General features: G+C 40.6%; 13 protein-coding genes across 24 annotated transcripts in view; 6 read left to right on the top strand and 7 right to left on the bottom strand.

Moving 5' to 3' along the window:
• srpk1b (SRSF protein kinase 1b) overlaps positions 1-10833 on the bottom strand; it is a 19924-nt gene extending 9091 nt beyond the window's left edge. Inside the window, exons 1-2 of one of the 4 annotated variants that reach the window (XM_019269204.2) lie at positions 10727-10833; positions 9998-10052 (exon numbers count right to left, since the gene is read on the bottom strand). In XM_019269204.2, coding sequence (XP_019124749.1) covers positions 9998-10052; positions 10727-10739 — 68 coding nt within the window. In that variant the 5' untranslated portion in view covers positions 10740-10833. Of the gene's footprint in view, positions 1-2229; positions 2268-5849; positions 5988-9997; positions 10053-10478; positions 10669-10726 lie in introns of those variants that run through there. The other 3 variants (XM_027279513.1, XM_019269203.2, XM_019269205.2) reach the window with 3 other exon arrangements.
• Positions 10834-12045: 1212 nt separating this feature from the next.
• mapk14b (mitogen-activated protein kinase 14b) lies at positions 12046-31861 on the bottom strand. Of its 2 annotated transcripts, none has more exons than XM_010756101.3 (12): positions 31353-31861; positions 23594-23723; positions 20228-20286; positions 19168-19279; positions 18680-18709; positions 18463-18510; positions 17859-17973; positions 17148-17219; positions 15671-15750; positions 14639-14717; positions 14271-14444; positions 12046-14154 (listed from the first exon to the last, which is right to left on the bottom strand). In XM_010756101.3, the coding sequence occupies exons 1-12, from the start codon at positions 31469-31471 to the stop codon at positions 14087-14089; spliced, it is 1086 nt and encodes a 361-aa protein (XP_010754403.1). In that variant the 5' UTR covers positions 31472-31861; the 3' UTR covers positions 12046-14086. The 2 variants fall into 2 exon arrangements, with proteins under 2 accessions (XP_010754403.1, XP_010754336.1); XM_010756034.3 differs by lacking the exon at positions 15671-15750 and adding an exon at positions 15098-15177 and having other exon boundaries at positions 31353-31859.
• A 1463-nt stretch (positions 31862-33324) lies between these two features.
• On the bottom strand, positions 33325-36470 carry tmem167b (transmembrane protein 167B). The gene is made up of 3 exons (XM_010755931.3): positions 36281-36470; positions 35240-35371; positions 33325-34659 (listed from the first exon to the last, which is right to left on the bottom strand). The coding sequence occupies exons 1-3, from the start codon at positions 36288-36290 to the stop codon at positions 34577-34579; spliced, it is 225 nt and encodes a 74-aa protein (XP_010754233.1). The 5' UTR covers positions 36291-36470; the 3' UTR covers positions 33325-34576.
• Positions 36471-38547: 2077 nt separating this feature from the next.
• LOC109140887 (protein FAM107B) lies at positions 38548-39743 on the top strand. The gene is made up of 3 exons (XM_019269209.2): positions 38548-38713; positions 39306-39450; positions 39604-39743. Exons 1-3 carry the CDS (start codon positions 38574-38576, stop codon positions 39703-39705), a joined length of 387 nt encoding a protein of 128 aa, XP_019124754.1. The 5' UTR covers positions 38548-38573; the 3' UTR covers positions 39706-39743.
• A 314-nt stretch (positions 39744-40057) lies between these two features.
• On the bottom strand, positions 40058-43247 carry b3galt6 (UDP-Gal:betaGal beta 1,3-galactosyltransferase polypeptide 6). Its single transcript, XM_010755821.3, has 2 exons — positions 43115-43247; positions 40058-42724 (listed from the first exon to the last, which is right to left on the bottom strand). The coding sequence occupies exon 2, from the start codon at positions 42712-42714 to the stop codon at positions 41695-41697; it is 1020 nt and encodes a 339-aa protein (XP_010754123.1). The 5' UTR covers positions 42715-42724; positions 43115-43247; the 3' UTR covers positions 40058-41694.
• dnajc16l (DnaJ (Hsp40) homolog, subfamily C, member 16 like) lies at positions 43174-52919 on the top strand. 2 transcript variants are annotated; one of them, XM_027279032.1, is made up of 16 exons: positions 43174-43305; positions 44289-44523; positions 44691-44757; positions 44892-45037; positions 45631-45806; positions 46809-46993; positions 47186-47290; positions 47690-47848; positions 47970-48100; positions 48263-48440; positions 48626-48808; positions 48937-49013; positions 49284-49364; positions 49584-49673; positions 50558-50728; positions 50900-52919. In XM_027279032.1, the coding sequence occupies exons 2-16, from the start codon at positions 44336-44338 to the stop codon at positions 51375-51377; spliced, it is 2415 nt and encodes an 804-aa protein (XP_027134833.1). In that variant the 5' UTR covers positions 43174-43305; positions 44289-44335; the 3' UTR covers positions 51378-52919. The 2 variants fall into 2 exon arrangements, with proteins under 2 accessions (XP_027134833.1, XP_010753904.1); XM_010755602.3 differs by lacking the exon at positions 43174-43305 and having other exon boundaries at positions 44101-44523.
• On the bottom strand, positions 52913-55458 carry cdab (cytidine deaminase b). Its single transcript, XM_010755712.3, has 4 exons — positions 55190-55458; positions 54290-54401; positions 53764-53821; positions 52913-53453 (listed from the first exon to the last, which is right to left on the bottom strand). Exons 1-4 carry the CDS (start codon positions 55374-55376, stop codon positions 53313-53315), a joined length of 498 nt encoding a protein of 165 aa, XP_010754014.3. The 5' UTR covers positions 55377-55458; the 3' UTR covers positions 52913-53312.
• A 615-nt stretch (positions 55459-56073) lies between these two features.
• LOC104938995 (trypsin-3) lies at positions 56074-60797 on the bottom strand. The gene is made up of 6 exons (XM_010755498.3): positions 60053-60797; positions 59457-59516; positions 59206-59356; positions 58902-59043; positions 57850-58107; positions 56074-56301 (listed from the first exon to the last, which is right to left on the bottom strand). Exons 2-6 carry the CDS (start codon positions 59506-59508, stop codon positions 56152-56154), a joined length of 753 nt encoding a protein of 250 aa, XP_010753800.2. The 5' UTR covers positions 59509-59516; positions 60053-60797; the 3' UTR covers positions 56074-56151.
• Positions 60798-62124: 1327 nt separating this feature from the next.
• LOC104938900 (trypsin) lies at positions 62125-70190 on the top strand. Its single transcript, XM_027279033.1, has 6 exons — positions 62125-62807; positions 62912-63127; positions 64458-64617; positions 66722-66863; positions 68346-68612; positions 69799-70190. The coding sequence occupies exons 2-6, from the start codon at positions 63070-63072 to the stop codon at positions 69967-69969; spliced, it is 798 nt and encodes a 265-aa protein (XP_027134834.1). The 5' UTR covers positions 62125-62807; positions 62912-63069; the 3' UTR covers positions 69970-70190.
• Positions 70191-72826: 2636 nt separating this feature from the next.
• camk2n1a (calcium/calmodulin dependent protein kinase II inhibitor 1a) lies at positions 72827-75506 on the top strand. The gene is made up of 2 exons (XM_010755288.3): positions 72827-73532; positions 74324-75506. The coding sequence occupies exons 1-2, from the start codon at positions 73364-73366 to the stop codon at positions 74395-74397; spliced, it is 243 nt and encodes an 80-aa protein (XP_010753590.1). The 5' UTR covers positions 72827-73363; the 3' UTR covers positions 74398-75506.
• A 12694-nt stretch (positions 75507-88200) lies between these two features.
• On the top strand, positions 88201-94132 carry LOC104938712 (ATP-dependent RNA helicase DDX19B). The gene is made up of 12 exons (XM_027279377.1): positions 88201-88428; positions 88795-88834; positions 88916-89005; positions 89134-89269; positions 89452-89544; positions 89773-89875; positions 90061-90175; positions 90351-90528; positions 91168-91405; positions 91682-91844; positions 92039-92230; positions 92368-94132. Exons 1-12 carry the CDS (start codon positions 88372-88374, stop codon positions 92427-92429), a joined length of 1467 nt encoding a protein of 488 aa, XP_027135178.1. The 5' UTR covers positions 88201-88371; the 3' UTR covers positions 92430-94132.
• On the bottom strand, positions 93796-107130 carry pusl1 (pseudouridine synthase like 1). Of its 2 annotated transcripts, none has more exons than XM_019269212.2 (8): positions 106724-107130; positions 106521-106581; positions 105365-105552; positions 101845-101994; positions 99971-100141; positions 95899-95953; positions 95551-95713; positions 93796-94851 (listed from the first exon to the last, which is right to left on the bottom strand). In XM_019269212.2, the coding sequence occupies exons 1-8, from the start codon at positions 106726-106728 to the stop codon at positions 94787-94789; spliced, it is 858 nt and encodes a 285-aa protein (XP_019124757.2). In that variant the 5' UTR covers positions 106729-107130; the 3' UTR covers positions 93796-94786. The 2 variants fall into 2 exon arrangements, with proteins under 2 accessions (XP_019124757.2, XP_010755334.3); XM_010757032.3 differs by having other exon boundaries at positions 106660-107129.
• A 714-nt stretch (positions 107131-107844) lies between these two features.
• Positions 107845-141037, top strand: part of acap3b (ArfGAP with coiled-coil, ankyrin repeat and PH domains 3b) — a 50546-nt gene continuing 17353 nt past the window's right edge. For 4 of the 6 annotated variants that reach the window (XM_027278978.1, XM_027278981.1, XM_027278983.1 and 1 more), the window contains exons 1-5: positions 107846-108187; positions 132766-132823; positions 136432-136551; positions 137130-137183; positions 140887-140945. In XM_027278978.1, the coding sequence (XP_027134779.1) occupies positions 108141-108187; positions 132766-132823; positions 136432-136551; positions 137130-137183; positions 140887-140945 (338 nt within the window). In that variant the 5' untranslated portion in view covers positions 107846-108140. Of the gene's footprint in view, positions 108188-132765; positions 132824-136431; positions 136552-137129; positions 137184-140886; positions 140946-141037 lie in introns of all 6 variants that reach the window. The other 2 variants (XM_027278979.1, XM_027278982.1) reach the window with 1 other exon arrangement.

Here is a 141037-nt window from a genome sequence, read left to right on the forward strand (position 1 = left end):
TTGTTCTATAACTTTGTCTGAAAAAACTAAAGAAAACCTACATAAAATCAGGAAAGATCAAGGAATAAGCAGTCAAGACCTCCGAGCAAACATCCCTGAGTAGACACAGAGCATTATCCCACTATCTTAGATCACAAGTCCTTATAATCCTTCACTGTGTTGCTGCAATGAGATGATCGAACGGCAAAGGGCAAGAAATCCTGTTCTCAGATGGATGTTTGCCTCACAAAAAGCATTATTTTTCTTCACGCTACTTTAAACCACAAACAGACACATGGCAGTCCTGCATACTAAATCTTCGGAGTCGTTTACAAAGCACATCGGTCCTGCGTGCTACACATTTAGACCTAGTGTTAGAGTCAAACAGTAAACACTGGATGGTGCCGAGGAGGATTTGGAGCTAATTAAAGAAAGTCACATATTATGTACTAATCTGTAAGAGGCTCCGAGCAGCTGACTTTGCCACATGTACCCTCTGATGAAAACTGTTTACTGCGTTTACTGTCACTGCTTCTAACTTCTTTTATTTGATCTTAGAGGCATAAAAAAATCATTTTGATTGCTTTGGTTGAGGATACTGTGTTGTGGTCTGCTCATTAGGATTAAGATGCATAGCTAATCAGTTCATTGGCTTAAGCCTGAAGCAGAGGGGGCTGCATCTCAGCAAAAACATGCTTACAAAGCTGTGTCATGCTCGGCTGCCCGCAGAACTCAACTGTTTGTTATCGCTCCCGAGGGAGGGGAAGAAGCAATTAATGATGTTGAACTGAAGTCAGAGGTGGACATTAATTAATAAATTAGAAATGTTGCATTTTGATGCCCATTTTAACATCACATGATAAAAATCTATAAAAATGCAGCCAATGAAACTTAAACTGCAACTTTTGTTGTTGTTTGTATATGTGCCACCTCATAAAGCTGCATCAGATATATATCTATGATAGTCCAAATAACAGCCAATAATATCGACTTGCTGATGTATCTGTCTGGGAAGCATCCTCCTAGGAGAACAGGTTGAGACAGAATAATTATTATTATTCATTCTGTGATTGTGCTTTTCATATTCATCCATCTGCTGAGAGATATTTCAAGAGAAAAGGTGTGCCACATTTTTCATTCTCTCAAAATGTTTCCAACCAAAACAACAAGGCTCAGTTATGTGGAGCAGTATTTAAAGAAGAACGTGACAAAACCGCTTCAGTGTTTTTCGATTTGAGAAATATATTTTATGTTCTCGTTAACTATACCATTACAAACTGCCTTCAGTCTTCATCTTCAGTTAATTCAACACTTGCAACATCATTGTGAGCACACTGTGGCAAAGAAGAAACTACACTAAATTTCTTCATTCATACAGCACACAAAATTTTGTGAAACACGTCCAAGGTCAATCTCCTCTCATTGCTCATCCCTTTGATTCAAAAGTGAAAGACAGTTTGTCATTCACTTTCCTGCTTCCCATGTCTCCAATACTCAAACACAAGCACAACAACACACACGAGCTTTAAGGTCATGGTAAATGTAATAATAGGTAATTTTGTTTATTTAAAAAAAGGTTGTGAAAACGTCATCTTTCCAAATATGAAATTAATATTAAACAAACACTTACTGTATCTTTTCATGTTGTTGGAAACTCTAGAGACAAAGTTTAAGGCTACATTAAGGCTAAAATCTTCACATCACCGAAGAACAAGGTGAGACCACTGATATGTATTACACTGCACATTCTGGTGGCCTGGCTAATGTGAGAGGACGGTGGATATGAAGAGGTTAAATACTTTGTATTGAATAAAACAAAACGTTTAGTTTTTATTTGACTATTATATTGATGAAGAGAAAAACATTATTGGACAGAATTCATTACAAATATTAGGGATTAAGTTACCGACACATGGACCTTCAATCCCAGGGCAAGGACTGGATCTAAATATAGCTGCCAAAATTAACACTAACTGTTCAAACCGTAGAAAGCAGAAAAAGAGATGGAGGGACACATTTAATGCCAAAACACCACAGACCATCGTGACCACCAAGTTTTTTTTTTCACTGCGGTACACGGACAGTTCAATGCCCTCTGATCGGAAGACAAGATGAACAGAAAGCAGGATACTTCAAGGACTTCTGCAACGCTCCAAAACACTTAGAGGTTTCTCAAGGCAACCTCTAACTGTCTAAGACTGTCACGCCTGCCCACACACACACAAACACAAACACACACACAACTCTTACCTGCTAGATGCACGGATGCCCATGGGACGTGACGGAGGTAAGAAGACCGTAGAGAGTGCAGGTGTTAAAAAAAACTAACTCTCACTCCATCCGCCAGGACAAAAAAAAGTGATTAGAAGACCAAAAGAGTGAAAGCGTGAGGGGTGGAGAGTGAAAAGTAGCGTGGAGGAGTAAGAGAGAGTGCTGATAACTGAAAAGCAGAGATTATAGAGGGTGCGGGTGGCAAACAGAAGAAGGGAAAAGATGATGACAAGGAGCAGAGTGCAGGGAAGGAAGCTGAGAACTGTAGAGGCTCTGCTGGAGGCTGAGTCCTGGAGCACACGCTGCACACTCGCTGACTCTCTCTCGCCCACTTTTTCTATCACACACACGCTCTCTCACTCTGTCTGACCGAGAACTCTCCTTGGCTGTCGTCAGCCTCTGGCCCAGCCCCCTTCACTGACAGCTGGGAGATGATTGGGTGATGCAGCCCAGCACTGCATTGCAGGTGAGGGACGACATCAGTATCCCCCCTTCCTCCTCCTCATCTGACCAAAACAACAACTACTGCTCTCCCCCCACCTCTGTCTCTCCATCATCATCACCTCCATCTCATACACCAGCAATGTTTCATTTTTTTTTCTCCTTTCTTTGCACTGAAACAGCAAAGCTGCTCAGACTGTTTGTTGTATACCCATTTTGGCCCAGCCTCTGCAGGGTTTGCTCTGCTAGGTGGCCCATGGGATGTTTCTGCATCACAATCTTTGGTGAATGGGAAGAATAAAAAATCTGACGAGAAAAACAAGGCTACAGTTGTTGTTTTTATTTTTCAGTGTACATCTCTGCCTGCACACTGGAGAAGCTTCAGAGGACAACCTCCCACCACCGGAGGCATGCAGCCAAAATGTTTGACCGCCCTCTCAACTGAATCACTGTCATGGCTTCATTTATTTACAGATATATTTTTAAAAAATGAATTGGTGAGCATTGCATGTGATCTCCTGTCTTGCTTCAGTCATGTAACATTCACTGATTACTTTCCGTTTTTGGTTTGATAAATGATGAGCCGTGCTCTACATGATCGTGACAAACCAAAGAGAGCAAATTTAATAGACGAATAAATTAATAAATCAACATAATACAGTTATTTATACGCAGATGTCACTTCTGGACCTTCTGCAGATAAGTAGCACCTGTGTACCAAGTGACCAGGTGCAGACATGCTCTGCTGCTCTGTAGGAATTACAGGATTTGGTCAATTCAATGCATTGTCCACATTTATGCACAAGAATAAGACAAGCAGCATTTTTTCTGCAGAATTACCCAAAACCAGCTTGTATAAACTATCTACACTCCACCCAAGAACATATGCATTTAAAGTTGTGTGTGCACACAAGAGCTGCATGCACCAATACTATGTAACAGCAACAGATGATGTCCTCCAGGACCTCCAGAGGTGAATTTTGTGGATCTTCTTCAACACATTACTTGCTTTGACACAACATGTAAAACGTGTTACCTGTTAGACTAATAAACATCAGTAACAACTGCGTTCAGTTTAGATGGGCTAGTTTCAGGGTCCTGTTATAGTGCATGCTGTCTTGCTGGAATGACTTGACACTTCTCTCTCTCTCTCTCTCTCTCTCCCTCACCCACAATTGCAAAAACAATTGTAGAATTGAACAAAGCCATTTAGTCACACATGTGATACATGTTAAGAGGAATCAAATGTTTGATGTTAAAAAAAAACTTTTGTAGGAGTTGCTAATGGATTGAAATCATTTTTTAATTATTTCCCAAATAGAAATTGTATTCTGAAAATAAAAACTGAAATTCAGTATTTGAGTTTCTTCACAGGAAGACAATCTAGAGTCTAAACACTGGAAATAAAAGAGGATCTGAATGTTCTCTTCTGATGAAGGACTGCAGAGATTTCATTGTTAATTTAGAAGAACAAGTGCACAGAGACCTTCAGTCTGTCTTTGAGAGATGAACACTGGACAAAGTAATACAATGTTCGCTGACACTGTTGAAAATAAGTTAGTGAAAGCGGTAGCTATTATATGTCCATGTCACATCTGTGCAACTGTGGCCTCACAACAGTAGTCACGCTGCCAAACTTTGAAACAGTTCCTACTTTAACAGACACGTCTGAAAACTATTTTTATAAGTTGATGCAGGAACTGTCTTGCACACAACAAGCCTAATAAATGGTGATAATAAACAGTTTAACTGCAGCCTGAGGCACATTTCCCTACAGTGTACTGCTGAAATCTAATACAGAACCACAAGCACTTGACATCTCCATCACTCCTGTCTGCACATCTGACATGACAGAGTGTGGCAGTGTCTCATGGTTTCTCCTGGCTGTATCGTTTCCACCCATCCAGCCCTATCACGTCTCTATAGCAAAATAAACAAGGGCACGGAGGAAGGAAGGAGCTCATGGGGATGGAGTGTGGCCAAAAAGTTTACATCCTCCTCCTCCTCCCTCCCTCCGGATAAAATCGATGACAAGTGCATTGGGCTGGGCAGCAGAATGAAACAGCAGCACTAGGTAGCTGTACTGAGGGTGCAATGCACACAAAGTGTATGCTGCAGCACTTTCACCCCAACACCTGCTGAATACTTTCACCTGTTATGCAAGGTGTTACTGTCACTAACATAAAAAATAAGCTGCATGTTAGTTTCCATATGCAGTGCTATGTGGGTTAATTCTGAAGAATCTAAATAGACATGTGCTTCATGTTAGGAGCACTGGTTGATATATAAACTGACATCCAAGGAGAGATTACTACTACATCTTTGTATATACACTACACCTGTTAAAAAACTGCAGGTTTTCTTTCTAATCCACCTTCATAAAAACTGTAAAACCAACAACATCATCTTCATCCCCTGAAGTGACTCCTTCACAATCAACATGCATAACAACATTTAGATATTTTTGCCATTTGTTGGGATGGGAAAGGAAGGATAGTGTTTAACCTGCGGGGTGAGGACAGACAGCAAGAGAGAGAAACAGAGGGACACAGATCTGTAGTGGGCTGCGGATGATAACAGATTTGACGGGTTATGTAATGAACTGCAGCCATGGCTGGGAGAGAGGAGAGAGAGATAAGAAAGCAAAACACAACAGAGAGCCACTGTGCTGGTAAATACTCTGCAATGCTGACTATTCCTGTTGAGTCTCCCGAGTGCACATGTAGTGCTAAAATTACATCTGAGGCATGGAAAAAGTGAGAGAAACAAGTGGCCTCATGTCTGAAGGGGTGCCAAAAACACAACAGATATTGTAATGCAGAGATACAGTGAAACAAATCGCAGAAATCCACCAGGGACATCATCACTCCTGTTCTGCTTGCTTACACACTAAACAAAACCAATGAAGCAGGTAGTCAGGTACCTCTTAGGGCATCAACAGTCAGCATCTGCTCCTTAATAAAAAATAGATCATTTCATCAATAAGTCAGCCCAACTCTGTAAATTGGCATTTGGCGCACGCACACCCCAAAACACTACTACTCTGAAAAACTCCCATAAGAGACAACAAGCAGTTCCGTCATGAGACAGGTCTGACTCCTCCTTCACCCTTTGCCTCCTATCTAACATACAAACATGAGACTTCTTGCACTACTCACTTGCATGTGAGACCGCTGGCAAGCTTCACCACAGCTGTGTTGATGGAGAAGATCCAGTCCAGGAGCCACATGACCCAAAGGAGACTTAGGCTGAGGCTGTGTCACACACCTGTCTGTACTGAACTAAATTTGGGCACTCAGACCAGGTCTGCTCTCCTCTTCCCTGGCTCTAACTGAACAGTAGCTGCTGAGTCCTCTCAGCATAGCAGCCACAACAGAGCGACTGACACGAGAGAGTGGGAGGGAAGGAGCCTGATGGGTGCAAGGGCAAGACAGGGAGGAAGGGAGAGAGGGGGGAGTTGATTTATGCTTGGATGCTCACCATTTGCTTGATGATTATGGACAGAAAATATGTATTTTCTGTCAGCAGTTTATGATGACAGGCTGTGAAAACTGCCGCTCTGCGCTGACCTCAGAATAAACTTTAAATTACTTTACCACAACAAGTAGAAGAAACTGTAGCTCTGTAACAGCTGGAGAGATTAGCTTTACAGCTGTGGGGTTTAATGCGGGCTGTGATGAGGCTGCTGTGACAAAAAAAACCAACTAGAGTAAGTCTCAAGACCATCGTACAACGTGGTAATAGTCATCACTTACTTTGAAAAATCTGGCACAGGAAATAATCACTTACATGACTCATGAACGTAAATATAACATTTTATTATTTTGCATGCTTTTCCACCACGAGTGGATGCCCTCAATGAAGTGACTAACTGCAGTGCATTCAGAAAGTATTCAGACCCCTTCACTTTTTACATTTTGTTGCCAACCATGATGGCTGGTATCGCTTTCACCTTGGGGTACTGTGTGTGAGTCATGGCAAAATGTGCTCTGGGAGACACCCACTACAGCGGGAACTACCTCCGAGGTGATTTTCCGTGCTTTGGCAGGTCTGTCTGAACAGATTCACAACTGTGTAAGATGCAGACACAAAGCTTGTAGTCCAACCCATAAGTACTGAATACTCATGTAGTAATGTAGTAATAACTACTGAGTGAGTACTCACGGGTCCAAACGTCAACATGCTGACGGGCGTTGCGGCTGGTGTGATCACATTTTAAAATGACAGGTTTCAAGTTTAAGAAGAATTCCTGGTTGTTCCAGTTCCGACGTTTCCCAGTCATAACAAAAGGTCTGAGTATATGTGTGTTCGTACAATTATCAAGACGAAGCCCGCCCCCTTCCGGTGTGTCACATGGGACCTTATTTTGGATAGAATATGCACGGTAATCAACGGTGAGAGACAAATTATTTTTTTAATCCTATTGGACATTAATTACATGTCTGATGTAAATTTTAAAGATACTTTTAAATAAAGTATGTGAAATGAAAATTAAGACAAGTACAACTAAGTAAAGCTTGGGATTGGTCTTGGGAAATATAAAGAGGAGAATGGAGGGCTGTAAATAGGTGATAGTCACGAGGGGGCATAACCAGGGCTCTAAATTAACTTAGTCAGGACAAGTTCTCTGCCGAGATTGAAGCTGAAAAGGAAAAGACCATGATTCTAGAGCAAGAACTGGACAAGATGCACGAGACTACCCAGAAGTATGAAGCCGAAGTCATCACGGCAAGACAGCAGGCCGAGACCCTGCAGTGTGAGCTTGAAACGGAAGTCTCATGCAGTCTCAGAGGGCTTCCGTATGATCCAAAACGTGAGGGCTGAGCAGGAAGCCATCAGTCAACAGATGGCAGAGGAGATCACTGTCCTGCAGCAAAATGCCCTTGAGAGCAAGAAGAGTTTTGCGAGAGAGCTGGACAACCTGAAAACTCAGCTCGGTGTTCAGATCTCACTCAACCTGAAGCTATCCACTGAGCTCATGGCTGAGAGAGGCTCTCCAAAAAAATCACAGACAGTAATGACAACCAACCACCAAAGGAGGCTGAAGCCGCTGAGGACAAGCAGTGCGAGCAGCAGGAGACCATCAGTCCTGCACTGGCCCTCGAATCCCAGAGAGGCGCTCAGGGAAATCTTCCAGACAGGACAGCAGAACGACCTTCTGTCTGGAAGAGAACCCGTCACTTTCTGGGGTTGAGGAAACCAGAGAGGTGGAAGAGGAGGAGGGAGAACTAAAGTAACATCGAGTTCTTCGGGTTTTCTCCAGGTGCTCTGGTTTCCCCTGCGTCCAAGGACGCAAAAAAAACAACAACAAACAAACAAAAAAGTTCAAAGTTCAGGTATTGTTATATTTCATAGTTTTTGTAGTTGCACAGTTCTTGGGCCTTTTTACAGAAACATCCTCTGTCTGTGTCATTCTAATTTAAGATGACATTACAGAAACATAAAATGATCTCAGTGTTTGATAATATCCTAACATAATATAAAAATATAATATTTATTCAAATATTTAATTCTTTCTGCAATTAACTGTTTACGCTAAATTAATTTTTTGTCCTTCAGTCATTGGCAACTGAGAATTCATGGATTCATGCATTTGTTCTTTGAGCTACATTACAACCAGTTCACCCATTAACAATATAAACTGGTTAAAACATGAAATGAATATGTAGAATGTCTCAGAATAGTTGTGGTGTTTTTAAAGTGAGGTTGTAGCTGTACTTATAGCTGCAGTAGAGACGTAGAGCTATGCACTGCTGTGGACAGGGTCAGCAGAAAAATATATTTTTGTCAAGAGAAATGACAATCAGAGGTTGCGTTCCAGTGTCAGCACTGCAAAAAAAACTAACAAAAAAAAAAAACAACTAAATAGAATACGTCAAATATCCCTACCGTGTGCGCCACCTGGACCACATGCAGAATAAATATATAAATAAATAAATAAAAGCTGATGCTCCTAGAAATTACGTTAACTGCTCCGTTTCAGCCGCTCCGCTTCGCTAGTTCATTTGCAACCATAGCAACCAGTGACCAGTAGGGATGTAACGATACACTCAACTCACGACTCGAGTCACGATTTTTTGTTCACGATACGATTTTTTCACGATTTTTTAAAATCAAAATGAGCTACAGACAAATTATGACCAAATAAAATTATTATATTTATTATACTTTTTATTTGTAGGAAAAAAATCTTTTACAGAAAAAAAAAAAAAAAACTTTCTTTACAGAAACTCTCAAACAGTTTGTGTTCTCTTATAAAAAGTACGTAGCATATTTGCACATGTAGAAGCATGTTTAGAAGATAAACACCGGGAAAATGTCACGTAACGCGCTGTGCGGGTTCCCATTCGCCAAGAATCGCGATTCATTTTTTCTGTCAACCGATGCGAGTCGTCACGCATTTGTACCGATTCTTAATCCTGTCATGATGCATCGTTACATCCCTAGTCGAGACGTAACAGCTTGTAACATATTTATTGATTCCATGTTATTATATACCTTAAATTTAAAATCACCCTACCTTTTTTGTTCAAAAGTATCATTTTGAACAGGTGAGAATTGTTCAGGCACCGACTGCTCCAATAATTAACTAATAGTACAGCTCTTCTGTGGCTGCTGCATCACCCTAATGAGTTACTCACTTGAGGTGAGACAATAGTCACCCTAAACAATAAATTGGGCAGATGTACAACATTTAACATCTTGCAGACATCACTAAATTAACTCTACTATGTTTCAATTATACACATTTTGGTTCCATTGACTGGGTTGTAGATTGATTTGATTCAAAATTAATATTGCCATAGCAACCTACTGTACATATTAGAGAAAGGCCACTACTAAATTAATATCTAGACTTTTGTTAAAGGTTATTAATTTAAACTAAAATACATCATGTGCCACCATATATAGATCTGGAAAAAAAATACTTTTTCTTTCATCTTATGTCATAAATGTCCAAATCCACTTTGGAGACCCACTGTGCAATTTGCAAAAACAGCTCCTCTTATGGCAAATTGAACACTCAACTACTTGGCAGCAGCAAACATGCTTTAAGTAAGATTTAACACCTTTACTGTCCATAGTAACCTACTCGAGTACTCATGTCACAGTCCTTCCTGTGCTTATGCAGTCATATAATTTCTTAAATGATAACGGAAAGGGACAGAGATGTGGATGCTGTCATCCAGCAGAATCTCCTTGTCGCATCATAAATAAAGTGGGACACCTCACACTGTGAGCAGCTTCTCATGAGTGACTCTCCTGTTGTGTGTTTACAGACCAAAACACACAACAGGACACGTACCTTTTGCCAGGTTTCCTGGGCTTTGTCCTCTTCTTCCGTGCTTGCATTGCGAGTACTAAAGAAAAAGAAAAAAAAAGTAAAGTAAAAGAGAGAAAACACTTGAATCTGACACAACAACTTACTCTGAACTGAACAGACACTGTGGTGTTGTTCAAAGCTGGTGTGGCTATTCGGTGATTTTAGAGAAAGTACACGGTGTGTCCTGAGCTGCAGGTGCATTAAATAAATAAAACAGAAAAGACTGAGGTTACATGAGCCTCTATAAGTGGCTAACAGGTCACCCAGCTGGAGTAGGAGCTCGGTAAACCGGCCTGGGCGGTGTGTTGCCCCGTAAGAGGGGCATTTTAAGTTAGCTGCTAACAGTAACGTGGTGTTTTCCCACTGCGAATAACTCAGGTTTTAACCACTATGAAGCCGAGCCCTGCTGAACTCATTAACAGCCTTAGACAGGGTGTTGTTTATTTATTTATTTTAGTCTAACCTGGTTAAAAGTTTTTTTTTGTCCACGGTCAGATGCTAGCCTGAAGGCTACAGCTAGCATGCCGTTAACACACATACACACACACAGCGAGAGCGCATGGTCTACTTTTACTTTTCATTAACTGTTCAGTGACTTGTTACAGTCGTTCAAATCACCGCGGAAATTCATTTGGCACAGAAATGTGGCGGAGAGAAAGCGTGTGTGGTTCATGCTCCGTGTGTAAAAGCAGCGTTTAGTTCAGACGTTACCTTTTCTTTCCATGCTGGTAACCAGGCAAGCTGCGTTCAGGGACGGTGGGAAATGTCGCGACTCCAAAGTGCGCGAAAATCAACGACGGAGTCGAGCTGTATGAGCTGTAGGGGGCGGAGTGTGTGAAAAGCGTCAACAACTAATGATTTTATAATGTGGATTTTTAAGATATGTTTCCTGTGTGGATTAAAAAATTTACCACATCAATGTAAACAGTTCGCATATGTGCAAAATGTTGCAAAAAATCTGACACATTTATGTCCTTAAAGGGGATCCAGAGACTGGCTTTAGGTTTACCTGTCCAGACCCTACTGAGTGACCCCCCCTTACACCACCATTAATTAAATCCAGTACAACCAGAACTCCTGTGGAAACAATGCCAATAATGCAACTCCTCTTAATTGGTTTTCATTTACAAAAACAAATTTGCAAGTAAAACACCTGCTATGCAATAAACCTGGGCTTTACCCGAGGATGAGGGGCCCCCAGAGAAGCTGCAAGTCCTGTCCTGTAATTATTAACAAGTTACTGACAGTCATAGCTGTTGCAGGAGCCATTTTTACATTATATGTGTTGCAAGCAAGTACTAGTTAAATCTTCTTGATGTTTTTTCCAGACAAGAGACAATAGGCAGGATTGGTAGATGCTCCTGGGGCCAAGACCATCAAGGCTTTTCTATAAGGAAGAAGTCTTATTTCTTCTTTCATAGATCACATAGCCTTACTTGAAGTCATCATTTCAACACATCATTTTGATTCAAACTCTAAAAGACCTTTCTTACATAACTAAGGCCCATGCCATATTAGAGGAGGGAGCAACAGAGAAGAGCATCAAAGACATCAGTCTGTGTGAAGGAGCCCCCATGAAATACCCCAGACCATGACTCAGAGATGATTCATTCTACATAAAGCTGGAGAAACATTTCAGGATACAAATAGTATTGCTGCCTTATTCATTTATCCTTTCACCGACTTGTACCTGACAACTAGTAACACTGATTTGATTTTCTTGCATTAATATATTCTTAACATTGAGGAATGGGATGCAATCTGCATGTATATGGCTGCAAGTACCTATACTTGTGTGCAGTGTTTTCATTTTCTGTAGGCAGAGACCATAAGGGTGATTTGCGCTATAAATAAACTGAAACTGAAGTTTCATTTCCATTAATAAGCTCTTTACGGCTGTTTTGCTTCATCTCCTTTATCTACAGATTGGGTTATCCAACACATTGGCAGAGGATTTGCTCTACTTGTGCTGTGATGCCACCTAGTGGTGGCATACTGACACTTAAAGTTCACTCCAACATACTGTACACTGTTACAGGTTTGAAAAATAGTAGCCTTTATTTTCTAATGGTGGTATTTACAGGTGGTGTGCTGTCTTGGTACATGTGATAAAGAACATCGTAAAAACATACAAACACATCTCAGGCAAGGAAAGCAGAACTGATAACCAAATTAACTACTGACATTGGGATATGGACAAGATAAATAATCAAATTTATGCAGTTCATTTTTTTAAAAACTATGAAGAATGAGGCTTCAGCATTGCCCTTCAGCATCCAGTGAGTAAACGTACACTCTTTCCCACAAACATGTGCCCTGCTAAATTATTCAAATCAATGACAAATATAGTTCTAGCATTACTCAAAAAATAATAATAATAATAAAAAATAAATCACAGAATAACATCAAATCTTGATTTAACACGCAAAGAATAAAATAATACATTAGAAAAAGCACTACATGAAAACAAGCTATTGCAAATGAAATTGTGAAGACACTGATATCGTTTAGGTAACATTGGCCAGGGTGACTGTGGATAAAGCTTGTATGTCACATGTAAATGTAATTAGACTCCTAAACAGTTCACATAAAGAAACATTGTCAATTAATGTTTGTAGTACACTTCAGAACTAGGAGTCTACGGTTTAGTGGTTTGTATGTCAATACAAAATGTTGACATATTGTAACGCATATTTTGCTTTGATTTCTATTAAAACAACTTGTATACTTTAGGAGGGCAGTATCTCAGGGACACAATAAGATAAATAAATATTCAAGAACTTTTTTTAAACTGGAAACTCAGAAAACTGAAAAGTTGATCAAACTGATTTAAAACTATTTAGTTTATATCGGTGGCTCTGATGCACAAGCTGTAAATGCAGTCACCACGGCTGAACTGACGTTTGAGATTATTGATGATACATTTGGTTTCTGATAACAGTAAGCACTCCATAAATAATAAAAAGAACCTTAAATTCTGACAAATAATATTCTCTTTTACATCGATATACAAACAACATAACAAAAAGATCATAAATACAGGGCAAACTGGCGCCCCCAACATTCAATAAACATTAATAGTACTGTGTTTTATAAATGCAATATGATTAATGTACATTGTCAGTTTGGTGTTGTGGTGGGAAACATCACATTTCAATAAACTAATAAGCCAAATCTGGCTTTATCATGCGTATGTGGTACTGTAGGTTGTGATAATGGTGACTTAAACATTCTTCTGAAACAATAAAGGAATATTCTGCAGACTCATTTTGACAAAAAGAAAAGAAAAAAAGGACACTGTAAGCCTTCAAATCCAACAATAACAAATGTGAATCCTTGAATTTTCCATGTAGAGGTGAATATTTTATATATATTTTAGCCTAAGCTATACATACTTGTATTAAATTACATACTGTATCTTTTTATATGCCATTAGAGGCTAAACTCTAGTAATAAAATTCAAAGGGGTTTGGCTGAGATGTGACTCAGCGATTATGACTATTACACAAACATGGTAACTGGTCTGACTGAAGTACTTATGTACAAATACTGTTTGTCATATTTACACAGATCTATGCATTGATAGAAATAACATTTAATATTTTATGTGTGGAGCAAAGATACTTTAGACACACTGCAGTTTGAAACTTTTCAACTTCTATTTACTAAGTAGTACAATTTTATAAAATACGTATTAGCAGTTCAATCTCTCAATTCAATTTGCTTTAAGATACTGACATGTAGTTTCTAGTTTTCAGAATCAAAGTGGGGATCAATATAAACAATAAATGTCTGAGGTAAAAACTCACTAAAAATATAAGAAGAATTAACGTGTGCCTCAGCATGTAAGGACGAAGAATAACAAAAACAGCAAAGTGGGGGACGGAAGGAACAGGATGTCAAGTTTTATCCCTGATATCGCGATGTTCCCCGGAGATGAATGACGGCAGGCACTTGAATGTCATGGTTGTGCGAGTGTGTGAGGAAAGTGGTAGATAGTCACATGAGACCGATAGTCCTTAAAGAGTGTTTCTTGGAAAACAAAAAGATGGAAGAAAAGGTGTCTCCTCCTCAGGATTCCATCTCGTCCCCGTCGAATGACGGTGGCTCGAAGCTGAGTACCTCCTCGTAGGTTAACCCTGAGAAATATGAATGGTATGTAAAGTTATTTCTGAATTATTTTCTGAACCATCTACCTATCATCTTTCCAGCAAGTTCAAGTTATTGCTCGAGCATCCACAATGTGCCAACTTACTCTTCCATTCTTCTATTTCCAGCTCACGGCTTTCGAAGCTCTGGTCATAAGGTTCCGCTTCAGGCTCGTCGTCCGGATCGTGGTACTGGGCGAAGTACGGGTGGGCCAGAGCCTCAGATGCCGTGATCCGCTTGTCTGTGTCCAGCACCAGCATTTTCTCCAGCAAGTCCACCGCTTGAACACAGCGAGGAGAGAACAACGGTGAGTATTCAAAATAAAACAAAGAGAGGGCAAAGCAAAAACACATTTATCTCAACCTCTAACTGTAATTGGAGATAGCCCTGACTGTGACTTCATAATACCACTAGAGGGACTCAGTGAGCCAGGAGTGGTATCAGCCATGGCGTGATGCTGAAACAGGAACTTACCAAGAGGATTGGCACCAATAAACACATCAGCAAAGTTCCTCTTAGGCATGTGGGGAAGTGAGTTTATGTAGTTCCTTGCCTGTGAGACACAATTAACAAAACAGAAAAAGCACAAAACACTTCTTGATTTACTACATTCACCTGCAAATGAGATTATGACTGTACATCCTTCCAGTAATGCATGCTTTAAGCACTTTATGATTCAAATCACAAACGTTGTGGCCTAAATTCCAGAATAAATGTGTTACCACAGATAGCTCATCAGTATACACTGGCAAAGCACCTTGGGAAGCCTTGCTGAGACAAACACAGTGAGTCAGAGAGGAAATAGGTAGTAAGTGGAGTGAGAGCAGAGGCTGTCACGTAGGAAACGCAAATGCAAAAAATCTGTAATCAGGGCAGTGACTATCGGCTGGTGCCCTGAGGTGGGTGGGATAGAATCTGGGCCACGTGTCTCACCTCATGGCTGGGCATCCTGCTTATGAGGGAAGCTGGGGGCGTCCCCGTCAGGCGCATTATCTGCTGCAGCTGGTTTATGTCTATAGTTTCTGAGTCAAGGGGCATCATAACATGGAGGTCAGCATGTCAAAGAGCATGGGGTGGTTAGGATAGCTTGTGGATGGAGGGGTGGAAACACACACACACACACACACACACATTGGGTGAGGATGAAGAGGGTGTAACACAGTGTCAGTGCCTCGATGTACACCTGACTATAACCTATACGTATCAAGGTATTTACAGAGTTTTTTAACCCAGCGCTGCACTACAAGCCTCCTGCGCTGTCATATGAAGAGATTAAAAGACTGCTGCAGTTCATAGTGCATGCTGGAAGGAAAGTCCAAGTGCAAATTTAGCCATTAAGAAAACACACAATTTCATGGCAAAACGTGTGAAGCTTAGAAGTAGTGGTAGCAATAAGTAGTGACATAGACTGTCCACTCTTGCCAGGGCAACACAGGCAGTGCAGATGCAGGCAGGAGGAGGCAGTGCAACAGAACTGTGCGGGATGGTACAGTACTTGACACTCACAGACTCTGAAGAGATTTTCATCAAGAACTCAGGCCCTGGGGTTCCGACGAGCATCATTATAAGCTTCAACTGATCAATGTCTACCACACTCACATGAAGGAAAACAGGAGGGATGGAGGGTGTTGGAGAAGAGGAGAGGGGTGAGAGGTACAACAGTCAAAGCTGTCATTTGTGTCTGAAAATATTCTTTCATTCACTCAAAAGTTGAAGGGGGAAAAAAAAAAGAAGATGTAAACACGTTTACTGTGGTGCATAATCGATAGCTTTACAGCATTTGGATGTCTTCCAAACTCCCAAATTCTTATATATCAGTTACTGTACTATATTGTTTCTGAATTGTGCTGTTAAACTAGGCAAAAACTAAGTAGAGAATTCCTCGCAGCATGCCATCACCAATCCCCAAACCCAAAAATGAAAAGCGGCAAATGGTTACATTAGAGAAGCTGGAACCAGCCAGTATTAAAGAACACCTGAAACTATTTAATACAAGTCAAAATGATTGGAAACGTACCAGAAATGTAAGCTAACAACATGCTAAAGTGCATGTTTAAAGTCACTGAACTGCTCACTGACAGTTTAAATGGTGATTTACTACACCAAACAAAACAAGATGATCTAAGATTACTGTCCTTTCAAGTTATGTGTGCACAAGCTTAGAGGATGCAAAATCTAATTTTGGACTTCTTGCTTTGTTTACCAGGAGTACCTCCCACCTGCAGCATTTATACACATGTGCACAGATCATCTTTCATTGAGATGCGAAAAAATGAGAATGACCAGAAAGACTACTGTATTCTGTGTATTCAACTGTGCTTCTTGGTAGGTGGGTAGCTCCGCCACCTCTCTAGGTGTTTCAGATTTGATTTCAGACACCATATACAGCTGCAAGCTCATGCTTTTGACCTTTAATGACACTCAGTAGTGTGTGCCACCTTCTGCATTTCAAGTTGTTTGTGCGTGTTCTATTTACACAGCAACTTCCTGTATGTTTTTGTATGAAAACATTATGTTCTGCTGCTGTTCATGGGAAGCTTTGTGAGAGGGAAACAGGAAGGTGTACTCTATCTTGGAAGAAGCAGTAGAGACAACTGTGGGCAGTGCTGAGTCATAGACCACAGGGGACTCTTAACTTCTATCACATACACACACACGCGCGCTTCCTTGAATTTTCTGGCATGCAGGCTTGTGAGCATTGTGAGTATCGACTTCAAAAGTCGATACTCAATGCTTTTGAGTCAGTTTGAAGTCAGTAAAAGTGTGTGTGTGTGTGTGTGTGTGTGTGTGTGTGTGTGTGTCAGCAGCTTATGTGAGAGCTATGAATGCAGGGAACAATAAGTCTGTAAATCTAATCAGTATGCACACAAACAGTACACATCCATCTACTACCTGTTCCAGATCTACTAAAGACCTACAGTACGTCTTCAAGTCGTCTTCAAGGAGCCATTTTATTTGTGCAATGGCAGGGGCGAAAGGATACGGTCTGTGCCAGGGAAGAGTGTCCGTCCAGTAAGTAGCTCAGCCATGATGCAGCCCACTGACCAGATATCCACTTTTACATGTATAGAAGACAAACATGCAGCATTGTGAATACTTTAGAATATGATATGTGCCTGTTTCATATTCAGTATCAGTTACATTACAGTGTCACCTTTTCCCACAAGCTCAGCCTTTAAAAAAACATAATGCAATATGATATACGGCTGCCTATCAGACTCATCAAGGGCATTTCACATTAAGTTGAATGTTTTTACAGTTTTGTAACCAAACATGCTGTTGTTGTTGAGCTGCATTTTTTGTCAACAGTGTCTAACAACTGTTGGGACACCAAAAGGCAACATACCTATTTATTGGACCATTAATACCAAAAACACAAAGCATGTAAGACAACTGTGTTGAGTGCTTTGTATAGCGTTGTACCTTGACGTCAACAGAAAATTGAAAAGCTGGCCTAGTTTCTCTATAATCGGCCTCATCATTTCTTGTGTAATAATTTCTTAACAAGTGATGCTACAGAAGAAAAGTAGCTACATCTATCTGGTGAAATAATGTTTTATTTATATGTCTATATTTTGAGAATTATAACAACTACTAGCCAGCAAGCAGCAAGCTATTTCAGTACAATTTCAACTGTGTGGAATGATGTAATGTTACTTTCAGCAAAGTGTTATTATTCAATCTCTGAATGTACCTGTCATATTGTAGTGCATCCAGTTGAGCATGATCTCTGGTGCTCGGTACCACCGGGTGGCTACATAGCCCGTCATTTCATCATCTGTGTGCCGTGCCAAACCAAAGTCCAGGATCTGAGGGAGGAAAGAGTAAGATCAGAATCAGCTTGTTTGCCAGGTGGGTTTAATCATACAGGAATTGGTCCTTTTTTGGTGTTTTTGGTGCATAACAAACAACAGTGCAAAATAAAAAATATAAGGAAGATTTTTTAAAAAAAGAATCATGTACTAAAATATTTAAATATATATATATATATATATATGTACAATATGTTTTGCACAGTTTTGTACTGGGATGTGCAAGATTTCACAGTCCGAATATTTTCAATGTGCAAGATATTTAACAAAACATAGCAGTCCAGAGGATGTTAAATGAGAGGTAAAAGGCGTGTATCAATGTAACACAGAGTCGACAGACCCTGCTTTAATTTAACGTGTAGGGTCTGGGTGGGTGGATGGTGAGAGTTAGAAACAAACAGCACGCCCTGCTAAACACCTTCCACTGCCCATGATCATCTTAATCATATACTGCATATGGTGAATTTTAAGTCAGCCATTTCTCACCTTGAGTTCACAGTCTTCATTCACAGCCAGATTACTGGGCTTCAAGTCCTGAACAGAAAAAGAGTAGGAAGGAAAATTCAAGACAGGAGAAGCAGCATTTGAGTATCCAGCTTTAGCTTTTTCCCCATTTGTGTTAACCAAACATCTCATGGGACTCATTCAGTCATACTTCAAAACTCAAGTGCAAACAAGGGCATGAAGCAGACTCATAACTTACTCTGTGGATGATGTCTGCAGAATGGATGTACTGTGAGAGAAAAGAGCAAAGCAATTAGTTTCTACTAGAATAGAGTATTTATCTTGCTAACTATTTCCCTACTACTTTCTTCTTTTGTAGTTTAACATTTGAAATGTACACTTGCGTAAGCGATGCACATATTGCAAAGTATAATAAGAAAAAAAGAGTCCATGTTATCAATAGAAATGATAAATGCCAGAGACTACAAATTGGGTTAAACACTTTGGCTATACCGTGTAACATGTCAGAACTCATTAGTCAATAGAAAGCTTATTACCAGGCACCACAATGTCAACAGATTATAGAAAAGAATGAAATTAAACAGGTTCAATTCTCATTCAGTGTTTTTGTGCTTTCAATATACTCAGTGGAGAATTTAGATGATTCAGATCAGTCTGGTAAAACAGCGTACTGACAGGACGCCAGTGTGGAGGTGAATTATTGTGTTTGCTGAGAGCTTCACTGACCTTTAAGCCTCGGAGAATCTGGTAGATGAGAAACTGGACATGGTCATCAGTAAGTTTCTGACACTTGACGATGTTGTTGAGGTCTGCACCCATTAAGTGGGTCACCAAGTACCTGCAAATCATACAGAGCGGCTAATCAGACGTGGTCTCCAAATGTTTGCATGTCTATCTTTATCTTCGGCAGGGTTTCTTACTACAGTATATGCTTGTTGTGATGTTATAGTTTATGAAGTGTCTTTGCTATTAAAATTCAATTTCATCTGCAATAAATAGTTAATTTAAAAACTGCTTGCTTTAACTTTGCCTGTATAAAAGAAACACCTTTAAGAAAGGGAGAACAGAAGTTGAAGAAACGAAGAGTGGGGAAAAGAAAATAGCAGGATTGTTTCACTTATCTTTTCTTGATAGTGGAATGTTTACACAGCCACAGATTAGCTGAAGATGGCCTTTTATAGTAGAAGTGTATATTTGATTGTCTTTATCACTGTTTGATCTGACCTCATGCCAGATCTTGTGCATGCAATCTGTTTGTCTTGCATTGTAATACAAGTCTTCATTTCACAATGTTTCTGTCTTGAGTGCTGAAAGGAGAAGTGCGACATCTTTATTGTGCAACTTCGTGTTTTTAGCTTCATCTCAGATCTCTACAAATGAACACGCTGATGACGGCACACCGTGCAGTGTATTCAAGGACGTTGATTGAGTATTCTGCACGTACACACGCGCAAGCGTACACTGTAGCCCCAGAGACTGCCAGATGACTGTTACCATGGAGACTAGCTGTGATGTGTATTGTGCATGTGTCCACTGGTAAAACCAGCCACATGTTGGCATAAAGTTACAAGATGGAGAGATGTTGTGATGTGTTGGCAACTCTAGATTCTCCATGGTGTTAAACTTGCAATCATCTGCTGAGATGAACGATTTCAGTGTGTGAGAATGAAGGAAAACAAAGCTGCAGGAGAGGTTAAGACAGAAGAGAGGCAGGAAATGACGCTGTAAAACACAAAGAAGACAGAGAGAGAGGAAAAACAAAAGGCTGAGAAAAAGTGTGACTTACACGTCATTGAACTCCTCTAAGCTTGTGCCTGGTGTGAAAACGTCTAACAGACCAATCACCTGAAAGCAAAAGGACACATTTATTATTTGTGTTTACCAAAAGACATTTTCATTCAGTGTTTGATAAACAACCACTTCCATACACTTTGAGTCATCAGCAAGCATGATTTATAAAAAAACATGTTTCCTTTTTGACTCTACAGTCACCATTGGAGTTGTTGTTCATCACTGACGACAATAAGCTGATCTACATCTGTGTGACGTTTCTACCATTTTCACCTTGATATTATCTTATTCTGCAATATCTAAAGTGTCATTTCATTTAGTCAAACAAACAGGAAAGTCTTGCCTTATTATGCTACTCCAGTGTCAAGGACTTGTGCTTGTTTTAATGTACAGTGACGTACACTATGTTATCCTTGGTTTCTGTTTCTGTTGGTTTAATCACATGAGCGGGGCAGACAGCAACCACAACAGATATGATTTCAGAGGAAGCTGCAAACACTATCTGGTGAGGTTTGTGCATCAATCTGACAGGATGGGCATAAGTTGTGCATAATGTGTGTGTCTCAGTGTGAGCAAAGGAAAATATACATTTAAACCTACTTATGACATCCATACTTGGATTTAAAAACTCCAGCTTTAAAGACACCCAAAAGCACCGTGTCATATTGGATTGAATTACACGTAACTGATCTGTCATGCTTGTTCTAAGATTCATTCATTTTCCATAACCACTTATCCTTATCAGGCTCACAGGGAGTCCATCCGGGCTGACATTAGGTGAGAAACAGAGCACAGTCTGTGGCCCTGTACACCCAAGTTGATGACACGGCTATAGAGATGTTAACATTCACACATACGGGTAATTCAAAGCCAGCAATCAACCTATAAACTTGCATGGAAGCTGAAATACCCCGAGAATCCATGCAGACATGCAGAGAGAACATCTAAACTCCACCCACTGGCGGGTACTTCTTGCAGAAAAAAGGCAGCATTGTGCCATTTATTATCATTTCTAATTGCTTCTAAATTTTCTGCATATTTTTATTCATTAACATTACAACAGCTTTGCAGATCAGATATCTAAAAGTGGCTTTCAATTGTTAAACATGCAATTTACAGGTTCCCGTTACAAGATTAATGTGAGTTTGTATCTGCATAACAGGAAAGCCAAAAATAACGTGTGTAAATAATGTGAAACTGTCAGAGTATGATAGGCTGCATGTACACAATGTATGAATATAATTTGCATTTAACTGACTTGCAACAGACTTGCATTTATGAGTATTCAGGTTTAAACAGAGAACAAAGACAGAAAATATATTACATATACATGTGTCTATTATACATCCACACACACACACACACACACACACACACACACATATATATTTATGCTAGCACACTGAGCAGCCCTGAGTGCCAACCCTGCCCCCACCCCCTGGAGAGAGACACTGAGGTGGATAGGTATTGTAAGAAACACAGGAGCAGCCCGCCTACACTGTGCACAAACCTACAGCTGATTGGTGGGCTGGAGCCACAACAAACAGCTGATTGGTCCACTCTGGCTTTCTAAAATCAAAACCCAGGGAGTCTCCTGGCAACAGTGTGAGCAAGACACAGAAGAATCCCTCTCTGTGTAAAGCATAGGTAGGTATTAAAACACTTTGATCATTTAAGAACAAAAAGCTTTATGCAATATTCCCCATTATGATGAAACATAACCTGGCAACACATGCTTTTTAATGAGCACTAAGCTGTCTGGACCACCACTGATTATATATTTTGTATGTTTGACATTTTCATACAGCACTGAATGAATAATCTTGGTTCCACATAAAAACCTCTTTTTTAAATAAATGCCCTCAGGGATTTCATCAGTAGTACCAGTGCACCATGCAACACTAATTATCTAACAGCTTAACAAGTTCAAGCTGTTCAAGTAGTGAAATACGGGCCCATATAGAAAACAGGATCTAGGAAGAGAACGTGCAACAGAAACAAAAAATAAAGTAGACATGAAATTAGACCTGCTGTACTGTTGCTCTGACTGCTGGTGGGTTTTCCCCACTGAGACTTTCCAAACATCTTCAAGATGTACTTTCTTTTTTCCTCTGTGCATGTGCATCATCTAAAACTGCTGTGCTTCACAGTGCCTGCAGGCTGATGATACTGGAGCGAGCACCAGTCCACCGAGTCACTCAGCAAGCTCTTAAAGCTTTTTCAATGGCTAGCAGCAAACTACTGAGTGAATTCTGTACAATGCAAACTTGCCCTTTTTTCCCCACAAAGAGGCCCAGATCACCAACAGAAACTTCTATTCTTACTCACACACATCCGTACGCACCATTCACAGATTGACGCGCTCCCACGCGGCACACAGATAACCCACCGCCTGCACTTCGGCTCTGAAATCATAACTGCTGCTATTGCATAACACAAGAGGATCCGCACTACTTGGTCAAAGTGTTAGCTGGATGCACCAACAGCACACAGGAACTAGGAACTGCGTTTGTGTTTTGTATGTGGGCCAGTGTGTGCATGAGCAGTGCCTACACACACAAACAAACACACACACACACACATGCACACACACCCAAAACCAAAGCATAGCTAATGACACTGCACTAATATATTCAAGTTAAATCCAATCAAAGTTGCTGCAACAACAAAATTTGATGAAAGAGAGAAAAGACACCACAGAGCCCGATGGGACTGCACTTGTAGAAATATTTGGTGACTCACTGCTCACCGAGCAATGCAGCACAACATGCTTTGATCACTCGCAGGGAAAACCTCTTCTAACAGGACATCACACCGACCACAGTCTGTTTGCTTGAGGCCAGGACGCTCATGTGTTTGTTTACACCATCACACCTGTAGCCAACACCAGAAACTGCCTTCTGCTTCTTAACATGTTGTTATTTCCTAAATCTGCCTATAGAGATCAACAGGGCTTCTGCCCTGCAGAGTGGCTGTCTGTTTATTGATGTGTGCATATGGATGATGAAATAGTAATAGTGTTGAGTAAATACCGTGAAGAAATGGAGTGCCTTAAAATGGGGTTGTCTTCACATTTTTCACAAAAGTTTCAGTTTCTAATTTTAGCTCGCTATCAACTCGTGTCACGTGGGTTTCCATACACACTGCATTCCTTAGGGCAGATCTATGTGAGTTCCACTAAGGATACAGACAGCATAACAATCCAAGCGGTGGTGAGTAGAGCCTGCTTCTGCAACTAAACACTCACTGTGCAAACATGTCCCACTTAATGTGCATATATTTGCAATCCCTGCTTAAGAGCTAATACAGGCCCTGGCCAAAGGGGGTGGAGGTGACGGTGGGCTGGCTGCAGGTGACTCACATTCTCATGCTTCATGTGCTTGAGCAGTCGCAGCTCTCTGTAGGTTCTCTTTGCGTGGATGATGGACTGGAAGGGTCTGGACAACTTCTTCACTGCTATTTTCAGGCCTGTCTTCACATCGTACGCTGAGCTGAAAGGCAGAAAGAAAAGTGTGAAACGTGTAAGACCTCAATTGTAAAAAGCAAAAAGGCATTACATCCGGCTAATAACAATTCATATAATAACAAGTCATATCAAAAGCCTAGAACATTTCCCTTGATTAAACTGAGAATGAGAGGCGTCACTAGACTGCGTAGGAGGCCTTAACCCAGTAAACAAAGAACAAAAAATTGCATAACACAGAGCTCCTGGGGTTTTGTTTCTTATTATACTCTGCAGCCTAAGGCTGTATGGAGGGACATGACTGAACGTGTCGTCATAGATCAGCTGCCTTGTGGGGAAACACAAAGTGTGAAAATCCACAAATTGTTTGAAAATTTGCAATTACGACTCCATTTTATGTATCATTCTTAACTCATTCAGGAAATGAACTGTTGACTGCAACATGTATACAAGTAACACGAAAACTCTCTGGTAATTAGTTATCGTTATTAGAACTATAGCTAATTATATTTTAAAAAATTATCTTGTAACCCAATTTGCTCCTGGTGCCATAATAAACAGTTACTGCAGATGCAACAGCTGATTTGAGAATATCTAAGTGAATTTAACCTTAGATTCTGCTGGAGCTGTCCATGTGAGTGTGTTTGCTTGAGTCATCATTCATCCTTTCATTCATTATTGTTACTGTAGAGCCAGTGCAAAAGAAGTGTTAAAAAGAAGTAGGTGTGGCAAAACAAGCAAGGCCGAGAGTGAGATGTGCTCTATTTCCTTGCTGGGAAATGAGCACCATTATTAAAAAAAGAAATGTAGGATACTTTCTAAGGATAGACAGTAGGATATAGGATTAATCTAATGTATTCACACTGTAACAATCGAGATACTTGGCCACAGAAATAGAGGCAGCCCATCTCCTTGCCTCCGCAAGCTGCATGACACTGCTGCATTTCCTGCATCTGTGAGTGAACATAACCCATTTACAATAAACACCACATTCCTTACAGGTTACAGGATTGCAAAATCAGTCTTTAAAAAAAAAAAATCTGTGCTGTTTGTGCTGACAAGTATTGTTTCCTCTCACTGTGGTCTAACCATATGGAAAAAAAATGTACAAGTGCTTTTGCAAACTACCTCACACACTCGTCATCAGGCCTATTTAACCAATTCTATAATTTTACTATGTCACAACCATTACAACTATTGAACTTTCTTCTCATTCCCCTTCCTCTGTATATATTCTGATTTACACTACTGCTTTGGTCTGTGTTTCTGTGTACGTAAACATGAGTATGGATTATGTTTTACCTTGTCTGTGTGGATGTACGTGAGTGTGTTTAGGTATTGTATATACCAGTATGTTCGGTTATTTGTTTAGGTTGTTTAGGTATGTAACTCATACACAGCTCCAGAGGACCTGTGGTGAGTGGTTAAAATTCACTCATATATTGGTGCAAGCTTCTAAAACTATCTGAACTACTGACCCAGAATCGAGCTGCAGTGTGGCTTCTCACTGAAAAGTTTAGTTCAAGGCCATGTCAACACTACTTAATACTGGAGGAGATGAGAATCATTTCCTCTGAACAAGTTTCACAAGCTGATTGAGACTTGATTACATAATTTCATCTGTCAACCTTTTAACTAGCATGATTAGGAAATCAGTTAATTTGTGTTTAAAGTATAACCCAACCAGTTGTAACATTAAACATAAATCTGTTATGGTCTTGTGCCACGTATCCATAATAATAACATTAAGATAAGCGGTGGGTTTGTTTCCAGTAAGTCAGAGATAATCTCCCACACCTAGTGTACTCTATGTTCCAGGCTTGCAGAACAACTTGTATGTGTCACTCATGAGGGAAAACCCTTACTCCGTAAACAGAGACTATACCAAAACTAAATGGCAAAACAAAGTCACATGCAAGCTGTCTATCAAACTGCTGCTAATCTGCAGCACAAACAAGACTGGTCAAAGCACACACCATCCAATTAGTCTGTAATAAATGGAAGAGCAATAACATATGGCCATAAAAATGTGGGCTGTAAAAGAGCAGCAACATTATGAGAGTGGGGACAAGTGAACGTCAGCAATACGTTCACCAGCAGACGGACAGATACAGTAAGCGTACAGGCAAATGTGTACTGTCATTTCCTTCCTCCTGCCATCAATTTACTTGACTTTAGAAATGAAGTTCACAAGAGATTTAAAAAAACAAAAAAGGATAAAAGGCTATCACACTCTCTACCTTAGCCAATCTGCTCATGTGCATGTATGCATAAGATCCACTATCAGAGTCTGACATGTGGGCGCATTTATGCTGACAAACATTACTGGCACTATAAAATCCTGGCACACATGCACTATGAGCCTCATGGCTTCACTCTGACTAATTATAAATTTACACAAGTGTTCCTGTGAGCATATCAGTTTTAACACCACAATATTCCATTTATATATATCTCTGTCATCTATGAGGTCATGTGTTTTCTGCAAAATGATGAACTCAGGATTTTTTTTTTTTAAAGCCTCTGTACATTCAATTTGATAATATTAATAAAAACACAACTCGTTTTTCAAGCATTTATCTAATTGGGTATGTCTTTCATACACATGTTAAACATAATATCTGACAATAATTTGTGCTCGCTTTTAATGTCAGCTTGATAAATAAAAATAAAAAAAAATCACAATTTCTCAATACAAATACTCATCAGTCATCTTGGAAAGGACACTGTCAGGTATATATGGGCCTGTAGTTATTCAGAGCTGTTTGTGATAGGTCAGATAAGACACTGTGGACTTCCGCTGAGATCAAGTACAAGTGTAAAGAAGCAGAAGATCTCATGAGCAGTAACCAGTTCCACATTCACTGACGTCATCCTGCTTTCATATATCGCAGATGTAAATGGGTTTTGATGATGACCTTTTTTCTATGACACATGACAAGCGTCATGATTTATTAATCCGGCTCTGTTAAAAACATCATGCTTACAGTGATTATGGCCTCAGTGACAGTAAACTAACCTGGTCGAAGATGTTTACACGGCAGCAGCAATAACCTCATCTCGTTGCCACAATCCAGCTTTAATTAAATTATCACAGGTTATATAAACACGCTGATTTTCCAGTCTGCTCTGCTAACACTGATGAAAGTGAATCACTCGCTATGCGTCCACCTGCCAGATAAACTGTATCAAGTCTATGTTTCATTTTATTGAGAAATTTATCATTCAGACAAAGTTCATTCATTTTGGTCCCCTTACAGTTGCAGCGCCCGTGATATCTGTGTGCCTAGGGCTCTAAATCCTGATCCATAACTTTAGACCAAAATGAATGTTTCTACTCTCCTGACATCAGTGAGGTACATAACTGATTGCATGTGGCGCTAAAGTCATGCAAAATTGCTGGTTTTAAACTTAAGCCTCCTGTTTGTTTGGAGAGCTGACAAGTCAGTGCACATTTCTCTGAGGTTAAAACCAAGTGCGTCAGCTAGAACTCGCCACAGTATTGCATCTGCGCCACATTAGCCTCATTATGATCCTTTCTCAACAGGCAAAATATATAATGCTGCATATTGTGTGAAAAGACAAAAAAAAGGGCTGCTGTGAGATATGGAGGCATGATGTCACGTGAAAGAGACAAACTGATGGAGCAGTGCATGTGCTGCTGTTGGATGCTGGGTAGAGTGAGAGAGACTGAGTGGTGGCCATTAACACACCTGCAAAAGCTGGCAAAATAAACACTTGGTGGACAATTAACAAAAATAGATTAGAATCACTTTTATGGTGCGTTCAAGTGTGTGAGACATTTCAGGACACAAAGACAATAAGCACTTGTTTTTAACCACGGTGTCTTAAGCTGGGGCTTTGCACAGAAAACTCAGATCTAAATATGCTGCTGAAAACTGTTGTCTAAATACATCACAATACAAACACAATAGCAGTTTTCATTATCATCAACAACAGCAACAACAACAACAACAGCAACAACATCAATGTGTTTTCAGGATGTGGGAACATTCAGAGAGCAATTATATGAATGTCTGAGAGAAAGCAGGAAAACATTTCTTCCTACGCAAGTTTCATTTGTGATTCTTATCAATAACAACCTTTTGACGATTTCTGTGTTGCTTACTAAGAAAAGTGTTGGTGTTTTTGTGCCACACACGCAGTGATTATTTGCAGTCTAACTTTGTAATTATAATTCTATCTGAAATACACATTGAAATGTTTATCGAAGTGCTTAACAGCTGTTTTTTTTTTTTGGCCTGTGCGTATCTAATTCCATTTGATAAAGGGTATTGTTGTTAGGATTTCATGACAACCTCAAATACTTGGATATTATTTTCAGCCATAATTCATTTTCCTGCACTGAGCTGAAAATGAGCCATTGATTTAATATGCATGCATGGCCTGTAGGCCTGTATGGGTTTGGTGTTTCTGCTCAGCTGAGAAACATCGACTGAATAACACGAGGCACTCAACACGCAGTCCATACTGTAATCCCAGCCAGCAGCATTCACTGTAAACACTTCTTTCCACACCAACCCTGGACCTCCTCCGAGTCTGACATTTAAAAAATAGAACAAAGGGCAGAAATAACGAGAACGTGGTAGTGGGTTTCTTTTTTTTCTTGTATCCGACTGACAGGTTGATGAGGAAAAATGTTAAAATCCCACATTGTGCATGCTTTCCATATTTAAAAGTTAGGAAGAATTCAAGCTGAGAGCCTGAGGCTCACAACAACAAAGCCTTTACCCGCTGACCGACTGAGAGCGTGATCCAGCTGACCAACAGCCATGACATGCTGGAGTAGGTGCTGTGAGGTTATTTATACTTTTCAGATACCTTCTGAAGAGTTTTAATGACACCCTGCTGTTTGGACCACTTTGCCTGCAGAATCTATTGTAAATTATAGTACTCAGAAAGGCTTTGTGGCCATATGACGTTTCCAAGCTGACAATCCCTTGCTCTGAATGGGGATATAGTCAAATAGAGAAAAAAAAAACACTCAGGAATTTCCTCAAAAGCTAAACCACAGAGCAGATTCAGGCAGCAGAAAGAATGATGCAGTTGGCCTTTTTAGTAGGGGTGGCAGTCTTGAGGGACCCTGAATAAATATATATATACACACATAAATGGTAGTTAAATCAACCGAACATAATGGTCACATTCTGACCCAACAGGAAAACACACACAAAAAAAAAGGGTAAGAAAAGGTTACCTATTGCCCTCTGTCTGTAGGACTATAATGACAAAGTGTAATTTGCTGACCAGAATCACTGGTCAAAACAGAAGTCGATGTGTGAGTGTGTCTTCTGGAGTAAGAGGGAGGGGAATGGAGGTATATCGACAACATATTCCAGACGCCCACTCAGTCTGCGAGTCAACATTTGGGAGTGTTAACACAGATTTGTAAGAGCAGAACCAGAGTGAGTGCGTTATTGTTTGGCAGCGTCGAGGCAGTTCAGATGCAAGAGGTCGCTTGCCAACCATTTTTGACTGAGCTGCAACAGGACACACCCACATCTGGGTCACGTCTTTTTTCAAAGTCTGCACAAAAAAAAAGTCAGCTTTTGAATATATTGCTCCTCTGTAAGGGACAACTGACGACCATACAAGTATATAGCAATGCAACAATTATAGATTTTGATGATACGATTATAGTCTGAGTGAGTGAAAAATCTGTTTCACAATTATAATGCATTTATTTCATGTGTAAAATCACATGAGCAATTTTAGTAAAAATGAAAGAAGGAAATTGAGAACATTTCTTATGCAGGTGCTGCCATTTTAATGAGAGCTAAATTTATAGCCTACAATTTCAAGTACCAAGGGTGTGTGGATTGATCCAACTGATCCCCATACTGTCACCTGGTTTATTCACACTGGTGCGTCAGATTTGCCAGTCATTCTAAATGTAGCCACAGCTACCATGACATATATTTAGTATTTACTCTCAAATTACTTATTATGCCATAACAACTTCAAAATTTGATCGTTATCAACATATATAATGTGACTTTAGTCATTTAGTGTCAACACATTTTGATTTTCAAGATAATACAGACAATAAATACTGTATTATCTTCGAATGGTGGTTTAAAACACCACTATTCCAGCTTTTATTTTGGAAATGGAAGGAAGAGTATGATAGAATGACCCTCTACTTGTAGGTCAAAATGAGCAAGGGGTCAGACTTTCAAAGCGTGACATGGCTCAAATGTAGGGTCACTATTCCTCGTGTGCTCAAATCATCATCATCTTCTGATCTCACTCACTCAAAAAAAAAAAAAAAAAAGAAAAAAAAAGTGTGCTGTTGCAGCTATGGTCTTCTTTTATCACAACTTTATTAATTTATACATTATTTCTGGATTTCAAAATAATAAGGTAACAGGTAGGAATCCTGATTCTTATGTAAACTGATTTTTTACCCCTACTTTTTGTGAAAGTTTTGGAGCATGGAGTCCAGACATAAAGTTATTAAGGAAAGATAACCGCATCTTTTCCATCTGAAACACTCTTTTGGGCCTAACCCTATGTGCATATTAATATTAATACACATCATCACAGTATTTAGTCTCCCATAGATTTCTATCATGATATATTCATCCCTTTCATGCGCATCAGTAGTTAACGTCCTATGATTGCCTCAAGTCCAAAATAAGGTATTGCTTTACCCTTTATCCACCACTAATAACTGCAAACACCACACACAGTCAACAGCTGAAGGTGTGGAATAAAGGTCCAAACTCACCATAAAGTTAAAATTGCAGCACGCTGCCTTCCATGACTTTGTGATGACTAAAAAGGCGTCACAGCTGAGGCCACTACCTAACCTCGGGACTGTGAGTCATGGATGTACCACAACGGGAGAAAGGGTGACATCATTCTAGAGACATCATCCTCTTCGGATGGGCTCCTATAGAAAGCTCTCACTATGCACGAGGGGGGCCTACTTTCTGAAAACCACGTGACCTTCTGGTACTCTGCAGGCTGCACCCAACTAGAAAATGGATAGTGCATGCAATGTGCGGATGTGTAAAGTGCCAGGTTGTACGTGCGGCAGGACTACAATACTATTGTAGTGGAAGGCGATTCTCTCGCTAGGTGTTGGTTAAGCCTCATTGTTTACCGAGCACAGATCAGATCTCATGAGGAGGCACAGCCACTTTAGCAGATGATGCAAGCATGGACATGTCACCGATCAGCCCTCTTCAAAAAAGAGCTGGTGACTGACGATTAAAATGCAGTTCGTCTATACATTTAACGCTGGTAATCTGATTACACTTGATCCTGGAAGGGGGGGTGGGGGGTGCTGCCTGGAAATGAGCATGTGTTTACAGGACGAGAGTAAGTTGCAAAAAAAAAAAAAAAAAAAAAAAAAATGTGCACAAAAACAGAAATAATCCCCACCCTCCGAAGAAATGCGAACATACCCGAAGCATGCACGACGTGCCATCAATTCAAAACAGCCAAAGTGTAACAATGTAAACAAAAAGAGCGCAGATAATATTTCCCCATTTCTTCCTCTGGCACCTTTTACACATCGATAAACAGCCCCGGTGGGGAGGTAACTCTGACGGGCCTCTGTGGGTGGTGGGGACCCGTTTTGGCCGTTGTGCGATGGTGCTCTCGATAGTGCTCTGCAACAACTGCTTACCATACGGATCCGTAAGCACCGGAGCCGACGGGAGATAAGTTCTGGTACCGCTCCGGGACCTCCCACACGGTTTTGTTGAGCTCCTGTCGGTAGAAAGTGGGTCTCTCCTTCTGCGACATTGCTGCGGATTTACCAGCCGCGCAGTGACAAAACAAGGCAGCGGAAACTTCTGCCCTCTTCTCTCCTCTCTCCTCCCCGTGTGGCACGACGTGGTGTGGTGCTGCTGCTGCTGCTCCCGAGTAAAACTCAAAACTGAGACGGTCCTGAATCACGCAAAACTTCCGCCGCCTTGTCGTGCAATTACGGTGCAGCTGTGCAGAAAACAAACAAACAAAAAAAAAAGATCCCCAACCTTCTCCGTGCACGTCGGGGCGCTTGGAGACAACTTCTTTTACAAAGCCCCCTCTCGGGTCAGGAAGCTCAGTCTGGACTAGCTCTCGGTGAAATTTTCGCCCTGTTCTGGTCTCGCTTTCCTGCTGGAACGCGCGGCAACGTGAACGCGTACGTCCCGTCGTCACTGCGCGCTCCTGTCAACAACTGTGTGTGTGTGTGTTTGTGTTTTCTCGCGAGAATTGTGTCGTTCCTGGGAAACTAAGGGATATCCCGTCTTTCCTGTTGACATGAGTGAGTGGGAATCTCCCTCTGTCAATCACTGAACTGTCCTGAACATTCACACCACTGTTTAACTGAGAACTATCTGGACTGGAAACCTGTCAAAGCATGAATGAACAATGCGGTATGAATATACAAAATAGTGCACGTTGCCTATTATATTATTTTAATACCAAATCACAATGATATAATTACTGTCTTACAACACAGCACCATCTTAAAATAATGGAGGTAAAAAATATGCATAAATATAAAACATAATAATGATTATCATTATTATTAGTAGTATTTTTATAGAGTATTTTCTCCTCACTCACACACCTAATTATGGTCATCATCTTAATCTCCATAATTAGCTGAATGGAAATCAAGGTGTGACAAGAAGCAAGCTTATTACTCAGTTTGAACTAAAGACAAAGGTGTTTCAAGGAAGAGTTTCTGCTGTGTCATGGCAGGAAAAGCACAGGTATAAACAAAAGAATGAATGACGATTGAATTCCATTTAGCTGCTCTGGTTTCCAGGTTCTGGTATCGTGCTTACTGCCACACATGAAAAGAACAGACAGTCATTGTTAGTATTATTAAGAAAAACTGCTTCCCTTCTGTTGTGGCTAAAGTCCAGTCAGGGATTTCTGTGAGAACATTTACAAAGCAGTCAAGTCCAAAGTACGGTTAAGGTAACTCATAAACAATGTACATGTGGCACAGTTACAAATCTAATGACAACAGGTTGGCCTCAAAAGTGTTCAAGAGTGTTTGTGATAAGTGCAGTGGTGTCAGAAGCCTGTGAAAGAGTTGCCTGGGTGCTTCTCCAGGTGCAGTTTATTGGGGAAACAACTTGAATGACAAGAAGTGGGTGTGGTGAAAAATAATCATAGAGGAAAGTTTTATGGCCTGATGAGACCATAATCTAAAATATTTTGACTATTATACTACATGCTGGTGGTGGAAGTACAGTAGCACACTGCACATCTCTGCAGCAGGCCCTGCATGGCCTGTGAGGGGAAAATACAGAGATGTCTGTGAGATGAGATTATGAAAAACATTTATTTTACAGTAAGACAACAACCCCCAAACATAAAAGGTGAATGTTGCACATACATGGCTTAAAAAATAACTATGTTAATTTCCAGGAATGGCAAAAATTATTCCAATAGCAATGTAATCCAGGATTTATGGTAGAAGTTGAAAAGTGCTGTTCACTAATGTGATTTGACAAAGTTTAAGCATTTGCACAGACAAAGTGGAGGAATTACATTACCAAAAGTGCAAATCTTATACAGATATACCCACTTACAGAGTCAAGGATGTGTCTGCTGCCAAAACTGCCTCAGATTTGTACTTTATTTGGAGGATTTCTTTTTGTTTTGTTTGTTTCGTTGGTTAGTGCCAAAGTACTTGTATGATTATGTGTGACAATTAAACTGAACTTGAAAATATAGTTACATCCACTGTTATTAATGATCGCACATAAAAAAAAAGAAAACCTTTAAAGGGGATGGGGGTGAACACATTGTGTAGGCACTGAATGTTACTTGAGACCTGACATGTTTTTTTAAAAAACAACAAACACAGAAAGCGTCTGATTTATGTTTTACTCAAAATTCCATTGCATCCCCTCCCAAAACAATTTCTTCTTTGAAAAAATAATGTCATAGAATTAAACTGAGAATAACAGCATGTAAATAAGATGGCATGAGCAGGACCATCCATATTTGGCATTGCATTTGTATCTTCAGGCAAGTCTGATATAACAATCTATTTTTGACAAAATGTTGAGTTATTTGTCTTCTCTCTGTGACACTCTACAAATGTGATAGTACTTTGACTCCTGCGTGACTTACAGTTCAATTTGTGACATTTAAAACATGTTATCTTGTATCAGATGTCAAGGGAAATACAACTAACACCTGTGCAAAAATGTGTATTTCCACCCCCAAAACATCAATAAAGAGATGAAAAACAGCACTGTTAAGAAAAGATATGCAAAAAAATGTAAAATAGAGTATACACAAGAACGTCTCCATATATTAGCTTTGTTTTATCTTCCCCTCCACCCTTGACAGAAGAAGTGATACAGGAAAAAAAAATGGCATAGTTGGGAGCAAGCAGAAATTATCATTTTTAGTTTGATCACACATAACCTTTGACAAATCTCTATTGGTCATATCTTTTTCCAAATATGTACAGCTAGGTTAATTTTAGGTTGTATACACATATAAAGGTATAATGCACACACTGCCCTTTGATCTCTGCATCCGTCAGTATAAATATTTATGGGGTGTGGATGGAGACAACCAACAGTATTTTCCTACAACAGAATGATACCATGTGACCCAACAGGCCCTCCCCTCTGTAACAACTGTGGAGACGATTCAGGATGCCCTTCATGTCTATAGTGCACGCATGTTATTAAGGGAGGAGTTATGTACCCAGTCACCAGAAGGGGGCAGCACTGGCCAGTCTTTCACACGAGTCCACAAGGCCAATGGGGTTTCATCAGTCATGTAATCCCAGAGGTGTCCCACAACAAGGATTAGCACATGACCACAGAGGTGAGTCCATCCCCAGCCTGCATCCATCGAGTCTTTTCCAGTCCAGTCTCACTCTTATCATTTCAAGAAGATAACGTAGAAAGCCATGGCCAAACAGGAAATTGCCACGGCAATGTGAAGCCGCGTCCCAATTATTGCAGCTGAAAGGAGAGATGGGATTAAGAAGATGAGAGAAGAAAATAACAGGTCAACTACAAACACAGAGAACAAGGGGGGAAATGCAAACCCTGTAAACAGATGTGGCCATCAGTGAGGTTGAGCAATGAAAACACGAGACACACCCAAAAAGACAAAAATCTAACATTACAGTTTGGTCTGAAAACATTTGGGCAGTGCCACATTTTCTGTTCTGTGAATAAGGCCTATTAATGTCAAAACATTAGCCAACCAGGACAAATGTGTTCACTGACAATCTCAGTAATCTGAGCAGGTGTTTAGTTGCTGAAGATGACAGTAAAGACAAAATGCCCTCAAAATAAATGGAGAGTAAAGACAGCTGCAGTACTGTGCAGAGCATCACAAAGGTCACAGACTTCAAACAGGCAAATGATTTGAAACTAAATTCTGATTAGACTTTATTTATATTTATTAAAAAAATCAGTTTTGGTTCCCTGAAAGTTTAGACACCGTGCTGCTTTTATTTTGATAATAAAGAATGAGTTCTCAAGTACTTAGAAACATTTTGTGCGTGTTGAATCAACATATTCGTAACATATCTACCTTTGTAGAAGACGCCCCACACTCCTTTCTTCTCTGACAGCAGCCAGCTGTTGATGCGAGGCACCTTTTTAAGGTACGCACAGGTGCAGATGAACAGCAACCCGAACACCAGGATGCCATCGAAGGAGTACACTACGGAAGAAAGGGGATATAATGTAACACAAAGTCTTGGCCTTAGCTGCCAGTTAGCTCAGTTTAATCAAAGCGTACAAAACAAATGAAGAAGTCAGAAACAAATCACAGAAACATACAGTTTACAAGCACCGGTGTTTCGGTTAAACGAGCGACCGTGTTAACTGAATGTGTATGTGGTTGTCGTAGTTACGACAGCTGTTGAAAACAGGAAGATACATAGCTGTCACAGTGAGTGTCTCTTAGTTTATCTCCCCATTCATTTCACATGGCAAAGAAAACACACCTGGTTCGTCTTTGTTGTCTTGTTTTTGACAGCCATGTATTCTCTTCCTGTTTCAACAGTTGTCAATACATCAGGCTAAAAGTCACCAGTTAACACGGTCGCTCGTTAAACCGAAACACCATTAAAAGTACACTTCTCCTCCATTATCACTAAATACAGTGACGTAGGGAGTAACAGTTTCTCTTTATCCTACATGTACAAGTTGACTTTAAGTCCAGAGTTGCTTGCAGTTGTAGAAACGTTTATAATTTAATGTCTGTGTACCAACATAATCATAAAAAGCATTAATATTTCAACATGTTTTCTTGCCTCTTTATATTTTTGTTGTGGACATTTTAGCATTAGCCACCGACACCCTGCTAGTTAGCAGGCAACCTGACAAAATTACGACGTTACTAGGATAAGAGGTTTGAGGACAAGAGCTTTTCACTGAGGGCGACACACCGTGCAGTGAAACAGCAACAACAACAGTGTTTATATGAGTAAATAATCTTTAGTTTGGATGCCAGCAGACTAGCAGGGCTGCCCCGGGCCACGTCTACAGCTAACCTAGCCTCCACGTAGGGAGCTAGCCTAACTTTACACGTCCTGTTCAGCTGCACATAAAGACGCAGCACACGTACCATTTGTCATGTTTGCAGTTTGCTCTTTGACGTTGTTACAGGACTATTTCTTCCTTCAGATCAGCAATCCATCATGTGGTACGAAGTGGAGATATAATACAGTCTACTCCGCTTCGCAGTCACTGGGTTGACATGTCCGGTTTCAGTGATCTTCTTCTCCGTTTCATGTTTGTTGTTGTCTATCTAGCATTACTGCCACCTACTGTAATTTATGATGTACAGCGCCTTACACCGGCCAGAAATGTACATTTATCCATTAAATCTGAATTAACAAATGCACATTTCAAATCTTAAGCATCATATTTTTTTTTTTTACCAAATACACTCCCATAAATTACTTTACTATCAAAACCACAACCCCAGTTTGTGCACTAAGCTTGAATGTATCTAATTTCCTTCTTCCCATAAAATAGATATCGCATGCAATTTACAATCTGTGCATGCAACGCAGCCGAGCAACTCTTACAGTAGAAGGAGGACAAGGGCAGGATTAACAAAGTGGTAAAAAAAAAAAAAATGCTGGCTTCGCTGCAGCTCTGAACCTGGACACACCTCGGGCAGCACAGAGGGGAGGATGAGGATTAAACTGAGCTTCCACCCACACCACAATGAGCTGACGCCACTATACAGCCACCTCCACATCATACCCCGAGGTCCAGCATGGAGCAATTTGTGCTGACAGGCATCATCAGCTATTTCAAAGTGCTTTCTGTCCAACTAACCTCAGACACTCAAGAGGGTACTGAATCAGGGTACCTGCACTGCATGTGAGGCCCATACAAACACACACTTTGCTCCAGACTAATTCATAAAACACTACTCTATAGTTTATACCATGTTTCACTAAAGATCTACCAGTGCATCTGTCACACTGTGCAACTAACTTAATAGATTTACACTGGCATCATAGTCAGGCTGAGTTTCTATAATTATATAATGTACAAATACAGGATATAAGACATCTGTGTCTGAGTTATGTAATGCATAATGATATGTACATGCGTGAATCTTGGCCTTTCACTTGTTCAATACTGTGCATATTTTGCATCACAGGCAACATCCACTGCTGCTGTTAGGAAAATCCTCTTACCGTCATCATTTGCACTTTGTTCATGCTTAATCCCTACATTTCTGTTTAATATGCTGTATCAGGGATGATGATTTGCTACGCTGACCTGACTTTGCCTCAGGAATCTAAAAAATATTCTAATGACTCTTGGTTGCATGTGCTATTTTTTCATCTTAAGTAAGTAGAGAAGTAGAGACACTAAAGATACATTTGTTAAGTTGATGTTGCATTATCCTAATCATTGCATTACATGATCCTAATCCTCCCCATATGTTGTTTGTGCCTTAGAGACAACAGAGGTTCATCTCCTGGAGGGAACAAGGGCAAAACAAACGCCTGCAGGACAGTTAATAAGATTTGATCACAAGACAGTGTAGCACACCTGTTCAGATCAGCCTCACTGTAGCTGCAGCTCACTGTGCACCCCGAGTCAGTTCCAACAGCCAGCTTCTGCTCCTTCTTCTGCATTTGCTTCTGCGAGAACACATCTCGCTTTTCAGCAATGCGTCTCTACCACAGCACAAAGGTAAGACTGGTTTTGTCATTACTTCTGTGGTGTGATACAGTTTTAGTAATGGTGTGGATCATAAATTGAAATAGCAATGATTAAGTAGGAAAAACATGGCATGTCTAAATAATCATGTTTGAGATGAACAATGTTTGTTCGGGACTCCTGTTCTCAAAAAATGGAAGAAGAACATTAGGACTAGAAACCATGATAAAACTGAAACAGAAATGATTAGCTACACTGGAAAATCACACTACAGGCTTTTACGCAGGGCTGAATATAGTCACAAACCATTTCAAATTTGTTGCTTGTGGTATGGATGAAGTGACTAAACTGATAAACATGGTTTGTGGCCTCATTTTAACCAATTAAACATGTCAACTACATGGTGACACTGTCTGAAAATATTTAACACCTTAATTTTGAATTTTCTAAGTGAATGTTGTAATAAGAAATTACTTACTTCATTCAGGTATCACAAAAAGGGGATCTTCAAAATAGAAGGGGTAAGATAACATCAAACAATTGTAAAAAATGTATTGTTATTATTATTTATTGAATCTTATTGTTATTATTATTTAATGAATCTAAAGAAGTTGCATCCCATCACTTTAAAAGTCACTCGTGTTTTGTTTTGTTTTTTCGTGTTTCTTTTTTTGCATGTAGCTACGAACAGAAGCTCATTCCATACGGTGTCAGAGAGACATCACTGCTGGATGATCCCACCACGACAGGTGATTGAGAATCAACAACAGGAGGGCAGTGACTTCATCAAACCGAGGAAGCTTCCAAATCCCATCCTGGCTTCTCCCCAACACAGAGACCTTCACCGGGAGCTGCTATTCTGCTACAGACGGTGAGAAAACACTGAGCTCTGTACTTGCTGTCAGTGATCAGGTCACATAAGCAGCTGGTACACTGAGATCCATATATATACAGATGAGACAGAAGGAATATCTACCAGATCAGCATTTTATTTGCTTCGAGAATCGTGGTAGGCCTCCTCTGTAAAGCTGGCCAGTGTTGTGGCCGGGGATAAGCAGTGGAGGTGGTGTTTAACACAGATCAAGTCAAAAGTACAACACCTCACCAGGGGTCAGTGCTAATCTCTCTACAGAGCCACACCCAGGCTCACGTGTCTGAAAAAAATAGAAACTAAAAATCAAAAGAAGTTAGTTTGTGGCTCTTAAAATTAAGGAACCCAACAACAATCTGTCCACATGAGGAAATGATTACATAACATAAACCTCAGGCCTCATCATTAGGCTTAATCGAGACCTGCTTTCTATTGAAATATACTCACGTACAGTGTATCCTTGTACGGATTCTCAACAAAGTCTGTTCCCTGGTTTGATAAATAAAACCAGGGAAGATGTGTTCTTTGGTTCTTATCTTCATCTAGTAATACATCTAATTATGAGTTGTTGTTGTTTTTCATGTGTGCTCAGAGGTCTACTGCCCAGAATAAAGCCAGAGCTGCAGTGTGTGCTGGAACACAAACAGAGGGAGCAGCACAAGCAAAGGGAGCTGGCCCTCTGTCCTCCCTCTGACTTGGAGGTGAAGCTACACATGAGGCAGCAGAAAATACAAGTCGTAAGTGGTTATGGGAAGTGACACAATCTGGAGATATTCAGCCTAATATAAACTATTCACTTTCCGGGCATGTGTGAGCAAGACTACAGATATGTGCAAATATGGATTCTTATTAAGGAGGATGTCCAAACACAGATGGTTCTTGTCTTGCAGTACGAGGAGGAGGAGAAGAAGAGGAGTGAGAGCCTGCAGAATATACCAGAGTTTGTTCGCGTGAGAGGATCCCTGAGACGCACTCAAACCTTTTCCTCATGACGACCAGCGCAAAAGAAACAAATTGCTAACGGAAAAGTTCCTGCTCTGTTAAATCAATCATCCTTGAGACCCTTCCCCTTTGGAATAATCAAAATTAATTTATTTTGGCATTAATATTTAAACATAATAGATCATGTGTAAAATTCTTAAAGTAATTCCTCTAAAATCTAAATATTGAAAATCTGAGTGTGTTTTGAATCATTCCTTACTATAATGTGAAAGTAGGATTATTGTGTTTTTGCAGAATTGTTTGTCCTCTTTGCTTTTTATAGAGAATTTTACAACACGTACATTTCACTAAGGCATTTTCTTTCAAACAATTCAAATGTAAAAGGAATATAAGTGACAAAAATACATTTAAAATGTTTAATAAAACATCCAGGGAGGCTGACCATGTACGTAAAAAACAAACACTGAAACTTAGGTTGAATTAAGTAGAAACTGCTAGTGACAGCAGCGAGGAAATAATCATTATTCACAAAAACGTAACAGCGATCATAAAAATTAACTCCTACTTGGCTGTTTTTTGCAGCATTCCTCAGCTGTTTGTGCTCATACCCTTTAATCAACGCTGTACACATTTCACAAGTTTTGGGACACAGTTACTGACATCACAAAGTTCAGGTTGGAGAGCTCAACATCAGGAAAAATAAAATTACTGAATAATAATTCATGGACTGTTTCTTGTTTAAAAAAAGTGACCAAGTGCCAGCTGGTAGTCTTTACCAAGTTTCTCAATCTGAATCAACTTGATGTCTCCGCACAGTAAATGTATGGATCTAAACCTTTAAGTGAGACAGGTGCAGGAATAAGAAGGCCTGCTGAATAAAACACATTCAACCATTTTCTGTCACACATTCTTTGCAACTCTTAAAAACACATGAAACCTTGAGTACCGTTGAGTGTAAACACAAGTTTTACATTTGAAATGGAACATTTCTTGACCATTAACTCTGTCAGTCACGACAGTTCAGTCATGTGATTTCCCCCAAAATCTTTATAAATACAAATTTCACTCACAAGCAGCAACCACAGTTACCGTGTTTCTGTCCCAACTTAATACCAGTGTGTTACGTTCGCTGCAGAATAAATTAACAATAAATAAAATACAAAAAATGTAGACATCATGGCAGGGTAAGAATCTCCTGTCTGTGTTTCCCTGTATTATCTACTACATTGAAATAACTTTAAAACATATCTCATAGTGTTGGAAAATATTCAGCAAGAGGTACAGCAGAGAAAGCACAGACAGAGGAGAGAAGTAGGCCACCAATGTAGTAAACTGGTGGTAAGGAAAGCACTGACATAAGCATGGGTCCAAATAACAAGGCCAAAGGAGTTTACAAGTCAAAAAAAAGACATCGGGCTGAAGTTCGCTTCCTATTCACAAATTCAAGAATACTTTTTTTTTTCTCCAACCAATTCTTCATTGTTACATCTCTTAAAGTTGTCAAACTGGTAGCAGACATCATAGTGAAAGCTTTAACGCAGTTCAAAACAACATTCTACTTGCAAAAACGTATTGTTCTCTATCCATAATGGGAAATTTGAGATGGTTGAAAACTATTTTTTTAAATTTGTGAAACCTTTATTGTTTGTGAAAACAAAACAAAAAGGTCAACATGATTATTGTTCCTGCATCTAGATCACATTAGACTGGGTCAAGCTCAAAAAACACTTGACCAACATATTCTAAATAAAACTGAAAACTCTAAAACCAAGTTTTAAATTGGTGAAAAGATAAAAGATGATCGTATATAGATTTTGTGGCCCTTTTTCCCCTTTTACCATTAGAAAAATGTTTCTCTAAATCTGAAATCTGCCTTTTAAAACAGGATTAAGGCATTTATTATGATGTAAGGGACCCATTGCACAACTTTAAATGGATGAACAATGAAGACTTGGTTGAAAAATATTACCCCTTTACCATTTCCCGGTTTGGAAGTTACGAATCAGAAGCCAACTTTAGCCTTGTAAAAAGGACAAAAATTAAGGAATGCCATCCTTTCTTTGGCAACACTGTGAGGGCGGCACACTCCAGTCATACACATAGGACAATCGCAGCTTGACTTCCTCCTTGCAGAGCTTGCCATCACGCTGTAGAGTCTGGTGTTTTTCCAACATGTCCTCCAAGCTCTGCTTATGTGTCACCAAGTATTTGTTGTTGCAACCGCGTGATTTATACTCCGTGTCAAAGCGTGGATCATGCGTCCGCCGAACATCCACTGGTGCCAGCCAGGCACCCAGTGACACGTCCTCACTCTGCCATGTCTTAAAGTAGCCCGCATTAAGATGCACATAACGTACCAGGTCAGCTGAGAGGATGTAGCCTCCACCCAGCGCGTAGGGCAGGTAGTAGTCACAAAGCTCCCAAGAGCTTTCCCTCCACTTCCCAGCTGTTTTCACTCGCCCTCTCCCGGAGAAGAAGCCCCAGTACAACCGACTGGGCTCTTTGCCCTTTAGCTCCTCCTTGAGGAGATCCAAGCGTGCAAATGTGTCGTCATCTGCTTTGAGGACAAACTTGAACTCCACCTTTTGGTCCAGCCAGGAGTACATGTGCAGCAGCTTAAGTGTTAAGTTCTCATAAGAATCTCGCAAATCAGGCAGTAAGAGCATGTCTTTGTGCCGTCCTTGCTCAGTGTTAAGGTTCTGAAGGTCCTCGTTGGACAGCCCCTGAGTTCCCACCACAAACTTGGCCAGAACATCCGAGTCCCGCTTGGCCAACCAGGTGCTGCGGATGATACTCCTCCGCTCTGTGTACTTAGGTCCGGTTGTGATGAGGACCACGATGAATGCTGACAAGTCTTTGGATGCGGCGGGGGCATTATGCTGCTCTGGACGGGATAGCAAATCATTGGCATGGGGAGCTAGGCCTGGAGGATCCTGGTGGCCCTGTTTCAGGGTTTCTGAAGTACATTTGGCCAAGAAGACCAGAACTACAGCGAAGCTGCACACAGTGCCGATGACCAGCGCTGTCTTGTGGCGGCACACAAGACGCAGCAGATTCATGGTGCAGAGTCTGGAATGAAAACACAACAGATTGTTAGTCAAACTATCAGGAGACTGAGCAAAGAGAGAGATTCATCAAATAACAAACTGTATGTATGATTGAATGAAGGGGCAGTTAGTAATTACAAAGCATCAGCTCGTAGTTCACATACATCAAACATGTACATCTTGTATCAATCTGTGCATAGCACTGGTATTAGATCGCTCGTAGCATCTTCATTTGTTTGTTTGGTTGTTTGGATCAATACATTTCGATCACACATCATTATTATCTAGAACAACAGTAGCTTTCAAACAAGTTAGCACCACCTGCTTGCTAAGCTCAGTAGTTGCCCTGCACACTGTGTACCGATAAATGTGTCACAGCAGCAATGAAGTAGCATTTGTTCGTTGACGTTACCTCGGCTTGTTGAAAAGTCTCTGTCCCGTCGGTGATAGAGCCAGAGCGGGCCACAGATTTGCAGAGCTAGCGTTAGCTACCGAGATAAGAGGCTGTGCGCACTTGGTGAGCTGCAGACAAACACACACAAGTTGCTCATATTGGTCTGAACACTGAGATGGAGACCAGCACGTCCAGCGCCGCCGTTCAAGGTAGGTTACAGTCAGCAGGTTCAATCTTTCACTGGGCGAGTTACGCCAGGTTTCATGTGTTTCATTTTTTTTTTTTTTTTTTTTTGTCTGGTGTAAACCAAAATTATGTGGCCGTGACCCGGAAGTGAATCCCCCCTCGAAACAAAATAAGACAAAATAAAAAATGAACAAATATTTAGTTTCTGTTCTATAACGTAATATGTTTTTAGAACACATTGTATATAATCTACACAAGAGAAAACGAAATAAGTCTACTTTTTTTTTTTTTTTACAAGAAGTGATACAACAGAAATAGTATATAAATAATAAAACAATGAAAACCCTCTTCGTAAAAATAATAATAATAATAAAAAAACATTTAAACTCGGAGTGAAAAGAGAATTAATCAGTTTTGAGGACAGCTGCTGACTGGCGCATGCGCGTTGTCGCGAGTATCGATGCAGAGTCAATATTCGAGAGCGGACGTTATCTATGATTGCTTCAAAATAAAAGCACAGTAGTAGACTTTTCATCTGCAGTTACAGACTCCATAAAACAGACACGTTGCACAGTAAACGTTTTGTGATCGTCAATATATTATGTCACTTTATTTTGATTCATTTCAAGTTCACTGTATGTCATTGGAAGAAGGCTGAGGAAGATTTTAATTTCTGTCTGTTTATTGTGTTGTTGTTTTTTGCCTTTTCTACTTTTTTTCTAATCCTGTAGTGTATGCTGCACTTTGCTCTGCTGCTGTAACAAGTAAATTTCCCCGTTGTGGGATGAATAAGGAATTTTATTTTGAAATATGTAATCGGAAGCCTAATCTTTCATTGCGGACATGACACTGACGATTTGCATTAGCTAGAAAAATAATGGCCTCATCTTAGTAAAGTACCGCTATGTCGTTTGTATTGAACACTGAGGAAGTCGGCTTACCTGCTCATGTAAGCTCTTAGCTTGATAAATCTGTCCGTCACTGAACACGACGCCTCTCCGGGCAGCTGGCTAGATCACTGACGTCAACGTTGGACGAGCACAGCAGCGAGCGATGACGGCCAGGAGAGCCGGCCGATACCCTCGGACATGTCCGGTTCTTGTCGCCATCTTTCTGCTGGTTTTGAGTGTGCAGCTGGTGAGAACAGCTCCTGAATATGATCCCTACAAAATCCTGGGTGTCAGCAGGAGTGCGAGTCAAACAGAAATCAAAAGGGCATACAAGAACCTGGCCAAAGAATGGTGAGTCCACCCAGCCCGTCACATCTTCACCCCCCCTGTTCAGACATCAGTGTGTATTTGACACCTGACCCCGGTGTCTGTGATCTACTGACTGAAAACCTGATCAAACCTTTAAACCTCGTATGAGCCAGCAGTGGTTTATGGTGTCCTCTGTGGGATTTTTGCAGGCATCCAGACAAGAACAAGGACCCTAAAGCTGAGGACATGTTCATCAAGGTTTCTAAGTCATATGAGGTGGGGGCGAATCACAGTATATCATATACTGTATTTCATACAAGCTCCAGCTGACACCTGTCTGTGACAGACAGTGTGTGTGTGTGTGTGTCTCACTCAGTCTGTTTCACTTTCTGTATCATGACCTCTCACAGATTCTTTCCAATGAGGAGCGGAGGTCTAACTTTGACCGCTACGGGCAGATGGATGAAAACCAGCCCTTTGGCCAGTCGCAGCATCACGGTTTCCGAGGCTTCCACAACAGCTTCTACTTTGACGAGTCTTTTTTCCACTTTCCCAGGTACTTCATGTCCACGTTTGTGCTGTGTTCTGTAGTAGGTGTGTCACTGTCAAACTCAAAGTTCCTGCATGCTATAGACCAAAATCCTATTTCATAAACAGGTCTGTTCTCCTGTCACTTCTGGGAAAACATTTATTTCTTCACGTTCCTATAAAAATATTTCTGTTCAAGCATGCTGGCTGTGCATTGTCCATACTGAGCTGAGCGGTGTGAGCTTCTTGGGTTTGATTTTGGTTATTGATTATAATATGATTTTCTTTTAGCGTTTTCTGCTCATTTGTCAATTTGTAATTTTAGTTTGATGTCAAGAGTAAATAAAAATGGAAATAATCATTAGTTGTGGACTTTGATGTGCTCAAATGTCTCTATATTTAGTTTTTTAACATCATCATTATTACAAAAAACAACAACTTGCTCCTGTGAGTTTTTATTAACAGTTTCAAAGCTCTACTGAACATGTGCACCAAGGTTTAGAATGAGTAAATGAATAAGATTGGATTTCTAAAAGGTTTTCTCTCAGGTCATGTCCTGACAGCACTCTGCAGGTTCTGTCTAAAAACAGACTCACTGACTTGCTTCTGACCCTCTTCCAGGTCCAGGGACTTTGCAGATAGCAAATACCTGCTTCACCACGCACAGTTCAACAGTGATGTCCTCCCAGACAGCCACAAGAGGCCGTATCTAATTAAAGTGACCTCTGAATGGTGCTTTGCATGCATCCATATTGAGCCTGTGTGGAAGGAGACAGTGCAGGAACTGGAGCCACTAGGTACGTGTGCGTCACCAGAATCTTATCGGTCTGCTCCCTTACACTCACGAGGGTTGGTTTTCCTAAAAGCATCATAACGTAAAGACAATGTTTGCTCAGTTCCAGGCCATTAAATTCTAAATGCTAAGATGCTTTACAGAGACCAAATCATTTCCTTAATTATTCACGAGGGCTTATTTGTTTTCTGTGGTGTCCTGGAACAGAGTATAAAGCCAAGGGAGAAATTCAACCCTATGTAACAAATGTCTGGCACTGGAGATTCATTTAAAGTTATTGAGTTAATTCTACTAATTAGAAGTACGGTTCCCAGTGCTCTATAATCACACTTACATAAAGTCATCACTGTCTTTCACTTGGTGTTGCATTAGATTGTGCAGGTGTACCTGTGTACTCTGTGGACACTGGGTTTATATTTGGGTCTTTAGTTGCTACATGCTCTATAATGGTAGCTAGTCACTAACTTTTTCTGCCATTTTCAAAACTTCAGAACTTCAATGCTTTTTTTTTCTGAAAGCGGCTGCCCTCTGCAGCTGGAAATGATGTTGGTTAGAGTGGTGAGCGTGAAACAAAACTGGAGAGTTGTGGGTTGTGAAAGCAAAACGAGAACCTGAAAAGCTTCATTAAGGGGGGACTGCAGAGTTTGATTTATTTTTATTTTATTTTTTGTCATCATGAGCAACACTTCTTGCATATTCATTTATGTTTCAAAGCTTTAATTTCTGGCCATGTCAGAATCAGCTTTGTTTTTTTTTTCCCTGCTATTTCTGGTCTACAGTGATCCTAAAAACAGATTTATGCATCATTTATGAACTCCATTAGGCAGCAGGCCATTTGGCCTCACTAATTTCAAAGACAGGAGTAAAGATCCCACAGGTTCTTCCTCAAGTGTCTCTTCGAGTGGTAAGAACAAATGCAGTGAAGCAAATGTCATTGCAAGAACGCTTGTGTTTTGCTCTACTGTTACAAGTACATCAGCAGTCTATTTTTTTACTCTTACACCAGGTGTTGGCATTGGCATTGTGGACCTGGGTATTGAGCGTCGCCTGGCCAACCAGCTGGGAGCTCACCGCGCTCCCTCTATCATCGGGCTGGTGAACGGCAGGGTGACTTTCTTCCATCAGGCTGTGGTACGGGAGCACCTGCGACAGTTTATTGAAGACCTGCTGCCCCAGAAACTGGTGGAAAAGGTAAATGCAGCAGACTCACTACTACGCACACGTACACTACTATGCCTACACGTGCGATATCGTCAGAGAATTTAAACTAAAGGAAAAGGATTCACGTACAAGTCTTAACCATTGAGTGTGTTAGAAACTAAACAGATTTTCAGTTCAGCGAGGGTAGAATACATGTATGAACTAATGCCATTGTTTCTCCAGATCACAGATGACAACTACCTGACTTTTCTGGATAGCTGGCAAGTGGAAAATAAGCCCACCGTTCTCTTGTTTGACCAAGTCCCTATTATTCCGCTACTCTACAAAGTAAGTGGTGTTTTGTTGTTTACACACACACACACACACACACACACACACACACACACACACACACACACATGCACATAATTGTTGCACTAATTAGACTAAATGTTATGCTGAAAAACGGAGAGAGCTGTTCTTGCTCTTCAAGCTGGCTAGTACTCTGGTGCGGTATTCACTCATACACCAATAGAAAGCAGATAGATCCCAAGAGCAACTGCATCTGTGTGAGCAGCTGTTTCTGCTGAATTTTTTAACTAATGAATTAATATTTCTTCCTTTGTTACATAGGATTGTGTTTGGTTTTTTTAACCGGTCACGTTCCAATGCAACATTGTTTTAACCAATGAAATTTGTCATAACTGTTTTTTTCATGCTTCTCATCTTCCTCCTCCCACTCCTCAGTTAACAGCGTTTGCCTTCAGAGACTATGTGCGCTTTGGCTACGTGGACCAGGGTGACACACACAATACTCGGCTACTGCGGCAGTTCAACATAAACACATACGCCCCCACCATGTTGCTGTTCAAGGAGGACACAGAGAAGCCTGTTGACATCATCCAGGTACATCTCTCACAGCCCACACCACAACTTCTTTGGTCATTTAGATGGCTGGCTAGTTTGAAAAGGTGAATTCTGAACCATTTGTCACATTTAACACCCTCTGTCCTTTCTCCTTTTTCAGGCCAGAGGAATGAAGCGACAGATCATGGATGAGTTTGTCTCCAACAACAAGTTCCTGAAGGTGCCACGGCTGATCAACCAGCAGCTTTTTGATGAGCTTTGTCCTGTCAAGCAGTTCCACCGACGGAGGAAGTAAGACATTTTCTGAACAGACGGTCCTGCACTTAATATCTAGCTAAAAACGACCTCTTGTGTAACAACTGTGAAGAAAATGAAGTGGTTGTTCCTCTGAGCTTGAAATGATTGTGCACTTAGGCTGCAGTAGCAGGTGAATTGACTGTAAGTTGTTTGCAGGTACTGTGTGCTGCTGATCACAGGGGACGAACAAGCCTTTATCCCAGGCAATAAGGCCTTCCTGGACTTTGCGTCAGCTAACGAAAAAGACGTGCTACGATTTGCTTATGTCTACCAGCGTCAGCAGCAGCCTCTCTGTCAGGCCCTGCTGCATAATCAAGCTGCACACTCACCACAGGTCAGTGGCAGAAACCTCCACGATCAAATGTATGATACGAATGAAGTCGTCTGAAGGGGGGAAAAAAGAAGAAGAGGATTTTCAACTAATGACAAGAACAGCGTGCACCTGCTGGAAAATCTTTTGTCCAGAAATATGCTGAATTTGATATGTGTCAGATTACCGATATGTACACCCACTTACAGGTGGTGATTCTTGAGAGGCGGAGCCAGGCTGGTAAGGTCCTGTACCGCTCTGTGAGCGGTGGCTGGAACGGCAGTGAAGAAGATAAGTACAGGCTTCACGAACAGCTGGAGCTCCTTCAGAAAGACCCCACCTACCTGACCTCAGACGCCACTCTGCCAGAACTCAACAACGAGATGGCCCCCGTAAGACACCGCAGACGCACACTCACCTTACAGAACACTGGGCCGGGGGGGCCACACTGACTAATGGGGGGGGGGGATTTTGACTGGAAATATTTTTGGATTAACTTCACTCTTTTCTGTTCTGTCAGATGTTTATTATTCAGTGGATGAATGCTGCCTATGATTACATCCTTCAAATATACGATGACCTTCTCTACTCAAACTGGTAAGACAACACTCACTCAGACTGTCTGCAGCGTTGCTGACGGATTTGAAATGTATCAGAAGCTGAATCATGCTGCTGCATCGAGTTGTTGCCAGAATGACCTGATGGGGACACTGTAGATACGCATTTAGTGCATACCCATCATAGCTGTGTTGTAGCTCCTTGTACGACAGTCTACGTAGAGACTGAAAGTATTGTTATTGTTTGGTTGTTGGGCTGCTTCAGATTTTCTCTTACACGTTTCAATAATGGCACTTTTCTCTCCTCAAGGCGAGAGATGATGCCCATCCTGTCGCTGATCTTCTCAGCTCTCTTCATTCTTTTTGGCACCGTTATCATTCAGGCCTTCAGGTGAGAGAGCCATGACCCTTTTCAGGCTGTGACATTTTAATCAAACGTGCAAACATTTGACTTGAAATGTCTTTAATTCAAATAGTTTGTTCTTGACGATATGGAACTACAGTAGAGTTTTAACAGCTGAATCAAATACAGGCTAGCTTGTATTTGGATAGCTTTCCTAGAGCAATGTGTTTCCACACTGATGATTTCCCTTCTGTCGTGTGTTTTCAGTGAGCCAGGTGAGAGCAAACCCCGGAAACCAAAGCAAAAGGAGCAACCGCAAGCTGAGGACGATGCTTCAAATAGAGCTGGTACCTCGAGGTAATGAAAGGAGGCGAACACAAGATGGATGCGGATTCCTTTGACCAAGGGTCACAGCGGATACACCGCCAAAAGCCTGTTTTACATGCGCAACACAGTTTGAGCCACAAAAGCAGAAAGCTAGAAAATAAGGACACCAAAGACAGTGTTTGTAATTCTCACACAGGCTGGCCCACTGGTGCCTTTTTAAGATGTATTTTGCAGTTAAATAGCTTTTTATGCAACTGGGGTGTTTCTCTTTAATAATTAAACATGGCTGTGTAGTATAGTGTTAATGACTTCATATTTTCACAGAGCAATACTACCCAAACTGCCCTAAGAAGGAAGATGTGTCACTGGTTTGCCATAAAAACTGTCACTGTTTGTCCACACTTGACTGATTGTGTTTTTTTACTGTGAGGATCTGGCTCAGACAGCTCTGTACAATATTTCTAACTCAATTCTGAGTCAAACAACAAATACAGTCACTGCCACCATCAGACATCACTGTTTGTGGACATGTTGCTGGGATTTTTCCACAATCAACAGAGTGATTGAACTTTAGCTGCCAAAGATAAAACCCACCGTGCCCTGTATCTGTGTTTACATTCATTTATGGGTTCATTTAATTGCCTGTTTAAGGTGAATGTTTGAGAAAATTTGCCAGCAGAGTGCAAAACCCTGGAAAGTTTTATGTGAGGTATATTAACATGCAGCGACAATTAATATGCTAAAAAAAGCGTATTTTCAAACTAATGATAAAGTATTTGAAAATCTCCTCTGCTGATCTGGTTTGTTTTCAAGTCTGTCTAAATACAATACTTCTCCTACGTTTGAGAGTTATTGGTGGCTGTAAATTCACCCTTTTCTTTCCCTCCCTCTGTCTTTTTCATTGGACCATGCAGCCGTGCTCCTAAGAAGGACTTTGTGGAAGTGACAGAGCTGACAGACGTCACATACATCAGCAACCTGGTCAAGTTGAGGCCCGGCCACATCAATGTTGTCCTTGTGCTAACCAATGCATCCAAGACTGTCTTGCTCAGGAAATATGCAAAGGAGGTTTTTTCTTTTTCTGGGTAAGTCTCAGCACTCCAGGGTCATTTTTGATTCTTTTTTAATATTGCAGTAACTTGCTTTTAAATGATGGTATTAACTGTATATCAAGGAATAAATCTATTGTACTTCAGTATCTTGTTCCTGATTTTTCATCGACCCTTTTATAATCCCAAACCTTTCTGCCATGACAGGACTCAGACCCTCCACTTTTCCTTCCTAAATGCCGATAAGCACCGCCACTGGATGCCGTCACTCCTTCGCTCCACTCCTGATGCTATGCAGGGCCACTCAGACGAGGACGAGGAGTCTTCAGACTACACCGGTCACGTCCTGGCCCTCAATGGCCACAAAAAATACTTTTGCCTCTTCAGACCCGTCTTCACAGGGGACGATCCCAATGACTCTTCATCCGAAACCTCATTCTCCTCCGACAGCAGGAGAAAGTCCAGGTCCAGATCCAGATCCAGCTCCCACTCCCGATCCAGGTCCCATTCCAGGGATGATGGGGCTGTACCCAAGAGAGGCTCCAGTAGGGCAACTACCATAGAACTCCACCACAAGCTTGACAGGCTGGGACTGTGGATGGAGAGGCTTATGGAGGGCACCCTGCCCAGATTACAGGTCCCTGCATGGCCTTCTCTTGATGAAACCACCTCCACGGAGAGCTGAGGTCAGAGTAAGAAAGGTACGAACGGTGGCAGATACACTATGTGGTCTTGCCTGCTGATTAAGTTCTCGATAAAAGAAAAACGCAGAACAATGTTGCAGTTTTCAAATTATTATTTAAGGTGTCTTTCACACAGGTGGGTTGCCGCATTGAATTGCTGCAGCCTGTTTGCAGAATGTCCTGTTTTATCTGATAGTACGGTGCAGGTGAAAATCGAAGGTTTAGAGTCGTTTGCTACCACAAACCTTTTTAATATATGCATCTTGAGGCAAAATCTGAACTGTGAGGTGTCACTTCATGTCTTCTGTACAGAGAAAAAAGGAGAGAATCTATCAGAAACCATCAAAAGCAGATGGTCTTAAAAATGCCAGAGTCTGAGCTGTAACACATACATACACAGTCAGTCAGGCTTCACACACACAGGCGGTGTGTCTGATTAGCTACATACAGCATCTTGCATGCAAAGCGAATTTTCATATCGGTTTATTTGCTCACGAGTGTTTCTGCTGTCCCTGTTTAGTACCCACATACAGCCAATAAGCATCTTGATACTGATGTGAGCTGTAGCTGTGTGTGGAGTGTGTCCATGTATGTGTGTGTACACGAACCCTTTGTGTTCTTTTCCTCTTCTTTTGTCTCTGTGCATTATGTGAATTCGGACAGCAGTTTCCTTTGCTCTACTCGCTCTGAGTCCTTTGAACCACCGAGAGCCTCTAAAATTTGCTTTGTACCTGAACACATCTTTACAATTGACAATTGTGGGAGCGGGAGAATTCTGGTGTATACGATCAGATCTCCACATCGGTTAATACCGAGAAACCAAGCCTGTTGCACTGAATATTATATATATGTTTTTTTTTTACTTTCAGGAGTCTGCAGTTGAATTTAAATATTGACCTTGGTTTGCTATGAGAGGCGACCTTAATTCACAGACATAAACACAGAGAGAATCTCAAAGCATTGTAAACAGCAATAATCACTTTAGTCACACAACACTAGCTCCATTTCAGTATGTTTTTAAAAAATGGATGCTGATTCAGAAAGATTGTTTCTGCTCAGACTGAGCTGCCATGTCTTGCTGCTGTTTAGTTGAGGGATTTTACATTGAGTACTGTACTGGCCAAGTTTAATATCATTTTGGGTAAGAGGTAACGAAAATGTTGAGATTTGCTTTTGTTTGTCTGATTTTGCTCGTGTTTTCTAAGTTCTTGTCTGAATCAGGGAGAAACAATAAATCCTACTACATATATATAGACTTTAAGCCTGTGCCCTTAAACCACTGTAAATTTGAATGCATGGAATTAAGTAGATCTAAAAACACTCAACATAATTAGTGAATTTGCACTGGCGACTAAATGTGTCACCACCTCCATCTCCTCCTTTATAATCTCTAATGGAATCTGTTGCTGCTCAACGAATAACAACTGCGGTACACTGTAACTTGTAACTCATTATTTTTCTTGTATGTCCTCTGAACTTGATTTATGTCAATATCCAGCTGTGAAAAATGAAGTGTAACTTATTAAAAAGAAAATCCTTTTAAACCAGTTTATTTATTAAAATGTGCACATAGGTCTGACCTGCTTTGATATTTATGCTGTTTTCCTTCAAGCTTCTTTAAACTAAAAAATACTTTTATCTTCAACAACACAGCATTCAGTATGTTGATGCAGTAAATTAAAGATCAATAATGAAATCTCCGGGTAACAGTCTGGCAATTAGCTTGATGTCGTCTTTTACGAAAATTACGATATATATATGTAGTAAATTTAAATATGTGACACATGTGTCTACAATCAAGATACAAGATACATGATACAAGAACAAATAGTTACCATAAATAGAATTACTGCTAAACATGAATATACATTTTCAGCAGCATTATACACAGTACATGTCATGACGGTTCAAAGAGCAAACACTCAGTACCAACTGGCTCAGTATTCATTAGGTATGTCAAACACTTTCTTCATGGCCAGGTCTTCAGGGCCAAAGGAGGTTGGCAGCAGTTCGTCCACAGTCATTTTCAGGTATGAGCCATCAGGCTTTGATAGGTACACATCCCAATTTGGCCCAAACTGAAAAAAAAAAAAGAAATAGAGGACGTAATTAAATCCTCCCCCTTCTCATTGTTTGCTCAGTGTTTTGTATGTGGCCCTGACAACAACAAAAAAGTTAATAAGAAACTAGATCTGTTTTTTATTTGTAGATCTTGGTTGATCTACAACCAAGTCCAAATGACCCAGCTTTAACCCCTATCAAAGAAAGATAACCTGGACGACTAAGAACCTTCACAGACTATCATTTGTTATGCTAGTGCAAGGTCAGTGTACATGTGGTTTACCATTAGTCTCTCAGGGATTTTAAAGAAAAAGCAAATTTTAATACCTCTCTCATGAATTGCCTGCAGCCACCACAAGGGGAGATGAACTGGTCATCCAGGTCACTGCAACAAACAGGAAAACTGTAGTTAAGGAACAAAATAAAAAGGTCTCAACTAGGTAAATGTATTTATGTTGGAAAGATTTTTTCTCTTCTTAAGAATACTACATTTGTAGGTTGCCCAATTCTTTCATTCCCCACTGCCTCCTAATGACTGTTTCTCTGCTATGAATGTTTGCATTTCTACGACCATTGCTCTGTTCTATACAGTCTTCTGACATGCCTGACATCATAATCATCACAAGCCATTAAAAAGCTCAGATGAGCATGCAGAATGAAGTAATAGGGGAATCGTGAGTTTGGTCAGGTTCGTCAAAGACGACGTGCAGAAAACACACAACTACAGTGAGTCATGGTCTTGTAATGAGGAATGATGATTTTGGGTTTGTGCAATGGCTAGATGAATGTTGTCATGTGGCAGTGCACAGGAAATACACTTCCTTTATTCAGAACTTGATGAAACAAACATTACCTGGCAATTGCAATGGCTGTGAAATTCCTGTAGCCCTCTGACACCGCCTTGGAGATAGCGTTCCTTTCCGCACACACTCCCAGATTATAACAAGCATTCTCCACGTTGCAGCCTGCCGATGACACAAGTATAATCACAAGTAATCAGCTTTTTAATGTGTTATTTGTTTCACTGAACTGAAACTAAAATCTGAAAGAAAAAAAAAAAAAAAAAAAAACATCAAAGGGGCAGTCTGTTTACTTCTCCTGACCTGTTCAACCAGCGGGTCTTTGCACTCACAGCTGTTTGCCAGCCGTTTGTCCCCCTGCTGAGGGACACGTGACTTACTAAGCTTTGTAGAGTCCAGCAACATGAACAGGACAGTTGTGTTTTTGCCTTAGTGTTGACAATGATTTGACATCCCTGTCAATGTGTACAGTGCAAGTGACGCAATGACAGAAAGTCACGTTTGCTGATGGGAAAGTTAAGATTTCTTTATCCTGTGAACCATCGTTTCATTTTTCAACCAGTAATATGTATGCTGGTGAGTATTTACTGATGAACTGCTGTAAAATGGACATGAATGAAGCTTAAACTCTGAACTTTCCTCACAAGGTTCATACGTTTCAGCTGTCTGTTGTCAGGTAATCATTAACACAGTGTAGCAAAATGAAACTCTGATCAAGGTAATGATTAATTTCCTTATACTTCCACAACAATTGCAATTAATCTTTTATAATACTTTATTTAAATGTATATGACTCTTTAAAGTCTACTTATTGATAAAGTACAGAAAAATACACCATGAAATAGTTTTTTAGGAAAGCCTAAATAATTAGAATACAGGATTGAATATTGACAGAGTAGGTGTTTAGTTAACTTTCTTTCCTGTTTTTTTTTTCCTTCCTTTTTGTACCTTACCTGTAAATACACAGTTGTCAGTGGTCAGGATAGCAGCCCCTACCCTGAATTTGCTGTAAGGACTGTAGGCTTGCTTCTTTGCCTCCTGCGACCGGTGAATGAGCTTCTTCACAGTTTCCTGGGACAAGTGTCTGGAGCCACGGTCCTTAATATGCATCACCTCCCTGCTGAATTTGACTTGGTCCATACTTGCTCCTGGTGTGTGTGAGGCTGTTTTTTGAGTCAGTGAATGCGTCTTTTGTAACACAGCTTTAAATGTGAATGGGACAGAGTGAAGGGGGAGAGGGAACAGTCACAGCCAATCACTTGCTAGGATGTCAACATACTGTCATCATGTGGCAATGGGCAGGGGGGTAATTAAGGAGAAGTTCAAACAGCTATCTGACTAGTCTGGTTTTTGGTCCGTATGTGTTGAAAATTAATTCTACGCAAACAGTTATATAATATTAGTTTTATTGCATTACTTAAACAGTATGAGTATTTTGGATGTTATAGATGACCAATGACAGAAGAGACAGTGTGAGAAAATATGTATCTTTATTGTTAAGTCCTGCTTCTCTTTGAGCTCTGAGTCAGTGGAAAAATGAGGCTTCAAAGACCTAAACGATCCCTGAAATGGGTCTAACATGGTTTTACGTCACAAAACACTAAAAACATAGTAGAATAATAATATAAAATACAAAGTGCATTTAGTTGCATATATGTGTCAGACTTGGTTTGTTTTTTTAACCTGAGTCTTCTTGCTCACATGATCACTGCGAGTCTCTTAGCAAATGTGTTCATGTTTATATTAAAAGACTGAATGAAAGATAGTTAAAAACAAAAAAATCTTTTTGGTCCAGTTGGATCCATTCAAATTGTCATCACACATAGAGTCTTCAGAATCAGAAATACCCAGAGGGAAGTTATTTCAGTACTTAAATTTTTTCTTACTTAAGTGAGTTTGTTAGTTAAGAGTCTTATTAGGTTTTGTTGATGACCCAGTCGATCCATCCGACGTAGTTTCTGACCTTGGTGTAGACACCAGGGTAGTAAGCGTAGGCGCAGCCGATGCCCCAGGATACAATGCCCTCAAATCTACCGTTACAAACAAGAGGTCCTCCTGAGTCACCCTGAAAGGAAAAAAAGAAAAAGTTTTTGTTAGGGAAGTGTGACACATTTTAACAGCTTGACAGAAATCTGAATTTTGTTTCCCAGCTGATCATAGCTGAAAATGTGTGTTTGTTTTCTTACAAAACTGTTGGAATAAAAATCTTTTCAAAGCTGCAATACCCAAATGACTATGAATAATGTGAATGGGCTTGCTTGTACTAATGAATCAAGAGAGAGTCATCACCTGAGTCTGCAGTTTCCCAAGCATTTTCTTTTTCTAGAATTTTGAATCATTTTTTTGGGGGGGGGTTCTGGACAACAACTAAACTCTTATCAACCTTGTGTCCGGCAACAGCGGGCAGCTGTTTTCACACACACAAAAAACCTCACACACTACGCGGCCCAAAGAACACACAAAACAAACAAACTTGTGAGTAGGTGGTAAAGATAGTGGAGCATTTAGCAGCCGAAGAGCCAGATTACAAGCAGAGTGAATATTGGGTTTAAAGCTACATACTGTAATTCAAGTGGTCAGAGATAAAAAAAACAACAACAAAAAACTAGACTTTCTGATTCTGTTTTCAGGCTTTAGAACATCTTGCCTGTGATGAGAGACTTTGGCCAATCACAGGTCATTTCAGTGAGAGGGCGTCCCTGATTGCCGTTCTACAAATGCAAGTGCATATCCCTTCAGATGAAAGGAAGTCTTGTATAAACCAGACCACACTATGCTTTAGTGCCAACGCCAGCGCTGGAGAAAGTGAAAGTGAAAGCCTGATTCAATGGCAGAAAATCCTCACATGTGTGAACGTGTACCAGCTCCATACAGAGCTTTGGGCTTATTATGTCTGCTCCCATGACGCTCATAACATAGAGTGGCATGATGATAAATGGTAGGGAATAACTTTTGAGCTGAGACTGTGGTCTGTGTGTGTATGCATGTGTAAGGTACTAGTCATATAAGCTGAGTATGTCAGAGCCCTCTTGGAGAAACCTCTTGGAGTGTTGCTGAGGAAGTCAAAAAGTATGGACAATCCTCTCATCTCGCTGTTAAACACCATCAAACCTGCCTTTGAGGACTGCACGAGGTACACAGAGCACTCTCTGGGTGTCTTTGAGAACACAAGAGACAGTAAGAGGGGACCGGGGTCTTGATGAAGCACACACTGTGGAAAGTAGAGCCCTACAAGGCATTGCATGGCACTGCTTCTGCTGCTCTACTTGTTCTCTGGTTGGAGGAGTTTAGTGGAGTGATTTTGCATTGCTGTCAATCTATTTCAGAATAATAAGAAGTTCCAATCCTGTGTTTTGAATTTTGGTGGTGGGGCTGGTAGGACAATAATAAAATGTTACATTAGGCTCTTAAGCTCTCATCTGTCATCACATGTTTTAAACTTTGGTTCAGTTTTCCATTACATTACCTGGAGGTATTTGATTAGTCGAAAAAAAATGTCTACCTCTTCAACACACACACACACACACACACATACACACACACACACAGACACACACACACACACACACATATATACATATAGGCACACTTACACACAATCTTTGTGCCTCACCTGACAGGAGTCTTTCCCACCGAAGAAAGAGCCTGCACAGATCATGTTTTCTGTGATCCTGAAGTAGTAGTAGTACCAGCAGTTGGGAAAGAAGTCCACATTAACAGATCTCAACACAGGTGACACACTGTAGCTGTAGAGTGAGGTCACACCCCAGCCGCTGACTGTGCACGGGGTGAGGGAGGCCAAGGGTGGTGCATCACGTTCTGGAAAAAGTGCCACCTGGACTTTGTCATTGAGGATAGCTGGACGGTCCAGCTGACCCACAGAGAAGAGAACCCTCAGTCAGTCAATATAAAAAGCTAATACTGAAGATTGTACATTTTATATTTACATTGCAAACAAATACCTCCTGGTGGTTGTGAAATGGCCTACTTTACTGTCTATGCTATTTATTAACAACTAACAAAGGCAGCATAATAACACTGTATAAAACAAAATACAATGAAAACCATGCCAACCACCACCAGCTCAGCAGTGCCTGAGCAGATCAGCTCAGCTTTCAGCTCTCCCCTTATTTAGTCTGTAGCTCAACCCCTGAATGCTGATACTCTAAATACATTTAGCTGACAAATGTTGACAATGCTGTATATTTAGGATTTTGAATCCAGGACTTTTACTTGTAACAGAGTATTTTTTTTCTACCTTGTTCTAATGGTTCTTCTACTTAAGAATCCTAAACCTGTGTGTGTATTGTGTAAAATGCAGGATTCTGATTTTTTTTTTTTTTTATTTGGCCCATGCTAACGACTAAAAATCAGAATAGGTCTGTATGTTTTAAAAAAAAAGTTCTCTTGTAAGTGCCCCAAATGTATAAAAATGCAGCGCTACCCCTTTAAGTTGAATTATTTGGTAAGCATTGGCAATAAAATGGCATAACATGACACATATGTAAGAAGGGTCCCTTGAGAAGCAGGTCATGTGTGATGACATGACAGACAAAGTATCAGTAACCTAACCTGTCTTAAAATGGTTTCCATTCACAATATTAATCACAGGATGTATATCCAATTAATATCTGTATCAAAGCACAACCCTGTATCGTCCTTTACCTTAAGCAGCATGATATCATTGTCAAACGACCAGTGTTGGTACTGGTAGTGCCTGATGACTGCGGAGACACTGAACACCTGCTCGTGGCCCTCATTCTTTTGGAGGTTGTGCTCACTCAGAACCACTTTGATCATGTGTTGCCTGAGCACAGAAAAACGCAAAGGAGAAAGGAGAGCTTATGTACTAGACATCAGACAACTTTTTTTTTTTGTCTATACAACTTTCATATTCAAATGCAAGGGGCAACTTCATGGATCTGGGCCTTGGTGTGGGTGCCAAATGCATAACACTGTAGTAACTTACGGTCTCCAGCAGTGGGCAGCACTCAACACCCACTGCGGGTGGATGAGGGTGCCTCCACAGAAGTGGTAATTCATGAATTGGAGGGAGGCTTGATACTTGATGGTGTAAGGGTTTACCTCTTCACCTCCGATGATTCTGGACCCATACACACCTTAGAGCCGAAGAGGGGATTAGACACAAAATATTGAATTCTTGAAAGAAGTTGGAGCTGGAATTACTTGATGTTTAAAAGTTAGACAGTATGTACTCACTTGTTAGGTTTACAAGCAGAAGGAGCAGTGAGAGGTGACAGGATGAAGGCATCTTAGAAACTACCAAAAGAAAAAAAGAAAAAATCTTACTTTATATTTAAAGATATTCTATATCACCAACCACGATAACCAAAAGCAGTAGATGACAAAATTCAAAAGTGACTTACATCTACAATCATTTAGTAACATAAATATATTAATAAATATATAACTTCTGCACAAATGGTGGTTTTCTTTAGTGCTGACACGCCACACCCAATGTCAAGACATTATTCTTAAATTTAGAACTTTTGGTTATAGTGGTTGGTAATACGGGGTTGAATATGTAAGAGCGGAAGATTTAGAAGTCCGTTTTCATGCAGTATTAAAGAACTTCTTTGAGTGTTTTACATTTTATAATTACAGAGCATAGTTTTCATTTAAGTATAAAGGTGAGGGACATGTCATCTGTTATTTTTAACTAGTTGCGTATTTCAATCGATTTCTTTAAATCCAAACAAATATCAAACTCTAATTCATTCTCTGCCTCAGTCCCACAGCTAACTGACAGCAATAAATAATCAAATTTAAATCCATTTGATACAAACCTGTCTCACCTTATCAAGTCAAGTAAGAAAACAGTTTAAGTCCAACATCCACACACTGGCACACACACTCTCATACTCATACCGGGATACACAATAATGCCTGAGAACTCTCAGGCCCCATTTATACTGTAACCATGCCTGTCACTCTCATTGTTCCGCCTTATTGTCCTCCATATATCTAAGTGTTACACTCTGCTTTCACACACGGAAAGCAGAATGTGACCTAGTACGACACAAAAAAAATAAACCACCCAAAAAAACAGCAGTCTTCCCTTTCATTTACGCCTCTCTTTCTAAGGGCTTTGTCCTCACCGATTCAGTCTTTTGTCCTGTAATGGAGACAAAGTGAACCTTTACGGAGATGAAACCCAACAAGCCAGAGCAATGATAGTATATACTTCTCAGACATGTTGGTGTACTTAATGATGTTACAGCTGGCAGGGGGGAAAAAAGCTCATGCGATGTCTGAGTATGATATGTTTGTCCTCTTGTGCACTATAAACCTGAGACGTAGCAGGACATAACATTTATTCCCGACTCGGACAAGGAAGTTTTTTCGTTAATCCTATTGAATTGGGAATTTGTGGCTGGATAATGTCTCCTTTTTTACTTTGGTCTTGTCTTAGGCTCAACAGAAAACAATCAAAACAAGTGTTACTAGTCCTTCCCTCTCTTCTACCAGCTTTTTCCATTTCTAGTTACTCTCTTTTAGGTTCCCAGCTGGGGTTTTTTCCTACTCTGCGTTCCCACACAAAGGGGCTTTTGGTTTGTAACTCATAGCCTCCATACAGTCTACACTCCCTGAGGTGTTATTCCAACTGTTAGGGTGAAAGGTGATAGCGTTCTCCGCTTTCCTTCAGGTAAGCAGAGAGATAACAAACAGGATGCCTTTGTGTATGTGTGTGTGTGTGTGTGTGCGTGCGTGCATGTGTTTGCATGTGAGAGAAAAATATATAGTGACGCAGATATAGACATAATAGTGGTTCGTCTGAGAGGAGCATGTGTCACTGAAATGCACACAGAGACTTTTCTGACCTACTCAGACTTTTCTGTTGATATTAAAAGCGTGAATTAAATGATCCACTTATTCAATGTTTCTATCATATACAGAGGGTGTTGAGAGTTTCTATTGACAAAGCCAACTAAGCACATAGTCAGAAAGTCTTAGTATTTTTAGTTCTTAGTATTTCTGCCTCTACTTCAAAAGAATTAAGGTGAATGGAATATAATTTATGGTGCTCAAAACAGCACTGGACAATATTTAATTTCATATGCTTTTATTGGTACACAGTATAACCGGTAAAACAAAATTATACATAATGCAAAAAACAACCAGCTAAAAACATATTAAAGTTCAGTATTTCCATAAAGCAATTTTGATTTCTCACAGTGATTGAACACATTCAGTACAATAATGTGATATTAAAGATGTAGATATCTTTTATCTCGATATTTTTTTCTCTGATGGTTGACAAATTTTAAAAATCACCACAAAATATATCATTATGTCACTGACATTTTGGAAATTAGGCTTATTTACTTTCTTGAGTGTAAGAAGAGAAGATAAAAACTAGCTTAATGAACTTAATTAACTTAATTTTAGTCCGTTAAGTAACATCAGTTTAGAAAATTATTATTTTAGCTTAACATAAAGACTGGAGGCATGGGGACACACGCCTAGTTCTGTAGGTTAATAAGAACCAACACCTTTAAAGCTAATCAACATATGATATTGATCTTATCTTATTCCTAGGTCTTGAATATCCCGATTACTCTGGATCAAAGACTTTTCTGTCAACATGTTTCATGGCATGGATAAATAACAGGCATAATATCCAGGCCACAAATTATGAATCTATCAAAATTTCATCTATCATCTGACCACTCTGTGAGAAAACATGTTGGTTGAAGAGACACTTTAAAAAGGTCTTCATGCTGTGAAGACTGACTTCAGATTAAATATATACTGTATATATATATATATATATATACTGTATATACATGTAAATTCTATAAATATCTGCATGAATCATGTTTATATTATTTAAAAAATGTTTGAAGTTGATTGTCTGTGAAGAGAGTGTTGGTCCAGGAAACACCTGACAGTGGGAGGCCGCACAAAGCTGTCTCTCCCATTCTACTGGGTGAAGCATCAATTATTCAGCTCGCTCTAAATGTGGGACAAGAGGAGGTCAGGCGAGATTCTCCTCCCATGCTGTGGATGATGCTGACTTGCCAGAAGGCTGATGATGGTAATGATGGTGATGATGATGATGATGATGATGATGATGATGATGATGATGATGATCAGGCTGATGTAATGAGTAATTGCAGACACGGATTCAATAATGACTGATGATTCATACTCATACAGAGCACAGTTGTGTGGCTCAGCTGCATAGAATCAACCTCTGTGTTGTCTTGACTCAGATGTGAATCTCCACACAGCTACAAAACAAACCCATGCGCGCGCACACACACACACACACACACACACACACACACACACACACACACACACACACACACACACACACACACACACACACACACGCACACACAGTAGGCTATTGAAACATTTCAGCACGGATAAGCCTGGATGATGACACAGACAGAGCGTGCTGATACAGTATAGATGAACCTGCTCGCACAGTACCCTGTGTTGCCATAGCAACAATGTAAGGCCTTTCGACAAGTCAGGAGGGTCAGGAGAAAGAGTTGTGATGGTGCTGGGATGGCGGGGGGTGCAGGGAAGTTTTTGAAGGTGAACTTTGTTGATCTCTTTCCTTTTCAATCAATGCTACCCTGTTGGAACCTGGTGCTGCGTGTCATGGTGAAAGATGAAATTAAAAACTTTTTTTTTCCCAGTGGAAACTCGAGGACAAAGGTTGATGTGACTGACCCTTTTCCTCGTCCAGAGAAAAGTGGATGCCGAGGCTGGGCCAACAGACAGGGACAGAGGATACTGATTGTCTGGTTGAGCTGCTGGTATGTTGTAGGATAACAGCTTGAAAACCTCCACAGCTATGATGAGCCTACCCATGTGTTTAGCTTGGATGCTACTTGACCTAATGACAGTCCACAGTGAGTATGTTTGTAGTGTTTTTCAATGTTTTGATTTTTTTTTGTTAAATGTTGGATTCTGTCTGTCTGATTTTTTTTGTTTAAAGCTTTTACCTGTTTTAAGAGATATTTTGCCATTTTGGGAAATATGCATGTGAATTTTCTTGCTGAGAGTTGGATAAGAAGATCAATATCACTCTCATGTTTGTGTGGAAAATAAGAAGCTACATCTAGCAGCTTGTTTGCTGGAAACAGCAGGTTGTGCTCAATTAAAAGGTAACAAAAATTGTCTCCATCATCACTTCTAAAGCTCACAAATTAACAAGTTATATCTTTTTTTGCTTAATTCATACAAGTAAAAAGACAATTCTTCTTCAAATTTAAAGGCTATTTCAGCTGGGAGCAATAACGTCCTGAAGTGTATGCCACTTTAACTATTGTAGCACACAACCTCCTACTGAATTGTTGTTTTGTGTTTGTACAGATTCAAACTAATGAGATTTTGGGCAAGGCAAAGAATTTTGCAAAATGTCAAACAATTCCTTTAAATGACTTTCCTCTACTTTACAGGGCCAGTAATTTAATTGTTTTACATTACATTGGGTTACTCCTCAACAGGTGTCGATCAAACACACAAAAAATTCCACCATTCAACCAACTGTAGAGACAAGTATTACCAGGAAGTAGTCTTAATAGTAGTCTAGTTTAACTGTATAGTCTACTGCTCCCATCACGTTTCCTACTGTATAATCTGAAGCCAGTGTACAGTAGATGAGCTATTGCATAAGGCAGACAGGGAGAAACCCACTCTAATGTTTCAAAGCCCAAAGTGAGTTGGTGACACTAGAAGGTCAGGTTATATTGGATTACTTTCATTATGTGGTGGCCTCCCAGGTGACAGAAAACCACTAATTGTTAGACTGGGTCAATGGGCTTGAGGGGGGGATTAAGAGGCCCTCACTCTTTATGTTTCTCTTTTGTATACTGAAGGTTCTCTATGGTTTACAAGACAGACGTTTTAAGCGTGATTGAAATCCTGCCTGGGGAGCTGTTACTATATATGCAGGATGTTTTGGCTATTAGGGGTTTCGACGAAAGCTCGAATGAAAACTGCGTCAGTTCTTGAACAGTTGTGCCATGTTTTTACATAGGTTTGATTTTGTGTCCACGAGTCAGAATTGAAGAAGCTTTTCTTCAAGGATCTTCTGTCCTTTTACCTATCTTTTCTAGATATCCTTTGACCTCACTTCATCTTCACAACAATATTAAACAACTATAAAACTTATCTAAACTAAATCTTCCACTGCTCCTTTCCACACCTTATCTTGTCTATATTTTTGTTTCCATACAGGCCATGTACACATGCAGGGCCGTATAGTAGGTGGTCATACCGCTGCACCAAACTCCATCAAATACATTGTGTCACTGCAGAGCACGAGGGGCCAACACTTCTGCGGTGGATCATTGGTTCACAGATACTGGGTGGTGACTGCAGCGCACTGTAACATTGGGTAAGAATGATCAATAGGAAAATAGATGGGGTGAAAGCTGTTCGTCACAGAGGGGATAAAGAGGCACAGCGTCTGTTTATTCACATCAAAAAATAAATATCCACAGATAATCAGAAATGTTGGTGTGCTACTCCACTTCCCATTTTGACATGGAAAAGGTGTAGGGGTTTCCTAAACTGTTCAACCACCCAACAAGCAATTCTAATGAAGCACAAGATGCATGGTAAACATGATACCTGCTAAACACACACTAGCATTCCACTGTACCTAATGACAGCCTCACAGAGCTGCTAGCAGTGCTGTCGACTCTCAGTCTAGTGCTATAACGTTTGGTTTTATTAACCTAAATCTAATTGGTAAAAAGAAGGATCGTCAAGCAAGAATTATGTTTTCATGCCTCCTGAATATGTTTCTTTTACTTTCTTCCTCATAAATCTAAAATGTAACCTGACAGTTTACATTTACATTTAGTCATTTAGCTGGCGCTTTTATCCAAAGCGACTTACAGAGAAGGGAACAATCAAGGTATAGTGCGATAAGAAAGTGTGAGTGCAGCATTAAGTGCTGTGACAATTCTTAAAGGGGTAGATTTATCATATCCAGTTGTTGGTGGTCCAGTTGTTGGAGAGGAGGTACTCTCTGAGGAGCTGGGTCTTCGGGAGGTCTTTAAAGGCAGAGTGGGACGCTCCTGTTCTGGTAGGAACTGGTAGTGCTTTTCACCAACGATGAACAACAGACAAGAAAAGTCTGGATTGCCTTGAACAAACAGGTGGCAGAGCCAGGCGGTCGTGAGGTAACATATGCCTGTATAAGGGCGTTCAAGTAGGTGGGTGCAGAACTGGAGACAACTTTATCTGCGAGCATTAGCGATTTAAATTTGAATTTAATGTGGGCTGCAACAGGTAGCCAGTGGAGTTCGATGAGCAGCGGGGTGACATGTGACCTTTTGGGTTGTGTTGGTGCGCCGCCGCGTTCTGGATCATCTGAAGAGGTTTCACTGTGCAGGCTGGGAGACCCATCAGGACCCATCAGTCATCTAGTCTTGAGATGACCACAGCTTGTGTCAGGAGTTGAATAGCATGTTGAGTTAGGTATGGCCTGATTTTTCTGATTTTGTAAAATGCAAAGCAGCATGACCGGGCAACTGAGGCAACATGATTGGAGAAGGGTAGTTGGTCATCAATCATAATCCTAATCATAATAAGTTTTTCACTACCCTGGTGGGGGCAAGACACAGGGAGTCAATTCTGATGCTGATGTCATGGTGTATTGTAGGTTTGGCTGGAAGGACCAGAAGTTTAGTTTTTGAGAGATTCAGCTGGAGGTGATGTGCCTTCATCCATGTTGAGATATCTGAGAGGAAATCAGAGCCTTGAGGTAGCGCCCTGTCGGGTAGGATTCAAACCAAGAAAGAGCTGAACCAGAGATGCCCATGCAGAAGGTAAAGATCAAACTGTTTGAAACATAATGACATTTTTCTGGCATTCTTTGAGTGAACTCTGTAGAGGTCACTGTGTAGAAGCTAACTTGGCATGATTTTATATTGTGCGCAGATGGTACCAACAGATGCCTAAAAGCAAACCCATTCCACGGGTAGGTAACGTCAAAACGATGCCACTTGATCATTATGTAAAGTAAAGCTGTATACAGGCCACACGGAAGTCAAACAGCACACAGATGCGGTTGAACTAGCTGACCTTGGAACATCATCAGAGTGTAAGTGTGTGTGTTTGAAGTGTGATCTTGTCTGGATCCAGGAAATTGGCTGTATTTCTGTTATACTGTCCCAGCCCTGCCTGCACACAGTAAGCCATTGTTCCCTGGTAAACGCTTCTGGCTTTGTGGTGACCCGAGTGCTGTGACTTTGAACCCTGGTCATGATTTGTCATGTTGTCACTCCCACCTTCCCTGCTTATTGATGAAGTGTTCAACTCAACTTGGATACTAAAATTGAATATGATCAAAATGGCTCAAATTCATAATGGTGAAAATACGTCGTGCTGATTTTGTCTCATCAGTAATGCTGAAATCTCAAGGAGGTGATTTATTTGGTGCTATTTTTGTTAATAATTGTGATGTAAAATGGAAATGTGTTGTCTTTTAGGGCAGAGCACATGATGATCGTGGCGGGCGACTATATTGTGAATACCTTTGAGGGTACTGAACAGTACGCCAAACCCCACAGGCTGGTCACCCACCCCCTCTACAACAGGAGCACAAACAATGCTGACATCATGCTCATTAAGGTACAGCAGACACAGTGCTTTGAGATTTAGCCACATAGCAATGTAGTTATTGTAACTTTCTATTTCTATTTTCTATTCTAGGTTGTTTCATAAATTTGGATATAGTCTTTCGTTGAAGGAAAAAAGCTTGCTTTATGTGCTTTGTTATATTATTTCACATACCTAAGATGCCCTGAACTTTCTCAACCCCAGACTCATTAATTCTCCTCCATCATCTCATCACTTATTGTGTAAACACACGGAAACAAGAAAGTATCACTTTCTCATTGTATGGTGCACAATGGATTTTGTCTACACTTTGATGTCATGTATGCAAGTGATAATTATACAGCTATTGTCCAGAGAATATCAAGAGGATTATCACTGTTCATATGAAGAGGTGGGACTCTAATCTGTGTAACTATATATCAGTGAAAAGAAACGTATCACATCATGTATATTATCTAAATGACTCACCTAGATAATATTAATGACAGGTGTGGCCACAAAGAAAGCAACTCAGCAAGCAAAGTATTGTATTAAAATATTTCAATATAAAAATATATTTTTGAAAAACATATATACATATATTTTATGTTCTTATGGAGTCTATTTATATATTTGGTCACTTGGGAGCAGTGGAAAAAACTATAAACACAACATTTACACATTATCAACTAAAGTTGATATTGATGTAATTATGTACATTTTACCAGGGAGTCGCCTATTTAAACACCCAGCAGACACAGAGCAACATTTTCATTCTTCCACACTTTCCACGCCAGCCATCCCTGAAACAGTTTGCTTTGAGGCACGATGCATTACCCTGCTTGAAAGAGGCCACTACCATCAGGGAATACCATTTCCATGAAACAATGAATGGTCTGCAACAATGCTTAAGTAGGTGCTACATGTCAAAGTAACATCCACATCAATGGCAGGACTCAAGGTTTTCACTGCACAAAGCATCATACTACCTCCGTTGGCTTGCCTTTTTTCCATAGTGCATCCTGGTGCCATGTACAGGTACTCGACCATCCATGTGATAGAAAGAAAACATGATTAATCAGACTAGGCCACATTCTTCCATTGCATGTTCACATGCCTTTGCTTGGCGGTTTCAGCAGTCGACAGGGGTCAGCATGAGCATCCTGACTGGTCTGCAGCTACACAGCCCCATGCACAATCAAGTGCAATGCAATTGCAATCTACAAGAACCAATAATTTGAGCTACAGTAGATCATCTGTTGCAGATCCTTCACTCCCCACATGCATCAATGAGCCTTGGTCACCCTTGCCCATTTTTCTGTTTCTAGCACATCAACACTGAAGTCAAAATATTCACTTGCTGCCTTATATATTCCACCCACTGATAGGCCCCATGATGACCGTCATCAGTGTTACTGACTTCGCCTGTCAGTGGTCATAATGTTATGGCTGACTAGTGTATGAACAATCAAGATAATATATAGTTTGATTTTTCATTCTGTTTCTTTTGTCCAGTTGCGAGCCCCCATGGTGCTGAACAAATATGTGTCACTGGCGCCTCTCCCCAGGCAGGGGACAGGAGTGGTCGAAGGCTTGGTGTGTCGGGTCTCTGGGTGGGGCTACAACAGTCTGGGTGTTGGCCAGGCCCCCTTCACCCTAAGAACAGTCACAGTGCCCATAGTTTCAACTGCAAGGTGCAACAGCAGCGAGTCCTTTAATGGAAACATCACAGCAAACATGATTTGTGCTGGCTACAGGACTGGAGGAAAAGATGCATGCAAGGTACAAGTGGACAAACACTGTTATACCTATAGCTATATTAACAGCACTAAGGTAAGTGGGTGTTGCACTTAATGGCTGTCCAATCTGCCCCCATTGTGACAAATCATTTCATCTGATCTTTGAAAAGCTAATAAATTCATTTTGAAATACAAAATTCTCCAAGGTACTGGCCTTGGTTCCCACTGTATATCAAATAGCACAGGGTCATCTTTTCATCAGCTCGCATTAAAGCAAAACAATAACACAGTTTTGAACCGCTCATCCCCCTGACAGTATGAAGATCCAGTTCATCATGTCACTGTTTTTCAAATACACGCTTTTATTAAACAGACGTGGCAGTACACCCTCAGGAATTATATTAGTTATGATAGTTACAGAAGAGATAGAAATGCAACCCTGAAATAGCATCAGGACTAAAAAACACTGCTGTCATTCTAAAGTAATTCGTAGCTACAGACAACAGCATGCACGGATTTGGTTATTTGTAACATGGTTCTGCCCCAACCTTTAGTGTGAGAGGAAAATTACATGAAATTCAATGTGTGATATACCAGTAGGCTATATTTTGCCTTAGGTAAAGAGCTGAATGACTAATTAAAATGTGCTATATTTAACCCTGCAGTAGGCAACTTTGTGTGTTGGCATTTCCAAGTAGCAGCAAGAGATTGTGGTGAATCCAACTATCCTGTGAGAGGACAGTTTTATTTCCCCCTGTGAGTCTTTTTTATGTATTTCAGATTTTTTACTGTGGCACATACAATAAGACTTTATCACATTTAAATGGACATATGGGGTATAGATATTTCGACTGCACATGTGCTTTCAGTAAGGGTAAAAATCCACATATAGGCCAATGTGGTTTATTACACATGAAACAGCATTTCACATCACATGTACAGATGCTTATGTGGTTTTTGAAACATTTGAAACATAAATTTCAGATAGGGTGTTTTTTTGTGAGGTATTGTCTGATTTCACAGCCTCTAATTTGAAAGCAAGCTCAGATTTACCATTTCACTCTTAAATGTCTTGCCTGATCTACAGTTAAGACGTGATTTAACTTTGCTGGGACATCTAAAGTGAATGCTTCTGGAAACCGTTGCCTTCAAAGGGAAAATGAGACAGAAATCATTTGTGTTTTCATTGTGACAGGACAACTAATGAAAGGAGGGGCGTGTCTTTATAGGGTGACTCTGGAGGGCCCCTGGTGTGTGGGGGCCATGTCTATGGGGTGGTCTCCTGGGGAAACGGCTGTGGTGATGCCAAGTTTCCAGGAGTCTACACGGCTGTGTCCAAATTTCGTCGATGGATAGACCAAACCATCTACCGATCATACCAGCGCTGTACCAAATACTGAAGAAGATACTGACAAAACTGAAATCACGAAAGCAACAATTTACATCTGAAAAGTGTAAAATGTTTGTGCTGGCATGAATCAAAGGTGGTTCTGTAGAAAATATGCAGAACTTCTACTGAATCACTGATAATATTTATAACACCAGTATAACAGTGATGAATCTTGTATCTGCTACATTTGATACTTTATAAGCCTGTATGTAATTCCAGAGAACTTGTATAAAAAATACCCTTTTATGGAAATAAATATTCAAATTCAGAGAGTGTGGAGCTGTTTCAGAGTTGTGAAAGTGAATGTGAATGTGAGTGAATGTCTGGAGTCAGTTTTGAATATTTGTGTTTTTAGCTGTGTAGTCATTTGTTTATTTTGTCAGAACTGAACCACAGACACGCAGGCTTGAAGTAGAAAAGTATTATATTATATAATAATAATAGGGATATTTACTTAGTCATTAATGTTACAAAGAAAACAAGTTTCAAGACTAGTTGAAATAAATACCAGCCACAGCATGACATAAGCACACCTGTGAATAATACAGTAATTTCAAGTCAAACTCTTAGAAAAAAAGACAAAAAAAAAAAAAGGTCAGGTCACTGACTGTGCTCGTGTTACTTGTCACTTGTGGCTGCTGTGCAAAAATGACATAGTCTGGCCTTAAAGGACCAGCATATATAAAATTTGGTGCCATTAGATGTGTAGTTGCGGATTGCAATCCACTCAGTTCACCCTACCCCACCCTAAGTGTGAAGGAGAAACTACGGTGCCTGCAAAATATGCCCAATCTAGAGCCAGCGTTTGGTCTGTATGTACTGAGTTGCTGTAGAAGCATGATGGTCCAAAATGGCAGACTCTGTGGAAGAGGTCTGTCTAAAATTGAAAAGAAAAAAAGGCTCATTCGAAGATAACAAAAACATAATTCTTATTTTCAGGTGATTATACACCGAAATGAAAACATAGTTATTGTTGTGGAGAAATTGCTGGAATCAATGGTCAGTGGTGAGGTCAGGTGGGAAGAAAGTGTTCAGGAGCCTCTGATGTCTTATGCTGTAGTATTTATTGGAACTTGATCAAGGAGAATTAGAGACACTCTCATAGTTTATCAGAAGTGCCTGAGTCGGTCTCACATTCTGCCGAACTCATGCTGATGGTCAGACTTTAAACCCAAGATAACACCACAGATACTACAGCAAGCTTTCTATTATGTCTAAGAAGGCAGCAATAGGTCTCTTCGACTCTGGCCACAACAGTGTTGAGATAGACTGGCACCTACTGTTCCCAGTCAAAGCCAAACAATTAATACTGCTGAGGACCTCAAGGCCCACACATGACCTCGTGGAACCTAGGGACAGAAAATTCTATAACAGTTATGAGTATTATATTCCATTTCTGTCATATTGTGTAAAAAGAGCCCCCTAAATCATACACTTTAGACCCTTAAACAAACAGGGTTGTCTTCGGTTTCTTTTTTCTTGTATTGCTTCTCGTTTTCTATCCCATAGCTATCTTATCTTTTCTTCTTTTCCTGTTAAGTGACACTACAGAGTTTCTATCTCAGAGCAAACGGTTAGTTTTTTAATATGTTAAAGTTAATATTTTCTTCTGCATGTCTGATGTCTAGTGTGGGCAGGTTCGTTACCACTTATTAATGAGTTAAAATGATCAATACAGGAGCAGATTCTGATGACATTGTTGTGAAGCTGAAAGAGCTGTTATTGAGATGTTCTAATATGAAAGGTGAGCCTCTGATAAAATCATGCCTTCTGGAAGTCCATGGGGAATAGGTGTGTCATGACTGCACCTCCTCTATGAATAGTTGACAGTATTTTAAAGTTGCTGCAGGCTCATATATCACCTTTCATCGCATTGTTTGTGTACTGATATTTAGTCAAGTTCCTCTGAGAAAGGATAGTCTATGTCTGATTTAATACCCGTCTAATAATCCATGTCCTTGACTATATCTATTTTTCAAGATCTTTTTGTGTTGGCTGATAGACAACAGTGAGCTAAGCCTAATGAAAAAAAAATTGTTTTAAACTAAAACCATTCCAGGGAGGCTTTATTTAAGCAAACCAACTTTCACCAGCCCTGATCTCGTAACTGTACACCTAGTGTGACAACAAAACACCAAATGTTCTCTAACTCCTATCATATTTGAGGGCATTATTAATGCATCTATTATGAATCAGCAGCTTATACATGGAAATGTGAGCTCATTTTAGGAATTCATGTAATCCCTTTGCATTGTGTGTGTGTGTGTGTGTGTGTGTGTGTGTGTGTGTGTGTGTGTGTGTGTGTGTGTGTGCTCTAAAGATTAAACTGTATTTAAAACAAAACCCATATCTAAGATGTTTTAAGAAGTTCTGGATACTTTACCACGTAAAACCTGGAACATCATCAAAACTGGAACATGGACTCTTTCGGGTTTTCCTCAGCAAAAAAAAAGAAAAACTGCTTTCTGGAGCAACTGCCTGATCCCCAGATGTGACATATTCAGCCTCCATCATCTACCTTAACACTGATGTTATAGGTCTCAAGAAATTGCGATGAAAACAGGCGAAAATAGCGCAGGCCCTTAGTATTGAACTGGAATTGCGCCATGGGGGCCAAAAGTCATATTTCAGCCTATGAAAACACTGCCATCCTCTGGCGAGGTCTGACTCCGTGGACACAATACTCAAAGGAACAACAACCCAAGAACAAATAAAACGCAAATTTTGCAAAATACTGTAAAACAGTTTGTAAGAATTGACATCCCTAACCCGTCGAGTGGTGGCGCGTAAAGGACGCCCCCCTCCCCTCCGCAAACATCTGTATTGGTTCATATTCGTGTGCCATCTTTAAATATAAGATCGCCATTTGTTTGATTGCATCTACATCCTGGAGAGTGAAGCATTGGTATAACACGACTCCAACTGGAAGCTTCTCTGGGCTGCACCAGAAAAACCCCCCGTACAGCTCCCTCGCCAGGTCTCCCCGGGATCCGTGTTTTGCATCGCTCCTCAATTTGCATTTCTTCCTCAGATTTTCCGTGCGACGGGTTCAGCCGCTCGAAACCAGCGGGCGCACCACGGCTCTATTGTACGTGCGCCTCCATTTCCAAAGCAATACGCACAGAGAAGAGACCTCTGGAAATTTGAAATAATGTTGCCGAAGCTCCACCAGCGAGGAAACTGAGGACATTTTTGATTTACTTGTTATTTCTGTTGCGTACCTACGGACACAGACACACGTGTCTGCGGGGTAAACAGAAAGGGCTTGATCGTGTCAGCAGATAGCATTGTGTGTCCCCCCCCTTTCATTCCCAATTTTGTTTGTTACACACGGCTGAGTTCAAGCTTGGCGACGAGCTATACATTTCAGTTCGTGCGCCTTGGTGATTAAGACGCATTTGGAGATGTCGGAAGTGCTACCTTTCAACGAAGAAAAAATGAGTCATTATGGAAATGAGGGCGACGAGGGACACCTTTCCTTCACCTGTCGTCTTCAAGACACCAACAACTTCTTCAGTGGCTCACAGAATAAACGTCCGCCGAAACTCGGACAAATAGGCAGGAGCAAACGGGGTAATTATATAATTGAGGCGTTTTCTTTTTGCATGGTTATGTGTTGAATGCGCACATAGGTGTTGGAGTGGATTACAATTAAGGATGACTGTGTGTAGCCACATAGGCAACACCTTTACCGTGACATGGTCTTCAGTGGAGTGTGAGATGATCTATTGTTTGCATGCGTGTGGGATGTATGGGTTTGTTTTAAAAATATTCTATTCGCATTGCAACACAAGTTGGATGCGCAGTGCGTGCTGTTAAATGCCTTGTGAATGCTGCTCAAACACAGTTGTGCTGGATGTCTCCTCCCCAGTGAATGCTTGGAATGATTGAGATTTCTATGCTGTGCAATTATGATTTCTGTGCTTGCATGATCAATTCAAGCTGCTTTTTTGCATTCCTGATGACACCCATGAGATGATCCTTTTGAAAAATTGAGGCTCACATACATACATGCACGCACGGACACACAGTAACTGAACTTACAGTAGTGCACAGACACTACATGGATAAACAGGCAGACATGTAAGGACTGCACCTGTAGGTGCATAGCAAGAAGACACAGAATTTCAGACATGAATATTCATAAATGCGCGCACACACACACACTCACAAAACCATGCTCCTGGTTATCTCTTTCTCTTTTTGCATATGCTTACTCCCATGCATACACACACCACATTTACTCATACAGCGCACAGCTAATGGTTCTGGGCTTTAATGTCAGTCAGTCTGTGGTGAATTTTCAAGACGCCACACCAAGATGAGCCCCCCCTCATTAACTCTCTCTCCCCTGTCATCCACAGTTGTGATTGAGGATGAGAATGGCGACAACGAAGCACTGAAAAATGGAACAGAGAAGACCCCGGCAGAGGCTTAGAGCGTTCGGCTCACCAACCCCCCCAAAAGACACTCTTGAAATTTTTTATGGCGATATTTACCAGTTTTAATCCAAAGACACTGTATATAAGCACTTTCTCTCATGTGGCAGCAAGCAGCACTTCCACGCCCTCCTCTCCCAGTCGGTCATGGCCATCTGGGTGACACACACTGGCAGGGGCGGGAGATGGCAGCAAAGGAGACCCCCAGGTGGACCCCCCCCTCTCTAACACACACACACACACACATACATACAGATACACTCACACAAACAAAACACACCCTCGATTACAGGGTTTCGCCATAAATCCAAAAGCGGGAGAAGACTACAAGGGGGGTGGGGGGTGGAGGAAGGAGGCGATGCTGTCGAAATGCAGAAATCAGGGACAGGATACAGAAATAAATCTGATATTAAAAACTAAAGCACATACTTCTCCTATAGCTTATCAATCAAACCTATGGTACCATTCTTTCTGCTCTTCATTTTGATTGAGGGCAAATGAATAACAGAGTTTGTAAATATGGAAAGGGTAGCCCATATTTTCTTGCACAAAGTGGGAAGCAGTAAACCAGTTTGTTCTCTGTGTTGAAGACTTTATTTATTGATCCTTTGGAATATGTCTTTTGCAGTGACTTAAGGCCCGAGGGAGTGTTCTTTTGTATGTCGAGAAAACTTTGAGTGAATGAGAGTGACACTTTTTTTTTTTTCACTTAACAAATCTTGATGTTGCCTGAGTGTTTTTTGTTACCATACTTTGCAGCTAACGAGTCATTTATATACAGTGTACCTCCCACCTGTTTGTAAGCTTCCCAGGCTTTCACCTGGATTGGTTGATACTGTAACTTGACTGTACACACCCTATTGATAAACTATTTATATTGCATTGTGCATTATCGTGTGTGCCAAATCTCATGAGGGATATACTGTACCGGACAACTTGTTCTTTTTTTTTGTGCTTTATACAGACATACAGTTCAGTTGTTTTGTTGGGTTGTTGCCATTTTTTAGAGCTCTTTCTTAAAACACTGAAATACCAACTCATGCATGGCAAATATGAAATCATGCATGCATGGCAGAAGTTCTGAAACTCTTGTGTATTCTTGAAGCACCTCGTATACAGCTTTGAATGACAAACCTCGAGAAACAGTCTTAATTCTGCGTTGTACTGTACGATTCACACTGATTTGTACAGTGGCCTAATATCTTGTAATAAAGATTATGACAAAGTAATATTTACCGTTTAGTGTTGATTGTGGTTTACAATACGGAATGATATACTCGATGTTGCTTTTTTTTGTTTTTTTAAACTGTTTTAAAACTGTAGCACAAAAACTCAAAAGTCTAGTTTTGTACCAGAAAGATAAAGACAAATAGCAAATAGCTTGGCTGACTTCTGGATATGTTCTCTGTACAGTTTCTCCTGTTGTTATTGGATTGCCTATCTGGCATGCCAAGGAAGGTCAAGTCAGCATTTTCCACTGTGAGAAAGTAGTATCCCATTCCTTGGAAAGATCAAATGTGGAAAGAGACAAAAATGGGAAGAAAAATGAGCAATTAATCCCATCAAGAATTTGACGTCCACACCTCCTGATTTGTTTTAAAGGAGAGTGGAGACACTCAGCTCGGACAAGTGCGCAACAGACTCCGATCTAATAAAGTGCTACAGTATTACAAATGATTCTGTGGGGGAAATGTACACCACTCCTTCCCAATGCAATAAATGTCTGTTTGCATCTAAAATCTCAGCTCCTCTCTTTAATCAAGTCGTCCCTTTAACTCCTTTGCCAGAGATGTAAATGGTGCAAGGCCGCCGAGGCATGAGGAACACTGATGAGACGTGACATTTCCAACTCTGCTGTGGTGACTAAATGATTCATGTTGTGTGACGAGCCTCTGTCAGCATACAGCAGCTTAAACCCAGGCTGCCAGGATGTGTGCCGGGAACACATACATGCAGCACACACACATACAGAGGCACACACATGTCTGTTTCAGCTCCAACTGCAGGCGAGACTAACATATTGCGATTCTCTCTCCTTCCCCAGTCTTGACAGACATGAAAGGGGCTGCCTGGGTTGGGTACCATGGTAACAGATGCACCTTGCACTCGATGGGTGCTGTGGTGGGTTTTGGTGCAGAATAGTCTTCCCTGAGCCTCGGCTTGATACCATCGCTTTCTTTAATGGAATCTTCCCCATTCTCTTATCTCTGCCCTCTTCTCTCAAGACCCCCTATTCACTCAGTGGCGTGACCGCATTATCCTGCCAAAATAGTCCCTTCTTCCAAGACGGCAGTCAACCATGACGATGGCGCCTACTGCAGTAACTGCCTATCGCCTTACACGGAATGAGAGGATGTTACATTTAGGGAGTAATGGTCTATGATTTTCTCCGTGGTGGATCCTTTCATCCAAAACGTTGCAGTGAGAGCGTGATGTGATCAGACCGAGCTTGGCTCTCATCAGTTTTAACACAGGGTCAGATATGATTCCCACCCAGTCGAACCTGTAAAACTCAGAAAGTCGGAGGATTGGATGAAATCACAGAAATATATCACAGTAGTCCTGCAGAAAAAAATCAGTTTGAAAAGTGTATGGTGCACCTATCTTTGTTTATTCAGTTTTGTTGTAATAGGCATAATGTTGTGGATGGATTTTTAAAACTTTTCACCTCCATTACATAATTTTGCACCCTGAAAAATCATAACCACAAAGGCAGCTACACACGCGACTCATACAGTAGTAAGTCGAATACAATTATCAGCATGAGTCACTGTTAGCTGAGGTTTGAAAGGATGATTGTTTCTTCTTGGCAACCAGTTATAAAGGAGCCAAAAAGTCATCACCTGAGCTGTCAAACCGCAGGTACATCTGTGATAAATACGGTCAAGTTACACTGCGTTTCAACAATCATGACAAGACAAACCACCACTGACAGGCAACAACGTCCTAACTATATTTAAAACTGCAAGTGCAAAGGGACCACAGAGCCAAACCAACACAATACATATAGAAAATTATAAGCCTCGCCATATATATTTAGAATATAAGTTGGAACGATCTCTACCAGGTGGATAATTCATTTTTAACTACAGGACAATTTAAAAATCTGTAACAAGACTTTAAAAGTGTATTGATTTTAATCCAACAGTTTGATATTGATTCTACATAAGTGTTCATAATCATGGTAATAATGATGATTCTCTGCTGTGATTGAGAACAGGAAAATTATATGCTCAAATACTGTTTACTGGCTTGGCAAACCAATAATATTATTTTTCTCGTGACTGTCTAAAGATTTTAGATATTTATTAAATGTTATGATAAAAAACTGCATTTGTTGCATCATATAAAATATAAGTTGTATAATATAATGTATTTTTTCTCATTTTCCTTCAAAATCATAACTGGAAAGTTACAGTATATACTGACATGATCTCCATTATTTATAAACAAATCAATAAATGAATTATCAAATGTCTTTTTTAGGTAATTCCCTGATTCAATTGCTGTCTGGGACACTAAATCCTTCACACCGGTTCTTTAAAGTTACATATATCGGTAGGTGTGATATCTAAAAGACTAAATCTACAATCCTGTGAAAATCATGCAACACTTAGATCTTCTAATGATCTAATGTTCATCACAAAGTATGTAAATAAGTCCAGCTCTTCACCTCTCCCTGAGCCACAAACCTGCTCTCTGCTTTATGAGATCTATTCATATTTCTCTTGCTCATTTGTTCCTGACAGATATTTCCATAAATAGGCCTAAGTGTCATCACAAAGCTCCACCTTCTTGCTGTCACTATTGACAGCCTCATCATGCATTTTATCACAGTAGTAATCCAGGAAGACGTATTTCTTCTCAGTTATTTTGGATACTATAACATATATCCAGCTGACATACGTAACACACATTGATAGATAAACACAGATGTCTCAAATGCAAATTATGTTTGTGTTTATCACACAAGCACTCTTAGCTGTATACTTAGATGCTCCTAATGCTGTTATCACAAAGATGCAGCAGATGCTGCTCACCTCAGGCTGCACAGATAAGTTCAAATTCAAGCTCAGAATTGGGCCGGGTGACCACCGGTGCTACAAGAGGCTTAAAATCACACTTAACAGTGAGTAGACCCTCCATTCTTTTCATTTATGTAATGGCAGCTCTTTATTAACTTACTGGGTCAATATTTGTGTAAAATTGTGGAAAATGGGTTTTGTAGTGAGGACTGATGAGAGGCTAATCACTGGTGCTGTGAAAGGGGGCAGATGGAAGTCAAGATCTCGTTGGCTGTTAGGTTACGTAAGCTCTCTGACAGGTGTAGAATAGAGAGAGAGAGGCAAAGAAGAGGAACAACATGAAGGAGTGAAAGAGACAGAGATATTCACAGAGCGGGATGAGAGCATTCATAGATCAGTGACACAAGGAGGAAAACCACACCCTGCAAAACTCCCGGTCAGCCGCACACACACTGTAGGCTGTATACAAACTCTGTCCTGACACAGCCGCTTCTCTGGACTCCTCAATCTGACCTTTGTGTCATCGCAGGGAAAATCCCATGGTGACCTCACATGCTGAGGAACCTCGCTGGGAAATTCACCTTCTATCTTTCTTGGCATGAATCAATGGACTTTATATGATGCTGTAATATCATGTATATCGCATGCAAATGGTTGAGGCAACATTTGCATTTCATTCCACTGCATGTGTGCATTTGTGTGTTTTGCGTACAGATGATGGTTTATTTATTCCGATTTTTTTTTGCTATTCGTGTGTGTGTGCATTGCTGTGTGTGTGTGTGTGTGGTGGGCTCAAGAGAGAGAAAAGAGAGGGATAAACAAAAGTGAGAGTAGAGGAAGAGAGACAGAGCCTCGATATGATGAAATGAATGCCAGGGAGAAACAGTTCAGACCCACCAGATGGTTACTATAGCAACCACATCCCTGGTCTCTCTCTCTCTCTCTCTCTCTCTCTCACACACACACACACACACTCTCTCTCTCTCTCTCTCTCTCTCTCTCTCTCTGCCTAGTTGCTTTGTTGCTGCTTTAAGTCTGTGGAGGGAAACCAACGGCTGTGAGAGACAGCTTTTTACATTTTGGTGCAGTGGCATCATAAAGCCTCATAACCAACTTTACATCTTTACATACCTGTGTAGTCACTTGTACAAATTCAGCATGATGTTATTTATTGCCTCCTGGCTGGCGTTGTTAACAGCCAATGTCTGTCACAACGCTAACTGATGCAGTGGTTTGCCTCCCGTTGAACAATTCCCTGCAAAAGCGTATGGTATGTTTAAGTGTGTGCATTACAGCGCAGTGCACCAATGCAGGGTCATGAACAGTTCAAGGAAACAGGTCTCTTGTGACTTTAACAAATGCCATGTTTTACCTTTGACCCTGCTTTACCCACAGACATATACTGTACATGCAAATGTGTAGGGCTTGTGTCGCAAACTGTGCAACGCTGTAAACATTGCAGACAGATTGAAATGCTATAAGCGTTCTCCTCAAACTCAGCAGCAGTGCGCTACAGTTTCATACACGGAATGGGTATCGGATGTCTCCATCGAGATCGTATTCACCACTGCAACGAGCAAAATCCCTATTAAAAAACACACACATATGCATGTTCACAAATGCAGCCTGGCACCATGCGTGCACAGCCTGCATACACTCACACACACACAGACACCAGCCGGGGAAATATCCAAACTGGGATGCACAACAAAGGGAAGAGCTTGTGGGCCCCCCAGCTAATCTCATGCATGGAGATCATTTTCAAAACAGAACAAAATGGTGGGCCATCTCTCGGTAGCAGAGTGGGTCTCCGCAGGGCCCCCGGGGCGGGATGGCATGTAACTGTGTACGCGTGCCTCCTGAATAAAAGATGCTGACCTAGATGGAAATCCGCCATTGGTCACTTAATTTGTCCTACATGCGTGATTGGCTCGTGCCCAAACGTACAATATAGCTGCTGTCCAATAGCCCGAGAGTGGAGGTGGTCATGTGTGCAAAATCTCGCTAAAATGGCGCAAACTATATCTCTCTATAGGTTTGCACAAAACGTATATATATATATATATATATATATATATATATATAGTTAGATATATAGATAATAAGATATTGCTAATGTATCACACTTGTATCATTTTTCACTAGCCGAACAATTTGTCCTCCATATCGGAGTCAGCAGTGTAAATGTTGATCTCCTAGTGCTCCTTTAAAAAGTTTCATTTTTCACCTGCGGGGCTCTTTATTCTGCATACATTTTCAATTTTTCACCTGCGGGGCTCTTTATTCTGCATACATTTTCAAAGACAGACTCTTTCTCCATCATCATCAACTAACATTACACAGCTCACTGATGCGGACTGGATTCATGCAATGTGCCAGTGCCGGACCACGTGGGACTAAACATAGTACATATGTCTGCAGGTCTGTGAGCATGAATGAGCCCGACTGAAAGGGTGTTTTGTATCAACATTGTACTGAGCCCTTCTACATTATTGATATGCAATTTGACTGCCCGCCATTAATAAATTATTAAGGAATTGAAAATTGTTGAGCCGGGGCTTGACAGCCTTGAAGCTCTTTGGCCCCGGTAGATGAATGAACATGGCTGCATGATTGTCAATGACTGTTGAACTCCAAACTGTGTGAGCGAGATGAAAAGTCTGCTTAATCTTTTTTCAGGTTTTTTAAAGGACTCAAGGCTATTTAGCCCCCACCTCATGTTATGTAATAATCCAGCTGTTTATTGAGTGTATTGGTTGGGTTTAGTGAGAGCTTGGTCTCCCCTGGAGAAAGGAGGGATGCAGAATCCAGATGCTCGTAGTTGCCTGGCCAATCTCAGGACTGAAACTGTGCTCAATCCTGGAGGCTCAGCCTGAGTCTCACCTCTTATTCTTCCCACATCTTAATGATAAATACAATCCCATAAACTCTTTGGTATCATTCACTTGAAATGTTTAGAGTACTGTTATGGAATTTTCTGTCCTTAGGTTACACGGGGTCATGCACAGGCCCTGAGGTCTTCAGCAGTAGTAGTTGTCTGGCTTTATTTGAGAACAACAGGTGCCAGCCTATCTCAACACTGTGGTGACCAGGGTCAAAGGAACCTAATGTTGTCTTCCTGGGCATAATAGATAGCTTGCCGTTGACATAAAAACATTCTCTTTGACTAGTTTTGGGTGTATAGTATTTGTGGTGTTATCTTGAGGTTTAAAGTCTGACCACCAGCATGAGTTGGGCAGAATGTGAGACCGACTCAGGCACTTCTGATTAACTTTGAGAGTGTCTCTAATTCTCCTTGGCATAGTGTCAATAAATAATACAGCATAAGACATCAGAGGCTCCTGAACACTTTATTCCCCCTGACCTTACCATTAACCATTGAGTTCAGCAATTTCTCCACAACAAAGACCACAGTGAAATGGTAGAGCAACAGGTACAGAAGTATAAGTCCCCAGAGTGCAAATCAACGGCATGTTTTACTACACTAAGTACTATTGCATGCCAATGTGAATTTTACAATTTGTATCCATCTTTTTGGTTCATTTATGCACACACATAAATGTACACAGAGTTAACACAACAGATTGGCCTTTCTCTCTGATGCATTAAGTGCAGTGCACCATCTTTAAGTATAATGTGAGGCATGTTTACACATATTAGCATATGTGAATGCAGTGATCTACCCCATGCACCAGCTGTACACTCACAAATAAGGACTAATCTATCAAATTAATGCCATGAATTTCTTCACTGTAATAAAACCTACATTGAACACTACAGCACATCTTAACCCAAGTATACCCATGTGTGAAAAGACACACATAACTCAAAATTATGATGCAGTAAGCTTGGACCTTTACTCTCATCTTTGCATTAACTGGCCCTAATATGCCTTCAGGGCAGAATGACAGTTGTGGATTGAGGTTTGGTTTGGTCTGGTTTGTGTGTTGACCGTAGTGAAGGTTCATAGTGAAGAATTAGCGTAAAATTATGTGGATGGATGTATTATCAAGTGTGTACATTCAGCATTTCCCAATATTTACTGTATCATTTGATGCAGTCCCTCTCACAATCCCATATTACAACCCACAATGATATTTTTTAATGGCTTTTATACATTTTTGTAATTTTAAGATCCAGGACAGTGAACATGGACAGTGAAATATTCAAATCCCAAGTTACATGATTTTATGGCAGCAGTATTTATTCCATCAAATAGATTATATTTTTTTGTAATTTGTGCAACATTTTAAACACATTCAAACATATTTTTGATTGTCTGTATCTTAGTAAATTTTTGGGGAAAAAAGACCACTACATGTTGAAGGGTTAAAATTGAATTATCCATGACAATGTGAATAAAAAAACATAATAATAAAAGGTAATGTAATCAGGAACAACATTATATTTTGGATCAGGTTGATGTTAAAATGTTAAAATATTTTACTGTTCTGAGTATCTTTTATTTCATTAAACACACAGTATTTGTAAAACAGTCAGGTCTGTATTATAAAGGCTGGAGCTCTGACTCTGACAACAGCAAGCTGTTTCCATCCACATTGAAATTCCTAGGTGATGTCCACTCTGCACTATCAGCCTCTCTGGCTAAGCCTCAGGAATACCAACCAGCTGTCAGCCCCTGACTCTCTAACTCTGCCTCTCTACTTCTCACTACCTCTCACACCATCTCACTTTCTTTTTCTCTCTCTTTCTCTGTGTCTCTCTCTTGTTGACAGAAAACAAGTGCTGCATCACCATTTTAATTCTGGCGTGGGTGTGCAGGTTGCTTTTTTTTCCTTGCTAGAAATGCATGGAGCAAGCAGTGAGGAGCCGGCACAGAGTGAAGGATCAGGGGTATGAATCTTAATGACTTCTACCAGAAGAAATTGGGGAGAAGAGGTCTGGTGAGAATCCACCCTTAATCTCTCTCTCTCCCCCTCTGCTTGTCTCTCTCACACCTATATGGATCCGTGCATGCAGCTTGTCTGTGTTTACAGGATTTGTCTCCCTTTGATTCGGATTAATTAGTTGATGGTTTACCTAGTTTGGTGTGGAAGAACTTGACTGTCCTGCACAGACTCCTGACCTCAGTCCCATCAACACCTTGGCATGGGATGAATGCCAAGAGTTAGATATGATTGTTGATTAGCGTTTTCATCAAAATTAATCTGCCTATTATTTTCTTAATTAATCGTAAAGTGAATCGTAAATAGTGAAAAATGTCTGTTTTAATTTCCCATAGCTTAAGTTAACGTCTTTAGATATCTTATTTTGTCCAACTATCTGTCCAACTGAGTCAGTTTCTGTCAGTCAACAATCAGACTAACCATTGCAGCTAATCTCCATGTGATTTTTCAGATGTTCAGATGTTTCATGAGAAAATAAATTTCCCTACAACTACAACAATTCTAAGCTAAGTTAACCATGACACAGTATTTAAATAACATATTCTTCATGTCATGCTTTTCCTTCATCCTCTTTTTGCTGCTATATTAAACAATGGATCAAATGACTGTGTTATGTGAAAGTTGTCACTCATAGTGACAAACCCACATAACAAACACCTAACTCTGCTCTTCCCCTCGGTTTCATGGAGATTTAGGGTCTTTCAAGTCATTGTTTTTGTTTTATGGCCCGCAACAAAGTTAGAAGCTAGACTTTGGACATAGTGGAGCATTTAGCTGCTAAAAAAATGATTTATTTTCAGATGTTTGTGAAAAAAAGTGAATATTGGACAATTCTTCCAGCTTTAAATAAATGATATTTTTGCTATAGTCTACTGGATATGTAAAAAGGCAGCTCTTTGCTAGCACATTAGCTATAATTACTTTTTAATACCATTCCAAATATGCTTGCAATTGTGCACCTGCCCACCAGTTGTCACTAGAAATCTCACCTCATACACCTCGTGAATATAGCCGCATCCATTTGTTCCCGGACCATCAGTTCCTGAGTTATCTAAGCCTTGCTATCTTTTGATTGGTTCTGCATGTCTGTACTTGTTATATCTTCATGACTGCCGGTTGTCTGCTGTCTGCCTGTATTGTATCCCATATTGAAAGGATTACCTTCTCTTTGTCGACTTTGAGTCGACATGAGTGTCATGTGACCAAGACTAACAGTTTCACTCCACCTTTTCTGTCTCTTCAGTCGGCATTTGACCGTAACATCTAATCGTATATCTAATCTGAACCACCTGGTGCTGTGGTTGGTGATCACAAAGTATAAAAAAAAGGGCCATAATTACATCTCATTATCTCTTAGAAGTCAATTCTATTCTATATTTATGCAGTCTTTCACAATAAAGTGAACCAGTCAGACACACCTGGCACACACTGGTGAACTGCTTGTTCACCCTTTCACATATAAAACCTGCCTTGAGGCATCACATGAATGATTGAATGAACAGCTTAATATTTTAATTTTTGTGTCAGAATTAAAATGGACCATTCCACATGGGATTACGTGTCATATGGTAACAGCTGATATTCATGTTCCAAAGAATTGCTGTATACCATACTAAAATAAATGTATTAAACATAATTTTTGCTCCACTCCTTGCATTGTCCAGATCTATCTTTTCATCAACTGACTCTTAATGGATCCCGACAAAAACAAAAGTCAGTCATCAACACCAACATAATGTCGAGTTTCCAGATGAAGTAATGCCTCAGCTGAGAACAACTAACTACACCCTGCATACAAAAAATGACAAACTGGGACTCAAAGGTTTAGATTTCATCCTCTCTACCTAGTATTCTGCCTGTATTCTCGTCTAACAACGTTCTTGCTTTCTTATTGCAGCAGTGTTTATTTTTAACTGAAGGCAGATCATCTTTTAACTGAAGAACACAGGTTCAAGCTCCTGTACACCCTGCTGAAGTGTTACTTTATAAATGTATGGAGAGTATAAGAGACCATGCTGCCTACATAAACCGTGACATACTGTGTATTTATGAGCATGGAGTAATGTTTGAGCGATCTACATTATGTATTCGTGGGCTGAGTGTTTACCTTTCTTCAGATTGTTCACACAGAAAACCAATTTCTACCTCGACCATTCTCCTTTGATATCCTTTCTGTCATATTCAGTGGTTGAAATGAGTCCTTATGTGGCAATACAAAGTCCTTCTCTCTGTCTCTTCCAAATTCTCTGGAGACCTCAAGCCTTACTTGTACTCTTTCAGTTGCCATGGATACCTCCAGCAAGGCAGCTGATTGGAGGCAACAATAAACTCAGCTCTTTCAATCCTTTGACAAATTTGTCTCCAAACTGATCTAAGAGACTCTCGCACATGCTGACACACACCCACTGATGTATGAACACACATACATGCAGTTAAATTCGGACTGACACACACAGTGACGTTGACCATTGGATGACAGCGGAACAGAGATCAATGTAATCTCCTTCAGCACAGTCCAAAGCCACTGTCATCGCCTATCTATCTGTCTATCTATCCCAGTGGAACAGGGGAATGTGTGAAATCAATTCTGCATTCATTTAAGGAGCAGCCAGCCATAGCGGCTTGGCTCCAGAGGTGACCCCGAGTGCTCTCACACGGTCCTTAGTGGAGGCCCGCTCTGGTTAATAGCCTGGTTTCCACTAGAGCATCAAACTGGGATAACTATGCTGCAGCACTATTCCTAACTGTGCCAACACAGGAAAGGGTTCATGTGTCATGACTGAAAGATTGGTCTATTGAACTGTTTCAGATGAAGAGAAGAACTCTGTTATGTACTCTGCTGTTATGTACAGCTCACATAAAAGAATAGTTCAACACGATGAGAAAAACACAGATTGACTTCTTTGCCCAGAATTAAAGCAACATTATATAAAAATGTAGATTTTTGTGTGTTTCAGAGTGCAACATCACTGTGGTAAATATCGACTGTTGTACATTTGAATTTGTCATGATTATATTATTTATGATCAAAAATTCGCCAGTTGACAACTTCGCTAACACCAGTCATAGCAGCCAGCTAATATTACTTAGTAGTCCAACAGCAAGTAGCCCAGCTCTGTGTCCTGGACCTCAAAAACCAGGAGGACCAAACCAAAACGCCCGAGCTCACAGTCTGAGTAGCCTGGCTAACAAACTGAACTAACATTAGCTAACAGCAGCTTTAATTCACAGCAGTTTACTGTCTACCAGGAAACTCTGACAATAACGAGAACTGATGCAGCGCAGCATCAGGGGGAAAACCAGAAAACATTTCCTCCTTAAAATATGATCCAGTTTCACCAAAATATTAGTTGGTGATGTGTGACTTGTGATGAAATGATTTACATTTTGTGGTTGAATGTACCCGGAACACAAATGTTACAAAACAGGTGTATGTGCTGAGTGGGGATGAGTGAGGCACCATTCATCTGATTACTTGTCAGAGTAGCAAAAACATTAAAAATATGTTTTTTTTTATGGTAGAAAAGTTACACAATGGGGCTTTAAATGAGATGATCAATATCACTCTCATGTCTGTACTGTAAATATGCTGTCTTAGCTTAGTATAAACACGGAAGGAGGAACCTGGCTCTATTGTAGGTTAACAAAATCTGCCAACCAACACCTCCATAATATAATGCATATAAACCAGCCATAGTCCTGATTAGTCCTACTTGGCTCTTATAGAAAGGTAGCTCATGCAGAATACAGGGATCACTGGCACTAATGATGCATCTGATCCACAAATATTTTAGAATCCAACAACACATTTTAAAAAACAGATTTATTGAATGGTACATTCCTGCTTCAATAGCTTCCAGACTTGTATCTATAAAACGTGTACATTATGACTTAATGACTTTAGGCTGAAAGCTAAAAGTCAGAAATACTGTTGAAAAACTGCAATGATTTGCACTTTCAAAGGGTGTTTTTCCACATGGGATCAAGTTTCTCTCACTGAGTACTGGTTGTCACTGTTGAATGATGATGATACACTGGTTGCGTCACAGAAGTTCATTCGAGGTTCCGGGTTTCTTAATTTGGTGGTCTTGATATTTGGTCTTGATGTTTCCCACCTCATTATTTTAGTAAGGCTGTTAATGAAAGTCATTCTAAATAAGTTTTTACAACAACGATTCTTGAGAACATGACAAAATAACCCCAGACTGTTTGCAGGCTGAAATATTTCTGGTATTCTAACTAGACTATAGCACAGCGCCTTTCAGACAGGGACTAAGATAAAAAAATAAGAAAAAAGAAAAAAGCTGGAGCCACTTTAGTGCCTTTACATATCCAATTTACATTGTGATTTAATGCATATTAACAATCAAATTAGTAATAAATCTACAAACTCATTTACACACAGTGAACCAGGGGTCTTTAGGCCCTTTAAGGCTCTGCGGTCTTGGGGCAATTTCCATTGTTTCCTCATTTGGTAATCTATCCAATCTGTCAAGTCCCGTATTTGTATAATAAATACACAGATCTGCATCATCTTTGTGTGCGTGTGTGTGTGTGTGTGTGTGTGTGTGTGTGTGTGTGTGTGTGTGTGTGTGTTCATATTTTGCTATGCAGCAGTATGCACAGTACAGGAAGGGTGAGTTTATGCAGAACGTTTTGGCGCCACCTACAGGCTCGACGTGATAATGTTTCTTGGGATTGAGCCTCCAATCTTTACAAAAAAAAGTTTGAGTTAAGCTTTTAAAATGAACAAATGTATTTTTTTTTTGTCAACAATGTAATTTTAAGAGACAGCCACACTTCTAATCATTTTTGTAAGTCGTGTGGGAACTCTCAATAACCTCGGAACTATTATCGCATATAGCATTATTATGCATCCTACCCGGACATGTAAGCGGTTGCACAGGTGCCCAGACTCGGTCTCGGCACGCCATTGTGGGGAATAGTTACTTTCACATTATTTGACTCCTGACTTTGAGCTCGCTTGAGTCGAGTTATCCTTTGTGAAACAACAACAACAAAAAGAAGAAACTGCTCCACAATGGCCACGGACTCCTGGGCGCAGGCGGTGGACGAGCAGGAAGCCGCGGCGGAATCGGTAAAGATGAACTTACGCAACACGAGCTAACGTGTTGTTAGCTCGTGTGAACGATGCTGTGGCCTGCTCGGGGCACAATGTCGCTGCCACGCTTCGTGTCTAACATGCGGGCTTGCTCAGAGACACCGCTGCCGGTGAACAAACGGGCTCCTGTTTTAGTAATGTTCATAGTTTGAGCGATAAAGCAGCTGCCGGCGGAGCTAAGCGAGCTAGCCTGCGTGCTCTCTGAGTTAGTAGCTTTAGCATGTAGCCGGCTCGTGAAGGCTCAGCGCTGCGCTCGTGTCATATCAGGAGGCGCGTGCACTGTGGTTGGTGTTGACTTGTGTAATAGCAACTTTGTAAACTCCCTCGTGTTCCCTCTCACAGATCGGCAACCTTCAAATCAAAGAGAAACGTGAGGAAAATGGTAAGTGCGATAATAACAAACAGTCCAATCTAATGAAGTCACCTCAGAAATGTGTTGGATGTAAATGTTTTAATGTTGCAGGCACGACCTCAAACGCGACAGACTCCAGCAGTGCAGCTGCAAAGTCAGAAGCTGACGGAGACAGTAAGACCACAGATGACGATGACAAAGGTGAGCAGCTTGTTATTGACATGCCCTGAAAATATTCATCCTCTGAGGGGAAGATATGGATTTTTATTTCATTGCGATGCTCGCTCCTGTTTGTGCTGTAATAACTTGTTTCTTGTTTTTTTTTACAGAGGACAAAGCGGCACAGTCATTGTTAAACAAGCTGATACGAAATAATCTCGTCAATAACACTAATCAAGTGGAAGTCCTTCAGAAGGATCCCAACTCTCCGCTCTACTCCGTCAAGTCCTTTGAAGAGTTACGACTGTAAGTGAATCTGGGCTGTAGTTTATTCATTTTTAATCAGTTGTCGGTCGTGCTTAATTCACACCTTATCAATGACACATTCATGCAGTCAGAAAGGATGTTTTGGAGCCAAGATTTTAAATTTTATTTGTTTTATTTCATGTTTTAAGGAATGACTTTTTTCTTTCTCTTCCTGCGTGCAGCAAACCACAGCTGCTTCAGGGTGTTTATGGCATGGGGTTCAACCGGCCATCCAAAATCCAGGAGACCGCCTTACCCATGATGCTGGCCGAACCGTGAGTATTATTGACACAAAGCGTTATGTCCCCTAAGACTCACTCATATATATCTCACCCTAAATAGTTTAGTATGTAGAACCATGAAGTTAATTATAACAACACCTCTTTTAATGAACTCTGAAGTGCAAAATTAGAGCAATAGCTCCTTGCACCACACACTTAATAAATACAACCGGTAACTATTTTACTGCCTTTGCTTGTGATCTAACGCCTCGTTTGTTCCAGTCCACAGAATCTGATTGCCCAGTCGCAGTCAGGAACAGGGAAAACAGCTGCCTTTGTCCTGGCCATGCTCAGTCATGTAGACCCCAACAACAAATATCCCCAGGTTGGTTTTCACTTGTTTCATTGTTCTAGAAGATCAAATTGAAATCTTGAGTTTTAAAGGATGTTCAATATACTGTTCTGACCTCCTCCTGTCTCTCACGATAATTATTATCCTTGATCATTTTATTTCAGTGATGAGTTTTTACAGTTTCATTTTTTCCCCTCTACCTCATTTCTCTCCATCAGTGCCTCTGTGTGTCACCCACGTATGAACTGGCCCTTCAAACTGGCAAGGTAATCGAGCAGATGGGCAAACACTATCCTGAGGTCAGACTAGTCTACGCCATCAGAGGAAATAAATGTAAGGCATCTCCACTCTCTACTATGCAACATCTGCACTACAGCAGATAATAAGAAATGTATTTCTGATGACTTATTTATTAGTAAATTAAATTTAGTCTGGTATTTGAATCGTTCCTGTTGGTGCAGCTGTGAGATTGCTCTGTGTGTTGATGAGTGCTTGTTTCTCGTTTCAGTGCAGCGGGGCATGAAGCTGCAGGAACAGATAGTTATTGGCACACCTGGTACCATGCTGGACTGGTGTGCTAAATTCAAGTTCATAGACCCCAAGAAGATCAAGGTGTTTGTACTGGATGAGGCCGACGTCATGATCGCCACACAGGGCCACCAGGACCAGAGCATCCGCATCCAGAGGTCAGAACGAGCACCAACATTGAACAGAACAATAAGACATTATCATCTTGATAAGCAGAGTTTGTGTCACTATCACATAACCAAATTTATTCTTGATTTGCATAACTTTACTATGAAGTCATGCTTTGCTAGGGCAGAGCATGACTCGCACACGGAACAAGCTGGAAAACTTCCATGATTTTCTTAAAGTGTGACAGTATTTTAGAAAGAGACCCAACAACGTGGTGCTCTGTAAGCTCTGCCAATTGGAAATGGCTTATCACAGCAGTACAACTGCTGCACAAGCGAAGAAGCTTCCCAGAGCGCTCTATGAAGACAGCAGTTGACTTTTTATCCCCACCCAAACATGATATATCAGGAATGTTAACATGCAGAACGTGTTTCTGTTAGTAGTGAAAGTCACATAGCGTAACATGCCATCATCCGTCCTCTGTTGTTATTTAGGCGTTTTAGATTTTGTGTTTACTTTAACAGCAACAGATGAATGAGTAAATGGCTTAAATTTAAATAATTGAAAAAATAATCAGCAGAAAATAATGCATTTCTGGATGAAATTCACATAAATTATTGTTCATCTTGTAAGTTTAATTTACTCGAGCTTCTGTTTGACCACTGTGACTTTTCTCTTCTCTGCGACAGGATGCTGCCCAAAAACTGCCAGATGTTGCTGTTCTCTGCCACGTTTGAAGAGACCGTGTGGAACTTTGCCCAGCGCATCGTGCCTGACCCCAACATCATCAAGCTGAAGCGAGAAGAGGAGACGCTGGACACCATCAAGCAGTACTATGTGTTGTGCAACAGCAGGGAGGAGAAGTTCCAAGCCCTCTGTAACGTCTACGGAGCCATCACCATCGCCCAGGCCATGATCTTCTGCCATGTGAGTTTGTTCACTTCATGTTTACATACATGATCTGTATTAAAAACGACGATTCACATACAAAGTTTGTCTTCTGTGACCCCTTTTTAAATTTAAACCAAAGAACCTGGCTGCATTGGCTGACTAACTGGATTAGTCCACTGTTTATTTTGCCAACCCTTTCAGCACAGGACCTTCCTGTAAATCAGCTAGTGTCGCCAAGTTTTGTTTTCACGTTTGGTTACATCAGCACCCGATGGTGACGCAATTAACAGCACCTTCCTCTCTATTCTTCAGACAAGGAAAACTGCAGGCTGGCTGGCAGGGGAGCTGTCCAGAGAAGGTCACCAGGTGGCGCTGCTCAGCGGCGAGATGCAGGTGGAGCAGAGGGCTGCTGTCATCGACCGCTTCAGAGACGGCAAGGAAAAGGTCCTGGTCACCACAAACGTTTGTGCTCGAGGTAAGAACCAAGTACTGCCACTTTGGACAGAATCAACACCATGTCGTCATGTGACGTCCCATTTCTTCGTATTTAATAAAAGCTTAATACTTGAGACAGATCCCTCGACAGATTTAGGGCAGGAGGTGTTCATTCACTTGACAATAATACATGACGGTAAACTTTCTCTCTCTCCACTTGTCTTACACATTCAGGTATTGATGTTGAGCAGGTTTCTGTGGTGATCAACTTTGACCTGCCGGTAGACAAGGACGGCAACCCAGACAACGAGACGTACCTGCACAGGATCGGCCGCACAGGTCGATTTGGCAAAAGGGGACTGGCCATCAACATGGTCGACAGCAGGATGAGCATGAACATCCTCAACAAGATCCAGGAGCATTTCAGTAAGTCACACACACTTTACTATGCATGTACACAAACAGCGGGATCAAGTTGAAGTGTGAATATGCTTAATGGCTATAATTCGGGAAGATGGTGGCTCTTTAGTGATCAGCCAAATGTCTGATTTCTCCCTCTACAGGTAAGAAAATTGAAAAACTAGACACAGATGATCTGGATGAAATCGAGAAAATCGCCAGCTAAAGAGAGCGTCGTTAATCGCATGGACGCCGACCTGACTTCCCTCCCCCTCTTCGCTCTCCAAGGACTGTACGATCCTACAGTGTTTTATGCTTTTATTTTTTTAGCCGTCAGAGAAAAAGAGAAAAACCACACAAATACAGCATATGTTTACACGTGGATATGTCTCCTCTCAGACGAGTGTTTTGTAAGTCTCTGGAACATACCCCATTTCACTCTTTGTACCTCTTTGAATAAAGTCTATGAGTTTATTGCTGTGTATCGTGACGCTGCACAAACAGCTATAGTGGACTCTGTTTTACTGAACACACATGGATTTTTAAAAAAACAAACACTTTCTGGTGTTGGCTATAGTGGTGGCATGATACAAGCTACTCTATTAAGAGATTCACAAATAACCTGAATAGATAAGTAGCCGTTTTCTGTGCCACAAAGTTTTTAATTTTAAAAGGAACAAAGTATAATTGAATGTAACTGTATCATGTAGACTTATTACAGCATTTATTGTGCTCTGTATTGACCAAAAGTACAAAGGGTGAAGTTGGGTATGCTGCTCTGAGTGGTAGTTTAATCATTAAGATTATAATATTGAGACGGTGATGGTTGGGTTTCAAGGGTCTATGCAAACTTATCAACCTGTGATAGCTATTATCAAATACTATCAACCTGTATTCACATGACAGAAATTAATCCTCAATTAACCTCAGCGTTAGCATCAGGGTGTGTAGTCAAATGCCAAAAAAAGGCTGCCTAGAGTGATAATACACAACTAACTCATGTAGATGTTTCTGTTTAGCCAGTGATCAATCATCAGCCAACCACACATCTCACACGCTTGTTATTTATATCATTTTAAGAACCGATTACGGCCATCATCAGGACAGGCTCGGTGTCACTGCCGAGCGTTAATCATTAGTCTTCTTTTTCCTCCCATCTGTCTCATAAAAACTTCATCTTTATTCAAAAATGTGGCCGTTAAAGGTCTGATGTGATCAGTTTCCCTTCGTGTCTCACTGTCCCACACAATCTTTTCAATCAGGGTCTCCAGTTTGACTTAAACTCAGCTACATTCTTCACCCAGACTGTGCTGTTATTAAGGATTGTGAGTTTTAAAAAAATATATATATATACGCAATGCCTTCCTCAAGTGCATTATATCTACATATGATTTTGTTACTGGTAGACATTGGGCTTAATATTCTGACTAACACTTGAAATTTTGACTATATATTGAATTATGGGCGTCTTTTAGGATGTGTGAATTATCTTCTTGAAACCAAATGCTGAATTGACTTGAGGACCTATGCCAATCAGATTCACTGTGTTGCTCCAACATGGTTGTGTGGATAGAAAACATGTACTTGTGTACATATTTAAAAAAAAAAAAAAATTAGGTCAAAGACATAGTGTGACTGAATTATGGACACTTCTAAGAAGTGCAAAAACATTCCTCATGAGGCTCAATTTTGACAGATGCAGCACTTCGAACACAGTGAGCCTAAATCAGTTAACCTTGCATCAGTGGGTGACTGTACGAAAATTCTGGAAACGGTGCGATGTCTGGTGTATTTGATCAACACGCTGGAACGTTAAGGGCGGTGATTGGTCAGTCTGAACCTTGTATAAACCTCATCTGGCTGCCACCAAGCACTAGAAAGACTTGCTGGTGGTAGTCTGCTTTTAATGGACTGTTTACAGACAACTTGCTGAAAAATCACTCAATGAGCAGATGCAGCCAAATTAGAAGCAAGTGAGAGTGTGATGAAAATCCACAAGAATGGTCTGTGAAAACCTTGGGGTAATGAAGCAGTGTATGCAGTTTTATTTGGACATTTGGATGTATACATTATCAGTGAGAGTGTGTGCACTTTGTTGATCCATAATGTAATACCACTGTACAAGAGCCATGGACACACAATGCAGTTTTGGCTATAGAACTTAACACTCTTCTCCACATGTTGTCAACCTCGTTTGATGATTGTCAGAATCTACCAAAACCCAGTTCATACATGTATACATAGGAATAATACTGCCTAACTAGGCTTGAAGCAAGTTGTCTGTTGTAACCTGAAGGTCATGTGTAGACAATGATAGGTTCAAGGTGTGTGGTATTCTGTAGCTGAGCTGCGTTCATGGACACAGTTATGTATTCTTAATATGTTGAATTAAAAGAACATGTAGATGTTCATCTGTATGTGCTCTAATGTTTATTTGTGTCGGAAAAAAAGATTCATCAAGTATGGACGTTGACTCAAAGTGAAGTGCCATGAGAAAAAATATAAATACAAAACTTTTATTACAATCATTGCATACAGTAGTATAAAAAAATCCAGTTTATCAATATGATGAATGAAGTAGAATTAATCCTCCACATTTCCACTGGAGATAAATTGATCTCCTGATGGCTGCGGTGAAAACTGCAGATCTGAGGAGGCAAAGAAACGAGTGTAAGTCTGAAACAGAAATATTTATACAAATAAGGACTAAAATAATGAAAAGGACTAAAAAAAACTAAATGATGTCTGAATCCAATCAATACCTTACTGGCTGGTTACTAAACAAATACTTGACCATTTGCTTTACAAATTAGGATGAAATGATTGGCTGATTTGAAACAAAAATATTTAAATATTTTGATAATGTGTTGTCTTTTTTGTTTTGTTTTTTTCTTGGCAAACATTAGCTAGAAAAAAATCGGATAGTCACAGGAGTCACAGTCCGTAGTGCAGCCCTGTTCACAAGCATGTTATTCAAAAGCAGGACTCGTGTGGAAAGAAGCTTCCAAACTACAACATACATCCAGGCATGTTTATGGAAGTTGCCCAAAAACAGAGTGGTGAACCTAATAAGTTCAGTGATTAAGGCCACTTTTGTCCTTGTGTGCAGCATACATATATAATAGAGGCTCATGCTTTTGCTTAAATTGGATTTAGTCTCCTTTTGGACTGGTTGCACAGCATGTCACATGTCATAGCAGGAAACGCACAGGTGTGTTAATAATAGCTGCAGTGCACTAAGGAGAGATCTTTTGTTATTGTGTGTGCTGGTTCACTGTCACTGTTACCGGGTCCTGTGTTTTTCCGGCTCAGACAAGTCAAAATGTATGCTGTTAATTCAGCCATACCTGTCTCTTTGTAGTCCACTCTGGCGAGGAAGAGGCCATGGGCTGGAGCAATGATGCCCTGTGGGTAGGCCAGAGAGTCCCGAGCCTCCAGTACCTCCTTCAGCTGGGGAACCGAAAGCTGCCCCTGGCCTACCGCCACCAAGGCCCCAGTCATCCTCCGTACCTGGACCAAAGAAATAAGTTTTATATTTTTATATATTTGTATTACTGGAAAATATCACAAAAGCTTCCTTATGCTCTTTGTGATCCATATTTTTTGGTCATCACCAGCAGATGGTGCTACCTACTTACAATGATGAACACATATGCACATTTACAGATCTTGATGTAACAATAAGAGAGACAAACCTGTTTATAGAGAAAAGATCTGCTTGTAAAAGTCAGCTCCCAGAATGGTATCTCTCTGTAAAAACAAAAAACAAGACTAGTGTTAAATGTGCACAAATGTATGAACAATATGCCGTATATATAAGAACATACAGTCATTTTATATCATAGTTGTTTATTTCTTTGCATGGTGTGTAGATTGGCTTCTCAAAACGTCTCATGCAATGTTAAAAACATCAATGAAAACAAGTCCTGAAGGCAAGGCAGTCTAGTTGGGATCACTGACTCACTGACTGTGCCGAACTAAAGAAAGGTTAAATGTTGCCACAGGGTTAAAGTGTCATATCAAAAGAATAAGAAGAGCTTGAATGGTTGTCAGATGTAATATAGCATTGCTTGGTCAGAGAGCAGTATGGATCAGAGTGACACTGTTTCACCAGAACTGATGTTCTGGAAGTTAAATCAGTCATTTCAGCAGGAAAAGGCTCCTGTCGCTCATCTCTTTTATAATAAGACATGTCTCTGCTTCATCTCTCTTTTGTCGGATGATTCAGTTCTTTGTCTCTCGACTGTTTGGACAGAGTTGAAAGCTGATGTGACATTATGGTTCATGCCAGACATTAGATAGAGCAGAGGGACTCTCCTCGTGCACAGATTGTTTAAATGTCACATGCTGAATACGCCACTGCAGCTTAGGCTCAACAGGATTATGTGTGAAGCCATAATATGACATAAAATATGAATCGGTTTCTTTTACAATATTACTTTATATTTTGGGGAGAAATGTGTGAGCTGAGGAAACAGGCACATGGGAAGAATTGGGTCAAATGCAAATTTGACTCAGCGCTTGCTGTCTGATTATGTTTGACATGTAAGGAGTGCAGGGACGGATTTATACAGCAGGGCTGTTGCTTGACTAGTCTCTGGTGAGGGACAGTATCTTTTTATGGATAAATGAAGCCTGTGTCTCATGTTGCATCTGTGTGTGTCTCTTCTGACTAATTACTTGACATGGTAATGACAAAGATAATGAGACACTAATACAATATTAATCCTGTCTTCATGTCATATTTTTGATTATTTATTTTTTTTCCACACAAAACTATTTTGAGGAGCTGATTTTACTTGCAAAGCTGAAACTTTACTGACAAAATCTATTTTTAATTCTATATATAATTTTAAAAAATATATTTTTAAAATAATTTTTCAGACAACATGGCAGTGAGTTTACACTAGTCTTATTAGCAGCTCGGGGCGCTGTACCCAGGCCCTTTGAGCTAAATGCTAATATTGGCATGCTAATGTGCTCTCCTGATGAATGAAACAAATATGCAAAATAATTTGAATTTATTTTACTAAATCTACTTTCAGCTATGCTAATGGAAATATTATAAATGCTAACATATGCTTATGCTTGCTAACATGCTGTTAACCAGGTATAATGTAGCCTGTTAGCATGCTAACATTTTCTAATTAGCGCTGCAGCTGATGGAAATAAGTTAGTCAGGATAAGTTGAGGGACGGGCAAAGTGATTACAGTTCATCCTTAGTGGGACATGCATGTCTGTGCCAAATTTAATGGCAATAGTTGTTGTAACATTTCACTAAAAATTAAATTTTTTTGTGATTTTTACAGTAAACGTTATGGTATCACCAAATTAGGTCAGAATCAACCTTCGGGAACCTGAACGCCTGTGCCAAAATTTCATGGCAATCCAACCAAAGTGGTGGACTGGACAACAGGCCAATATTGCCGCCCCTAGAGTCACATCTTTAGTCTAAGACATCACCTTGGCTTCTGAGACATTGTGATGGCTTTAAAAAAAAAATAAATTCAGATGTTTTATTGATTGAACAATAAAACAACAAATCCATTAGTTGAAAATATAAATGACAAATCAATTGATTATGAAAATAAATGCATGTTGCAGCCTCAGAGAGAAACATATTCAAAGGAGAAGTGTGTTTAGAGTGTGTAATAAAGTGCAAGGAAAGGATGAAACATCTTATTAAAAAAGTAAAATTCACAAAATGTGAAACTTATTTCTTAAAACACTGAACCTGTATATATAATTTAACTCAGAATACAATCAAATCCTACTTTCCATGTCACTCAGAGTTTATTTTCAGCAGCAGATTAAATTTACAATAAATCCTAACCAGACACACTTAAAATTAATGTACAGTATGGCTGGAGCACTGTTCACTTGTCTATGACAGGATCAGTCGCCTCACATACTGCAGCTCAGTTATTTAACAGTGATAAACTCACAGCTCAACTGCAGGACTGTCTGACAAGACTAGTTTGGTGAAAATGCAGCTATGGACTTTTACATACACTGTTACAGATCTGTAACCCTGTTGCACTGAGCTTTCAGGGTTAAGGGACTACGCGACATTTACTCTAAGAACTGCTGACAGTCTGCTCCCGTCCATATTGTGTACCATATTTATAGGGCAAAAATTAATGCCAATGAAAGTGGCATTTGGCATGCAGAGTGACCCCCATAGATCTGTAATCTGCTACAGCCCACATGGCTCTCTCTCGTTCCCCCCCTCCACCTTCATGGATTATGTTTGATCCTCATTTTCAAAAGTACATAACCCTGACGTGCATCACACACAAAGCGCATTGATAAAATAAAAATACCTAGATCCTAACACTTGTAGGATATAATTTGTCACAGCTGGACGTGTTATCTCATCGGGGAACATGAATCAGTTGTCCCTGTTCTTTCCATGATGCACATTTTGCTGTTTTTATAATAAAAAAACAAATTTTGCGTTTATAATATTAGTGAATGAAGGACAGGTGGTTCTGATTCAGTTCTCACAGAAACATTTTATTTGGAAAAGATTAGTTTTCATTTGACCCGTGTTTCACCTAAATATCACATCAAAACCCATAACTGACTGACTAAAACTTGAAAGGGAAATTTTCTTGGCATGCACCGTTGGCTGAGTGCAGTGACTGTAAATTATCTAAAACCCCGGAGAACTTCTTGAGCCATCAGTTGATGCAAGACTGAGTAACATACTATTTATCTTTTTGGCAATGGAGAAGCACGTGCATAATTTCTTTTATTTACTTGGCTTTCTTGGATTTTCTTGGGGGGGGCAGAATACTAGGATATTAGGGAGAAAGCCAGTAGTATCCTCTGACAATCTGCTAGTGATAAGCTGTAATAAAGAGGCACAATGGGCTCAAAAGGTTCATGTCTTTAGATTTCACCCTAGACTGCACCCTGTCCCTGCAGGCACCTGATCCAACCAGTACGAGTGACTAGCTGCACCAAAAAAATGTTTCCCATCTGCAAACTCAGACAACTGTGCATGTTGAAACACACAAACACTTCCCACTGCTCAGGAACTGAACGAAGGTTTCTGAAGAAGCAGTGACACTCACGTGTCACGGACATGTATCATTTTAGAATAATTTGGGGAATCATATTTTTCACTTTCTTGCAGAGAGTTGCATGAGAAAATCAACACTGCTCTCGTATATGACCATTTAATATGAAGCAACAGCCAGCAGACAGTTAGACAGGTAACAGCTAGAAAATGTGTTAATTAGTGAGATTTAGAGCAGCTCATAGGTGGATTTTGTCTGTGTTGGAGAGAGCTGTTTCCCCCTAAGGACTATGTGTTAAGTAACAGGGGTTGCTTGTAGGAACCCAAAGGAACAGTTTTGGTTCACCTTTACCAATCTCACCAGCATTGTTTCTTGGCAAAACAGGCTCACTGTACTCTAAGCTGCTCAGCACCAAACAGCAGAAAGGCAAAGTAAGCGACTAGCTGGTGAACACAGTCGAGCATTTAGCAGCTAAAGAGCCAGATATTTATCTCAGGAGTTGGTGGAGACCAAAATACCAAACTAAGGGAAGAGTTGATATAAGATGACCAGAAACAAGACTGTGAAAGAACTCTAATGCTGCTTTGTGTCTGCTGGATGTCAAATAAATAAAATGTTCACAATCACATCATTTTATACGGCAAAAATATGTTGTCGTTGCAGCTTCAACGCCACCTTAAATCAATAAATATGTGCAGACTGCCAGTGTGAATAGTGTACCTGAATATATACCTGTCCTACCTGTGGAAGTGTGTCTGTACAAAGGAGCTTCCTGGCTGTATGCTGGCCACATCCAGCGTCTTCACAGGGCTTTTAAAAGATATGTCAGAGTTGACAGCCCTGAAGCTGCTGAAGTCGTGAACCCCAACCAGCAGGGCCGCAGCCTCACGCATGGCCCTCACATCCAGCTCCCTGATGAGAGAAGGAAACAAGAGAAATTAAGTGATCATGGAAACCGATAAATTGTCAATTGGCTTTAGGAACATGCAGCCAAGGTTCACAGACTTCTTAAATCAACTTCTGCAGACTCATTGTGCAACTTGACCCAAAATCGACCTGCCTGAACAGCAGTAGATTCAAACAGCTGGGATTACGACATATTTTCAGGCATTCGTGTTCAGAATACTTTATTGGTTGACTTATATAATGTGGAACTTTCTGACGTACAATTCCATGTGAGAGAGGAAAGAGTGGGAGTGGGCCCGGTGCTCAGACTCCCTACAGCTTCATGGTCCTGTCACTGCTTAAATATGATCTGACAGACAGCGAGAGAGAGATACAGCGAGCGAGGGTAATGGCGTGCAGAGTGACTCACTAATTAAAGTGTGAGTGAGAGTTATGAATGAAGATGTGGTGGAGCACCCGAAATGACAGAAAACTATTAAGCAAAACTTTTGATATGTAATTAAAAGTTTAAGTCAGATATCTAGCTTTTCTCTTTGCTATATCACCTAATATTTTACATCTTTTAAGTATCTTTTAAATTTACTATTTTCTTGAATTTTATGGACTAATCTTTTAGTTAATTGTAAGTTTCAGCCCTCACTGAAATAAAGGTTTATGGTTATAGTTTTTCAAAAGCTGACAATGTTCCAAGAAATGATTATATTTCTGTAAAGTTGAAAAAAAAAATCTGAGTCTGACATTCTGACATAAAATTAGAAAAATATGTGAAGGGTTTGCTTACATCATGCAGTTTAATCATTTCAAAACTCTGCTGCAATACGATCACAGGATTTCAAAACGTTCCTGTAAAAGTGAAGAGATAAGCATCACTTGTCCGAAGAAATGATTAAAACTAAATTCAACATTGAAATGAAGAGAGGAAATGAATATTTTTTTGCAGTGTGGGAGATGGGAGGTTGTGATGATGAGGGAGAGCCAGATCAAAGAGAGAACGGAGGGAGAGGCTGCTGAGGCAGAGACGCTCAGGGGTGGAAGGATGGATGGTGGATGCTGAAAATGAAAGAAGGGATAACGAAGCAGAGGCACCAGAGAGAGAAACGAGGGAGGGAAGGAGGTATAGAATAAGGTGGAGAGAAAAAAGTGTAGTGAAGAGAAGGAGAAGGAAAGGAGGGGGGAAAAAAAGAGAGCGGGAAAAAAAACAGAAATGTGCGTGGGTGTTGTTCTGCATGTATATAAGCCTGCAGCTTATCTTGCCCTACTTTTCCCCAAAAAAGTGAAGAGCAGACATATGCTCAGACGTACGCTCTCTGAAATGTGTTTCTTCACGCTCCCTCCTTCCAATCACGGCTAAAAGAACATTAAAGCTATGAAGTGCTCTCTTCTCTCTGTTCTGTCCATACTTACCCACATCTCCTTTGTTTGTTTTTTGGGATGTCAGTTTAGATAAAACACTTTGTTTGAGTGGCCCTAATTTGTAGTTCCGGTGTGGTATGTGTGGATTATTCATGTGTTTAACGTACCATTGTGTCTGCAAGGCTTGGAGTAAGCTTCGTGTGTCCGTCTGGACCTACTTGTTTGACTGTGCGAGCTTGAACGCAATTTTAATTTCTTAAGGGAAATCATCATGCAGCCAAACACAAGGATGAAAGACCGATGAGTGAACGGAGGGAGAGGACTATAGGGGAGGTGTATAAAATGGGATAACTCACATGTTGTGGAGGTTCCAGCAGAGCTCATAGTCTGTGAGGGGAAGCAGAGACTGGTGGGGGATTCCCAAAGCTATCCGGTAGACGTAGGTCCGTGACTGGGCACGGAAACGGGCGTGGAAGTTGTCAGGCACACGGTAGGCACGGGTGACCCTGACAGAGTGACAAAGTTTGAGTTAAAGCGGACTTCCATTCAGGCCTGAAAAACTAGAAATTTGACCTCTACTGATATTATGAATGTGCAGTAATTTCTTCAAAGAACACAGAAAATAATATCAAACTTTTGAATTCTGGTGGATTTGGACAGAAATGAAACAACCAGACATAATTTCTTTTTAAACCATGCTTCAAGTCTTTCTCAGATTTAAGCAGTCCGCAGACACAGATGGTGTTAATATTGTCATTTTGGATTGCCAACTAGAAAATCTGTGCAAAGTCAATGTCCAAAAATGCCAGCGTTGCAGCTTTTCACACAAAAGCATATCCATTGTCAGAGTCCTAAACAAGCTGCCAAGAACCCCAAAGAGCCGAGCGTTCATGCTCACACAGTTAGCATCACAACAGACTGAAGAGCCTGGAGCTCTTTAATGCAGCTCCATCAGGGGCACGGCTAACAGAGGGCACTTGCCGTGTATCTGTGCGCGCACAAAGGCACACAGGCAGGGACAGATCTGTTATAATTCTAATGAGGTCAGACACAATATCCTCTGCTGATTTAATTAACCAGTGTGAATCAATTTCTGAGTGCACGTGACATATTAGACTAGCCTGAAGAGCTGGCATCTCATCAAAGTCCTACACATGTAACTCAATCTACTTCGTGCAAAGACTTGCTGCTGAAACAATGAACCGAACAGTGCTGGCTAAAAAAAAAACGTCAAAGATTTACAAAACGTGTTACTGTGTATTTGATTGTTGACTGGTGGTGCTATAGTAATCAACGTCAACTTAAATAAAATGTTGAATAATTTACTGGCAGCTTTTATAGGGATCTACCATTTCTAATGAGTTAATCTTTGCTACACAACACTCCACTTTAATAGAAAATTAGGTTATCTAAGCTCTAAAGCAGACATGTTTGCACCACATTCAGACTCTTGCCAACCGATCAAAGGCCTCACTAATAGAAAATGTAGTGCATGAATATATAAATGCATGGGGTATCGTACAGAATGAATCTAAATAACACAACCTTGCCCTTAATATACCCAAATTTAAAGCTTAACTCTAAATATATTGTATAGTATAAGTTACAGAACCTCTGATTTCAAGGTAAGGGTAAACCAAAAGAATAAAGAGCTGCAGCCAGTTGTGCCCGCAGTGTTCATCAACACACACTTGTGCCTTTACAAAGAGTATGCATTGTGTGTGTGTGTGTTAGAGAAAGCGAGAGGTGACATGAGGCAGGGGCGTGTCAGTGTGTACGAGTGTAAAGAACTATGAGAACAATGATGAGCAACACACACATCCCATGCATGTGCACGTGTGTGCTGTTTTCCATACATAGCAGTGCATGCAGAGTCTATCTGTGCGTTTGCCGTCTAGGCAAACTAGGTTACGTTTCCAGGGGAGGAGATTGGGTGTGACACGTGGCAGAGGAAACCCTTGCGTCTGCCTTTAGCGCCTTCTCCAATGTGTAGTGACAGCCTTTGTCTGGCCCCAAAACCACACACACACACACATACAATCTTCATAAGCAGTGTACAAAGCATGGCCTCACACATTTGGGAACTGGGGCATTGTTTTGGCATGGCACCATTTTGCTACTCAGCAGTTCCCCCTGATGGGAAAAGGGCCGTTCATTTCAGAGCTAATTGAGACCTTTTTTCACAGCGAGTAAACCCTTGACTGGAGAGATATTTCTTACAGCGTGCAGCCTATGTTTAAATCTTGATTTGGCACTCTTATCTCAGGAGGCAGCAGACCAAAGCTACGAGCCAGGAGCCATATTATGATTGTTGCTGTAACAGAAAACTCTTTAGTTACTTCGTCTTCCCTCCAAGAAAGATGTGAAAAGATGGTTTTGGGTTCCAGATCTAATCTTTACATGACAGATGAAAACCGAACACAGGGCATGTGTATGGATGTTACTGGCGGCACTGTGTATATAAGGATGTTCGGAGCCCATAAATAATTCTGTTTTATGAAGTGCCTTCATAACATATCACTGCTGAGAACAAGTGTGTTTGTGCTCTATATTTCTCAGCAGGTTTCACACACTAATCAAGGCGGTCATTTTCCATTTAGCTAGCGTATCCGCACGTGTGTGTGTGTGTGTGTGTGTGTGTGTGTGTATTAATGGATGCTATAGACCAAAAAGCAGAGCAGGGATAATCCTTTCTAACCTTCTCTCTGCAGGTTTAAGGATTAGTGGGATGCTGGGAGCTTCCCTTTCCTCCCTCCTCCCTCCTCTTCTCTCCCTCGGTCTCCCAAATGGCTCGTTCTGTTTCACACTCTCAGTCCTCTGTCCTAATCCAGACTGTGCCAATATCTGTTTAGTGCTCTAACTTTGTCTTTCCTCAGACCTCTCTTATTGACTGCCTTTATCCCTCACCTCTGTCCGCCGCGTTTGCTTCTCTTATCTTCCTCTCAGACAGAAAAGCTGCTAAATATCACAAAGTACCACAGCAGTCTTAAACCAAAGTATTCATAAAGCTTTGAATAATGCATCGGTGTGTAATGAAGGGATTTAAAAAGAGGAGCTGAACAAAAGCAAAAGGAGAAAAAGGGAGAGGGTGGGACAACTTACATACAACTCATGCTGCTATTGTCTGATAAATGCTCAACAGGTGACCTTGTGCTAAATGCTGAACTTGATATTAAGCATTTTTACATCCACACAGATGTAACAGATCTGCTGCTGTTTGTGAGCGCAGACTTGACAAAATCTAATATTTTTACCAGAATTCCTTCATATTGGTAACAGCATGATTTTGAGGGATAACAGATGGTCGGTACATGATGTCACCATATGTAGAGGTCACCATAGTTACTCCCTCCTTGAGTGGAAAACACACAGTAGACAGCATCTGACATGATGCATTCACTGTCCTATTTGGTAAACAGCCTTCTGGCTTTGTTTAGTGTAAAATTATTTGCCAGATGTTGAGGTTCATACATATAGTATAGTTATGTATACATATATGTATGAACATGGTGTTTTACCCACAACAGTGCCCTAAGTCCAAACCCAGGACAGGAACAAACTAACCAATTATGTGTTGTTAAGAGTCCAGTTCTGGCCACATGTACATGTCTACAGAACAGTTATATGTGCAGATCATGATTCTAATAAATGATTAAATTATTTATTTATTCCCTCCGGGTATTTTATTGGCAGGGCAGCTATTCAGGACAGCCACTTGCTGGTTTGTTTTGCCACTCCAATCATAAATAACTTGGATACAACTGAACAAATAGCACAAAAATAACAAAATAACTAGGTGAATCTATCACAAGATATTGCTCCACACTGAAATTTTATGGCAGAAATTTCACACTCGTCAGAAGAGTCCTGACTCACCTGATCTGCTCCGTCCTCAGGTGAAAATTAAGGGCCTGGACGAGAATGTCTTCACTAAACGGCGGCTTATCGTTCTTGCGTTGGAGGTCGAAGTGGGCAGAGTTAGACAGGGCGTGGACGCCCGTGTCTGTCCTGCTGGAGACTGACAAAGACACCGGGTTAACCGGCCTCAACCGCCTTATTGCATCCTGTGCACAGAAAGACAAAGAGAACATCAGAGATAAAGAAAACTAAAACTGTGGGTTGTTATATGGAAAAGAAAAAAAAATCTGAAGGAATTAGTTTTGAAGTCACTCATAGCTTACTATAAATAATCAGTAAAGTAACTTAAAAAAAAGGTATATCAAACAAAGCTGTAAACACCAGCATGGTATGACAAGATAGTCTGTGATCTTCTTTCCTCTGTTTGTTTTTACAATATATTTTGGGGCATTTTATGTCTTTTATTAGAAATGCAAAATTAGATAGGACAGTAGAGAGTTGACAGGAAAATTAAGGGAGAGAGTAACTGGGAATGATGACGATATGAAACAAAAGGTCCTCAGCTGGATGCAATTTGTGGTCGACAGGTCAACTCCCTCCTTAGAGGATTAAGAAGCAGTGGAGAGGTTTCAGGCATGTTGTTATGAACAGAGGTCACAGAGTACACTAATACTAACACTAATATGTTCCCAATGTGTGCTTGTGTCCGCCTATCACACTCCTAATTCAAGTCAGTCCTCCGGTTAGTCAACAAAGTATTTGTGTTATTCATCTTACCATGACTGTTATAAATGGGGTGGACAAATTAATAGAAACTTTGAGGCCATACAGCTGAATCAACACCTCAACAAAAAACTGAACATTGTAACCTTCACGAAGGCAGGATTTATAGCAGGACTGCTGGATTAAATTGAGTGCACACACATGTTTAGCTTTTGGTATAGCTGCTACTGCACAACATGCCTGCATGTTTCTACTCGAGCATGCCTCATACGGGGGTCACACAGGGTCAAGCATATATCTTGAGGTCACTGTAGGGATAGTGTTAAATCTGATATTGTTATTCGGACTTTATTCTCGTGTTTAGGTGCACTTTGACTGAACTGACCACTAGTGAATAACAGTAGAACAATAATATTGATAATAATGGTTTATATTTTTTAGTAAAACTTACCTCCAAGTGGTCCTGGACCCCTTTCTTATGCAGCTGATGTGGAGGCACTTTCACTGCACCACTGCATAAATACAATTGTCATCAAACAATAAATCAACGTGAAATGTAAGAGTAAAAAGTATCCTGCAATATAACATACTTGTATCTTGTCCCCATGTATTGGAAAAAGATGAGATAACGTGCCCAGCTGTTCATGGTCTCACCACATGTCCTTGACATGTCTTGACCATGCTGATGACGTCTACAACAGTGAGGTCACATCCCCGAGGAGCTGCAGGTGCAGTGTTTGAGTCTGTGAACCTTTAGACACCTCTGCTGCAGCACTCATGAGGACTGACAGACTACACAGCAGCCGGAGCGTCAACATGAGCCACATTTCCGGGTAGGCGCATGGTTAAATTTGTAGTCCGGAAGAACTACAAATGTACCGTCTCACCAACAGCGTCTCAGTTTGTGTATAGAGGGGGCAGGTCGGTGTATCACTTAATTCAGTATATTAACAAGTAACAGCAGCGTGTCAGATTAACACAGGGTGACAGTGATGTAGTGCAGTCCTGTCTGTCCCGTTTTGATGCCGCCACAGCCCACAGAGGGGCGTGTGTGTGTCGTCATCAACAACCATCTGCCGTGGAAATCACTGAGACCAGAGAGTGTGTGTGAGTGGAGATGAACAACGCCAACATGAGCGACTGGTATTTATCTAAGAATATTAATCTTTGCCTGATAAAATGAATTTCTCAACAGCCTGCTGTCAGGAAATTGAGATAAAAAAAATACTGTTGTTCAGGGTGACACACTTTAAACAATGTTTATATTGTTCATTCTGTTCATACCGTCATATTTGCCATATTTTTATACAATTTATATCTTCCAGATTTGCCACTGTCTTTTCTTGGATGTCTTTTAGCCTCTATATATGTTTTACATCTTTTACTTATATTTTATATTTGATGTTTATTGCTGTTTGCACCGGGATAAGAGGGAACGCAATTTCAATTCTCTGTATGTCTTGTACATATGGCAGCTATGATAATAAAGTTGACTTGAACTTGAATTTCAAATATATATGTTTTTTTTCCAGGCATCAAATAATCGATTTTAACTCGACTTCCCAGACTCACTTTGAATTTGTTTTTTAATTTGCTCTTCTGATACACGTGGAAAGAAACACACACACACACACACACAAAACAAAAACAAAAACAAAAAAAACATGTCACACAGATCTATATTGTTTTCGGTGAGTTTATGTGCCGCTGAAGTTACTTTCATTCTCCCATGATTCCCTCCTGTTCACCAGCGGTGTTACGGCGGGTTGTGTGTGTGTGACCAGCCTGCGCTCTCCTCCCCTCTTTCAGTCTCCACGGTGCAGCTACGCCTCTCGCCTGTCTGGGCAGCAGTGGCAGCAGTGTAGTAGTAATCTGCCTGCCGCGCACTCAGCTCGCATTTTGTGTCACGGTGAGAGAGAGAGAGAGAGAGAGAGAGAGAGAGAGAGAGAGAGAGGCGACAGACTGCTGCGCGTCAGGGGATACCAGTCACCATCCGCACGGTTCAAGCGACATCCCGCCGCGGGCAATGACATTGGCAGACTAAAGTGGGAATACACGAGAAAACGCAAAAATGACGGTGGACTTTGAAGAATGTATAAAAGATTCACCCCGATTCAGGTAAGGCTGCTTTTCGCAGGCACATCACAGCGGTGCGCAAAAATGGCACACCTTCTTTTTTTTTTTTTTTTTTTTTTGACCTGGGCTGAGCGTTTCTGCTCATGCAAAATGAGTGTTGGTATCAACAGTGTCAATGATACAAGATGTGGCGTCTAATGTCTGATTCGCCCATGTGTCCAACAACAGGATGGCGTTTTTCATTCATTTTTTTGGGGAGGGGATTTTTCATCAAATCTTCAATCACATTCATTTGATTTGTTTTTTTTTCAATGTCACATTTTATTGGCCATTACAACATTAATTTGCGTTGTGATGCATTTTGCTGAAAGACATGTGATTGTCACATTTTTGAATGTGGGTTGTGACGTTAGCTCAGTGCATATGAGAGGAGGGACACACTGCCACGCACAGTGAGGATCCATTTTGCTTGAGTGTAAGAATTAGAAGTGATTTTTCAGTCCTCATGTCATGTTTCATCAACCCTCCTAAGAAACCCATTTAATATGGCCAAGTGAGAGTGTATAAGTGGACCATCCAGTGTGTGTGTGTCTGATGAGTGAGTGTTGCAGCATGGCATACAGGTTGGGTGCAGCCTTTTCATTTGCTCATAGAGGCGGTCCTGCAGTCACCCAGTGTGTCTCTGTGGTAGGAGACTGTGGAGGAGATGCCCTTGCAGCAGAAGCAACAGCAGCATTGGCTTGCAAGGAGGCAGAAGGGTGAGAAGTACACACTCTCTCTGCAGGGACAGAGCTCGTATGCCAGGCACAGATCCAGCTGTTCGGTCCTTTGCCTGCCCGCTGGAGGGTTATAGCCACACTTAGTCCACGTGCCAGTCTGGCTGCACTCCTGTGCTGGCCGATGGGAAACTAGAAGAGGAGATTCTAGCAGCATGTAGGCCAGGGATCCCCTGTTAATTATGCCAAGGAGATAGGCTGGTAGTGTCATACATTCAGTGTTTTATGGAGACAGAGCAGACTGTTTGTTCTGTTTCTAGACATTTTCTTTCTTTTTGTATCTGTCTCTCAGCATCTGTTGCCTGTTTGCTCTCTGTTCTTTGTGTTTGTCATTTTGTTGCTTCCCTCTCCCTCTTCCTCTCTCTCAGGCAGAACTTATCTTGTTTATTGAACGTTGCGCAACTAACAGATAGTCTGTGATTTGAGTGAGAAAGCAGACAGTGGTATGAAAGAAAGAGACTTGAAGGAGACAGTCATTGAATTTGCTGCTTAAATCCCACCTCTGTGATGGATGGCCGAGACAGAAGGTCACAGGAAGAGACAGAGAAGTGACATACATTCGGATGCTTCCCCTTTTTTTTCTGCCCGGTTCACTTTCCCATGGTCTTATGAAGACTGCTATTTGGAAAATTCCACAAAGGAAGCTGATGTTTCCTTGAGCTTACAAGCAGTAGGGAAAATCTAATGTTGCATAACACCATGATTGTGATCATGGTGATGAAAAAAACTATAATTCTAAAAATCATCAGTGTGTCTGTTACACACATATAGCTGTGATGCTTTCACTTTGTTAATTTGCCATGGATATTCATCATTATCTGCCAACTGAGTACATTTCCATGCCTGCCAGTTTTCATATTGGAGTCTTATCCTGGTTTTGATCATATTAGGATTATGTTTATATGGAGCATGACATATATATATATATATATATATATGATATCAACATCTATCTGTGACAGAGGTCAAACATCCACACAATCTGCCATGAACAAACAAATGGCAACGGGTCTATTTTCAGTGTTGTGTGCCATTTAATTGAAGACATTGCAGAACTTCCCATTATACTGGAATGATTGTCCCAGTTTTCTTTCTCCTCCTTGTTGTGTCATTCAGCATGGAGCGAGTCGTCCTGTCTGTCGTCCCACACATGGTGCTAAAACAGCTCACACACACACACACCCTCATTTCAAGTCTTAACTTGTACCAGCCCTACATGTGTGTATGCACTGCACGATTGGGTGAGCATGAAAGAATTCGGAAGGTATGCCCGAGTATCTGTAACACTCTTCTTGTTCAGTCTCCTCCCTTATATTGTATACTAAACTCTCTTTTTTTCTTCTTCTTTGCCCTGCCTTTTATTCAGCCATCACCTGCTGCATTCATTCAATCTATGACAAAGGCTCAGATGAAGCATGTGCACCTGCCATACAGTAGTTGTTGGTACTGAATGTGTGTAATCTGAGTCCATGGAGGTGTGTTGCACCGGGTCAGTTTATGACTTGTCTACACAGACAGTTCATAGATGTTATCATGCTCATGGTTTCATTTTGACGGCAGAACATTAGTGTGGTCAGACAAGTTTTCAACAAGGTCTTTATTAGAAACTAAAACCAATCGACTTGACCATAATATATTGATAAGCAGTGTTAGGCCTAGTGTATTGCACTGTGATTGTGTAACACATTAATATTTCATTTTTCACCTGACCTAGTGATCCAAAAGAGAAGTCTTTTCATTATATATATATATATAGTCCATTCATTGACTATATTGTTATGATATGAGTATTTATAAGCATATGTGGGTGTGAGCTGTTGCCTAGCAACACTAGCTGCTGCTGTGAGTGAGACAAATGAGAGCTCGGAGAGACAGAAAATGTAGGAATGGAAGAGGTGAGCGTGTGCTTTGAGAAGGCACATAAACAAACCTAAATTTACTAAATGAAAGGGTGTCATTGTGACAAAAGTAGGCTTTGTCCTAAAGCATCATACGTACTTTGTATTTTCATGATTTCATGTGAAGTAAAGGTAATGTTGTTAGTTGGGCAATTAGTAACTTTGGTTCTTGCTGGAGCTGGTGACGTGCCATGTTGAAATTCTTACTTTGCAATAATATCTTAGCTCACTGCAGGTGTGTCGCCACTGCATTAATCCACCTGTCATATGTGAAGTAAGAACAAAATTAAAATACGAAATAAATAAGTGTACGGTAAAGATTACACAGATCTGAAGAACTAGCCGCACCTGTCTGCTACTCTTTGTCATTTGTCTTGGTGTCTTTATCCCAAACAGCACCAGGCTGTCTGGACAGGTTGAGTGAATGACTCAACAAAGTGACAGCAGGATGTGGTACACAACTTAAAACTGTCTTATATTCTACCAAAATACAACAGGTTTTAAATAAATTGGTGACATTAGTTCAAGACTTGTAGAAAAACTGGAGCCTGGTTAAAGATGTTTTTATAATGGATCATTACAAAAAACACACAGGAATAACTTATTATTGTATTGTCTGCCTAAAATCTTAATTTAAACCAAAACAGGTGGCTGTTATCAGTAAGTAATCATGAGGAGAGACTCATTTCCCATAGAGATAGGATTGTGTTACACTCACCATCGTCATTTCACTTGAAAGTTGCCAAACCTGCAGTTTACCTCATTGAGATAATCTCTTCACGTTGCTGCATGTCACACCTCTGAGCCAGGAAAGGTTAACAATTGATTGTTTTACTTTGGAAATCACACGTACATTTAGGTAGATGCGTAAATCTTTTATTTTTTCAATCATATCTGAGCAGCACTGTATTGAAGTTTTTTATATTAATGGGGATATTCATGGCTCAGATTCTTTGACTTTTTTCTGGTCTTATCTCTATCTACTGTACCTGTTTGCCTTTGTACTTCCTGTGCTTGTACAATGGTTGCTAGGGTTACCTGCAGGACTAACAGATGAGAGGTCACAACTTGTCGTTTGATAGCGGCGGCTTTTAAACCCCACACTCTATGGCAAACAAACTACTGTAGTCGTGTTGACTGAACCCAAGATTATTTTTTCATTACCTTCCTCTGCACTTTCTCTTTAGAAATCCTAGAGGTTACTGCTTGTGCTGCTTTTCCATCCCCAGTAGGTTGTGTTCATTCGTGTAATCATTAAGTCAACAAAAATATCTAGCCTTGAAGAACAAGGAGTTGTCATACTTTGAAATCAATTCTATTAACAGTCTGCATTAAAATATATTCCTACATAAAGAAATATGTTAAGAGATATGCTCACTAATGACTCATAGTGAGCTGGATTTGGTAAAAGTTTTAAAGCACTAAAAGCATGCCTCCATTTATTGGCAGATTAAAGTGCCTTTTGATGCTCTAGATATTTTTCTGGTGCCCTAGTTTCTCTTAACTGTCAGGATATCTATTCCCTACCTGAGTCATCATTGCCTATAATCCTCCTTTTATTTACACCATCGTTTTGCTTGTCTGAGGTAATGCATTCCTTTTGGTCAGCAGTCTGTGAAATATGTAAATATGCACCACGCTGCCTTCTAGCCGGAGGAGAAAAAGTAGCACTGCCGTTGCCAAGGGTGACCAGTCACTTTGGCAGTAATGGCAACTACCTCATCTGCCTTAGCCAAGGATGGAGGGTGAGGCTCATGTTTGTCCCTTTTAAACGCAACGACAGCGGAGGAAGCATAGTTGTGTTACAGAGCAAATGGAACGGTACACATTGACCTTGAAACAGTGCAGATGATTTTACAGTATGGAAAAAAATGCATTAAAGTGCTGAATAAGATTACCTGTAGCCAAAGTAGGCTGACATTGATGTACTGCATGTTTGCAAATGCAGTAATGCCTGGAAAGTGTGCCAGAGCAAAGCCACAGAAGTATGACGTGCCAGCTTACAACATTACTCCCAGTGTCCTTGTGTGCTTGTCTTTCACTTATTTTGGAGAAAACGTCTTTCAGAGCCACCGTGACCCTCTGAACTTCACCAGAAATAGATCCTATCTGCTACATGAAGTCCTTGGCAAAACGTTTAGAAAGATTCCAGACCACTCACATTAAGTTGCTAATGTCAAGACACTCATTCCCAACCACTCTCCCTAATGTATCCACGTACGCAGGAGATGTTCTCTGACAGAAAATAAGACGGCCGTGCTTGCCTGTAATCCCTATCCTCTTACCCTCCATATATGGAGATTCTCTGTCCACATTAAAGCTTTTATCAGTCCTGTTTTTTGTTACTGTAATGTTGTTACTTTAACAAAATTGCTCTGCTTGAGAATCCTGTCTTCCGTCAGTGTTTACTGGCAAATACCGGAAAACGACAAACAAATCTCTCACAATTGACCCTTATCTTGAGGGAGCAAAAGGTTTACCCTTGAAGCTGTAGGAAGGTCAAACTATTTATTCATGCTCGACTTAGCCCAACACATGGGGAGGGGTTTTATGTAGGTTTAATATCTTTGTAGTGGATCTAAAACATCGGCAGGTTTATGGCCAGATCCTCACTAAACTGCAAATAATGTAAATAATTGCTCTAGGCTACATTTTTACCACTGTGAAGTGCATATTCAGTGTATATAATGTAAAATACATATAACCACACACATCTGATTGACATCTCTTGAATATTTAAATCTATAGAGTGAATTTTAGACCACATCTTTCAACATTATATAGCAATAGTTGAACTGAAATAGCAATACAGTGCTTCATATTTATGTTAAAAACAGTTGCACTGGTGATAAAATACTTCATCAGATCAGTTACTGCCTCCCCCCTCTCCGGGGAAGCAACCATTTAACCACCAATTGACCTTTTAAACTCTCGTAACCTACAAATGTCACAAAAAGACAATGCAGAGCAATGGGGCTCATAAAAATATCTGACACCCCCCCCATCAGTTCACATAAATATTAAAGGTAGAGGCCTTGATGACTGTGAACTGCAGGAAAACATGTCTTTCATGTCAGAGGCATGAAGAATTGTGGTTACTTCAAAGGAGTAGTGGCAGTGGAGATGTACTGTTAGTGGGCAGGAGGATAGGGGTTACTACATTTGGTCCTATTGGCACTCCAGCATCTATGTGTTGTCTACCCTTCTGTATAAAGATCTGTGGTGCTCTCAACAAAGGGAATTCACTCTTGAAAGACAGTATACCAGTTGAACAAAGAGGTCGGCCCCACCCTTGTTGTTTTGCAAGCATGTGAGCATCGAATTGATGCCCCTAGATGATGTCAGATAAAATGAGCACACTGCTTCAGTAAATTAGAGCCATATGGCATCACAAATGACCCAAAAGAGGTTTGAAAAGGCAGAATGGTTGAACACAGCAGCTGCCAGCAGATGTTTCAGGAGTCCAAAAAGTCTTGGAGAAATAATTTTTCAGGAAGCAATTGAGCGTTTTTGACAGCACCAGCGCTTGCAAGCTGCGTATTTGCCCACACAGCACCTTGTGTGGCTACCGTTTTCTTAAAAAATATGTAGACTTAAGAGGAAATCCTCCAACTCTGTCTGAATGTAAATCATTGCATTAGAGCAGGTGTGTCAATGCAGTCCTCCTGTCACTCATGATTGATTGAATTAGGCCACTGACACAACAAGGAGGCTCGACAGCAATTTCTTTTACATTAGAAACCCTCCACCCACTACCGGTCCTCAACAACTGTGCTTTTGAAAATCAAAGCTGTTGTTGTTTCCAGTGCTGGTGTTGTTTTCGGAGGACGGCGATGGTACACCCACTAAATTAGAAAAGAAATTATACATTTATGTGCAAATCTTTAGCAAGTCATGAGCGACGAGTGCAGTAAATGGAGCCTACATGTGGTTTTCCCTGTCCTTATCGGTGTTACACGTGCATGCATACATGTGTGTGTGTGTGTGTGTGTGCCTGCTGGCTAGCATGTAGGCTAATCACATTTTCATATTCCTGCCTCTGCCGGCTTGTCAGGCATACAGTAGTTTGACATGTTCATGAGAGCGCGTCAGTCCAGCACGTGGACACTTCCACTAGATTCACGGTACAGCAGATTTTCTGCCGCTCTGCTGCACGTGTTGCCGTGGGACTTAGTGCGGGAACCATATATGAAATAGGATTATCAGTAACCGCACTCGCTGATTAAATCAACTGGATAGCCTACACACCCTATTAAAGCTCACACACTATCAGCCTCTTACCCTGAGAACCTCAACACAATTTCCCTTCCTGTTCAGCAGTAGTGTACGGGACAATGTAGAATTGGAGAAATTGGTTTGACACAGTTTATGTCTGATTGCAGTTCAAAGGAATTCAAGCCTTCAGTCTGTTGCACAGGGGATTTCTGTGCTTGTTGGGAATATTAATAAATTTGCCAGTTGAGGTACCATTTACCATGGCTTTACAGTTTTATTCATGACATCGATTTGACCTTTCCAGCCTGGGTTATTTTAAGACCTGTCCTCATGGTGCGAGTTGAAGTCGTGCATTACAGGAGAATACTTGAGCCACAGTGCAGTTTATCATTTACTCTGCTAGGGAAGCCACAGGGTTTTGTTGTGGATTTGATAATGCACTGAATGTACAAATATATATTCATGGCTTTGATGCAGACAACTGACCTGCTGCGAGCAGACAGCAGCTACCTACAGCTAATGACATCTGCTACAACTCTGTCAGATGGTTAAAAGCTCTTAAATATGGCCATGATGGCTATGCGCATGATATAATTTTAAATATCATAACTGTGGCTGAAGCTACCAGTCCCAGGAACAATGTTTGAAATCTGGGAATAAATAAACCACAGTGGCCGGTAAAACTGTATTGTGGGGTAGAGCTAGTTAGCCATAGACGGTATTATAGATAAAAATGTAACTTCTCCAACCCAAGTAAAGAATATGACAGAACATCTAGACTTCCTCCATAGTCCGATTAGCAACTTGATAAGCAAGAATGATGAGAGACACAGGAGACAAAGGATATTTGGATATGAATACAGATACATTTTCATTTTAGACTAGCCATGTGCCAACACTGAAAAGACATAACCTCTAATAGCAAAAATATTCGTTTGTTTAATGATATGCTTTTTGGAAGTAATAGTGGGTTACTACTGTAGGTAAGCCAATAAGTTTGGGATGCAAACATTTGCACCTTTTGTTAGAGCAGAAAGACACACTATTTAATCCATTACTTAAATGTTTCTTTGCTGTTGTGTTATGTCTATGACTAAAAGGAGACACCACTCTTCAAACTAACTTTTTACTCAGCATCTAGAAAAGTCTTAAGCCTAACAGACCTGTGGTGTTCAGGTACATTTGCTAATCTATGACTGAACATTGGCATTTCAGGAGAGAGGTTTAGCAAGCAGTTATTTGATGGTCACAACCATAATGCCTCTGTCTCTGTATTCAGTTTTCCAATTATAGAACAAGGATTGATGTTTGGGTAGAATAAAGGGTAATAGGCAATTAATTAAATCAGTAATGACGTCTTCAATAAAGGCCATCATCAGCAGCAGCATGCACTCAGGAAAGAAAGCTTCAGTATTTATGCCTTACATTTCTCACCAGTCAATAACAGGAGACACTGTAAAAAAGTTTGTGGGTATTTTTTGAAATGACCATATATGAAACATTGGAAAACAACTCTTCTACAAGTTGAAGTGGTCTTCTAACTTTAACCTCATCTTACCTTACCAACCCTAACTTTAACCACAGAGGACAAATTTGACTCCTGTCATGAGTTACAAGAGAGAAAAATGTGGCACAAACCTAAACCTAAACCTAAACCTGAACCTCCTCATAGTTCTCACTGCAATCATTCATCCCCACTGAGATCAGGATTTGGTGGGGAGTTTGTTAACATCCTGCCAAGGCCTGTTGAAACCCGAATCAAAACTATTAAGTAAATTGCCTGCATTTTGTTCCCGGGCTGCTTTCTTCATCTTGGCACTGCATTGTATTTTCTCAGTGAGAAACATTTGTCTATCTTTATGTGTCCTACCCAGTTTAAACACTTCTTTTGTCTTCACTAGACTGCAGATTTCAAGGTTTTACCGGTTGTAATACCCTGTTTAATTGTTTGGCGTCATAATGACTGACTGACAGACAAGCAGGCCGACGTTTGGTTTAGGAGAGAGATTTTTAGGGACTCAAAATGGAAACCATGTCTGAACTGTGAACCCCAAAATCTGGCGTGGAGGGTTCACTCCCCAGGAAGTCGTTAAATTGCACTGGGGGGGGACGAGCAGGACCAGCCGGCGTGTAATATGTGGAATGCATCTGTGGTGGGCAGACTTCAGTGCTGACAGCACATTTAGGCATGCATGGATAAACCCTCTCAAGACATTAAAACATGTATGCACACATGCATAAAACTGTTAAACATATAGCAGCATGTGTGTTTGCACATACATTACACACATTAAAGACCTGTTGGTATGCAGCATCTGGTACTTTTAGTGTGGCATAACCATTTATATGGCAGTATTCTGCGGGGTGAAAGGGGTCAATCAAGCAATGGTTTCTCAGACTGCAGTATCAGAAGGTCACATAGGAGTCTAGAAGCTGCTAGTATAAAAAAACCATATCTTTAAAATCAGTGAGGTCTTTGCAGAAACAGAACTTTCAACTTCATGGTGGCTTTTTGTTTGTTTTGGATTTTTCATAGACAATTTTGCAATTCTTTATACACAAGAGTTGAAGGATCAGTAAATAATTTCTCATCCCGAAGCATTTCTCGGTCAGGGTTAACCATTTTAAACTAAACTAAATATCAATTGCAGTCCTCATTGTTTACATCCTGTGACTCATGTCAAAACTCAGAAATGTATCAGGACAAGCCAGTTCCACAAGACACTCTATCCATCACACACACACACACACACACACACACACACACACACACACTTCTGTTGTTTATCTATTTATCAGTCAAGATCATAGTTGGTCAAAGAAATCCCTGTCTCTGACGCTGGTATGACTAACAGTTGTGTTTCTGTAAAAAGAGATGTTTAACCACAAGTGGACATTTGTCATCCGTGCACAATGTGGGAATTATGTGTCGCTGAGCCCTGCTCACCTTCAGAAATGACCAAACTGGTTTAACGAACTGGCAGAGAAAAGATAAAGAGTGAGAGGTTCTTCTGTCAACATGTCACCCCTTTGACTCGTACTCTCAGTTATTTTCTTTTCAGTTGCATACGTTTGTCTTTCTTTCTTTATCCTAAAGGTATCCTGTCCTGTTCTCACACTTTTACCTCCTCCTTCTCTCTCTTTCCTGCTTTCACCACTTATTGGTAATGCGGATGTGGGGTGGATATGAATCAATGTCAGGGCTGCAGCAGCAAGGTGGATTGGGTTTCAGTAGATTACCTTAGACTGTCTGTCTGTTTTCTAACTGGATCTAGTTAGAAGCCTGCAGGAAGAGAAAATGGTATGGTTCGAGGAATGATAGATGTCTGATGGGGTAAATTTGATGGATGGACAGAAGGAGCACAGAGACAGGCAGATGGATTGATTGGATGGATTGACTCAGAGGTAGAGACCAACAACAGAGGATCTAGGCCGGGGAGTGAAGATCTGCATTGTTACTGTAGTGCAATGTTGCCCTGGTAACCAGCCTGATATTTCTTACATTAATACACTGAATGCGTCACAAGCTACATAGTGGGCTGGACAAATCCTGGCAGCAAATCATCAATGAAAACACACACATTGCTGGTAACAGTTCCAGCAAATTCCCACACAAAGAAAGAGTCCAGTAGAGGAAGTGGACAGCTGTCCTGTCAAATGGCAGCTTCCCTGAAGTGACAAATGAAATAGCCATGCAGCTCACTCTGGCTCATTGCCATTTCATGTGTGTGTGTGTGTGTGTGTGTGTTGACTCTCACTCTCTCACATCTGGGATCCAGTTGAGCAGCTGGTTCAGATTTGGCCAGACTTTCTCCCCCTTTGTTTTCTGCTCTCTATGTGAGCTATAGTTTTCTTTAAATTTTCTCATTATTTTCAGCTAGTTGTTTCTTTCTTCCTCTTTACTCTTGTACCTTTTCCAACTTTCTCTCCTTTTCCTGCTCCACCCACGTTCCTGTCACCGCGGGCAGTATGTGACGCCGTGTGGAGGAAGATACATAGGATTGCATCAGAATTTTGGACCACTGACAACTTCCGGTGTCTTTAGCAGGCATCCATTTGTTTCTTTGATTTGTTTCATCTTCTCAGTTGTTCCTTCGTAATGTCAGCTACAGTGTGTTGAGACATTTATCACTGATCGTGCTGTTGACACAGGCTCACTGCGCATTTGGCAGCCCACCAGTCCTGATCCTCACTGAATTCGAACACCCCTGCAGTGCTGAAACCACAAGTGAGATTGACAAGCCAATCTTCTATGGAGACACGAGGAGAGACAGGAACACTGATTGCTCTCTGATTCCCTTTTCACGTTCCCTGTCCTTACATTATTCATCCTGCGTCCTCGCCTCAGATCTCAGTGGAATTCCTTGTAACCAAATGAAAACATTCCCATCTGCTGCGTCAGCAGTCCCGCACTTCCTTGGGATCCATCATTGCCGCCCCCACAAAGTCACACACGCACATGCACTTTTCCACATGGGGAGTGCTTCTTTCCATTTGTTGGATGGATTGCCCATTCCATACAAGTGGAAAAATCTGAACAGCTGAAGCCAAAGTCACCGGTTGATAATGGACAATATGTCTTAGAGCAGGAAGGAAGGATGACCATGCTCGATATATACCATTACTTTGGTATGTGGGTGTAGGATCATGGTGGGAATTACAGTGTGGGTCGACCTTGTGTGTGTGTGTGCATATGTGACTATGGAGTAGACAGATGTATCTAGCTGAACAGGGAGGTTCTGTAAGAAGGGAAAGAAGATTAAAGCTGAACTCTAGATGAAATAAGAATAACTAAAAGTTTCACTGTGGGTGCAACTTGCTGTTTTCCTTGGACATGAGAGTAGTAAAACACATCAGAATGAGTTTTTTTGCACAGTTGCAAAACTATATGCAACAGTAGAGGTAGGTAGTTAATCTAAAATGTATAATGCTACAAGACATTTGTGCATTGTGCAATGCACAAGAAAGCCGGTGTTACGTGTACACCTTCTTCTTGCAGTTTTGTTATCCACTCGTCGTTCCAGTTAAAAGTGGAACTACCTTAATGTAAGAGAGCACAATCAGCTGAGTGAACACAGATGACATGATGTATGATGCATGAGTATTTTGTGATGAGATGAGGCAACTGCAGGTCTCTAAAATAAGCTGTATGGATCTTTCCTGCATTTCATTATTGTGTGTGTAGGTTTTAAATCGTGCATTTTAAATGTCATGTAAAATAATAATGCCTATGTTAGCTCATGCTTTAGTTTGCCAGAAGGGAACTGACATTCTGACATGTTACTGTAGATCCCTGGAAAGGATTGTGTCATTCGATAGTAATTAAAGGGGAAGTGCAAATAATTAATTCAAATAATTGTTTTCTTATTGAGTGCACATCATGTTTCCTTTTAATAGAATAGTTTTTTTCAGTTATTAAGATTTTATCACTAAACTCAACTCATCACATCATTGGCAACATTGTACATCTTCTTCTTTTCAGGAAACTTCTCCGAGAGTTCTTAGACAGTTATAGGACCTGTGAAATAAAGTGTTTACATTTACTCTTGTTCAGATTCATTATTTAAAGAATTCATTCCAGCACTCTTAAGTAAGCTAAACATGCACACACGTATACAGATGTACACACTTTAACTGAAGCAGCACACGCATTCCAGACCCTGGCTCTCTGTCCTGCATGCACTCTTTCTCTAGCTGTCTTGGTGTGCTTGCTTAAGACCACCCCTCGTGTTAATGTAAACCTGTCTCTACCACTGAACCTTCCCGTTGCTTTCCACTCAGCTTCTCTTTTCTCCCATCACACCAAAACCTCACATCCGTGTATGCAATATACATGTATATACATGTAATCATGTATGCCCGATAGCTATCATGGTCTTGTAATGAATGACACTGGACTGCTACTTTGGAGTGAATGAATCACCAAATCAGGCCAACAGAAACTGGACATTCACATTTCCAAGTGGTAATGGAGCTCGTTGTGTTCATTCGATGTACAAATGTTTTCTCAAACTTAATTTGTCTGGTCTGTGAGCTCTGCATCCTGTGATTATCAGATTACACAGATCAGGCACATACACTCAATGATAAGGGACTGTGTGTGTGTGTGTGTGTGTGTGTGTGTGTGTGTGTGTGTGATTTACTACACAGCCATTCATTGAAAACATTCAGGTTTGTATGACTTTTAAAAATGTGCTGAGGCGTCATTTAGGATTTTGAGATTATGGTCTGTGTTTATTGCTGACCAAATTAGTGGATTTGCATGTGTGTTTGTGTGTGTGTGTGTGTGTGTGTGTGTTCACAGTGTGTGTTCTTTGTGTTTCACATTTGTCACATTACCCTTAGTATGCAAATAGGAAAACAGTCTGATTCTAGCTGGTTGACTTTTATTATTAGATACCATTGCAGCCAAACAGTCCTGTACATGCATGCAGGAGCAACACCTGGTCACATTCCACTATTAGTACCATAAAGTTGATCTTATTAACTTTTAATAAGAACTCACCTTTTCCACGAATAAACAATTTGTCTATGCACTTTCAAAACCCCAGCATCTAGTTATATTTATATGTCCCAGCATGCAGTGAAAGGCAGAGTACACAGTGAATGAACATGAATCTTGTTGTTGACCTCTTCTGTCTCATCCACATGTACACAAACCGGAGCAGGAGGAGTAATGCTTTCCACTGTGTGTTCTATAATGCTGTGAAGAGATGGACAGATGGTGATAACCCAAAGTGAACAGAGAATAACTTAACTTCCAACAGTATCACATTTGAAATCATGTTTTTTCACTATGGAACTACACACTTAGTGTTTTCTAATTAAGCTGCTGTATGACACATAACGCCTAAACCACAGCGAGTAACCAGGTTCCTTTAGAGATGAAATACCATCAAGAGTCTTGTCTATAATATATTAGTGAACCACATTAAACCCAGAAAACCAAAACCAGACTTCAGGTTACTTTGTAGCCAACATCTGATCAAATTGCGAGTGAGATGAACACGATTAGTTAATTACTTAACACCAACCAGACAGCCAGGATGTCCCTCTTCCTGAGTTTTAGGCATTGATGGCACTCATCCTTAGATGGATAAAAGCGTAAATGGTTGGTTGTTTCCTCTTTGGCAGACCTGATTGTGGTGTCAGCAGGAGGATTATTCCGCTGGTGTTTGGTCAGTGCTGCCAAAGTTAACAGGAGGCAGGCAGACTTCTTTCTTCTGGATCAAAGCAACATCTCTTCTCTCTCTCGCACAAAAACACACAGAGCCAAAAAAAAAGACACCTCAACTTAGAACGTATATCTTTAGCTCTACTACTGTAGGTTAGTGTGGAAAGAGGGATGTAATCAAATATTAATGCATACTGTCACACTACATCACCTGTTTCTATACTAAACCTGTTCGGTGTGACTGTAACCTCTTGCTTGGAGGACTTTCTGGATGATTATTTGTGTCCCACAAGAGAAAATTACAGTTAACAGTCCCATTCATCATGTGCCATGGGGTTTGAATTGGAAAATGTGATTTTATTAAAAATGTCAGCATCAAGCATTATGTCAACATCAAGTCCAGTATTTAAAATACCATAGTGGAAACTTATTTTCCTCCAATTGAATCTAATATATTTTAGTGTTTCACTTGCCAAAAAAAAAGAAATTTGTCTTAAATATTCATCTCATCTTGTCTCATCTCTCTCATCTTGTGACAGATTTAAAACATCTAACTTGTGAATGCCATGGCTAATGTCACATCTTGCCCTACTTTAAAAAAATATATTTTCCATCTTTCTCTTCAGTCTACTGTCAAATAAAGTCAAAATAGCGTGAACACAAATAAACAACAGTACTTATCTTCCATTTATAGGTAAGAATTACAGTGTGACACATAATAACTCAACACTAGAATTTTGTTTGGATACAATTATATAAAGAGATGATAAACATTAATATAGAGTTATTGCCCAGCTCTGCATGACAGCTTTATGTAAACAACATCCAAACAAAATTAAAGTTAAACAGACCTCTGTCTGAACATATCAGATGTCCTACAGGCAGTCAGGACCTCGGATCAGATTAATGACTTTGACAATGAGCCAGGTGTATGCGTTTGTGTGTGTGCTTGAGTCGAGCAAGTTAATACTTTATATACATATCACTACATGTGTATTCATTGGCCTACGTATATATAATGTCTGTGTGTAGGTGTGTGTGTGTGTGTGTTTCAGGGTTGAAACAAAAGGCAGGCCTTATCTGTGCCAGACATTCTTTAAGAAAGAAGTCATGCTCGCTCTGTCCTGAGTTAATAAGAACAGTGTCTCCTTGTGCAAAGCCTGAGGAATTCAGATTTACCTGTCTGTATCAGACCATTAATATCTGTATTATCTGCTTTTCAGTAATGTGTCGATGCGGGTCGACAAACCAGTTGGGAACAAGTGGTAATGACCTTTTTTGACAGGTGTATGAAGTAGAGTTCCTGTTTATTTGCTAACACAAGTTTGAACAGGTGCCTTTCAGAGGTGGCTTGAATCCAAATTCTTCTATATTTTGATCGTCAGTAGTTGCAGCTGATTACTGTTTCTTTGCTTTTCAGCGGAGAATACCTCACACTGTCCTGTAAAAGCCTGTTTTGTTGGAAGGAAAGAGCTGAAATATCCTAAAGGATAACATGCACTTTCATCCTGATTTTAGTTTCTCTTTCTGACTTTCAGCTCCGGGCGTGTGGGGGTTGTGATACATAGCTGCGTTAGTCATAGCATCATAATATCTGTTGGGATCTTGGAATGTAAAGTCATCAGTGTATGGTGAGGACATCAACTGTGTTTTACACTATTAAAGTGTATTTTACACAACAAAACAGTGATTGGAGATGCCTGTGTTTGTACATATTCCTGTACGGCTCGCATAAGTGGGATAATTGATTTGTCCAATATGAAGAGGAAGCTAGATAAAGATTCAAAAGACACTAACATAGATCTTTTGCTTAAGCCATAAGACATACTATACTACTGTAGACTGATACTGATCCTTTGTAGGCCATCAGCCCAGCTGAACTCTTCTTTTTCTGTGTGTACAATAGCCAATGGGGAACTACTGTGTCCACTACATATAGCTTCTTGTCTTGCTGAGACGTACTTATATTTATCACACTTTGCCTGCATTCATTCCATCCCAGACTGCTACACAGATGTGATGTAAATATTTAGTTGTGGCTTTAACATGACTAAGATCATGTACAAGTCTTTGCTGTCTGCCCCACACTGTTTTCTGGACTCTAGAAGGGAATAATTGGTTGTTTCCTTTCATTCTTCTGTAGCCAATATCTGTCTGGACATTATATTTTTTTCCAGTGTGACTCCATCTCTACACTTCAAAACTCCTTTGTATCCCCTCACAATCAGCTGGCTGTTGGTGGGATGGATACAAAGAGAACAGATGCGAAAGAGTCCTGGGAACAAAGTGCTTGTACACCACTGGGGGTCTTCTTCCTCCCCTGCGTTTCTCATGCAAGCTGCGTATGTGTGCGTGTCGGCTGCTGCATATAACCCACTTGGAGGTCAGTGGAGGTTAAAGAGGTTTAGGATGAGGTTGTAGTCCAACTTGAATGCTGTCCTTTCTGGTTTCCCGTGGAGGCGGTTTGGTTTTGTTGAGCTCTCACATCACGGCTTTTCAACCCAAATCACATCTGTTTTTTAGGTTCGGTCATGCTTGAAAACGTCCTCTGTAATACACAAAGTATGCTGCTGTCATGTCGGTTGGTCTTGAGATTCCTGTGCTTGATCAGAGTCGTAGATGCGCCGTCTGTCCACCTCTCTGTCTTCCAACTATTTCCCTAACCCCCTAACTTGAGATGATGAGGCCCGTCATTTCCAAGTGTGGAGTGGGTCTGTGTCCACACATTCCTCAGAGTGTAAGTGGAGCATGATCAAACATGCCCTGAATGGTTTAACACCAAAACTCCACCCAAGCGACAGATCTCTGCCCCTTGGACACACGAGGATGTGCGGTCCTAACTTGTGGTGCTTTTGACAAATTTATAACATGACATCCAAACCATATGAATAAAATATCGGAGGTTTGAGGTGTGTGTCATCAACTTGTGGTTGCATAATTTCTTCCATTCCTTCTTTTGCAAAAAAAACAAAACAAAACAATGCCATCATTAAAAGGGTGAATAATGGGCAAATCTATACTGACCACTATTCATGCTGTTGCCTCCTGCTGTGAGGATGCAGTGAAATGAGCCCAGTGTGCCATGCCATGAAGAACATTAAGAGGAGTTTTTGTTATGTAAATCTGAATCATTAAAGCTGAAAATGTTCTGAATTTTCTCCCACTTTAATGCACAGCGGGGATAAACGTTGTATCAGCAGGAGGGAGGGAGACGGTTGTGTGTTTGTGTGTTTTTATATAGGACATTTTAGAGATTGGTTGAGCAGATCTTGGGTTTATAATGGTATAACCCTCTGTTTCTTTCACTCACACAGGTTTAAGACTCTCTGGCAACACAACAATTATGGTCACTTGGTGATGATGTAACTCACGTTGCATTTCTCTAAGTCAGCAGAGTGGCTTCCTGTGGAAAACAGTCACTGAGTTTTCTCTGTTTCACTCTCAACCTCTCTTTCTTGGCAAGAGAGGAGAGAAAATGTTTTTTTTCCAAGAAAATGCTGTTCCACCTGGCTTGAGCTGCAGTTACAATACATTAGAGAGAAATCATTTCTGTCTGCTTCGCACTCTGAAGCTTCCAGCACACTTCCTGTTGGCCTGTTGGTGGAATGTACTCTGGAATGATATAATGACGTTCCCACATCCCAAACTCCTCTACAAGGAATATTTATAAATGCATTTTATAGAGAACTCCTGCGTATGAGTAATAATAACAAAGTCACATCACATCCAGGCTAATATTTCTTCTTTAGTGAGGCCAGCAGGCAGATGGTCTGACAGCTGCTGGGAAGAAGAGAAACTTTATCTACTCTCTGATAGTGTGTTTGTGGTAATGCTTTGTTGAATTATATAGCTGCACAGACGAGTGTGCTGCCACTGTTTTACATTATTCTCTGCTGGTCATAAGATCCTGTGTACTCAATCAAATGCCCCTAACAGATGCCAGTTTGAGGCAGGGATCTAGTTCAGTATGGACAGCCATGTCCTCTTTAAAAGTCAAAGAAGAAGAAATACTTTATTAATCCCTCAACGGGGAAACTTTAGTTTATTTCACATGCATTTTAACCCCCAAAACACACACAAAGGGCTCATAGACGTGCAATGTGGAGAGAGATGGTGGAGTGATGGGCAGCCCCCCTGAGAAGCACCCAGTGAGCAGTTGGAGGGGTTCGGTGCCTTGCTCAAGGGCACCTCGGCAGTGCCTAGGAGGTGAACTGGCACCTCTCCAGCTACCAGTCCACTCTCCATATTTTGGTCCATGCTGGACTTGAGCCAGCCACCCTCCAGTTCCCAAGCCAAGTCTCTATGGACTGTAATAACTTGTGTTCAAACACAGAGCAGAAATAATAATCTATGTAATAATCATAACAAAAGAATAGAAGAATATATAGAAGAATTTGGATTCAATAAACAAAACAACAATTTTGACTTTTCAGTCATTTCAGGACATAATCTGACAAAATAAATCTGTCAATTGAAAACATAGTGATAATTGTTAGCTGCTGTAAAGATTTGATTTTTATGTACTATCAGCTGGACTTTGCTCAGAACAAAAACACAAATAAGAAAGGCTTATAATGGGGCGGCACAGTGGTGCAGTGGTTCACACTGTCACCTTCTGGTTTGAACCCTGGCAGTTTGCATGTTCTCCCAGTGTCTGCATGGGTTCTCTCCGGGTATCTGGCTTCCTCCCTCAGTTTGTGCACTTAATAAGTTAATTGGTGACTCTAAATTGTCTGTAGGTGTGAATGTGAGCATGGATGGTTATTCGTCTTTATGTGTCAGCTCTCTGATGAACTGCTCCGACTTGTCATGGGTGTACCCAACACCTCGCCCAATGTTAACTGGGATCAGCCCCCTGTAAGCTAGTTAGTTTAGTTACAGTCAGCCAGGTAGCCTGGTATCGACCATTTCCTTTGATGTAAAGAAAGCGAAACAGCGTATTTCCCAAAATGTGGAACGATTCCTAGTAAGTATAATTTTATTTTAAAGGAATAGTTCAGCATAAATGGGCCTGAATGCTCACTGCAGACGAGCACTGGATCAGCGCATTACTTTGTCTCCGTCAGCTCAGTTTTGTTTAATGCCATTAAACTGAGACTCGAGGACACAAGTGATGGTTGTCCTTTTTGTCAGCATCATGTTTGGTCTCTTTGTCTCATCAGCCATCGGCGCAGTCAAATGTTTTTTCAGGGAATGAGTGTGATGTTTGTTGTGTGTTGGGAGGGGGGTTTAAGGGGAAGCACTGAAGGCGTCTTTGTTAGTCTCATATAAGATACTAGTGTTTGGCTTGGCTTGTTATTTGTGTGAAAAGGAAGTCTGTTTAGACGAGTGTGTGTGTGGTTTTACTGGAGGCTCTTTTAATTGAGTCTGCACACGTGCATGTGTTGATAATGGTGCAGAGACTTGATCAGCAGTTTCGAGTCTTCAACAGTTTCTGCCAAGAAAACTGAGCTTTTTAGATTTAACAAGTCAACAATTGAGTTGAGTCCTTGTCACCTATGCATTTGTATTTCTCTTCTCTTTTTGTCCTCTTTTTCTCAAACAAAGACAAAACCATGCTGCCTTCAGTTTCATGCCAGCAGCTAATGAAGGAGGGTTACAGTCAGACAGCAGGCAGACAGAGAGATTGTCAGATGGACAGACGGAGGCGTGCACAAATAACACAAAGAGAGAAGGGGGAATAGATGATTTCTGGGGGGAGAAGGCTGCCACAAAAAAAATCAGAGCAAAGCACTGAGACGATTTGAGAATGTGATGACAAGGACTCTTATCCTGTTACAGAGAATCCTTTGACAACACAGAAGATACATTTGAAAGCTGTAGATGTTTGTTTGAGGTGACCAACACTGGTTTTAATACAGGGCCTGGGTGAGCGTGGTTTAGGATGTAAGAACAAAGAGATGAAGGATGGGCTGCAGTTTCTGTCCCCACCCCAAAAAACCACCTGCGTCTGCTCAGGCAAAGCAAAATGATCCATCCTAAGAAAACATGTGATGCATGGTTTTATCTTAAAATCTGCAACTCTCTCCAATCAGAAAACACTACGCTGATTTTAGATTTCCAGTGCAGTTTCACATTTTGTTTTGCAACAAGTGATGGTGTGTAGAAAAATAGGAAAATAATGCAGATCAATTCATTTATTCAAGAAAAATCTTCAAATTAAGTAAAAGGTAAAATGATTTAAACCTACTGACAAGTTTTTACAAAGACAAATATTGTTGTGACCTGAACAAGAGAAAGAATGACATGCTGTGACTGATGATTTTGCAGCAAGCTGGATTGACCACAGAGCCTTTGTAGCTTTTAGGGATCAGTATGTTACTCAAGGGCACTTTGTCTGTGGTTCTGCAGATGCACCACAAGCCACACTCCAGCCACTGCAACACACCGGCCCAATCCATGACGCAGATTGTATCAGCAGGTTGTTTTGTGTGTTTTGGCTGCTTTCTTCACAGAAAGAGAAAAGCGACGCACGAACACAAATGAATGAGGAAACGAATGTTTAGTAAAAGGCGGGAGCTGGTGAGACTGAGAGGGAGATGTACAGAGACAGACACATCAGACAAAGAGGAAATTGGTCAGTAAAAAAAGCGTGAGTAATGCTGATGCCTGTTACCATGGTGATTGGGGTCAATGAATGGTTGCCATGGAGCCCGCTACTTGGAATTCTGGGAAGGGGATATTTTGAGGTGTGTGTGTGCGTGTGTGCGTGTGTGTCTGTGTGTCTGTGTGTCTGTGTGTGCGTGTAGTCTGAACTTGTGGGTGGAGGATGATGAAAGCGTACTGTATATACATTATAAATGAGACTGTACAGTTTTAATCTGTGTGTGTGTGTGTGTGTGTGTGTGTGTGTGTGTGTGTGTGTGTGTGTGTGTGTGTGTGTGTGTGTGTGTGTACATACAGCACAGGTCGCTTACTAACAACAAAAGACTTGTATTAGTGATATGTCATAATGTTGTACATTTTCTGGAAAGTCAGTTGAGAAACTGTTATTAAGAAGTATAAATATCCAGGTGATAATGTCTGTTGGTTAATCCACTGAGACAAATCTCTAGCAAGTCGAGGTACTTTATTACATTGATGTTAAAATCATATAAACATCCAATGTTTCCATAAAGAAGTTCTTCTTATTGCTTACTGAACCCTTACAGCCTCATATCAGACAGTTGACAAATTTGCACGTCTTTCTATCATTAACAACGACAGCTGTAAGTGCCATATCTATTATCAGTGATAATAGTGTCTAGTAAACCTCCAAGGGCCCAAGGACAACCTTATGCTGGTATTACTACAGTAAAACATGCATGATGATTCCTGTAACGTTATTTTAGATAAATGTGCCAGGTGACGACAAATAACACACAGCAACACGATTTATTAATCGTCTTCTGATGAGCAGAAAGTTAGACACCTGCTTGTTTGAATGGAACTAAATTTGGCAGATTGAATATTTTACACATAGTTTTGGCTTGCGTCCTACTGGAGGTTTCGGAAGACACCATGAATTTAGTAGGTTTTTGGGTCAGTGTGTATCTGTCTGTGCGTCGCCTTTCTCATTCTGTGTCTGAATCACTGTGTGTGCATGTTCAGTCTGTCCTACATCTCACTCAGTTGTTTATTTACGATTAGTGTGTGTGGGTTTATGTGTGTGTAGACGACACATGAGACAGTGGATTTGCTTTCTATCCACCTGATGGGAGAATAAAATGAGGTCACTGCCCCTCATTTCCTGACTTGCTGAGTCAGCTTGCAAATAAGTCAGAAATAAAAGATGCAGGAATAACATGAGAAACTGTTCAAACTGTCTTTGGGAGATTTCTACTCGAGGCACACGCATCATGCCTTTTCCAGTGATTATCGTTACTCGTTTCTAGTAACACGTGACTACTGTAGCCATTGTGTCTAGGTGGTCTGGTATCAGAAGACTTGTTGTTTCCTCTGCCGCTGAGACTCTGGTCCTTGAAGTGATGCCGATGTAGATGTGATGCCATGTGACACATCGAGTCTGGAAGACATGGGGGGCTCAGATTTGTCTCCGGGCTGGAAGTGTGTGTTTATGTGTGTCTGCAATTCGGTCTCGTGTGAAGAGATGCGAGAGGATAGCCACGCAAGCTTCATGCTACAAGAATAGACTTTGTACACTAATGTGAATGGTTGTTGGGGCTGACGGGCGTCCACATGGAGATTGTGCACGTGAGGTTCCCCTCCCCCCTCACTGGTGATGTCAGACCGTGTACAGTATGCTACAACTGGAAGCGAGTATGAGCCCATCCCCCCCTCCCAACTGGGCTGCAGCATCATCGTCATCCAAACGAGCAGAGAAGCTGTGGGGTGCTTTTTCCAGTGTTCCAGACGTTTTGAACCACATACATCTTCTTCCTCTCTGCCTTGTTATCTTCATGCAACCAACGTGTCTTGCAGCTTCAGCCATAATCCAGTAATTCCATCACTCTTTGGTGCACTTGCAGTGAGAGAAAACGTATTAACAGATGAGATAGCGTTCACTGTCGGGGGCTATTGAAAAGGACAAATAAGGACAAACATACACTGACAAGCTTACACACACTCTCAAACACACACATTTGCCTCTGTAGTGCTGTTTTTTTCTTCGGTATTTAACCTTGCCAGAGCTGACAACCTTCTTCGTGTATTGATTTTAAAACTCTACATAATTACTAACACAATTTGACATACACACTCAAACATACATGGTGAAAACAAACAACATCCTATTTTAAGACTTCACTGAACTTTAAATCTCAGATGAATAGGGTAGCGACTGCTCCTGTACTGAATGTTTCTATTTACTGGTGATGGTGTGTGTGTGTGTGTGTGTGTGTGTGTGTGTGTGTGTGTGTGTGCTGCCTGAGACACAACACCCTTGTAATGAGTTTATCCTCTAGATTGAACGGCTGTTTGACATTGAATGGTTCACAGTGACTTCATGGAGAACATGACACTGTCGGTGAGGGAAGCTTGTATGTGTGGTGTTGTATTTCTAATTGACAGGCAGCAAAAGAGCAGAAACTGTAATTCAGTGTGATGGATTACACTGCATGAAAGACAATAACACTCAAGTGCAACACATTACTCTGTCTACGGCTTAAAGATCTCTCATAGACCCTGTTTTCCAGTTCTCCGTTTCTCTTTGAAACAATATAAATCAACCTTCTGTGCAGACCACACACATGTCTGCCTGCTGTGTCAGTCTCGTGTTGTGGTGCAGTCTGTGTAAACAGTGTGTGTTCTGAATGAGAGAAGTGAAGACGAGTGCAAGACAAGACTCAAGTCAAGAATTAGCAGAATATCAGCAGGAGCACAAAGGAATTCTGGGAATGTTGTTCTCCAGAGCAGGTGCTAAAGCTGCATCTCATCCCCCCCGTCACTGTGCACTCCCTCTAAAGCAGAAACAGGCAGAGTCACGGCTTTTATAGAATAAAGCTGAGCCAGTGTTGCTTCAGTGTTTACGTGTTCTTCCTCCAACTCCTTGACTAAAGAGTCAGAGATGAGGGTGTGGGTGTGGACCGAATGATGAGATCATTATCTCCCAGAGTTTTTTGGGGTTATGATCAGCATGTTTCAGTACAAGTACAAGTTCCTTGGCTCATTTTCAGTAAGCTCCACTGTGATCCTGAAGACCATAAAAAAGTTATGTTATGTAAGAGAAATAAGTTCATATGAATTTATTTTAGGAGGTATCCTGTGAGTTTCTTTTACAGGATCATATTTTAGCCTGATCATTTTTTTTAGTGTGTATATATAGGTTTGTGTGTCAGAGGAATAGGAAATACAGTTTGACATAGTACAGCCTCTATAGCCCACATACAAGGAGTTGCCATAACAACTGACCCTGTAAATGTGTACGTGTGTGTGTGTGTATGTGTGTGTGTTTTTGAACACTAATGGACGAAGACCCCTAAGGAAAGCATGGTAAAGGTTTCTCACCCACCCAAACCACTTGACACACACGCACTGAGTGCCATCAAGCCTCATTATCTTCATGTTTAGTGTAGATTCCAGATATAAAAAGAGACCCAGATCTGATGTACTTTATGGCATGTATGTTGTCAATTATATTCAAAGATGCTGCTACCTGGTATAAAACCGTTTGTGTTGCTGCTGCCTCTGTTAACAGTCACCTTATGGATACTTAAGTACCAGTCTATGTCTCCGCATGATGTCATTCATTGATTTTGCAGCTCAGCCGTAGCCACTAATCTTCTAGAGTGATGCCTTTGTCGATCCGGTCTTCAGGATTAATGATCAAGTCTGTGAGACGGTGATACATGGCAACTGATTGCAGCTTAATTTTCAGTTGGATGGATTTCCCCATCCATTTTGTACCATTTGCATAATTTTCCTGCTTTTTAAGATGCCACGGACACAAACATTTTAGGCCTAAATGTTGTAACTTCTGATTATTTGTTGTTCTGTTCTACTGTATGACTGTGATTGCAAAGCTTTTTAGCGTAACATGGTCTCAGAAGTGTTAGTCTTTCTGGTTTGCTACTAAAGAGCAGGTCTGATTAACTGTGTGACTTTGTGTTCTCTCTACAGGGCTGGCATTGATGATGTGGAGACAGATGTGGTGGAGATTGAGGCAAAACTCGACAAAGTATGGACCATATTCATATGATATTTTTTGTTCACTGTCCTGCTCATTAAGACATCAACTTTTAGTGTTATACTGCATGTATATGTTGCTTTCAATAGGTCTTAAATTGTGATTTCTCCTTCATGTTTACAGGGAAAATTTCTCACAAACTGGTACAATATGTAGACTTTATATTGCACATTGTTAGAACTCTAAAAGAAAGACATCCTGGATTTGACTCACAATGTTTGAATTAAAAAAAAAAACAGATGTAAACAGTACTTTCTTTAGTCACTGTGAAACTGATCAGAGAGTGTGAGCATGTGACGTCTTTGTTTGACCTGCTTAGCTTAGAAAATGCTACATGCAATACAACAGTATCTTATAATCAATTCTAAGTGTTAAGAGGATATGGAAATGAAGCAGTTTAGGCTCATTTAACACCCACTGCTGTGGAGACGCCATATTTTTTTAAAGATAAATTGTACCTGGATTAGTTTCAAGAAAAAGGGGGTTGTGTTAAAAAGTCACGACAAGGGGTGTTGGTTAGCTCAGCTGGTACAGCATCTGCCCCGTATACAAAAGGCTCAGTCCTTGCCGCAGCAGCCGAGGGTTCAAATCCGAACTGTGGCCAAAAAAATATCTTAAGAAAAAAAAGTAAAATGAGTTCATGGCAAACTAGACAGTGGGAATGAATTTCTCAGAATCTCAGGTTTAGTATTTAAAACTATTGTGTCTATGTAAGACCAGTAAAAATCGATGACCGACTGTCTCCAGGGAGTCTGCAATGAGCTGAGATGATGCCTCTATAGATAAACTAATAGACTAGATGAGATAGTGTTCATGTATTTAAGTGCTGACCGCACCTTCTTTCCTTTTCTATCTCCCCTTGAGTCAGTTTATCTTGTTTCTTTTTTTACTCTTGCACACCGCTTGTGTTCGAAACAGTCTGCACATCAATAATATGTTTAAATTGAGGTCACTTAGAAGTGTACAGTCCATCTTGTGCAGCCTGTAGATAATAAAAACAGATTCATGTCCTGTTGTAAAGTGATGAAGTGGCTCTTTAGAAGATTGTGAAATGTTCTTGTTATTGCAGTCTATCTCCGCTTCATCAATAGGTCCACGTTGTTACAACAAAACATCTTTTAAATGATTGAACCAACATGCGACACTTTGACGTTTCAAATAAATGTCCATGGCTCCACCCCATCACACACAAAAACACACACACACGTGCATAGATTATTTCTGCTTCCAACAGGTCACGACCCTCTTTGAACTCTAAAGGCCACTGAAAGATGAGCAGGGTCGAGGGGAGAGGTTTCCATCAGGGTGATTTGCTCTGTTAAACAGGGTTCCTCACAGTTCTTTGTTAGGATGCTCCGAAGCTGCCGGAGGACACTCTGACAGCAAATTAATGAGATTGATGACAGCTGAACCTGCCTGCAGTGTTGTTTGTTCTGACCATTGTGAAAACATTCAATGCTGTACATTGTCATGGTTTTCATCCCTGCTAGCTCGACATCAGAGCTTAATTCACAAACCACACCCAAACCAACCAGTAAAACTGTCACTATTTTACATAATTTGTCCAAAATGTCACACCACATTGACCAGCAGGACCCTTACATTACACTCTGTTTCAGTCAATTATCACGCCGAGTGGTGCCTTGTGGTACCAGATGTGGCATTTTGACTCCGAGTGGACCCCCTGTAGTTCTTCCAGCCCATTTCTCAACAAATCCTGACACATATACTGTGCCTCTAATAGCTGTGTTCAGACCCTGGGGGCTCAGTACAGCACACAGCGAGATCACATTCCCCATATCAGCCAATTTGTTGACAGATATGTTATCAGGCCAGCCTTGGAGCAGCAGCAAGAGCAAGTATCATGCTGCCTTGTCTGTCACATGCACATGTGACTGTAAACACGTATACCATGTGATGCACATCAGTTAAGTACATATAGTCACTGTACAGTTTGCAGATCAAACTCACACATTTTGAGCCAGGACGTCATTTCAGCAATGCTCACATGATTCTGTAGTCATGCTGTCATAGACCTTGTGCAATTTTTGGCCCCTCTTCTCTAGTTTCTCATCTCTGGCCTGTGCAAAGTCTCACTGTCCACCACCCAGAATACCACACTCACATAGTGACAACCTTGGGAACTACTGCACCAAATCCGATAATTAAAGGTTTACTGTGCTTTCTCTTCTCCATCCTCCCCTCCACCACACCCTTCACCAACACACACACACACGTTCTGATTTTGTAGTACACACTGCCAGCTGTGTCAGTGCAGTGCTAATGACAGTGTACCGCTCTGTAGCTTATCATAGACCCAAAAATGTGGGAAAGAGTAGTGGTTACCAGTTCATGTGGTGAGTACATACCATTGCTGTGAACTGTCTGCAGCTGGTAATATTCATGTTTACGATTAGGTGATACAGTATGTGCACTATATTACTTTCTGCTGACATCGGTCTGTCAGTTGGTGGGTCCAACACTTTGGTCCAGACTAAAATATGCAGTCTGAGTGTAGATTTGCAGATAATATTGACCCTAAAATAAACAATTAATAAACATACATACCTTCATATATAAGTTTTCATGCACAAAAACATGCACACGTGCATGTGTGCATGTATAAGATTACAAGAATCTATTGACAGGAATGGAATATAAATAAAATGAGCCTTCATATCTACGGAGAGTGTGGGTTCTCTTCTGGAGTCCATGTTGAACTCCATTTTTCTACAGTAGCCCAGAGCAGACAAATTAAAGACTGGCTCTAGATATGGCCTTTTGCTGTTTGTGTGAATTTTGCAGCCTAAGTTTTTCCTCCAAGCTTGGAAAGAGAGGGTGAGTGTGCAAGGGTGTTCATTTGGTTGCAATCTGCAACTAGCAGATAGTGCATCTCAAAAGCTTATTCCTGCAGATGGCACATTCTGACATATTTAACAGGGGTTTTTCTGTTTTAATGTGAAAAAAATGTACATTTTAAAATGTAATACAAAACGTAGGCATCCAAGATTAGTCCTTAGTCCTTGGATCGTCCTTAAGGCATCCCAGGATGCTGTAGCACTCACTTTGATTATCACTGCTATACAGTACAGAGCCCTTAAAAATGATCACAATGGTATAAAAAGCTTCACAGTACACTCAATACTTTTTCCTCAACGTCACAATTATGTGACCCTGCACCTCTCATTTATGGTGTGATCATTGATAAGTGTTCAAAATCTCAATTTACTGCTCACTACTGAAAACTACTGAGTATGACTATGTGGAGAATATATAGTTATAGTTTTAGGTCAGCATTCAAACTGATGGAGGACAGACAGAGATTATAAGGCCATATGCCCTTGATCATCTTATTCATTTGCATTTTGCTCACTTCTCATTTGGATATCAGACACAACACTGTCCTTGATACAGACACGAGGATTATTCTAAATTTGACTCTGCATGTGACTAACAGTTCTTTTAAGCTTTCTTTGATCTACGTCAGCACTTTACCTATTAATATCCTGCATCACATTGTGTGAGACATGTGAGTGATTAAAAAGGCAGTGCATTTGTTATGTATTTCGAGCCATTATTTTTATCTTTCTCCCCACTAGCTGGTGAAGCTATGCAGTGGGATGATCGAGGCCGGCAGGGCCTACGTCAGCGCCAACAAGCTCTTTGTTAATGGCATCAAGGACCTGTCGCAGCAGTGCAAGAAAGAGGAGGTGATATCGGTGAGCAGAAGCAGCATCATCTTCAAAACTGAGTTCAGATTTGGACATTCTCTGCGAAATATTTGAGCTGCTCAGCAAATGACCACTCATCTATCTTTGCTGGGACATTCCTGTGATTCTCCACATGAATAGTTACAGCGGAGCAGTATAAACAGTATTGTCCAGACACCAAGTCATCCAGCTGTTTTAAACATGACAGATGTGACCGCATGCAGACAGGAGATGTTTATGCTGATAGTTTACATGGCTGGGAGCACAGAGATCTGAAACTTGCTTTATGGTTTTCTTTTAGGAAAACATTTGGACTGAATTTCCTGTCAGTACGGGTGTTGCCCTGGTAGCTTTGGGGCAAAGCAGGAGAAACATAATTGTTTCACAGCCCATAACCCTTCAACGTTAAGCTTATTTTATACCAAGCACAGATTCAGATCATTCTGTGTGGACAGTACAGTATAGACAGAGACAGTTTACAAAAGTGGTTTTAGGGTTTCATATTATTTATTTTGTGGAAAGATAGTTATGCTCATACGGAAACGTGTGCTTACATTATGTGTGTCTGTGTGTCGTCAACATTGCAGGAATGCCTTGAAAAGTGTGGAGAACGCCTCCAGGAGATCGTCAACTACCACATGGTAAGACGCACACAAGAGAGAGGTTGATGTGGAGTGTTCTGTTCTGACACGCCCGGGTCCTCTTGGCATGTTAACGTCTTTCAGATATCCAGGCCCTCCTGGGTCCAGTATTGCACAACACACACACACACATGCAATTTAACTGTGACCTCACTCTATGACGGTGAATCTGTCCACACAGGCCAGTCCACGTGTGTGTGTCTGATTCAAACCACATGTGTACGACAGCTATAATGTACAGACATTCACACACACACGTATGCAGGTTTTATTCATATGACTCCCTCCTCGTGACTAAGTGTGATGAAGAAATGTCTTTTTCTGGGAATCTGCTACAGGTTTGCGGAGCCCAAAGGCAATTCTGGATTTAATGAGAAATGATGACATTTACACACGAGTGTCTTTCACCCCACAAGTACAATCATGACTAGGCATTATGCATAGTATTTTGACGTATTTGTCGGTCCATATCTGTGCATTATTGTTTGTGTATCAACAGTGAACATGAAGGAAAGAAGGAAGCTTATACAAAATTTTCATGATTTCGACCATTTTTAGTTGCATATCTACATTTAGGTCTCATAAGAAACGGCTTTTTTTCAGACTAAGTAAAAGTTTTTATGTTTGACATGAATATAACCTCACACGAGATGCAGGTCTTCTTCAGATATGCGTTTTGGATTAAGGTTTAGATTATACAGGACTTCGGTACTCAGAATTGTATAAATACACTGGTTGGGATCTTTTTTGTTTTCTGATTTTTAACAGTTGTATGTTTGTGTCCAGTCTGTCTGCTGGACTGTGACTACACGCTGTGCGTGTATAAGAGACGCTTATCAGCAACTCTTCTTCCCCTTTTCACCTCTACATTGTGCTTTGACCTCATCAGAGACTCTTATCTTCCTCTTTTTGCTTGTTACTTTTTCCCTGCTTCTTTTGTTCTGATCTGCTACATTATCTAAACCTAACACACATGCTCTTCTTTATTTTGTTATACTACACTCTAAGCCTTAAATAGGGGCTCTTGTTCTGTTGCTTCCTATGTTCTTGTGTAGGGAAGTACATACATTTGAATAAAAAAAAATAGTTTGCTATAATTGAAACGTCAATAATAGGAAGACATTCGATCACTGTTCTCCGGGTAAAGATGTACCAGTTGGTTAAACAGAAGTCACAAGCAGAAGTAACAAAAATGTAGTTCATCTCACATTGCTCACTGATCTTGTTCTTATTGCTATATTTGTGATCCATGCCTCTTACTGCACCAAGGTTAAGCCTGTTTAACCCTAAATCCTGTTGTAAATCAAATCAAAGCGCTGCACACTCAATGGGATCCATCAGCTGCGTCAATCCAGATGCTCTAACGTCTGTCTTTGCCTTTCTTTCCATTACATGCACTGACATGTTTGTCAGTGTTAGCTTTCGTCTTTAGTGCATAACCCACCAGTGTTAAAAATTCCAAGCAGTACAGATTTTGACAGTAAGCTCCTTAGCGTCTTGTTGTTTTTTTATTTGTTACAACCCGTTCCTTTTCCTCTGCGCCTCCACCACCTCTCCATCCATCCTCCTTGTTCCATCTTCTCCTGGCATCCACTCTCACTTACCCTTCACCACAGCCATCCCACTCCTCCACTCTAACACCCAGGAATTACACTAATAGCTTGTCTGGCAGACAGTATGAATGAAGGGATAGCGGGGAGGGGAGGGAAAGACAGTGAAAGGAAATCTCTTTGTTCGACCACCCAATGATGCCTATTTCTGCATCTTCTCAGCTCTCAGCAGGCACAAAAGTTCCCATTCAAACAGGAGAGTGAATCACCCATGAAATCACTTGATAAGCAAATGCGTGTACTTTCAAACATACGTGATTCCCACCCTAAATCTTAACAGATTGAGAATGATATAATAGTGGATTTTGTGTCAGAGTGTGGTGCAACTTTTTCTCCTGGATTTCTTTCCTGCAAAATCGTGCAGAGTAGATACAGGAGAGGTGACTCACAGGAGCAGACATTGAGGCTCTTAGAATATCTATGGAGATAAAAAAAGAAAAAAAAGAGAGAGTGTAGACATGCTGTAGTTTGGGTCATGCCCAGGATAGCATAATCTAGAGCAGGTTTGGGTGGAACATTTGGATTAGTTTACATGTGGGTTCAAAGTCTATCTGATGGAACTGATTTTAGATTTTTTCCCCTGGGATTTAAATCTTTCATGTGGAACATGTACATATTGTTATAATACCAAAGAAACTGCTAAACCATTGTTTTGCACAGCTCACATTGTCTACAGTATCCTGACACATGTGGTAAAGTTATATTCAGTATAACCATCTAATAATTTGTTAAAGAGCAGGTGGTATCCATTACAATTTTTCTATCACTTTGATGCTTTTCTTTAAAAAAAAAAGAATATTCATCTTTCATTTATTATTGGAAACTGTATCCCCCATATGTGATGAATTGTATGCACATAGACAAATAGACATTGTAGGTATTTAGCCTTAACCTGTAGAATAAAAGAGTTTAGGTTATGCTAGCTTAGCATTTAATTATAATCAATTAGTTGGAGGTGCACTAAATGAACATTATCTCTATTTTACATATAATTCATGTCATGGTTCTTTACAGGAAATATCCCTGAGATATTTTTCAGCAGTCAAAAATAGAAAAGATCTTTACTGATATAAGCACAGGGCTACTGAGTTATATTCTAACCTTTGTGTCCTTACATTAAGAATATATTGCACAGCAAAAAATAGGTTTGTTGAAAGGGACTGCAGGTGAACAGATGTCTACAAAGGAGTTAAGTGTTGGATGCCTGACTTGAAGCTCCAGAACACTTTTGCAGCCATTTAAAAAGCTGGTTATAAACTCTGCTGTCAAAGAAGTGTGACACGAAGTGTGATCCCACAATGAGAAAAATTAGTGAAAGCATGTGAAGTCATCAAGCTCTATAGGAACATCACATGGATGGAGGCGCATAGACACACACACACACACACACACACACACACACACACACACACTGACTAAGCCTGTAATCCTCAATGTGTGTTTATTAACTAGGGATTGCTATAGAAAGTTTAATCCACAGGCTGCCAACCGTGATTGTTGTTATACATTGTTTGTGTGTGTGTATGCGCCTATGAAACAATGACAATCTAATCCAAGTGAGTGCATTTCTGTGTGTGTGCAGATATTGAAGCATTCTCATTGTCCGTGCACATAGATAAGACAGCGAGACACACATACTTCCTTAATAATGACGGATGGTCTCTTCAACAGCAGCTATTCTGTGTTCATTATGTTTGGAGTGTGGTCAGAAACACAGAAATGGAAAAGAAATCCTCACCTAGATGGAAAAGAAGATTTGCTCTCTATGCACAAAAGAGGGAAAACATAGAGAAGGAGAGGAGAGCTGAAGGACAGGAGTGTGAGATCCCACAGTTAGGAGGAAGAGAAATCTGGCATCCTGTAAGGCAAAAATTATGTTGAGTCCTTTCATTTCCCCTCTTCTGCCTCTGGCTTCGTCTATTACAGCAATAATATGGAAAGGTTTATGGTGCCATCTTGTGGTCAGATGTCACATCTACAGATTTCTTGATTTAACCCAGTCTTCACAGTTTTAACCAGTTCTTTAACTTGCTGTGCGCTGTAGCTCATATGATAATATTAAGTGCTCACTTTTCACACCTCTGTTCCTACAGATTTTGTTTGACCAGGCCCAGAGGTCGATCAAGCAGCAGCTTCACATCTTCATTAAAGAGTGAGTTACCTCTTTACAAGTAGAAAGATGTAATGCATGTTCAGGTTTCAATGGAAAACCAATTAAATAGACATTTTGGTACAGGAAATATT

The sequence above is a fragment of the Larimichthys crocea genome, chromosome VI (assembly GCF_000972845.2).
Source record: "Larimichthys crocea isolate SSNF chromosome VI, L_crocea_2.0, whole genome shotgun sequence".
NCBI classification, from domain to species: domain Eukaryota; kingdom Metazoa; phylum Chordata; class Actinopteri; family Sciaenidae; genus Larimichthys; species Larimichthys crocea.

What these genes read in the sequence shown, in the direction of transcription:
- LOC104938995 (XM_010755498.3), bottom strand. Translation starts at nt 59,508, where the DNA reads ATGCCTTCATCCTGTCACCTCTCACTGCTCCTTCTGCTTGTAAACCTA. An exon ending in TCTGCTTGTAAACCTAACAA is followed by an intron (nt 59,357 to 59,456) that starts GTGAGTACATAC and finishes TTCGGCTCTAAG; the next exon opens with GTGTGTATGGGTCCAGAATC. An exon ending in GTGGGAAAGACTCCTGTCAG is followed by an intron (nt 56,302 to 57,849) that starts GTGAGGCACAAA and finishes TTTTCCTTTCAG; the next exon opens with GGTGACTCAGGAGGACCTCT.
- cdab (XM_010755712.3), bottom strand. Translation starts at nt 55,376, where the DNA reads ATGGACCAAGTCAAATTCAGCAGGGAGGTGATGCATATTAAGGACCGT. An exon ending in TGACAACTGTGTATTTACAG is followed by an intron (nt 54,402 to 55,189) that starts GTAAGGTACAAA and finishes TGTCATCGGCAG; the next exon opens with GCTGCAACGTGGAGAATGCT. An exon ending in GCAGGCAATTCATGAGAGAG is followed by an intron (nt 53,454 to 53,763) that starts GTATTAAAATTT and finishes TTTTTTTTTCAG; the next exon opens with TTTGGGCCAAATTGGGATGT.
- LOC109140887 (XM_019269209.2), top strand. Translation starts at nt 38,574, where the DNA reads ATGATCCCACCACGACAGGTGATTGAGAATCAACAACAGGAGGGCAGT. An exon ending in CTGCTATTCTGCTACAGACG is followed by an intron (nt 38,714 to 39,305) that starts GTGAGAAAACAC and finishes ATGTGTGCTCAG; the next exon opens with AGGTCTACTGCCCAGAATAA. An exon ending in GGCAGCAGAAAATACAAGTC is followed by an intron (nt 39,451 to 39,603) that starts GTAAGTGGTTAT and finishes CTTGTCTTGCAG; the next exon opens with TACGAGGAGGAGGAGAAGAA.
- tmem167b (XM_010755931.3), bottom strand. An exon ending in GTGGGGCGTCTTCTACAAAG is followed by an intron (nt 34,660 to 35,239) that starts GTAGATATGTTA and finishes CTCTCCTTTCAG; the next exon opens with CTGCAATAATTGGGACGCGG.
- mapk14b (XM_010756101.3), bottom strand. Translation starts at nt 31,471, where the DNA reads ATGTCGCAGAAGGAGAGACCCACTTTCTACCGACAGGAGCTCAACAAA. An exon ending in ACTCTTCCCTGGCACAGACC is followed by an intron (nt 15,751 to 17,147) that starts GTATCCTTTCGC and finishes TGAGTGTGGTAG; the next exon opens with ACATTGATCAGTTGAAGCTT. An exon ending in TATTGGTGCCAATCCTCTTG is followed by an intron (nt 14,445 to 14,638) that starts GTAAGTTCCTGT and finishes GCTGTGTTCAAG; the next exon opens with CGGTGGACTTGCTGGAGAAA.
- LOC104938712 (XM_027279377.1), top strand. Translation starts at nt 88,372, where the DNA reads ATGGCCACGGACTCCTGGGCGCAGGCGGTGGACGAGCAGGAAGCCGCG. An exon ending in AGAGAAACGTGAGGAAAATG is followed by an intron (nt 88,835 to 88,915) that starts GTAAGTGCGATA and finishes TTAATGTTGCAG; the next exon opens with GCACGACCTCAAACGCGACA. An exon ending in CACAAACGTTTGTGCTCGAG is followed by an intron (nt 91,845 to 92,038) that starts GTAAGAACCAAG and finishes TTACACATTCAG; the next exon opens with GTATTGATGTTGAGCAGGTT.
- pusl1 (XM_010757032.3), bottom strand. Translation starts at nt 106,739, where the DNA reads ATGTCAAGGACATGTGGTGAGACCATGAACAGCTGGGCACGTTATCTC. An exon ending in GGGTCCAGGACCACTTGGAG is followed by an intron (nt 105,553 to 106,520) that starts GTAAGTTTTACT and finishes TTCTGTGCACAG; the next exon opens with GATGCAATAAGGCGGTTGAG. An exon ending in GATCTTTTCTCTATAAACAG is followed by an intron (nt 95,714 to 95,898) that starts GTTTGTCTCTCT and finishes TCTTTGGTCCAG; the next exon opens with GTACGGAGGATGACTGGGGC.
- camk2n1a (XM_010755288.3), top strand. Translation starts at nt 73,364, where the DNA reads ATGTCGGAAGTGCTACCTTTCAACGAAGAAAAAATGAGTCATTATGGA. An exon ending in AATAGGCAGGAGCAAACGGG is followed by an intron (nt 73,533 to 74,323) that starts GTAATTATATAA and finishes TGTCATCCACAG; the next exon opens with TTGTGATTGAGGATGAGAAT.
- LOC104938900 (XM_027279033.1), top strand. Translation starts at nt 63,070, where the DNA reads ATGATGAGCCTACCCATGTGTTTAGCTTGGATGCTACTTGACCTAATG. An exon ending in TGACCTAATGACAGTCCACA is followed by an intron (nt 63,128 to 64,457) that starts GTGAGTATGTTT and finishes GTTTCCATACAG; the next exon opens with GCCATGTACACATGCAGGGC. An exon ending in CTGACATCATGCTCATTAAG is followed by an intron (nt 66,864 to 68,345) that starts GTACAGCAGACA and finishes TCTTTTGTCCAG; the next exon opens with TTGCGAGCCCCCATGGTGCT.
- dnajc16l (XM_027279032.1), top strand. Translation starts at nt 44,336, where the DNA reads ATGACGGCCAGGAGAGCCGGCCGATACCCTCGGACATGTCCGGTTCTT. An exon ending in AAGAACCTGGCCAAAGAATG is followed by an intron (nt 44,524 to 44,690) that starts GTGAGTCCACCC and finishes GGATTTTTGCAG; the next exon opens with GCATCCAGACAAGAACAAGG. An exon ending in GAGGTTTTTTCTTTTTCTGG is followed by an intron (nt 50,729 to 50,899) that starts GTAAGTCTCAGC and finishes CTGCCATGACAG; the next exon opens with GACTCAGACCCTCCACTTTT.
- b3galt6 (XM_010755821.3), bottom strand. Translation starts at nt 42,714, where the DNA reads ATGAATCTGCTGCGTCTTGTGTGCCGCCACAAGACAGCGCTGGTCATC.